Consider the following 144,179-nt stretch of genomic DNA (forward strand, 5'->3'; position numbering starts at 1 on the left):
CATTTTCACTTTTTATGCTCTTAAAAGACGTTTCAGGCAGAGAGGAGGCCAAAAGTTGATTTTGTGAAAGCAAACATAGTTTCAAAGATTTCTTCTACAAAGTACGTCAGGATAGTTGATTTCACAGTTTGATGGCATTTTTATGAATTTCTGCAGCACTCTATTGCCTAGAGATGCATTTTCACTTTTTATGCTCTTAAAAGACGTTTCAGGCAGAGAGGAGGCCAAAAGTTGATTTTGTGAAAGTAAACATAGTTTCAAAGATTTCTTCTACAAAGTACGTCAGGATAGTTGATTTCACAGTTTGATGGCATTTTCATGAATTTATGCAGCACTTTACTGGCTAGAGATGCATTTTCACTTTTTATGCTCTTAAAAGACGTTTCAGGAAGAGGAGGCCAAAAGTTGATTTTGTGAAAGTAAACATAGTTTCAAAGATGTTCTTCAAAAAGTGGATTTTGTGAAAGTAAACATTTTTCAAAGTATTTTTTCAAACAGTTGATTTCACAGTTTGATGTAATTTTCATGAATTTCTGAAGCTTTAAGGACTTTACTGTGCAAGTGATGCATTTTCACTTTGTATGCTCTTAAAAGACGTTTCAGGCAGAGAGAAGGCCAAAAGTTGATTTTGTGAAAGTAAACATAGTTTCAAAGATTTATTCTACAAAGTACCTCAGGACAGTTGATTTCACAGTTTGATGGCATTTTCATGAATTTCTGCAGCTTTCAGTACTTTACTGCCAAGAGATGCATTTTCACTTTTTATGGGCTTAAAAGACGTTTCAGGCAGAGAGGAGGCCAAAAGTTGATTTTGTGAAAGTAAACATAGTTTCAAAGATTTATTCTACAAAGTACCTCAGGATAGTTGATTTCACAGTTTGATGGCATTTTCATGAATATCTGCAGCACTTTACTGGCTAGACATGCATTTTCACTTTTTATGCTCTTAAAAGACGTTTCAGGCAGAGAGGAGGCCAAAAGTTGATTTTGTGAAAGTAAACATAATTTCAAAGATGTTCTTCAATGAAGTGCCTCAGGACAGTTGATTTCACAGTTTGATGGCATTTTCATGAATTTCTGCAGCACTTTATTGCCTAGAGATGCATTTTCACTTTTTAAGGTCTTAAACCACGTTTCAGGCAGAGAGGAGGCCAAAAGTTGATTTTGTGAAAGTAAACATAGTTTCAAAGATTTTCTTTAAAAAAGTACCTCAGGACAGTAGATTTCACAGTTTGAAGGCATTTTCATGAATATCTGCAGCACTTTACTGGCTAGAGATGCATTTTCACTTTTTATGCTCTTAAAAGACGTTTCAGGCAGAGAGGAGGCCAAAAGTTGATTTTGTGAAAGTAAACATAGTATCAAAGATTTCTTCTACAAAGTACGTCAGGATAGTTGATTTCACAGTTTGATGGCATTTTCATGAATTTCTGCAGCACTCTATTGCCTAGAGATGCATTTTCACTTTTTAAGGTGTTAAACCACGTTTCAGGCAGAGAGGAGGCCAAAAGTTGATTTTGTGAAAGTAAACATAGTTTTAAAGATTTCTTCTACAAAGTACGTCAGGATAGTTGATTTCACAGTTTGATGGCATTTTCATGAATTTCTGCAGCACTCTATTGCCTAGAGATGCATTTTCACTTTTTAAGGTGTTAAACCACGTTTCAGGCAGAGAGGAGGCCAAAAGTTGATTTTGTGAAAGTAAACATAGTTTCAAAGATTTTCTTTAAAAAAGTACCTCAGGACAGTAGATTTCACAGTTTGAAGGCATTTTCATGAATATCTGCAGCACTTTACTGGCTAGAGATGCATTTTCACTTTTTATGCTCTTAAAAGACGTTTCAGGAAGAGGAGGCCAAAAGTTGATTTTGTGAAAGTAAACATAGTTTCAAAGATGTTCTTCAAAAAGTGGATTTTGTGAAAGTAAACATTTTTCAAAGTATTTTTTCAAACAGTTGATTTCACAGTTTGATGTAATTTTCATGAATTTCTGAAGCTTTAAGGACTTTACTGTGCAAGTGATGCATTTTCACTTTGTATGCTCTTAAAAGACGTTTCAGGCAGAGAGAAGGCCAAAAGTTGATTTTGTGAAAGTAAACATAGTTTCAAAGATTTATTCTACAAAGTACCTCAGGACAGTTGATTTCACAGTTTGATGGCATTTTCATGAATTTCTGCAGCTTTCAGTACTTTACTGCCAAGAGATGCATTTTCACTTTTTATGGGCTTAAAAGACGTTTCAGGCAGAGAGGAGGCCAAAAGTTGATTTTGTGAAAGTAAACATAGTTTCAAAGATTTATTCTACAAAGTACCTCAGGATAGTTGATTTCACAGTTTGATGGCATTTTCATGAATATCTGCAGCACTTTACTGGCTAGACATGCATTTTCACTTTTTATGCTCTTAAAAGACGTTTCAGGCAGAGAGGAGGCCAAAAGTTGATTTTGTGAAAGTAAACATAATTTCAAAGATGTTCTTCAATGAAGTGCCTCAGGACAGTTGATTTCACAGTTTGATGGCATTTTCATGAATTTCTGCAGCACTTTATTGCCTAGAGATGCATTTTCACTTTTTAAGGTCTTAAACCACGTTTCAGGCAGAGAGGAGGCCAAAAGTTGATTTTGTGAAAGTAAACATAGTTTCAAAGATTTTCTTTAAAAAAGTACCTCAGGACAGTAGATTTCACAGTTTGAAGGCATTTTCATGAATATCTGCAGCACTTTACTGGCTAGAGATGCATTTTCACTTTTTATGCTCTTAAAAGACGTTTCAGGCAGAGAGGAGGCCAAAAGTTGATTTTGTGAAAGTAAACATAGTATCAAAGATTTCTTCTACAAAGTACGTCAGGATAGTTGATTTCACAGTTTGATGGCATTTTCATGAATTTCTGCAGCACTCTATTGCCTAGAGATGCATTTTCACTTTTTAAGGTGTTAAACCACGTTTCAGGCAGAGAGGAGGCCAAAAGTTGATTTTGTGAAAGTAAACATAGTTTTAAAGATTTCTTCTACAAAGTACGTCAGGATAGTTGATTTCACAGTTTGATGGCATTTTCATGAATTTCTGCAGCACTCTATTGCCTAGAGATGCATTTTCACTTTTTAAGGTGTTAAACCACGTTTCAGGCAGAGAGGAGGCCAAAAGTTGATTTTGTGAAAGTAAACATAGTTTCAAAGATTTTCTTTAAAAAAGTACCTCAGGACAGTAGATTTCACAGTTTGAAGGCATTTTCATGAATATCTGCAGCACTTTACTGGCTAGAGATGCATTTTCACTTTTTATGCTCTTAAAAGACGTTTCAGGCAGAGAGGAGGCCAAAAGTTGATTTTGTGAAAGTAAACATAGTTTCATAGATTTCTTCAAAAAAGTACCTCAGGACAGTTGAGTTCACAGTTTGATGGCATTTCATGAATTTCTGCAGCTTTCAGTACTTTACTGGCTAGAGATGCATTTTCACTTTTTATGCTCTTAAAAGACGTTTCAGGCAGAGAGGAGGCCAAAAGTTGATTTTGTGAAAGTAAACATAGTTTCAAAGATTTCTTCTACAAAGTACGTCAGGATAGTTGATTTCACAGTTTGATGGCATTTTCATGAATTTCTGCAGCACTCTATTGCCTAGAGATGCATTTTCACTTTTTAAGGTGTTAAACCACGTTTCAGGCAGAGAGGAGGCCAAAAGTTGATTTTGTGAAAGTAAACATAGTTTCAAAGATTTTCTTTAAAAAAGTACCTCAGGACAGTAGATTTCACAGTTTGAAGGCATTTTCATGAATATCTGCAGCACTTTACTGGCTAGAGATGCATTTTCACTTTTTATGCTCTTAAAAGACGTTTCAGGAAGAGGAGGCCAAAAGTTGATTTTGTGAAAGTAAACATAGTTTCAAAGATGTTCTTCAAAAAGTGGATTTTGTGAAAGTAAACATTTTTCAAAGTATTTTTTCAAACAGTTGATTTCACAGTTTGATGTAATTTTCATGAATTTCTGAAGCTTTAAGGACTTTACTGTGCAAGTGATGCATTTTCACTTTGTATGCTCTTAAAAGACGTTTCAGGCAGAGAGAAGGCCAAAAGTTGATTTTGTGAAAGTAAACATAGTTTCAAAGATTTATTCTACAAAGTACCTCAGGACAGTTGATTTCACAGTTTGATGGCATTTTCATGAATTTCTGCAGCTTTCAGTACTTTACTGCCAAGAGATGCATTTTCACTTTTTATGGGCTTAAAAGACGTTTCAGGCAGAGAGGAGGCCAAAAGTTGATTTTGTGAAAGTAAACATAGTTTCAAAGATTTATTCTACAAAGTACCTCAGGATAGTTGATTTCACAGTTTGATGGCATTTTCATGAATATCTGCAGCACTTTACTGGCTAGACATGCATTTTCACTTTTTATGCTCTTAAAAGACGTTTCAGGCAGAGAGGAGGCCAAAAGTTGATTTTGTGAAAGTAAACATAATTTCAAAGATGTTCTTCAATGAAGTGCCTCAGGACAGTTGATTTCACAGTTTGATGGCATTTTCATGAATTTCTGCAGCACTTTATTGCCTAGAGATGCATTTTCACTTTTTAAGGTCTTAAACCACGTTTCAGGCAGAGAGGAGGCCAAAAGTTGATTTTGTGAAAGTAAACATAGTTTCAAAGATTTTCTTTAAAAAAGTACCTCAGGACAGTAGATTTCACAGTTTGAAGGCATTTTCATGAATATCTGCAGCACTTTACTGGCTAGAGATGCATTTTCACTTTTTATGCTCTTAAAAGACGTTTCAGGCAGAGAGGAGGCCAAAAGTTGATTTTGTGAAAGTAAACATAGTATCAAAGATTTCTTCTACAAAGTACGTCAGGATAGTTGATTTCACAGTTTGATGGCATTTTCATGAATTTCTGCAGCACTCTATTGCCTAGAGATGCATTTTCACTTTTTAAGGTGTTAAACCACGTTTCAGGCAGAGAGGAGGCCAAAAGTTGATTTTGTGAAAGTAAACATAGTTTTAAAGATTTCTTCTACAAAGTACGTCAGGATAGTTGATTTCACAGTTTGATGGCATTTTCATGAATTTCTGCAGCACTCTATTGCCTAGAGATGCATTTTCACTTTTTAAGGTGTTAAACCACGTTTCAGGCAGAGAGGAGGCCAAAAGTTGATTTTGTGAAAGTAAACATAGTTTCAAAGATTTTCTTTAAAAAAGTACCTCAGGACAGTAGATTTCACAGTTTGAAGGCATTTTCATGAATATCTGCAGCACTTTACTGGCTAGAGATGCATTTTCACTTTTTATGCTCTTAAAAGACGTTTCAGGCAGAGAGGAGGCCAAAAGTTGATTTTGTGAAAGTAAACATAGTTTCATAGATTTCTTCAAAAAAGTACCTCAGGACAGTTGAGTTCACAGTTTGATAGCATTTCATGAATTTCTGCAGCTTTCAGTACTTTACTGGCTAGAGATGCATTTTCACTTTTTATGCTCTTAAAAGACGTTTCAGGCAGAGAGGAGGCCAAAAGTTGATTTTGTGAAAGTAAACATAGTTTCAAAGATTTCTTCTACAAAGTACGTCAGGATAGTTGATTTCACAGTTTGATGGCATTTTCATGAATTTCTGCAGCACTCTATTGCCTAGAGATGCATTTTCACTTTTTAAGGTCTTAAACCACGTTTCAGGCAGAGAGGAGGCCAAAAGTTGATTTTGTGAAAGTAAACATAGTTTCAAAGATTTATTCTACAAAGTACCTCAGGATAGTTGATTTCACAGTTTGATGGCATTTTCATGAATTTATGCAGCACTTTACTGGCTAGAGATGCATTTTCACTTTTTATGCTCTTAAAAGACGTTTCAGGAAGAGGAGGCCAAAAGTTGATTTTGTGAAAGTAAACATAGTTTCAAAGATTTTCTTCAAAAAAGTGCCTCAGGATAGTTGATTTCACAGTTTGATGGCATTTTCATGAATTTATGCAGCTTTCAGTACTTTACTGCCAAGAGATGCATTTTCACTTTTTATGGGCTTAAAAGACGTTTCAGGCAGAGAGGAGGCCAAAAGTTGATTTTGTGAAAGTAAACATAGTTTCAAAGATTTCTTCAAAAAAGTACCTCAGGATAGTTGATTTCACAGTTTGATGGCATTTTCATGAATTTATGCAGCACTTTACTGGCTAGAGATGCATTTTCACTTTTTATGCTCTTAAAAGACGTTTCAGGCAGAGAGGAGGCCAAAAGTTGATTTTGTGAAAGTAAACATAGTTTCATAGATTTCTTCAAAAAAGTACCTCAGGACAGTTGAGTTCACAGTTTGATGGCATTTCATGAATTTCTGCAGCTTTCAGTACTTTACTGCCAAGAGATGCATTTTCACTTTTTATGCTCTTAAAAGACGTTTCAGGCAGAGAGGAGGCCAAAAGTTGATTTTGTGAAAGCAAACATAGTTTCAAAGATTTCTTCTACAAAGTACGTCAGGATAGTTGATTTCACAGTTTGATGGCATTTTCATGAATTTATGCAGCACTTTATTGCCTAGAGATGCATTTTCACTTTTTAAGGTCTTAAACCACGTTTCAGGCAGAGAGGAGGCCAAACGTTGATTTTGTGAAAGTAAACATAGTTTCAAAGATTTTCTTTAAAAAAGTACCTCAGGACAGTAGATTTCACAGTTTGAAGGCATTTTCATGAATATCTGCAGCACTTTACTGGCTAGAGATGCATTTTCACTTTTTATGCTCTTAAAAGACGTTTCAGGCAGAGAGGAGGCCAAAAGTTGATTTTGTGAAAGTAAACATAGTTTCAAAGATTTTCTTCAAAAAAGTGCCTCAGGGATAGTTGATTTCACAGTTTGATGGCATTTTCATGAATTTCTGCAGCTTTCAGTACTTTACTGCCAAGAGATGCATTTTCACTTTTTATGGGCTTAAAAGACGTTTCAGGCAGAGAGGAGGCCAAAAGTTGATTTTGTGAAAGTAAACATAGTTTCAAAGATTTCTTCAAAAAAGTACCTCAGGATAGTTGATTTCACAGTTTGATGGCATTTTCATGAATTTATGCAGCACTTTACTGGCTAGAGATGCATTTTCACTTTTTATGGGCTTAAAAGACGTTTCAGGCAGAGAGGAGGCCAAAAGTTGATTTTGTGAAAGTAAACATAGTTTCAAAGATTTCTTCAAAAAAGTACCTCAGGATAGTTGATTTCACAGTTTGATGGCATTTTCATGAATTTATGCAGCACTTTACTGGCTAGAGATGCATTTTCACTTTGTATGCTCTTAAAAGACGTTTCAGGCAGAGAGGAGGCCAAAAGTTGATTTTGTGAAAGTAAACATAGTTTCATAGATTTCTTCAAAAAAGTACCTCAGGACAGTTGAGTTCACAGTTTGATGGCATTTCATGAATTTCTGCAGCTTTCAGTACTTTACTGCCAAGAGATGCATTTTCACTTTTTATGCTCTTAAAAGACGTTTCAGGCAGAGAGGAGGCCAAAAGTTGATTTTGTGAAAGCAAACATAGTTTCAAAGATTTCTTCTACAAAGTACGTCAGGATAGTTGATTTCACAGTTTGATGGCATTTTCATGAATTTCTGCAGCACTCTATTGCCTAGAGATGCATTTTCACTTTTTAAGGTCTTAAACCACGTTTCAGGCAGAGAGGAGGCCAAAAGTTGATTTTGTGAAAGTAAACATAGTTTCATAGATTTCTTCTACAAAGTACCTCAGGATAGTTGATTTCACAGTTTGATGTCATTTTCATGAATTTCTGCAGCACTTTACTGGCTAGAGATGCATTTTCACTTTTTATGCTCTTAAAAGACGTTTCAGGCAGAGAGGAGGCCAAAAGTGGATTTTGTGAAAGTAAACATAGTTTCAAAGATTTTCTTCAAAAAAGTACCTCAGGACAGTTGATTTCACGGTTTGATGGCATTTTCATGAATATCTGCAGCACTTTATTGCCTAGAGATGCATTTTCACTTTTTAAGGTCTTAAACCACGTTTCAGGCAGAGAGGACGCCAAAAGTTGATTTTGTGAAAGTAAACATAGTTTCATAGATTTCTTCTACAAAGTACCTCAGGATAGTTGATTTCACAGTTTGATGGCATTTTCATGAATTTCTGCAGCACTTTATTGCCTAGAGATGCATTTTCACTTTTTAAGGTCTTAAACCACGTTTCAGGCAGAGAGGACGCCAAAAGTTGATTTTGTGAAAGTAAACATAGTTTCAAAGATTTTCTTCAAAAAAAGTGAAAATTATATCAAACTGTGAAATCAACTGTCCTGATGCACTTTTTTGAAGAAAATCTTTGAAACTATGTTTACAAATCTTTGAAACTATGTTTACAAATGATTGTTTACAAAATCAACTTTTGGCGTCTTCCCAGCCTGAAACATATTTTAAGAGCATAAAAGGCTGAGAATGTACCTTAAACGAGTAAAGGTGTTTAGGCGTGTCAGGTTCTAAAACTGTGAAATCCAGCCACTTTTTTGAAGAAAATCTTTGGAACTTTCGACTGTCACTTGCGTCCATGAATCGAGAAGGACTTCTTACTGGAACTGAAATGATGTACTGGGATTAAACTCTTGTCAACAAAGAAAGGTTTTTTTCATAGCTGCAGTGACGTTTTTATGAATAATATTTGATGGCTCGTGCTCTTGTGTGGTGGAATGCGTGGATCCGCTGCAGGCTTGCTGGATTGATTTGTCATGCTTTGTTGTCATATGAATATATATGTGACTGGTTCTTATGACTTTGTGGTTGTCATTGTGTTAATTACGTTGATTTGACTATGCATTGTCCGTTAATGACGTAGCGTCCCGTCATGCAATTCATGTATCTGCACCGTAGCTGTAGGACAGCACAGAAGGCCCAGGTATAAAATGCACGGCCCCCCACTGTAGGGGAATTGCCACAGAAGGTGCCAATAAACTAAGTGCTGTTACACAGTTAACATGTACTGTACAGGAGGAATTTGAGGTAGACAGCTTAAAAAGTAACTCTAGCTGTCTCTGAACTTTTAAGGTATTAAATCTCTTTTTGAGAGCTTTTGAGTCTTTTGTGCATTTACTTCTGGATAGATATAATACACAAATATCACATAAAAAAGTATTACAACTCCATGAAAACCTTAATGCTAACTGCAAAAACAGTGTACTGTTCACATTACTATACAGTTACAGTTCATACTTAACAATTGGTATATTTTATGGAAATTGAAAGTTTGGAAGGTTTTTTTTTTTTACGTACACTTAGGTTAAAGTCTGCCCTTTCCAGCAAACTGATGTCTGAACTGGAATATAAATAAGGTTTTGCTCCCAGGCGAGCAAATGTAAATAACACGGGGAAAAAATGATACAATGCAAACATTGATCTCTTGTTGTTGCTCTGTTGTTGAATGAGGAGGAGGGGAAAATGATATAGTTCACCGTAATTAACTATTGCTAATATCAATGTCCGTTCCAACCACATCTACTGGCATAAAAACAGGAAGTCAGTGGTAAAGTAGTAAAGCCTGCATCTTGCTTGACTGCCTCTGTCAATTGTGACATTGACAAGAGGTGCGACTCCGCACCTGGTGCTGAAAAGTTGAGAATCTAATATATTAGATTCCGGCGTATGAAAGGAATGCAAGGGTTTGGCAGGTGACACGTTTTTATCGACACGTACTCGGTGTGAAAATTGGATGTTTAGTAAAACTCACACTGTTGTGAGGAGGAACTCTGCTTTGTCTGTGTGCGTGCCTGTTCTCTCACTGCCGCCAGTTCATCAGTTTTAAGTTATCTAAATATTTTAAGTTGAAGTCCGCTCAAACAGACACACACGGATAACACGGAACAAAAAAACAAGACCGCATCATCTTTAATCTGTAGAGCTAAAATCAGTAAGCCACGCTTGCTCTGGTTACTGATAGCTACATGTATATATGCAGATTTACAGTGCACTGCGGTGTCATGTGTTCCCCGATTACCCGCAAAGTGGATGTCAACACAGTTAGCGCAGATGGGTTCAACAGTTTATGGCATCAGAAAAAGCCACATTCTGACAGATTAACTTCCAGCGTGTAATAGTAATAACACTCAATTCAGACTTTATGAGTGTTATTTTACAGATCTGTTAAATTTTACTGTTGTAGGACAGAGTTTAACATATGTAATGGGCACTTAGTGGTGGTAATGTTTGCGATTACTTACTTACATTCAACTGTTTTACTGTTGTGTAGCCCTGGGGTTAATACATTCGGTTTTGAAGAAAACAACTTAAAACAATATTAACAGCAAACCATGGGTTAAACCAGAGTTAAAAAGGAAAACCTGAAAGGTTCAACCGCACCCTTCTATCCATGCTCGGAACTCTGGATCCAAAGCAAAAGCAGAAGTGGAGTCAGCACATCAGTCATTTGGTGCATGCATACAACCCAGAAACGAGGCAACTGGTTACTCAGATTATCTGCTGATGTTCGGAAGAGAAGCCCGCCTACCTGTGGATATATGTTTTGGAGTGTTTGAGGAGAGTGAAAAGAGTGTAACGTACCAGCAGTATATTACTAAGCTGAAAAGAGATCCCCACAAAGCCTACCAACTCGCCACAGAAGCTGCTGACAAGAATCACAAGAGGAACAAGAGAGCACATGACAAGCTGGTAAAAGAACAAGTCTTGGAAGAGGGAGACCGTGTGCTGCTGAGACACTTTGGTGTCACTGGAAAGCACAAGCTGAAGGATAAGTGGAGGTCAGGGCCCTACATCGTTGTTGGAAAGATGCCAAACCTTCCAGTCTACCAAGTGAAACCAGAAAGGGGAACAGGAGTTGTAAAAACATTGCACCGCAATCATCTGTTACCCATTGGCTATTTAGTGAGACTGCCTGCACAGAGTGATGAGCCAGAGCTGCCACCGAGGCCTGTGACAAGGACACAGCAGAGACGAGCTCAAAGCTCAACACAGATTGTCAATGACGAAGATCCTTCATTTTCCTCAGAGTCTGATGGTGAGGATGGGGACCCACCAATACCACTAGCAGTGGAGTGGAGAGATTTTTTGTCACAGCCAGAGTTTTTAACAAGACTGCAAGGTCCAGTCACGGATGAAGTCCAAGTTGTTTCACCAGTCAGAAACCTGGCAGCAGACAGCATAAATCAGGAGACTTTTACTGTTCCAGATGTTGATCTGCCTCCCACCACTGACGCAGAAGCAGACTGTTCTGCCCCCACATTTCTGTGTTGTAGAATTTCATTGCCTTTTCATCCATCCCTCCTCTCTTGCCGTAGTTAGGGCCTCGTTGTTTTTGTATTTTAATGAAAGGACATGCTGCACTAACATTTCACCTCTTCTGTTTGGTAGCCTTGAGAGACCTTAGTCTGTGAGTATTTCGTTATGAAGCATGAGAACATATATTCTATTCTATTTGCTCTTTTAGTAAGCTTATAGCATTTGCGTTGTATTAAATGCTAATCGCGGTTAGCATTTCTGCATTAACGGTAATGTTAATATTAGCTTAGAAGCTAGCTAGTCGAACGTTCTTTCATGTTGGCTATATGCTGGATTGTTGTTATGTATTCATGTATGTATATATGGACAGTTTGTAAGGCCATATTTCATATTGTGTTTCCACAGTTTTACAAAATTAAGATTCACACTAAAGTCCCAGTATCATATTTCAGCTTTTCACAAAGACAGACGAAAGAAAAAGCAAAAACACATTGAGGAACAGAGGATAGTGCAACACAAATTACCCCTGATAGGTACACAAATATGTTGCACCCATTTTATGTAGCACCCCAACAGAGAGTCTATAGAGAGTAGACCTACACTGGAATGATGGGGCGTTTGGGTTCTGAACTCCTAAGGTAGTTACCACGAAGGTTTACCTGATTATTGTGAATTTATATTACCCTCCGAATAACAAAGAAACTGTCAAACTTAGCAATAATTAAATAACTGACCACAGACAACTGATTGGGATGAAAAAATAAATACAAGTTTACTGACAGCTTTTGAAAATGTTCAAATAATAATTACCCTTTCGGGGGACAAGAAAAACAAAACAACAATAACACCTTACAGTATGACAGAATACTCAAATTGACTTTAAAACACTCATGGGCCCACACACACTCACATTACAATAATTAACAAGGTAATACAACGATCAAACTCTTTTAAGATAATAATTGGGCAAACTGTTTTTTATAGCAAAATCAAATAGATGCAGATTGTAAGAAGACCTATTCTTGTATTGTCGGCAAATGCCACCTAAATGCAAGTACGATGATTTTTACCTGGTCAATGCTACAAGCAGACTTTAATGGAGTAATGCAAATGCTAAGAAACGTGATGTACATCAGAATTTTTAACAATACCTTTGTATATGTTGTGGCTGCTTCCACCTGGTACTCAAGGGCCGGGGTGAAATCTGGCATGGGAGGTAAATATGTGATTACCACACAGCATTCTGTGGACAACATCCAGGTGGATGCTGTCCAGGCATCCACCTGGATGTGTTCGCAGATATACATACATACAATAAACGTATGCTGTACATGATTTTAAAAGTCCAATCGTGGCAAGTGAGCATATTTGTTTAATCACTGTTATTATAAACTGCAAAACTTACAATCCGTGCCTCTCCACCAAGTCAGAGACGCAAACTTTGACGAGTTTCAGCCTGTTTTTTTCTGTAACAATGCCCTGAGTTTGGAGTTCCTCAAATATTTCAGGAACTTTCTTTTTGAGGCGAGGCCTCAATCCATCTTGTACATCTGGCTCCTTTTTAGGCTGAAAAGAGAACTAACGTTAACGTTACTCCACTTCTGACGGAACAATGAATTAAATATAACAACGATAGGTTATGTTCAAAATTTCTCAAATACAACGCAAAGGAAAAAGCCCCCCTCCTTGTTCAGATGAGAAGAAGCATGCAGAGGAGAAGAGAAAAGCCCCCCTGCTCTCTTTCTTCCATCATTAAGCTGGGCCGAATCATCTGGTTGAAGTTTAAATCAAAAGGAATTTAATATACTAACAAAAGCAAATGCAGTTACAAACTGAATTAAACTATCAATAGTAATATTTCATGAAATAGAGGCCCTATCCGCACCACACGACAGACTGGTGTGTCCGCCTCATGGTCCAGATGAAAGGGTCTGATTTTCTCCGGGGATTCACAGTTTCTTTGTCTCTCCAAAGTCTCTGAAATGTCTCATATTCGCCCATCGATCAGCTCAGTGATTGGCTGAACCCTTCGGACTTCAGTCGGCCACTTCCTTGACCAATTCCTCCCCCCTTCTTGAAGGCTGTGCTCAGAAACTCTTCAGCAACATCCCCCTCTCTCTGACTTTATGGCGGTGTCATAAATTCTCTGGTTTCTCACAGTGCACAACAAATTCAGTAACTCTCCCTTTAGTGTAAACCTTCTACAAGTAAACATATTGTAACACATATTATCCATCGCTAGCTTTAAACTTAACTTCCTCACACTAGACTTGACCAACCGAGTTGCTAGATCACAAATGCTAACATGAACGAACTTGACATGACATAACGCTCATCATGATGGCCAGAACATAATTTAAGAACCCAAACAAAGAAGCTAGCTAACGTTAGCTATCCGACATCACCTAGCAGACTCATTAACTTTTCTTCAGCTAACTAGCTTAATATGAGCTGATAGCTAAAGTTAGACAGTTGGCAAACTTAAGAGATCTAACTCACTTAAATTAATCTTTGCCGATATCCAACCAGCTCTGCGTCATCACAGTGTGTGCAGACGTTCGCTCCATTCCGCAGCGCCCGGAGCTCCCCGCCCATCAGCCGGCAAGCGGGCAGGGAGCTCCGAGCGCTGCAACACGGGGCGAAGAGTTTGGCTGGGCACTGCTGGACTGCACACACTACGTGTGCCTCAGGACAGTTGATTTCACAGGTTTATGTCTTTTATGTCTTTTATGTCTTTTATGTCTTTTATGTCTTTTTCATGAATATCTGCATTCAGCACTTTTCACTTTTTATGCTCTTCAAATAAGTTTCAGGCTGGGAAGAGGCCAAAAGTGGATTTTGTGAAAGGAAACATAGTTTCAAAGATTTTCTTCAAAAAGTGGATTTTGTGAAAGTAAACATTTTTCAAAGTATTTTTTCAAACAGTTGATTTCACAGTTTGATGTAATTTTCATGAATTTCTGAAGCTTTAAGGACTTTACTGTGCAAGTGATGCATTTTCACTTTGTATGCTCTTAAAAGACGTTTCAGGCAGAGAGAAGGCCAAAAGTTGATTTTGTGAAAGTAAACATAGTTTCAAAGATTTATTCAAAAAAGTACCTCAGGACAGTTGATTTCACAGTTTGATGGCATTTTCATGAATATCTGCAGCACTTTACTGGCTAGAGATGCATTTTCACTTTTTTTGCTCTTAAAAGACGTTTCAGGCAGAGAGGAGGCCAAAAGTTGATTTTGTGAAAGTAAACATAGTTTCAAAGATTTCTTCTACAAAGTACGTCAGGATAGTTGATTTCACAGTTTGATGGCATTTTCATGAATTTCTGCAGCTTTCAGTACTTTACTGCCTAGAGATGCATTTTCACTTTTTATGCTCTTAAAAGACGTTTCAGGCAGAGAGGAGGCCAAAAGTTGATTTTGTGAAAGTAAACATAGTTTCAAAGATTTCTTCTACAAAGTACGTCAGGATAGTTGATTTCACAGTTTGATGGCATTTTCATGAATTTCTGCAGCACTTTATTGCCTAGAGATGCATTTTCACTTTTTAAGGTCTTAAACCACGTTTCAGGCAGAGAGGAGGCCAAAAGTTGATTTTGTGAAAGTAAACATAGTTTCAAAGATTTTCTTCAAAAAAGTACCTCAGGACAGTTGATTTCACAGTTTGATGGCATTTTCATGAATTTCTGCAGCTTTCAGTACTTTACTGCCTAGAGATGCATTTTCACTTTTTATGATCTTAAAAGACGTTTCAGGCAGAGAGGAGGCCAAAAGTTGATTTTGTGAAAGTAAACATAATTTCAAAGATTTTCTTGAAAAAAGTACCTCAGGACAGTAGATTTCACAGTTTGAAGGATTTTCATGAATATCTGCAGCACTTTACTGGCTAGAGATGCATTTTCACTTTTTAAGGTCTTAAACCACGTTTCAGGCAGAGAGGAGGCCAAAAGTTGATTTTGTGAAAGTAAACATAGTTTCAAAGATTTCTTCAAAAAAGTACCTCAGGACAGTTGAGTTCACAGTTTGATGGCATTTCATGAATTTCTGCAGCTTTCAGTACTTTACTGCCAAGAGATGCATTTTCACTTTTTATGCTCTTAAAAGACGTTTCAGGCAGAGAGGAGGCCAAAAGTTGATTTTGTGAAAGTAAACATAGTATCAAAGATTTCTTCTACAAAGTACGTCAGGATAGTTGATTTCACAGTTTGATGGCATTTTCATGAATTTCTGCAGCACTCTATTGCCTAGAGATACATTTTCACTTTTTAAGGTCTTAAACCACGTTTCAGGCAGAGAGGAGGCCAAAAGTTGATTTTGTGAAAGTAAACATAGTTTCAAAGATTTGTTCAAAAAAGTACCTCAGGACAGTTGAGTTCACAGTTTGATGGCATTTCATGAATTTCTGCAGCACTTTATTGCCTAGAGATGCATTTTCACTTTTTAAGGTCTTAAACCACGTTTCAGGCAGAGAGGAGGCCAAAAGTTGATTTTGTGAAAGTAAACATAGTTTCAAAGATTTCTTCTACAAAGTACGTCAGGATAGTTGATTTCACAGTTTGATGGCATTTATATGAATATCTGCAGCACTTTACTGGCTAGAGATGCATTTTCACTTTTTATGCTCTTAAAAGACGTTTCAGGCAGAGAGGAGGCCAAAAGTTGATTTTGTGAAAGTAAACATAGTTTCAAAGATTTATTCTACAAAGTACCTCAGGATAGTTGATTTCACAGTTCGATGGCATTTTTCATGAATATCTGCAGCTTTCAGTACTTTACTGCCTAGAGATGCATTTTCACTTTTTATGCTCTTAAAAGACGTTTCAGGCAGAGAGGAGGCCAAAAGTTGATTTTGTGAAAGTAAACATAGTTTCAAAGATGTTCTTCAATGAAGTGCCTCAGGACAGTTGATTTCACAGTTTGATGGCATTTTCATGAATTTCTGCAGCACTTTATTGCCTAGAGATGCATTTTCACGTTTTAAGGTCTTAAACCACGTTTCAGGCAGAGAGGAGGCCAAAAGTTGATTTTGTGAAAGTAAACATAGTTTCAAAGATTTCTTCTACAAAGTACGTCAGGATAGTTGATTTCACAGTTTGATGGCATTTTTATGAATATCTGCAGCACTTTACTGGCTAGAGATGCATTTTCACTTTTTATGCTCTTAAAAGACGTTTCAGGCAGAGAGGAGGCCAAAAGTTGATTTTGTGAAAGTAAACATAGTTTCAAAGATTTATTCTACAAAGTACCTCAGGATAGTTGATTTCACAGTTTGATGGCATTTTTCATGAATATCTGCAGCTTTCAGTACTTTACTGCCTAGAGATGCATTTTCACTTTTTATGCTCTTAAAAGACGTTTCAGGCAGAGAGGAGGCCAAAAGTTGATTTTGTGAAAGTAAACATAGTTTCAAAGATGTTCTTCAATGAAGTGCCTCAGGACAGTTGATTTCACAGTTTGATGGCATTTTCATGAATTTCTGCAGCACTTTATTGCCTAGAGATGCATTTTCACGTTTTAAGGTCTTAAACCACGTTTCAGGCGAGAGGAGGCCAAAAGTTGATTTTGTGAAAGTAAACATAGTTTCAAAGATTTATTCTACAAAGTACCTCAGGATAGTTGATTTCACAGTTTGATGGCATTTTCATGAATATCTGCAGCACTTTACTGGCTAGACATGCATTTTCACTTTTTATGCTCTTAAAAGACGTTTCAGGCAGAGAGGAGGCCAAAAGTTGATTTTGTGAAAGTAAACATAATTTCAAAGATGTTCTTCAATGAAGTGCCTCAGGACAGTTGATTTCACAGTTTGATGGCATTTTCATGAATTTCTGCAGCTTTCAGTACTTTACTGCCTAGAGATGCATTTTCACTTTTTATGATCTTAAAAGACGTTTCAGGCAGAGAGGAGGCCAAAAGTTGATTTTGTGAAAGTAAACATAGTTGCAAAGATTTTCTTTAAAAAAGTACCTCAGGACAGTAGATTTCACAGTTTGATGGCATTTTCATGAATTTCTGCAGAACTTTATTGCCTAGAGATGCATTTTCACTTTTTAAGGTCTTAAACCACGTTTCAGGCAGAGAGGAGGCCAAAAGTTGATTTTGTGAAAGTAAACATAGTTTCAAAGATGTTCTTCAAAAAAAGTGAAAATTATATCAAACTGTGAAATCAACTGTCCTGATGCACTTTTTTGAAGAAAATCTTTGAAACTATGTTTACAAATCTTTGAAACTATGTTTACAAATGATTGTTTACAAAATCAACTTTTGGCGTCTTCCCAGTCTGAAACATATTTTAAGAGCATAAAAGGCTGAGAATGTACCTTAAACGAGTAAAGGTGTGTAGGCGTGTCAGGTTCTAAAACTGTGAAATCCAGTCACTTTTTTGAAGAAAATCTTTGGAACTTTCGACTGTCACTTGCGTCCATGAATCGAGAAGGACTTCTTACTGGAACTGAAATGATGTACTGGGATTAAACTCTTGTCAACAAAGAAAGGTTTTTTTCATAGCTGCAGTGACGTTTTTATGAATAATATTTGATGGCTCGTGCTCTTGTGTGGTGGAATGCGTGGATCCGCTGCAGGCTTGCTGGATTGATTTGTCATGCTTTGTTGTCATATGAATATATATGTGACTGGTTCTTATGACTTTGTGGTTGTCATTGTGTTAATTACGTTGATTTGACTATGCATTGTCCGTTAATGACTTAGCGTCCCGTCATGCAATTCATGTATCTGCACCGTAGCTGTAGGACAGCACAGAAGGCCCAGGTATAAAATGCACGGCCCCCCACTGTAGGGGAATTGCCACAGAAGGTGCCAATAAACTAAGTGCTGTGACACAGTTAACATGTACTGTACAGGAGGAATTTGAGGTAGACAGCTTAAAAAGTAACTCTAGCTGTCTCTGAACTTTTAAGGTATTAAATCTCTTTTTGAGAGCTTTTGAGTCTTTTGTGCATTTACTTCTGGATAGATATAATACACAAATATCACATAAAAAAGTATTACAACTCCATGAAAACCTTAATGCTAACTGCAAAAACAGTGTACTGTTCACATTACTATACAGTACAGTTCATACTTAACAATTGGTATATTTTATGGAAATTGAAAGTTTGGAAGGTTTTTTTTTTTTACGTACACTTAGGTTAAAGTCTGCCCTTTCCAGCAAACTGATGTCTGAACTGGAATATAAATAAGGTTTTGCTCCCAGGCGAGCAAATGTAAATAACACGGGGAAAAAATGATACAATGCAAACATTGATCTCTTGTTGTTGCTCTGTTGTTGAATGAGGAGGAGGGGAAAATGATATAGTTCACCGTAATTAACTATTGCTAATATCAATGTCCGTTCCAACCACATCTACTGGCATAAAAACAGGAAGTCAGTGGTAAAGTAGTAAAGCCTGCATCTTGCTTGACTGCCTCTGTCAATTGTGACATTGACAAGAGGTGCGACTCCGCACCTGGTGCTGAAAAGTTGAGAATCTAATATATTAGATTCCGGCGTATGAAAGGAATGCAAGGGTTTGGCAGGTGACACGTTTTTATCGACACGTACTCGGTGTGAAAATTGGATGTTTAGTAAAACTCACACTGTTGTGAGGAGGAACTCTGCTTTGTCTGTGTGCGTGCCTGTTCTCTCACTGCCGCCAGTTCATCAGTTTTAAGTTATCTAAATATTTTAAGTTGAAGTCCGCTCAAACAGACACACACGGATAACACGGAACAAAAAAACAAGACCGCATCATCTTTAATCTGTAGAGCTAAAATCAGTAAGCCACGCTTGCTCTGGTTACTGATAGCTACATGTATATATGCAGATTTACAGTGCACTGCGGTGTCATGTGTTCCCCGATTACCCGCAAAGTGGATGTCAACACAGTTAGCGCAGATGGGTTCAACAGTTTATGGCATCAGAAAAAGCCACATTCTGACAGATTAACTTCCAGCGTGTAATAGTAATAACACTCAATTCAGACTTTATGAGTGTTATTTTACAGATCTGTTAAATTTTACTGTTGTAGGACAGAGTTTAACATATGTAATGGGCACTTAGTGGTGGTAATGTTTGCGATTACTTACTTACATTCAACTGTTTTACTGTTGTGTAGCCCTGGGGTTAATACATTCGGTTTTGAAGAAAACAACTTAAAACAATATTAACAGCAAACCATGGGTTAAACCAGAGTTAAAAAGGAAAACCTGAAAGGTTCAACCGCACCCTTCTATCCATGCTCGGAACTCTGGATCCAAAGCAAAAGCAGAAGTGGAGTCAGCACATCAGTCATTTGGTGCATGCATACAACCCAGAAACGAGGCAACTGGTTACTCAGATTATCTGCTGATGTTCGGAAGAGAAGCCCGCCTACCTGTGGATATATGTTTTGGAGTGTTTGAGGAGAGTGAAAAGAGTGTAACGTACCAGCAGTATATTACTAAGCTGAAAAGAGATCCCCACAAAGCCTACCAACTCGCCACAGAAGCTGCTGACAAGAATCACAAGAGGAACAAGAGAGCACATGACAAGCTGGTAAAAGAACAAGTCTTGGAAGAGGGAGACCGTGTGCTGCTGAGACACTTTGGTGTCACTGGAAAGCACAAGCTGAAGGATAAGTGGAGGTCAGGGCCCTACATCGTTGTTGGAAAGATGCCAAACCTTCCAGTCTACCAAGTGAAACCAGAAAGGGGAACAGGAGTTGTAAAAACATTGCACCGCAATCATCTGTTACCCATTGGCTATTTAGTGAGACTGCCTGCACAGAGTGATGAGCCAGAGCTGCCACCGAGGCCTGTGACAAGGACACAGCAGAGACGAGCTCAAAGCTCAACACAGATTGTCAATGACGAAGATCCTTCATTTTCCTCAGAGTCTGATGGTGAGGATGGGGACCCACCAATACCACTAGCAGTGGAGTGGAGAGATTTTTTGTCACAGCCAGAGTTTTTAACAAGACTGCAAGGTCCAGTCACGGATGAAGTCCAAGTTGTTTCACCAGTCAGAAACCTGGCAGCAGACAGCATAAATCAGGAGACTTTTACTGTTCCAGATGTTGATCTGCCTCCCACCACTGACGCAGAAGCAGACTGTTCTGCCCCCACATTTCTGTGTTGTAGAATTTCATTGCCTTTTCATCCATCCCTCCTCTCTTGCCGTAGTTAGGGCCTCGTTGTTTTTGTATTTTAATGAAAGGACATGCTGCACTAACATTTCACCTCTTCTGTTTGGTAGCCTTGAGAGACCTTAGTCTGTGAGTATTTCGTTATGAAGCATGAGAACATATATTCTATTCTATTTGCTCTTTTAGTAAGCTTATAGCATTTGCGTTGTATTAAATGCTAATCGCGGTTAGCATTTCTGCATTAACGGTAATGTTAATATTAGCTTAGAAGCTAGCTAGTCGAACGTTCTTTCATGTTGGCTATATGCTGGATTGTTGTTATGTATTCATGTATGTATATATGGACAGTTTGTAAGGCCATATTTCATATTGTGTTTCCACAGTTTTACAAAATTAAGATTCACACTAAAGTCCCAGTATCATATTTCAGCTTTTCACAAAGACAGACGAAAGAAAAAGCAAAAACACATTGAGGAACAGAGGATAGTGCAACACAAATTACCCCTGATAGGTACACAAATATGTTGCACCCATTTTATGTAGCACCCCAACAGAGAGTCTATAGAGAGTAGACCTACACTGGAATGATGGGGCGTTTGGGTTCTGAACTCCTAAGGTAGTTACCACGAAGGTTTACCTGATTATTGTGAATTTATATTACCCTCCGAATAACAAAGAAACTGTCAAACTTAGCAATAATTAAATAACTGACCACAGACAACTGATTGGGATGAAAAAATAAATACAAGTTTACTGACAGCTTTTGAAAATGTTCAAATAATAATTACCCTTTCGGGGGACAAGAAAAACAAAACAACAATAACACCTTACAGTATGACAGAATACTCAAATTGACTTTAAAACACTCATGGGCCCACACACACTCACATTACAATAATTAACAAGGTAATACAACGATCAAACTCTTTTAAGATAATAATTGGGCAAACTGTTTTTTATAGCAAAATCAAATAGATGCAGATTGTAAGAAGACCTATTCTTGTATTGTCGGCAAATGCCACCTAAATGCAAGTACGGTGATTTTTACCTGGTCAATGCTACAAGCAGACTTTAATGGAGTAATGCAAATGCTAAGAAACGTGATGTACATCAGAATTTTTAACAATACCTTTGTATATGTTGTGGCTGCTTCCACCTGGTACTCAAGGGCCGGGGTGAAATCTGGCATGGGAGGTAAATATGTGATTACCACACAGCATTCTGTGGACAACATCCAGGTGGATGCTGTCCAGGCATCCACCTGGATGTGTTCGCAGATATACATACATACAATAAACGTATGCTGTACATGATTTTAAAAGTCCAATCGTGGCAAGTGAGCATATTTGTTTAATCACTGTTATTATAAACTGCAAAACTTACAATCCGTGCCTCTCCACCAAGTCAGAGACGCAAACTTTGACGAGTTTCAGCCTGTTTTTTTCTGTAACAATGCCCTGAGTTTGGAGTTCCTCAAATATTTCAGGAACTTTCTTTTTGAGGCGAGGCCTCAATCCATCTTGTACATCTGGCTCCTTTTTAGGCTGAAAAGAGAACTAACGTTAACGTTACTCCACTTCTGACGGAACAATGAATTAAATATAACAACGATAGGTTATGTTCAAAATTTCTCAAATACAACGCAAAGGAAAAAGCCCCCCTCCTTGTTCAGATGAGAAGAAGCATGCAGAGGAGAAGAGAAAAGCCCCCCTGCTCTCTTTCTTCCATCATTAAGCTGGGCCGAATCATCTGGTTGAAGTTTAAATCAAAAGGAATTTAATATACTAACAAAAGCAAATGCAGTTACAAACTGAATTAAACTATCAATAGTAATATTTCATGAAATAGAGGCCCCATCCGCACCACACGACAGACTGGTGTGTCCGCCTCATGGTCCAGATGAAAGGGTCTGATTTTCTCCGGGGATTCACAGTTTCTTTGTCTCTCCAAAGTCTCTGAAATGTCTCATATTCGCCCATCGATCAGCTCAGTGATTGGCTGAACCCTTCGGACTTCAGTCGGCCACTTCCTTGACCAATTCCTCCCCCCTTCTTGAAGGCTGTGCTCAGAAACTCTTCAGCAACATCCCCCTCTCTCTGACTTTATGGCGGTGTCATAAATTCTCTGGTTTCTCACAGTGCACAACAAATTCAGTAACTCTCCCTTTAGTGTAAACCTTCTACAAGTAAACATATTGTAACACATATTATCCATCGCTAGCTTTAAACTTAACTTCCTCACACTAGACTTGACCAACCGAGTTGCTAGATCACAAATGCTAACATGAACGAACTTGACATGACATAACGCTCATCATGATGGCCAGAACATAATTTAAGAACCCAAACAAAGAAGCTAGCTAACGTTAGCTATCCGACATCACCTAGCAGACTCATTAACTTTTCTTCAGCTAACTAGCTTAATATGAGCTGATAGCTAAAGTTAGACAGTTGGCAAACTTAAGAGATCTAACTCACTTAAATTAATCTTTGCCGATATCCAACCAGCTCTGCGTCATCACAGTGTGTGCAGACGTTCGCTCCATTCCGCAGCGCCCGGAGCTCCCCGCCCATCAGCCGGCAAGCGGGCAGGGAGCTCCGAGCGCTGCAACACGGGGCGAAGAGTTTGGCCGGGCACTGCTGGACTGCACACACTACGTGTGCCTCAGGACAGTTGATTTCACAGGTTTATGTCTTTTATGTCTTTTATGTCTTTTATGTCTTTTTCATGAATATCTGCATTCAGCACTTTTCACTTTTTATGCTCTTCAAATAAGTTTCAGGCTGGGAAGAGGCCAAAAGTGGATTTTGTGAAAGGAAACATAGTTTCAAAGATGTTCTTCAAAAAGTGGATTTTGTGAAAGTAAACATTTTTCAAAGTATTTTTTCAAACAGTTGATTTCACAGTTTGATGTAATTTTCATGAATTTCTGAAGCTTTAAGGACTTTACTGTGCAAGTGATGCATTTTCACTTTGTATGCTCTTAAAAGACGTTTCAGGCAGAGAGAAGGCCAAAAGTTGATTTTGTGAAAGTAAACATAGTTTCAAAGATTTATTCAAAAAAGTACCTCAGGACAGTTGATTTCACAGTTTGATGGCATTTTCATGAATTTCTGCAGCACTTTATTGCCTAGAGATGCATTTTCACGTTTTAAGGTCTTAAACCACGTTTCAGGCGAGAGGAGGCCAAAAGTTGATTTTGTGAAAGTAAACATAGTTTCAAAGATTTATTCTACAAAGTACCTCAGGATAGTTGATTTCACAGTTTGATGGCATTTTCATGAATATCTGCAGCACTTTACTGGCTAGACATGCATTTTCACTTTTTATGCTCTTAAAAGACGTTTCAGGCAGAGAGGAGGCCAAAAGTTGATTTTGTGAAAGTAAACATAATTTCAAAGATGTTCTTCAATGAAGTGCCTCAGGACAGTTGATTTCACAGTTTGATGGCATTTTCATGAATTTCTGCAGCACTTTATTGCCTAGAGATGCATTTTCACTTTTTAAGGTCTTAAACCACGTTTCAGGCAGAGAGGAGGCCAAAAGTTGATTTTGTGAAAGTAAACATAGTTGCAAAGATTTTCTTTAAAAAAGTACCTCAGGACAGTAGATTTCACAGTTTGAAGGCATTTTCATGAATATCTGCAGCACTTTACTGGCTAGAGATGCATTTTCACTTTTTATGCTCTTAAAAGACGTTTCAGGCAGAGAGGAGGCCAAAAGTTGATTTTGTGAAAGTAAACATAGTTTCATAGATTTCTTCTACAAAGTACCTCATGATAGTTGATTTCACAGTTTGATGGCATTTTCATGAATTTCTGCAGAACTTTATTGCCTAGAGATGCATTTTCACTTTTTAAGGTCTTAAACCACGTTTCAGGCAGAGAGGAGGCCAAAAGTTGATTTTGTGAAAGTAAACATAGTTTCAAAGATGTTCTTCAATGAAGTGCCTCAGGACAGTTGATTTCACAGTTTGATGGCATTTTCATGAATATGTGCATCACTTTACTGGCTAGAGATGCATTTTCACTTTTTATGCTCTTAAAAGACGTTTCAGGCAGAGAGGAGGCCAAAAGTGGATTTTGTGAAAGTAAACATAGTTTCAAAGATTTTCTTCAAAAAAAGTGAAAATTATATCAAACTGTGAAATCAACTGTCCTGATGCACTTTTTTGAAGAAAATCTTTGAAACTATGTTTACAAATCTTTGAAACTATGTTTACAAATGATTGTTTACAAAATCAACTTTTGGCGTCTTCCCAGCCTGAAACATATTTTAAGAGCATAAAAGGCTGAGAATGTACCTTAAACGAGTAAAGGTGTGTAGGCGTGTCAGGTTCTAAAACTGTGAAATCCAGTCACTTTTTTGAAGAAAATCTTTGGAACTTTCGACTGTCACTTGCGTCCATGAATCGAGAAGGACTTCTTACTGGAACTGAAATGATGTACTGGGATTAAACTCTTGTCAACAAAGAAAGGTTTTTTTCATAGCTGCAGTGACGTTTTTATGAATAATATTTGATGGCTCGTGCTCTTGTGTGGTGGAATGCGTGGATCCGCTGCAGGCTTGCTGGATTGATTTGTCATGCTTTGTTGTCATATGAATATATATGTGACTGGTTCTTATGACTTTGTGGTTGTCATTGTGTTAATTACGTTGATTTGACTATGCATTGTCCGTTAATGACTTAGCGTCCCGTCATGCAATTCATATATCTGCACCGTAGCTGTAGGACAGCACAGAAGGCCCAGGTATAAAATGCACGGCCCCCCACTGTAGGGGAATTGCCACAGAAGGTGCCAATAAACTAAGTGCTGTGACACAGTTAACATGTACTGTACAGGAGGAATTTGAGGTAGACAGCTTAAAAAGTAACTCTAGCTGTCTCTGAACTTTTAAGGTATTAAATCTCTTTTTGAGAGCTTTTGAGTCTTTTGTGCATTTACTTCTGGATAGATATAATACACAAATATCACATAAAAAAGTATTACAACTCCATGAAAACCTTAATGCTAACTGCAAAAACAGTGTACTGTTCACATTACTATACAGTACAGTTCATACTTAACAATTGGTATATTTTATGGAAATTGAAAGTTTGGAAGGTTTTTTTTTTTTACGTACACTTAGGTTAAAGTCTGCCCTTTCCAGCAAACTGATGTCTGAACTGGAATATAAATAAGGTTTTGCTCACAGGCGAGCAAATGTAAATAACACGGGGAAAAAATGATACAATGCAAACATTGATCTCTTGTTGTTGCTCTGTTGTTGAATGAGGAGGAGGGGAAAATGATATAGTTCACCGTAATTAACTATTGCTAATATCAATGTCCGTTCCAACCACATCTACTGGCATAAAAACAGGAAGTCAGTGGTAAAGTAGTAAAGCCTGCATCTTGCTTGACTGCCTCTGTCAATTGTAACATTGACAAGAGGTGCGACTCCGCACCTGGTGCTGAAAAGTTGAGAATCTAATATATTAGATTCCGGCGTATGAAAGGAATGCAAGGGTTTGGCAGGTGACACGTTTTTATCGACGCGTACTCGGTGTGAAAATTGGATGTTTAGTAAAACTCACACTGTTGTGAGGAGGAACTCTGCTTTGTCTGTGTGCGTGCCTGTTCTCTCACTGCCGCCAGTTCATCAGTTTTAAGTTATCTAAATATTTTAAGTTGAAGTCCGCTCAAACAGACACACACGGATAACACGGAACAAAAAAACAAGACCGCATCATCTTTAATCTGTAGAGCTAAAATCAGTAAGCCACGCTTGCTCTGGTTACTGATAGCTACATGTATATATGCAGATTTACAGTGCACTGCGGTGTCATGTGTTCCCCGATTACCCGCAAAGTGGATGTCAACACAGTTAGCGCAGATGGGTTCAACAGTTTATGGCATCAGAAAAAGCCACATTCTGACAGATTAACTTCCAGCGTGTAATAGTAATAACACTCAATTCAGACTTTATGAGTGTTATTTTACAGATCTGTTAAATTTTACTGTTGTAGGACAGAGTTTAACATATGTAATGGGCACTTAGTGGTGGTAATGTTTGCGATTACTTACTTACATTCAACTGTTTTACTGTTGTGTAGCCCTGGGGTTAATACATTCGGTTTTGAAGAAAACAACTTAAAACAATATTAACAGCAAACCATGGGTTAAATCAGAGTTAAAAAGGAAAACCTGAAAGGTTCAACCGCACCCTTCTATCCATGCTCGGAACTCTGGATCCAAAGCAAAAGCAGAAGTGGAGTCAGCACATCAGTCATTTGGTGCATGCATACAACCCAGAAACGAGGCAACTGGTTACTCAGATTATCTGCTGATGTTCGGAAGAGAAGCCCGCCTACCTGTGGATATATGTTTTGGAGTGTTTGAGGAGAATATTATATATACCAGTAGTATATTACTAAGCTGAAAAGAGATCGCCACAAAGCCTACCAACTCGCCACAGAAGCTGCTGACAAGAATCACAAGAGGAACAAGAGAGCACATGACAAGCTGGTAAAAGAACAAGTCTTGGAAGAGGGAGACCGTGTGCTGCTGAGACACTTTGGTGTCACTGGAAAGCACAAGCTGAAGGATAAGTGGAGGTCAGGGCCCTACATCGTTGTTGGAAAGATGCCAAACCTTCCAGTCTACCAAGTGAAACCAGAAAGGGGAACAGGAGTTGTAAAAACATTGCACCGCAATCATCTGTTACCCATTGGCTATTTAGTGAGACTGCCTGCACAGAGTGATGAGCCAGAGCTGCCACCGAGGCCTGTGACAAGGACACAGCAGAGACGAGCTCAAAGCTCAACACAGATTGTCAATGACGAAGATCCTTCATTTTCCTCAGAGTCTGATGGTGAGGATGGGGACCCACCAATACCACTAGCAGTGGAGTGGAGAGATTTTTTGTCACAGCCAGAGTTTTTAACAAGACTGCAAGGTCCAGTCACGGATGAAGTCCAAGTTGTTTCACCAGTCAGAAACCTGGCAGCAGACAGCATAAATCAGGAGACTTTTACTGTTCCAGATGTTGATCTGCCTCCCACCACTGACGCAGAAGCAGACTGTTCTGCCCCCACATTTCTGTGTTGTAGAATGTCATTGCCTTTTCATCCATCCCTCCTCTCTTGCCGTAGTTAGGGCCTCGTTGTTTTTGTATTTTAATGAAAGGACATGCTGCACTAACATTTCACCTCTTCTGTTTGGTAGCCTTGAGAGACCTTAGTCTGTGAGTATTTCGTTATGAAGCATGAGAACATATATTCTATTCTATTTGCTCTTTTAGTAAGCTTATAGCATTTGCGTTGTATTAAATGCTAATCGCGGTTAGCATTTCTGCATTAACGGTAATGTTAATATTAGCTTAGAAGCTAGCTAGTCGAACGTTCTTTCATGTTGGCTATATGCTGGATTGTTGTTATGTATTCATGTATGTGTATATGGACAGTTTGTAAGGCCATATTTCATATTGTGTTTCCACAGTTTTACAAAATTAAGATTCACACTAAAGTCCTGAAACTCTTCAACGGATGCCTGGGTCTTTATTTCACGGATCTACTGTTAGCTATCTGCTAAGCTTTCCTGCATAAAGCAAGAGCAGAATACAGACAGAGATCTAGAAGGGGGAGCAGATGTAAATGAGGATGAAGTAACTGAAGAAGATGAGCTTCCAGTTGAACGCTCGAAGAGGATAAAGAAACCAGTGGTTAGACTGAGTTATGATGAGTTGGGAAAACCCTCCAACCAGCCTTTACCACTTGTTGGAAGCGGAACCTTCAGAGCTTCAAGATGCTTCCCATGCCAAACAGCCTGGTGCCACCCTATGGCATTGTGTCCAGAGTGTTTTAGATTCAATCCCTGTAGTCCGTACGAACAGATTAAGTTTCTCTAAACCTTGTAGTTTGATGAGGACATCAAATATTTTAGAAGAGGCCGAGTGTAGCCCTGGGGTTAATACGTTAGGTTTTGAAGAAAACAACTTAAAACAATATTAACGGCAAACCATGGGTTAAACCAGAGTTAAAAAGGAAAAACCCACTGATAGTGTTTTCAGTTTGAGCAATGTGTTTTGATGTCATTCAGCCCCACCTACGACCAATTAACATTGGTCGTAGGTGAAGGAGAGGGCGGGGTTAAGAGAAAGAACGGGAAAGAAGCGGGAAGAAAGGGGAACCGCGAAGAAGGGCTGAGAGAGAAGAGAGGGGATATATAAAGAAAGCCAGAGAAATGTGAGTGTCGATAGTTTTGTTTTAAATGTTTAGGTTACAGAATAAAACTCTTTCGCTGTTAGACAGCGCGGTAGTTTGTTTGTTGGTTTGTTAGTCTCAGTAGACTGTTTGTAGAGTTTTTGTATAAGTTTTGCTGGATAAACTACAAGTTGCTGAGTCACTGGACGGGAGGACGCGATCGCGGACCGAAACAGACTGTTGGTGTGTTCCTGGTGAGGATTTCACCGCTGTGGCCGTCACCTCCGCTGTCGGCGCGTTTTGTTTTTTGGACGATACTGTTTTTTTCTCAAGGACTGACATTGAAAGTTGAGAGTTTTTGCTGTGTAACTGTGTCGGTTGAGGATGAGGATTCGGGAGGCAGCACCGCCCCAGATAGCAAAATTCATCCGGCCCATTGTTGGGCCACATGATTGCGTTTCTTCTGGCCCAGTATACGCCCGGGTCCTCGGTCCGAAACTGGCCAATATACAGCATGACTGTCAGATGAAACGTAAGTGGGCCTGACCTGGCCCGATGCGTTTAAACATATTGTAAAATGCTGTGGCCCAGTTCTGGCCCACATACTACAACATTCTAACTTTTTATAATTAACCCCAGCTTTGGCCCAGCTCTGGCCCACATACTGATATCAGATTACGAATGTGCTGCTGGCCCAGACCTGGCCTATGTACTGCATTATGGGTTGTCTTGTTGCCATGGAGACCTAAAATCCCACCCCACCTCTGGGCTAACCTCTGTTGCACAGGGTATTTTTGCATTTCTTTCATCATGTGTCTTAAAAGCTGAAACATGATACTCGTTTTTTCTGTAAATTAATAATGTTAATACAATTTCGCTGAGCTGCAATTTTTAAATGCTAAAATGTTGCCATGATGTGTACACACAAACATTAGCAAGTGCTAATACATTGTAGATTGCATCTTGCTTAAAATATAAAGAAAATACCAAAATACCCAGTATCATATTTCAGCTTTTCACAAAGACAGACGAAAGAAAAAGCAAAAACACATTGAGGAACAGAGGATAGTGCAACACAAATTACCCCTGATAGGTACACAAATATGTTGCACCCATTTTATGTAGCACCCCAACACTCTATAGAGAGTAGACCTACACTGGAATGATGGGGCGTTTGGGTTCTGAACTCCTAAGGTAGTTACCACGAAGGTTTACCTGATTATTGTGAATTTATATTACCCTCCGAATAACAAAGAAACTGTCAAACTTAGCAATAATTAAATAACTGACCACAGACAACTGATTGGGATGAAAAAATAAATATAAGTTTACTGACAGCTTTTGAAAATGTTCAAATAATAATTACCCTTTCGGGGGACAAGAAAAACAAAACAACAATAACACCTTACAGTATGACAGAATACTCAAATTGACTTTAAAACACTCATGGGCCCACACACACTCACATTACAATAATTAACAAGGTAATACAACGATCAAACTCTTTTAAGATAATAATTGGGCAAACTGTTTTTTATAGCAAAATCAAATAGATGCAGATTGTAAGAAGACCTATTCTTGTATTGTCGGCAAATGCCACCTAAATGCAAGTACGGTGATTTTTACCTGGTCAATGCTACAAGCAGACTTTAATGGAGTAATGCAAATGCTAAGAAACGTGATGTACATCAGAATTTTTAACAATACCTTTGTATATGTTGTGGCTGCTTCCACCTGGTACTCAAGGGCCGGGGTGAAATCTGGCATGGGAGGTAAATATGTGATTACCACACAGCATTCTGTGGACAACATCCAGGTGGATGCTGTCCAGGCATCCACCTGGATGTGTTCGCAGATATACATACATACAATAAACGTATGCTGTACATGATTTTAAAAGTCCAATCGTGGCAAGTGAGCATATTTGTTTAATCACTGTTATTATAAACTGCAAAACTTACAATCCGTGCCTCTCCACCAAGTCAGAGACGCAAACTTTGACGAGTTTCAGCCTGTTTTTTTCTGTAACAATGCCCTGAGTTTGGAGTTCCTCAAATATTTCAGGAACTTTCTTTTTGAGGCGAGGCCTCAATCCATCTTGTACATCTGGCTCCTTTTTAGGCTGAAAAGAGAACTAACGTTAACGTTACTCCACTTCTGACGGAACAATGAATTAAATATAACAACGATAGGTTATGTTCAAAATTTCTCAAATAAAACGCAAAGGAAAAAGCCCCCCTCCTTGTTCAGATGAGAAGAAGCATGCAGAGGAGAAGAGAAAAGCCCCCCTGCTCTCTTTCTTCCATCATTAAGCTGGGCCGAATCATCTGGTTGAAGTTTAAATCAAAAGGAATTTAATATACTAACAAAAGCAAATGCAGTTACAAACTGAATTAAACTATCAATAGTAATATTTCATGAAATAGAGGCCCCATCCGCACCACACGACAGACTGGTGTGTCCGCCTCATGGTCCAGATGAAAGGGTCTGATTTTCTCCGGGGATTCACAGTTTCTTTGTCTCTCCAAAGTCTCTGAAATGTCTCATATTCGCCCATCGATCAGCTCAGTGATTGGCTGAACCCTTCGGACTTCAGTCGGCCACTTCCTTGACCAATTCCTCCCCCCTTCTTGAAGGCTGTGCTCAGAAACTCTTCAGCAACATCCCCCTCTCTCTGACTTTATGGCGGTGTCATAAATTCTCTGGTTTCTCACAGTGCACAACAAATTCAGTAACTCTCCCTTTAGTGTAAACCTTCTACAAGTAAACATATTGTAACACATATTATCCATCGCTAGCTTTAAACTTAACTTCCTCACACTAGACTTGACCAACCGAGTTGCTAGATCACAAATGCTAACATGAACGAACTTGACATGACATAACGCTCATCATGATGGCCAGAACATAATTTAAGAACCCAAACAAAGAAGCTAGCTAACGTTAGCTATCCGACATCAGACTCATTAACTTTTCTTCAGCTAACTAGCTTAATATGAGCTGATAGCTAAAGTTAGACAGTTGGCAAACTTAAGAGATCTAACTCACTTAAATTAATCTTTGCCGATATCCAACCAGCTCTGCGTCATCACAGTGTGTGCAGACGTTCGCTCCATTCCGCAGCGCCCGGAGCTCCCCGCCCATCAGCCGGCAAGCAGGCAGGGAGCTCCGAGCGCTGCAACACGGGGCGAAGAGTTTGGCCGGGCACTGCTGGACTGCACACACTACGTGTGCCTCAGGACAGTTGATTTCACAGGTTTATGTCTTTTATGTCTTTTATGTCTTTTTCATGAATATCTGCATTCAGCACTTTTCACTTTTTATGCTCTTCAAATAAGTTTCAGGCTGGGAAGAGGCCAAAAGTGGATTTTGTGAAAGGAAACATAGTTTCAAAGATGTTCTTCAAAAAGTGGATTTTGTGAAAGTAAACATTTTTCAAAGTATTTTTTCAAACAGTTGATTTCACAGTTTGATGTAATTTTCATGAATTTCTGAAGCTTTAAGGACTTTACTGTGCAAGTGATGCATTTTCACTTTGTATGCTCTTAAAAGACGTTTCAGGCAGAGAGAAGGCCAAAAGTTGATTTTGTGAAAGTAAACATAGTTTCAAAGAGTTATTCAAAAAAGTACCTCAGGACAGTTGATTTCACAGTTTGATGGCATTTTCATGAATTTCTGCAGCACTTTATTGCCTAGAGATGCATTTTCACGTTTTAAGGTCTTAAACCACGTTTCAGGCGAGAGGAGGCCAAAAGTTGATTTTGTGAAAGTAAACATAGTTTCAAAGATTTATTCTACAAAGTACCTCAGGATAGTTGATTTCACAGTTTGATGGCATTTTCATGAATATCTGCAGCACTTTACTGGCTAGACATGCATTTTCACTTTTTATGCTCTTAAAAGACGTTTCAGGCAGAGAGGAGGCCAAAAGTTGATTTTGTGAAAGTAAACATAATTTCAAAGATGTTCTTCAATGAAGTGCCTCAGGACAGTTGATTTCACAGTTTGATGGCATTTTCATGAATTTCTGCAGCTTTCAGTACTTTACTGCCTAGAGATGCATTTTCACTTTGTATGCTCTTAAAAGACGTTTCAGGCAGAGAGGAGGCCAAAAGTTGATTTTGTGAAAGTAAACATAGTTTCAAAGATTTATTCTACAAAGTACCTCAGGACAGTTGATTTCACAGTTTGATGGCATTTTCATGAATTTCTGCAGCTTTCAGTACTTTACTGCCAAGAGATGCATTTTCACTTTTTATGGGCTTAAAAGACGTTTCAGGCAGAGAGGAGGCCAAAAGTTGATTTTGTGAAAGTAAACATAGTTTCAAAGATTTATTCTACAAAGTACCTCCAGGATAGTTGATTTCACAGTTTGATGGCATTTTCATGAATATCTGCAGCACTTTACTGGCTAGAGATGCATTTTCACTTTTTATGCTCTTAAAAGACGTTTCAGGCAGAGAGGAGGCCAAAAGTTGATTTTGTGAAAGTAAACATAGTTTCAAAGATTTATTCTACAAAGTACCTCAGGATAGTTGATTTCACAGTTTGATGGCATTTTCATGAATATCTGCAGCACTTTAATGGCTAGACATGCATTTTCACTTTGTATGCTCTTAAAAGACGTTTCAGGCAGAGAGGAGGCCAAAAGTTGATTTTGTGAAATTAAACATAATTTCAAAGATGTTCTTCAATGAAGTGCCTCAGGACAGTTGATTTCACAGTTTGATGGCATTTTCATGAATTTCTGCAGCACTCTATTGCCTAGAGATGCATTTTCACTTTTTAAGGTGTTAAACCACGTTTCAGGCAGAGAGGAGGCCAAAAGTTGATTTTGTGAAAGTAAACATAGTTTCAAAGATTTTCTTTAAAAAAGTACCTCAGGACAGTAGATTTCACAGTTTGAAGGCATTTTCATGAATATCTGCAGCACTTTACTGGCTAGAGATGCATTTTCACTTTTTATGCTCTTAAAAGACGTTTCAGGCAGAGAGGAGGCCAAAAGTTGATTTTGTGAAAGTAAACATAGTTTCATAGATTTCTTCAAAAAAGTACCTCAGGACAGTTGAGTTCACAGTTTGATGGCATTTCATGAATTTCTGCAGCTTTCAGTACTTTACTGGCTAGAGATGCATTTTCACTTTTTATGCTCTTAAAAGACGTTTCAGGCAGAGAGGAGGCCAAAAGTTGATTTTGTGAAAGTAAACATAGTTTCAAAGATTTCTTCTACAAAGTACGTCAGGATAGTTGATTTCACAGTTTGATGGCATTTTCATGAATTTCTGCAGCACTCTATTGCCTAGAGATGCATTTTCACTTTTTAAGGTCTTAAACCACGTTTCAGGCAGAGAGGAGGCCAAAAGTTGATTTTGTGAAAGTAAACATAGTTTCAAAGATTTCTTCAAAAAAGTACCTCAGGATAGTTGATTTCACAGTTTGATGGCATTTTCATGAATTTATGCAGCACTTTACTGGCTAGAGATGCATTTTCACTTTTTATGCTCTTAAAAGACGTTTCAGGCAGAGAGGAGGCCAAAAGTTGATTTTGTGAAAGTAAACATAGTTTCATAGATTTCTTCAAAAAAGTACCTCAGGACAGTTGAGTTCACAGTTTGATGGCATTTTCATGAATTTATGCAGCTTTCAGTACTTTACTGCCAAGAGATGCATTTTCACTTTTTATGGGCTTAAAAGACGTTTCAGGCAGAGAGGAGGCCAAAAGTTGATTTTGTGAAAGTAAACATAGTTTCAAAGATTTATTCAAAAAAGTACCTCAGGATAGTTGATTTCACAGTTTGATGGCATTTTCATGAATTTATGCAGCACTTTACTGGCTAGAGATGCATTTTCACTTTTTATGCTCTTAAAAGACGTTTCAGGCAGAGAGGAGGCCAAAAGTTGATTTTGTGAAAGTAAACATAGTTTCATAGATTTCTTCAAAAAAGTACCTCAGGACAGTTGAGTTCACAGTTTGATGGCATTTTCATGAATTTATGCAGCTTTCAGTACTTTACTGCCAAGAGATGCATTTTCACTTTTTATGGGCTTAAAAGACGTTTCAGGCAGAGAGGAGGCCAAAAGTTGATTTTGTGAAAGTAAACATAGTTTCAAAGATTTATTCTACAAAGTACCTCAGGACAGTTGATTTCACAGTTTGATGGCATTTTCATGAATTTCTGCAGCTTTCAGTACTTTACTGCCAAGAGATGCATTTTCACTTTTTATGGGCTTAAAAGACGTTTCAGGCAGAGAGGAGGCCAAAAGTTGATTTTGTGAAAGTAAACATAGTTTCAAAGATTTATTCTACAAAGTACCTCCAGGATAGTTGATTTCACAGTTTGATGGCATTTTCATGAATATCTGCAGCACTTTACTGGCTAGAGATGCATTTTCACTTTTTATGCTCTTAAAAGACGTTTCAGGCAGAGAGGAGGCCAAAAGTTGATTTTGTGAAAGTAAACATAGTTTCAAAGATTTATTCTACAAAGTACCTCAGGATAGTTGATTTCACAGTTTGATGGCATTTTCATGAATATCTGCAGCACTTTAATGGCTAGACATGCATTTTCACTTTGTATGCTCTTAAAAGACGTTTCAGGCAGAGAGGAGGCCAAAAGTTGATTTTGTGAAATTAAACATAATTTCAAAGATGTTCTTCAATGAAGTGCCTCAGGACAGTTGATTTCACAGTTTGATGGCATTTTCATGAATTTCTGCAGCACTCTATTGCCTAGAGATGCATTTTCACTTTTTAAGGTGTTAAACCACGTTTCAGGCAGAGAGGAGGCCAAAAGTTGATTTTGTGAAAGTAAACATAGTTTCAAAGATTTTCTTTAAAAAAGTACCTCAGGACAGTAGATTTCACAGTTTGAAGGCATTTTCATGAATATCTGCAGCACTTTACTGGCTAGAGATGCATTTTCACTTTTTATGCTCTTAAAAGACGTTTCAGGCAGAGAGGAGGCCAAAAGTTGATTTTGTGAAAGTAAACATAGTTTCATAGATTTCTTCAAAAAAGTACCTCAGGACAGTTGAGTTCACAGTTTGATGGCATTTCATGAATTTCTGCAGCTTTCAGTACTTTACTGGCTAGAGATGCATTTTCACTTTTTATGCTCTTAAAAGACGTTTCAGGCAGAGAGGAGGCCAAAAGTTGATTTTGTGAAAGTAAACATAGTTTCAAAGATTTCTTCTACAAAGTACGTCAGGATAGTTGATTTCACAGTTTGATGGCATTTTCATGAATTTCTGCAGCACTCTATTGCCTAGAGATGCATTTTCACTTTTTAAGGTCTTAAACCACGTTTCAGGCAGAGAGGAGGCCAAAAGTTGATTTTGTGAAAGTAAACATAGTTTCAAAGATTTATTCTACAAAGTACCTCAGGATAGTTGATTTCACAGTTTGATGGCATTTTCATGAATTTATGCAGCACTTTACTGGCTAGAGATGCATTTTCACTTTTTATGCTCTTAAAAGACGTTTCAGGAAGAGGAGGCCAAAAGTTGATTTTGTGAAAGTAAACATAGTTTCAAAGATTTTCTTCAAAAAAGTGCCTCAGGATAGTTGATTTCACAGTTTGATGGCATTTTCATGAATTTATGCAGCTTTCAGTACTTTACTGCCAAGAGATGCATTTTCACTTTTTATGGGCTTAAAAGACGTTTCAGGCAGAGAGGAGGCCAAAAGTTGATTTTGTGAAAGTAAACATAGTTTCAAAGATTTCTTCAAAAAAGTACCTCAGGATAGTTGATTTCACAGTTTGATGGCATTTTCATGAATTTATGCAGCACTTTACTGGCTAGAGATGCATTTTCACTTTTTATGGGCTTAAAAGACGTTTCAGGCAGAGAGGAGGCCAAAAGTTGATTTTGTGAAAGTAAACATAGTTTCAAAGATTTCTTCAAAAAAGTACCTCAGGATAGTTGATTTCACAGTTTGATGGCATTTTCATGAATTTATGCAGCACTTTACTGGCTAGAGATGCATTTTCACTTTTTATGCTCTTAAAAGACGTTTCAGGCAGAGAGGAGGCCAAAAGTTGATTTTGTGAAAGTAAACATAGTTTCATAGATTTCTTCAAAAAAGTACCTCAGGACAGTTGAGTTCACAGTTTGATGGCATTTTCATGAATTTATGCAGCTTTCAGTACTTTACTGCCAAGAGATGCATTTTCACTTTTTATGGGCTTAAAAGACGTTTCAGGCAGAGAGGAGGCCAAAAGTTGATTTTGTGAAAGCAAACATAGTTTCAAAGATTTCTTCTACAAAGTACGTCAGGATAGTTGATTTCACAGTTTGATGGCATTTTCATGAATTTATGCAGCACTTTACTGGCTAGAGATGCATTTTCACTTTTTATGCTCTTAAAAGACGTTTCAGGAAGAGGACGCCAAAAGTTGATTTTGTGAAAGTAAACATAGTTTCAAAGATTTTCTTCAAAAAAGTACCTCAGGATAGTTGATTTCACAGTTTGATGGCATTTTCATGAATATCTGCAGCACTTTACTGGCTAGACATGCATTTTCACTTTTTATGCTCTTAAAAGACGTTTCAGGCAGAGAGGAGGCCAAAAGTTGATTTTGTGAAAGTAAACATAGTTTCAAAGATTTCTTCTACAAAGTACCTCAGGATAGTTGATTTCACAGTTTGATGGCATTTTCATGAATATCTGCAGCACTTTACTGGCTAGACATGCATTTTCACTTTTTATGCTCTTAAAAGACGTTTCAGGCAGAGAGGAGGCCAAAAGTTGATTTTGTGAAAGTAAACATAGTTTCAAAGATTTCTTCCACAAAGTACGTCAGGATAGTTGATTTCACAGTTTGATGGCATTTTCATGAATTTATGCAACACTTTACTGGCTAGAGATGCATTTTCACTTTTTATGCTCTTAAAAGACGTTTCAGGAAGAGGAGGCCAAAAGTTGATTTTGTGAAAGTAAACATAGTTTCAAAGATTTTCTTCAAAGTGCCTCAGGATAGTTGATTTCACAGTTTGATGGCATTTTCATGAATTTCTGCAGCTTTCAGTACTTTACTGCCAAGAGATGCATTTTCACTTTTTATGCTCTTAAAAGACGTTTCAGGAAGAGGAGGCCAAAAGTTGATTTTGTGAAAGTAAACATAGTTTCAAAGATTTCTTCAAAAAAGTACTTCAGGACAGTTGATTTCACAGTTTGATGGCATTTTCATGAATATCTGCAGCACTTTACTGGCTAGAGATGCATTTTCACTTTTTATGCCCTTAAAAGACGTTTCAGGCAGAGAGGAGGCCAAAAGCTGATTTTGTGAAAGTAAACATAGTTTCAAAGATTTTCTTCAAAAAAGTACCTCAGGATAGTTGATTTCACGGTTTGATGGCATTTTTCATGAATTTCTGCAGCTTTCAGTACTTTACTGCCTAGAGATGCATTTTCACTTTTTATGCTCTTAAAAGACGTTTCAGGCAGAGAGGAGGCCAAAAGCTGATTTTGTGAAAGTAAACATAGTTTCAAAGATTTTCTTCAAAAAAGTACCTCAGGATAGTTGATTTCACAGTTTGATGGCATTTTCATGAATATCTGCAGCACTTTACTGGCTAGACATGCATTTTCACTTTTTATGCTCTTAAAAGACGTTTCAGGCAGAGAGGAGGCCAAAAGTTGATTTTGTGAAAGTAAACATAGTTTCAAAGATTTCTTCTACAAAGTACGTCAGGATAGTTGATTTCACAGTTTGATGGCATTTTCATGAATTTATGCAGCACTTTACTGGCTAGAGATGCATTTTCACTTTTTATGCTCTTAAAAGACGTTTCAGGAAGAGGAGGCCAAAAGTTGATTTTGTGAAAGTAACCATAGTTTCAAAGATTTTCTTCAAAGAAGTGCCTCAGGATAGTTGATTTCACAGTTTGATGGCATTTTCATGAATTTCTGCAGCTTTCAGTACTTTACTGCCAAGAGATGCATTTTCACTTTTTATGCTCTTAAAAGACGTTTCAGGCAGAGAGGAGGCCAAAAGTTGATTTTCTGAAAGTAAACACAGTTTCAAAGATTTCTTCTACAAAGTACGTCAGGATAGTTGATTTCACAGTTTGATGGCATTTTCATGAATTTATGCAGCACTTTACTGGCTAGAGATGCATTTTCACTTTTTATGCTCTTAAAAGACGTTTCAGGAAGAGGACGCCAAAAGTTGATTTTGTGAAAGTAAACATAGTTTCAAAGATTTTCTTCAAAAAAGTACCTCAGGATAGTTGATTTCACAGTTTGATGGCATTTTCATGAATATCTGCAGCACTTTACTGGCTAGACATGCATTTTCACTTTTTATGCTCTTAAAAGACGTTTCAGGCAGAGAGGAGGCCAAAAGTTGATTTTGTGAAAGTAAACATAGTTTCAAAGATTTCTTCTACAAAGTACCTCAGGATAGTTGATTTCACAGTTTGATGGCATTTTCATGAATATCTGCAGCACTTTACTGGCTAGACATGCATTTTCACTTTTTATGCTCTTAAAAGACGTTTCAGGCAGAGAGGAGGCCAAAAGTTGATTTTGTGAAAGTAAACATAGTTTCAAAGATGTTCTTCAATGAAGTGCCTCAGGACAGTTGATTTCACAGTTTGATGGCATTATCATGAATATGTGCATCACTTTACTGGCTAGAGATGCATTTTCACTTTTTATGCTCTTAAAATACGTTTCAGGCAGAGAGGAGGCCAAAAGTTGATTTTGTGAAAGTAAACATAGTTTCAAAGATTTATTCTACAAAGTACCTCAGGATAGTTGATTTCACAGTTTGATGGCATTTTCATGAATATCTGCAGCACTTTACTGGCTAGAGATGCATTTTCACTTTTTATGCTCTTAAAAGACGTTTCAGGCAGAGAGGAGGCCAAAAGTTGATTTTGTGAAAGTAAACATAGTTTCAAAGATTTTCTTCAAAGAAGTGCCTCAGGATAGTTGATTTCACAGTTTGATGGCATTTTCATGAATTTCTGCAGCTTTCAGTACTTTACTGCCAAGAGATGCATTTTCACTTTTTATGGTCTTAAAAGACGTTTCAGGCAGAGAGGAGGCCAAAAGTTGATTTTGTGAAAGTAAACATAGTTTCAAAGATGTTCTTCAATGAAGTGCCTCAGGACAGTTGATTTCACAGTTTGATGGCATTTTCATGAATTTCTGCAGCTTTCAGTACTTTACTGCCAAGAGATGCATTTTCACTTTTTATGCTCTTAAAAGACGTTTCAGGCAGAGAGGAGGCCAAAAGTTGATTTTGTGAAAGTAAACATAGTTTCAAAGATTTCTTCCACAAAGTACGTCAGGATAGTTGATTTCACAGTTTGATGGCATTTTCATGAATATCTGCAGCACTTTACTGGCTAGACATGCATTTTCACTTTTTATGCTCTTAAAAGACGTTTCAGGCAGAGAGGAGGCCAAAAGTTGATTTTGTGAAAGTAAACATAGTTTCAAAGATTTCTTCCACAAAGTACGTCAGGATAGTTGATTTCACAGTTTGATGGCATTTTCATGAATTTATGCAGCACTTTACTGGCTAGAGATGCATTTTCACTTTTTATGCTCTTAAAAGACGTTTCAGGAAGAGGACGCCAAAAGTTGATTTTGTGAAAGTAAACATAGTTTCAAAGATTTTCTTCAAAAAAGTACCTCAGGATAGTTGATTTCACAGTTTGATGGCATTTTCATGAATATCTGCAGCACTTTACTGGCTAGACATGCATTTTCACTTTTTATGCTCTTAAAAGACGTTTCAGGCAGAGAGGAGGCCAAAAGTTGATTTTGTGAAAGTAAACATAGTTTCAAAGATTTCTTCTACAAAGTACCTCAGGATAGTTGATTTCACAGTTTGATGGCATTTTCATGAATATCTGCAGCACTTTACTGGCTAGACATGCATTTTCACTTTTTATGCTCTTAAAAGACGTTTCAGGCAGAGAGGAGGCCAAAAGTTGATTTTGTGAAAGTAAACATAGTTTCAAAGATGTTCTTCAATGAAGTGCCTCAGGACAGTTGATTTCACAGTTTGATGGCATTATCATGAATATGTGCATCACTTTACTGGCTAGAGATGCATTTTCACTTTTTATGCTCTTAAAATACGTTTCAGGCAGAGAGGAGGCCAAAAGTTGATTTTGTGAAAGTAAACATAGTTTCAAAGATTTATTCTACAAAGTACCTCAGGATAGTTGATTTCACAGTTTGATGGCATTTTCATGAATATCTGCAGCACTTTACTGGCTAGAGATGCATTTTCACTTTTTATGCTCTTAAAAGACGTTTCAGGCAGAGAGGAGGCCAAAAGTTGATTTTGTGAAAGTAAACATAGTTTCAAAGATTTTCTTCAAAGAAGTGCCTCAGGATAGTTGATTTCACAGTTTGATGGCATTTTCATGAATTTCTGCAGCTTTCAGTACTTTACTGCCAAGAGATGCATTTTCACTTTTTATGGTCTTAAAAGACGTTTCAGGCAGAGAGGAGGCCAAAAGTTGATTTTGTGAAAGTAAACATAGTTTCAAAGATGTTCTTCAATGAAGTGCCTCAGGACAGTTGATTTCACAGTTTGATGGCATTTTCATGAATTTCTGCAGCTTTCAGTACTTTACTGCCAAGAGATGCATTTTCACTTTTTATGCTCTTAAAAGACGTTTCAGGCAGAGAGGAGGCCAAAAGTTGATTTTGTGAAAGTAAACATAGTTTCAAAGATTTCTTCTACAAAGTACCTCAGGATAGTTGATTTCACAGTTTGATGGCATTTTCATGAATATCTGCAGCACTTTACTGGCTAGACATGCATTTTCACTTTTTATGCTCTTAAAAGACGTTTCAGGCAGAGAGGAGGCCAAAAGTTGATTTTGTGAAAGTAAACATAGTTTCAAAGATGTTCTTCAATGAAGTGCCTCAGGACAGTTGATTTCACAGTTTGATGGCATTATCATGAATATGTGCATCACTTTACTGGCTAGAGATGCATTTTCACTTTTTATGCTCTTAAAATACGTTTCAGGCAGAGAGGAGGCCAAAAGTTGATTTTGTGAAAGTAAACATAGTTTCAAAGATTTATTCTACAAAGTACCTCAGGATAGTTGATTTCACAGTTTGATGGCATTTTCATGAATATCTGCAGCACTTTACTGGCTAGAGATGCATTTTCACTTTTTATGCTCTTAAAAGACGTTTCAGGCAGAGAGGAGGCCAAAAGTTGATTTTGTGAAAGTAAACATAGTTTCAAAGATTTTCTTCAAAGAAGTGCCTCAGGATAGTTGATTTCACAGTTTGATGGCATTTTCATGAATTTCTGCAGCTTTCAGTACTTTACTGCCAAGAGATGCATTTTCACTTTTTATGGTCTTAAAAGACGTTTCAGGCAGAGAGGAGGCCAAAAGTTGATTTTGTGAAAGTAAACATAGTTTCAAAGATGTTCTTCAATGAAGTGCCTCAGGACAGTTGATTTCACAGTTTGATGGCATTTTCATGAATATGTGCATCACTTTACTGGCTAGAGATGCATTTTCACTTTTTATGCTCTTAAAAGACGTTTCAGACAGAGAGGAGGCCAAAAGTGGATTTTGTGAAAGTAAACATAATTTCAAAGATTTTTTTCAAAAAATGATATCAAACTGTGAAATCAACTGTCCTGATGCACTTTTTTGAAGAAAATCTTTGAAACTATATTTACAAATCTTTGAAACTATGTTTACAAATGATTGTTTACAAAATCAACTTTTGGCGTCTTCCCAGCCTGAAACATATTTTAAGAGCATAAAAGGCTGAGAAAGTACCTTAAACGAGTAAAGGTGTGTAGGCGTGTCAGGTTCTAAAACTGTGAAATCCAGCCACTTTTTTGAAGAAAATCTTTGAAACTTTCGACTGTCACTTGCGTCCATGAATCGAGAAGGACTTCTTACTGGAACTGAAATGATGTACTGGGATTAAACTCTTGTCAACAAAGAAAGGTTTTTTTCATAGCTGCGTGACGTTTTTATGAATAATATTTGATGGCTCGTGCTCTTGTGTGGTGGAATGCGTGGATCCGCTGCAGGCTTGCTGGATTGATTTGTCATGCTTTGTTGTCATATGAATATATATGTGACTGGTTCTTATGACTTTGTGGTTGTCATTGTGTTAATTACGTTGATTTGACTATGCATTGTCCGTTAATGACGTAGCGTCCCGTCATGCAATTCATGTATCTGCACCGTAGCTGTAGGACAGCACAGAAGGCCCAGGTATAAAATGCACGGCCCCCACTGTAGGGGAATTGCCACAGAAGGTGCCAATAAACTAAGTGCTGTGACACAATTAACATGTACTGTACAGGAGGAATTTGAGGTAGACAGCTTAAAAAGTAACTCTAGCTGTCTCTGAACTTTTAAGGTATTAAATCTCTTTTTGAGAGCTTTTGAGTATTTTGTGCATTTACTTCTGGATAGATATAATACACAAATATCACATAAAAAAGTATTACAACTCCATGAAAACCTTAATGCTAACTGCAAAAACAGTGTACTGTTCACATTACTATACAGTACAGTTCATACTTAACAATTGGTATATTTTATGGAAATTGAAAGTTTGGAAGGTTTTTTTTTTTTACGTACACTTAGGTTAAAGTCTGCCCTTTCCAGCAAACTGATGTCTGAACTGGAATATAAATAAGGTTTTGCTCCCAGGCGAGCAAATGTAAATAACACGGGGAAAAAATGATACAATGCAAACATTGATCTCTTGTTGTTGCTCTGTTGTTGAATGAGGAGGAGGGGAAAATGATATAGTTCACCGTAATTAACTATTGCTAATATCAATGTCCGTTCCAACCACATCTACTGGCATAAAAACAGGAAGTCAGTGGTAAAGTAGTAAAGCCTGCATCTTGCTTGACTGCCTCTGTCAATTGTGACATTGACAAGAGGTGCGACTCCGCACCTGGTGCTGAAAAGTTGAGAATCTAATATATTAGATTCCGGCGTATGAAAGGAATGCAAGGGTTTGGCAGGTGACACGTTTTTATCGACGCGTACTCGGTGTGAAAATTGGATGTTTAGTAAAACTCACACTGTTGTGAGGAGGAACTCTGCTTTGTCTGTGTGCGTGCCTGTTCTCTCACTGCCGCCAGTTCATCAGTTTTAAGTTTTCTAAATATTTTAAGTTGAAGTCCGCTCAAACAGACACACACGGATAACACGGAACAAAAAAACAAGACCGCATCATCTTTAATCTGTAGAGCTAAACTCAGTAAGCCACGCTTGCTCTGGTTACTGATATGCTACATGTATATATGCAGATTTACAGTGCACTGCGGTGTCATGTGTTCCCCGATTACCCGCAAAGTGGATGTCAACACAGTTAGCGCAGATGGGTTCAACAGTTTATGGCATCAGAAAAAGCCACATTCTGACAGATTAACTTCCAGCGTGTAATAGTAATAACACTCAATTCAGACTTTATGAGTGTTATTTTACAGATCTGTTAAATTTTACTGTTGTAGGACAGAGTTTAACATATGTAATGGGCACTTAGTGGTGGTAATGTTTGCGATTACTTACTTACATTCAACTGTTTTATTGTTGTGTAGCCCTGGGGTTAATACATTCGGTTTTGAAGAAAACAACTTAAAACAATATTAACAGCAAACCATGGGTTAAACCAGAGTTAAAAAGGAAAACCTGAAAGGTTCAACCGCACCCTTCTATCCATGCTCGGAACTCTGGATCCAAAGCAAAAGCAGAAGTGGAGTCAGCACATCAGTCATTTGGTGCATGCATACAACCCAGAAACGAGGCAACTGGTTACTCAGATTATCTGCTGATGTTCGGAAGAGAAGCCCGCCTACCTGTGGATATATGTTTTGGAGTGTTTGAGGAGAGTGAAAAGAGTGTAACGTACCAGCAGTATATTACTAAGCTGAAAAGAGATCCCCACAAAGCCTACCAACTCGCCACAGAAGCTGCTGACAAGAATCACAAGAGGAACAAGAGAGCACATGACAAGCTGGTAAAAGAACAAGTCTTGGAAGAGGGAGACCGTGTGCTGCTGAGACACTTTGGTGTCACTGGAAAGCACAAGCTGAAGGATAAGTGGAGGTCAGGGCCCTACATCGTTGTTGGAAAGATGCCAAACCTTCCAGTCTACCAAGTGAAACCAGAAAGGGGAACAGGAGTTGTAAAAACATTGCACCGCAATCATCTGTTACCCATTGGCTATTTAGTGAGACTGCCTGCACAGAGTGATGAGCCAGAGCTGCCACCGAGGCCTGTGACAAGGACACAGCAGAGACGAGCTCAAAGCTCAACACAGATTGTCAATGACGAAGATCCTTCATTTTCCTCAGAGTCTGATGGTGAGGATGGGGACCCACCAATACCACTAGCAGTGGAGTGGAGAGATTTTTTGTCACAGCCAGAGTTTTTAACAAGACTGCAAGGTCCAGTCACGGATGAAGTCCAAGTTGTTTCACCAGTCAGAAACCTGGCAGCAGACAGCATAAATCAGGAGACTTTTACTGTTCCAGATGTTGATCTGCCTCCCACCACTGACGCAGAAGCAGACTGTTCTGCCCCCACATTTCTGTGTTGTAGAATTTCATTGCCTTTTCATCCATCCCTCCTCTCTTGCCGTAGTTAGGGCCTCGTTGTTTTTGTATTTTAATGAAAGGACATGCTGCACTAACATTTCACCTCTTCTGTTTGGTAGCCTTGAGAGACCTTAGTCTGTGAGTATTTCGTTATGAAGCATGAGAACATATATTCTATTCTATTTGCTCTTTTAGTAAGCTTATAGCATTTGCGTTGTATTAAATGCTAATCGCGGTTAGCATTTCTGCATTAACGGTAATGTTAATATTAGCTTAGAAGCTAGCTAGTCGAACGTTCTTTCATGTTGGCTATATGCTGGATTGTTGTTATGTATTCATGTATGTATATATGGACAGTTTGTAAGGCCATATTTCATATTGTGTTTCCACAGTTTTACAAAATTAAGATTCACACTAAAGTCCCAGTATCATATTTCAGCTTTTCACAAAGACAGACGAAAGAAAAAGCAAAAACACATTGAGGAACAGAGGATAGTGCAACACAAATTACCCCTGATAGGTACACAAATATGTTGCACCCATTTTATGTAGCACCCCAACAGAGAGTCTATAGAGAGTAGACCTACACTGGAATGATGGGGCGTTTGGGTTCTGAACTCCTAAGGTAGTTACCACGAAGGTTTACCTGATTATTGTGAATTTATATTACCCTCCGAATAACAAAGAAACTGTCAAACTTAGCAATAATTAAATAACTGACCACAGACAACTGATTGGGATGAAAAAATAAATACAAGTTTACTGACAGCTTTTGAAAATGTTCAAATAATAATTACCCTTTCGGGGGACAAGAAAAACAAAACAACAATAACACCTTACAGTATGACAGAATACTCAAATTGACTTTAAAACACTCATGGGCCCACACACACTCACATTACAATAATTAACAAGGTAATACAACGATCAAACTCTTTTAAGATAATAATTGGGCAAACTGTTTTTTATAGCAAAATCAAATAGATGCAGATTGTAAGAAGACCTATTCTTGTATTGTCGGCAAATGCCACCTAAATGCAAGTACGGTGATTTTTACCTGGTCAATGCTACAAGCAGACTTTAATGGAGTAATGCAAATGCTAAGAAACGTGATGTACATCAGAATTTTTAACAATACCTTTGTATATGTTGTGGCTGCTTCCACCTGGTACTCAAGGGCCGGGGTGAAATCTGGCATGGGAGGTAAATATGTGATTACCACACAGCATTCTGTGGACAACATCCAGGTGGATGCTGTCCAGGCATCCACCTGGATGTGTTCGCAGATATACATACATACAATAAACGTATGCTGTACATGATTTTAAAAGTCCAATCGTGGCAAGTGAGCATATTTGTTTAATCACTGTTATTATAAACTGCAAAACTTACAATCCGTGCCTCTCCACCAAGTCAGAGACGCAAACTTTGACGAGTTTCAGCCTGTTTTTTTCTGTAACAATGCCCTGAGTTTGGAGTTCCTCAAATATTTCAGGAACTTTCTTTTTGAGGCGAGGCCTCAATCCATCTTGTACATCTGGCTCCTTTTTAGGCTGAAAAGAGAACTAACGTTAACGTTACTCCACTTCTGACGGAACAATGAATTAAATATAACAACGATAGGTTATGTTCAAAATTTCTCAAATACAACGCAAAGGAAAAAGCCCCCCTCCTTGTTCAGATGAGAAGAAGCATGCAGAGGAGAAGAGAAAAGCCCCCCTGCTCTCTTTCTTCCATCATTAAGCTGGGCCGAATCATCTGGTTGAAGTTTAAATCAAAAGGAATTTAATATACTAACAAAAGCAAATGCAGTTACAAACTGAATTAAACTATCAATAGTAATATTTCATGAAATAGAGGCCCCATCCGCACCACACGACAGACTGGTGTGTCCGCCTCATGGTCCAGATGAAAGGGTCTGATTTTCTCCGGGGATTCACAGTTTCTTTGTCTCTCCAAAGTCTCTGAAATGTCTCATATTCGCCCATCGATCAGCTCAGTGATTGGCTGAACCCTTCGGACTTCAGTCGGACACTTCCTTGACCAATTCCTCCCCCCTTCTTGAAGGCTGTGCTCAGAAACTCTTCAGCAACATCCCCCTCTCTCTGACTTTATGGCGGTGTCATAAATTCTCTGGTTTCTCACAGTGCACAACAAATTCAGTAACTCTCCCTTTAGTGTAAACCTTCTACAAGTAAACATATTGTAACACATATTATCCATCGCTAGCTTTAAACTTAACTTCCTCACACTAGACTTGACCAACCGAGTTGCTAGATCACAAATGCTAACATGAACGAACTTGACATGACATAACGCTCATCATGATGGCCAGAACATAATTTAAGAACCCAAACAAAGAAGCTAGCTAACGTTAGCTATCCGACATCACCTAGCAGACTCATTAACTTTTCTTCAGCTAACTAGCTTAATATGAGCTGATAGCTAAAGTTAGACAGTTGGCAAACTTAAGAGATCTAACTCACTTAAATTAATCTTTGCCGATATCCAACCAGCTCTGCGTCATCACAGTGTGTGCAGACGTTCGCTCCATTCCGCAGCGCCCGGAGCTCCCCGCCCATCAGCCGGCAAGCGGGCAGGGAGCTCCGAGCGCTGCAACACGGGGCGAAGAGTTTGGCCGGGCACTGCTGGACTGCACACACTACGTGTGCCTCAGGACAGTTGATTTCACAGGTTTATGTCTTTTATGTATTTTATGTCTTTTATGTCTTTTTCATGAATATCTGCATTCAGCACTTTTCACTTTTTATGCTCTTCAAATAAGTTTCAGGCTGGGAAGAGGCCAAAAGTGGATTTTGTGAAAGGAAACATAGTTTCAAAGATGTTCTTCAAAAAGTGGATTTTGTGAAAGTAAACATTTTTCAAAGTATTTTTTCAAACAGTTGATTTCACAGTTTGATGTAATTTTCATGAATTTCTGAAGCTTTAAGGACTTTACTGTGCAAGTGATGCATTTTCACTTTGTATGCTCTTAAAAGACGTTTCAGGCAGAGAGAAGGCCAAAAGTTGATTTTGTGAAAGTAAACATAGTTTCAAAGATTTATTCAAAAAAGTACCTCAGGACAGTTGATTTCACAGTTTGATGGCATTTTCATGAATTTCTGCAGCTTTCAGTACTTTACTGCCAAGAGATGCATTTTCACTTTTTATGGGCTTAAAAGACGTTTCAGGCAGAGAGGAGGCCAAAAGTTGATTTTGTGAAAGTAAACATAGTTTCAAAGATTTATTCTACAAAGTACCTCAGGATAGTTGATTTCACAGTTTGATGGCATTTTCATGAATATCTGCAGCACTTTACTGGCTAGACATGCATTTTCACTTTTTATGCTCTTAAAAGACGTTTCAGGCAGAGAGGAGGCCAAAAGTTGATTTTGTGAAAGTAAACATAGTTTCAAAGATTTCTTCTACAAAGTACCTCAGGACAGTTGATTTCACAGTTTGATGGCATTTTCATGAATTTCTGCAGCTTTCAGTACTTTACTGCCAAGAGATGCATTTTCACTTTTTATGGGCTTAAAAGACGTTTCAGGCAGAGAGGAGGCCAAAAGTTGATTTTGTGAAAGTAAACATAGTTTCAAAGATTTATTCTACAAAGTACCTCAGGATAGTTGATTTCACAGTTTGATGGCATTTTCATGAATATCTGCAGCACTTTACTGGCTAGACATGCATTTTCACTTTTTATGCTCTTAAAAGACGTTTCAGGCAGAGAGGAGGCCAAAAGTTGATTTTGTGAAAGTAAACATAGTTTCAAAGATTTCTTCTACAAAGTACCTCAGGATAGTTTCACAGTTTGATGGCATTTTCATGAATATCTGCAGCACTTTACTGGCTAGAGATGCATTTTCACTTTTTATGCTCTTAAAAGACGTTTCAGGCAGAGAGGAGGCCAAAAGTGGATTTTGTGAAAGTAAACATAATTTCAAAGATTTTTTTCAAAAAAAGTGAAAATTATATCAAACTGTGAAATCAACTGTCCTGATGCACTTTTTTGAAGAAAATCTTTGAAACTATGTTTACAAATCTTTGAAACTATGTTTACAAATGATTGTTTACAAAATCAACTTTTGGCGTCTTCCCAGCCTGAAACATATTTTAAGAGCATAAAAGGCTGAGAATGTACCTTAAACGAGTAAAGGTGTGTAGGCGTGTCAGGTTCTAAAACTGTGAAATCCAGCCACTTTTTTGAAGAAAATCTTTGAAACTTTCGACTGTCACTTGCGTCCATGAATCGAGAAGGACTTCTTACTGGAACTGAAATGATGTACTGGGATTAAACTCTTGTCAACAAAGAAAGGTTTTTTCATAGCTGCAGTGACGTTTTTATGAATAATGTTTGATGGCTCGTGCTCTTGTGTGGTGGAATGCGTGGATCCGCTGCAGGCTTGCTGGATTGATTTGTCATGCTTTGTTGTCATATGAATATATATGTGACTGGTTCTTATGACTTTGTGGTTGTCATTGTGTTAATTACGTTGATTTGACTATGCATCGTCCGTTAATGACGTAGCGTCCCGTCATGCAATTCATGTATCTGCACCGTAGCTGTAGGACAGCACAGCAGGCCCAGGTATAAAATGCACGGCCCCCCACTGTAGGGGAATTGCCACAGAAGGTGCCAATAAACTAAGTACTGTGACACAGTTAACATGTACTGTACAGGAGGAATTTGAGGTAGACAGCTTAAAAAGTAACTCTAGCTGTCTCTGAACTTTTAAGGTATTAAATCTCTTTTTGAGAGCTTTTGAGTCTTTTGTGCATTTACTTCTGGATAGATATAATACACAAATATCACATAAAAAAGTATTACAACTCCATGAAAACCTTAATGCTAACTGCAAAAACAGTGTACTGTTCACATTACTATACAGTACAGTTCATACTTAACATTTGGTATATTTTATGGAAATTGAAAGTTTGGAAGGTTTTTTTTTTTACGTATACTTAGGTTAAAGTCTGCCCTTTCCAGCAAACTGATGTCTGAACTGGAATATAAATAAGGTTTTGCTCCCAGGCGAGCAAATGTAAATAACACGGGGAAAAAATGATACAATGCAAACATTGATCTCTTGTTGTTGCTCTGTTGTTGAATGAGGAGGAGGGGAAAATGATATAGTTCACCGTAATTAACTATTGCTAATATCAATGTCCGTTCCAACCACATCTACTGGCATAAAAACAGGAAATCAGTGGTAAAGTAGTAAAGCCTGCATCTTGCTTGACTGCCTCTGTCAATTGTAACATTGACAAGAGGGGCGACTCCGCACCTGGTGCTGAAAAGTTGAGAATCTAATATATTAGATTTCCGGCGTATGAAAGGAATGCAAGGGTTTGGCAGGTGACACGTTTTTATCGACGCGTACTCGGTGTGAAAATTGGATGTTTAGTAAAACTCACACTGTTGTGAGGAGGAACTCTGCTTTGTCTGTGTGCGTGCCTGTTCTCTCACTGCCGCCAGTTCATCAGTTTTAAGTTATCTAAATATTTTAAGTTGAAGTCCGCTCAAACAGACACACACGGATAACACGGAACAAAAAAACAAGACCGCATCATCTTTAATCTGTAGAGCTAAAATCAGTAAGCCACGCTTGCTCTGGTTACTGATAGCTACATGTATATATGCAGATTTACAGTGCACTGCGGTGTCATGTGTTCCCCGATTACCCGCAAAGTGGATGTCAACACAGTTAGCGCAGATGGGTTCAACAGTTTATGGCATCAGAAAAAGCCACATTCTGACAGATTAACTTCCAGCGTGTAATAGTAATAACACTCAATTCAGAGTTTATGAGTGTTATTTTACAGATCTGTTAAATTTTACTGTTGTAGGACAGAGTTTAACATATGTAATGGGCACTTAGTGGTGGTAATGTTTGCAATTACTTACTTACATTCAACTGTTTTACTGTTGTGTAGCCCTGGGGTTAATACATTCGGTTTTGAAGAAAACAACTTAAAACAATATTAACAGCAAACCATGGGTTAAACCAGAGTTAAAAAGGAAAACCTGAAAGGTTCAACCACACCCTTCTATCCATGCTCGGAACTCTGGATCCAAAGCAAAAGCAGAAGTGGAGTCAGCACATCAGTCATTTGGTGCATGCATACAACCCAGAAACGAGGCAACTGGTTACTCAGATTATCTGCTGATGTTCGGAAGAGAAGCCCGCCTACCTGTGGATATATGTTTTGGAGTGTTTGAGGAGAGTGAAAAGAGTGTAACGTACCAGCAGTATATTACTAAGCTGAAAAGAGATCGCCACAAAGCCTACCAACTCGCCACAGAAGCTGCTGACAAGAATCACAAGAGGAACAAGAGAGCACATGACAAGCTGGTAAAAGAACAAGTCTTGGAAGAGGGAGACCGTGTGCTGCTGAGACACTTTGGTGTCACTGGAAAGCACAAGCTGAAGGATAAGTGGAGGTCAGGGCCCTACATCGTTGTTGGAAAGATGCCAAACCTTCCAGTCTACCAAGTGAAACCAGAAAGGGGAACAGGAGTTGTAAAAACATTGCACCGCAATCATCTGTTACCCATTGGCTATTTAGTGAGACTGCCTGCACAGAGTGATGAGCCAGAGCTGCCACCGAGGCCTGTGACAAGGACACAGCAGAGACGAGCTCAAAGCTCAACACAGATTGTCAATGACGAAGATCCTTCATTTTCCTCAGAGTCTGATGGTGAGGATGGGGACCCACCAATACCACTAGCAGTGGAGTGGAGAGATTTTTTGTCACAGCCAGAGTTTTTAACAAGACTGCAAGGTCAAGTCACGGATGAAGTCCAAGTTGTTTCACCAGTCAGAAACCTGGCAGCAGACAGCATAAATCAGGAGACTTTTACTGTTCCAGATGTTGATCTGCCTCCCACCACTGACGCAGAAGCAGACTGTTCTGCCCCCACATTTCTGTGTTGTAGAATTTCATTGCCTTTTCATCCTTCCCTCCTCTCTTGCCGTAGTTAGGGCCTCGTTGTTTTTGTATTTTAATGAAAGGACATGCTGCACTAACATTTCACCTCTTCTGTTTGGTAGCCTTGAGAGACCTTAGTCTGTGAGTATTTCGTTATGAAGCATGAGAACATATATTCTATTCTATTTGCTCTTTTAGTAAGCTTATAGCATTTGCGTTGTATTAAATGCTAATCGCGGTTAGCATTTCTGCATTAACGGTAATGTTAATATTAGCTTAGAAGCTAGCTAGTCGAACGTTCTTTCATGTTGGCTATATGCTGGATTGTTGTTATGTATTCATGTATGTATATATGGACAGTTTGTAAGGCCATATTTCATATTGTGTTTCCACAGTTTTACAAAATTAAGATTCACACTAAAGTCCTGAAACTCTTCAACGGATGCCTGGGTCTTTATTTCACGGATCTACTGTTAGCTATCTGCTAAGCTTTCCTGCATAAAGCAAGAGCAGAATAGTAAAAAGACTAAATACTCAGTCTGCCATCAAACGAAAAGTGATTCCTTAACACTGCAGATCAGAAATACAGCTCAGCAAACAAGCTATTATGGAGGAACATAAAGAAGAAAATCCTCTGCTAGAAACATCAGATGGACAGTCTCAATACTCCTGCCATTCCAGACGCTCAACCCAATCTAGCCGTGCCTCAACACACAGTTCTGCTGCCACCAAGGCAAGAGCTAAAGCAGAAGCTGCCAGGGTCAAGGCTTCGTATGCTCAAAGAGAAGCAGACATGTTAATCAAACAGGCACGGATAGAGGCAGAAGAATTAAAGAGCAAAGCAGGAATTGAAGCGGAACAGCAAAGGAGGAAAACTGAACTGGAAGCGGAACAGCAGCGAAGGGCAGCTGAGCTACAGGCGAACCTCCATGTACTGAAAATTCAGGGCGCTGCTGAAGCAGCCATCGCAGAAGCTGAAATCCTTGAAGCAGCTTTTGAGGAAGAAGGTGGAGGACCATCAATGCAAAATGTGACAAAATTAGCTCCATATCCATCACCTCAGCGCACCAGCGAATATGTGCAACAACATTCTTGGGACCACGATCAGCAACAGCACCAACTTACAATACGAGAACCCATCTCTTCATCAATGCGCCAGCCAAACATGGACAACGATGATGTAGATAATCCTGGTATCCACATTGGTAGTCTGGGAAAAGTTAACGACCACACATTCTGAGAATTATCAGCACAACACCAGAGCATGAGCACAGCCAACCTTCAGCAAAGCCACGTGAGCCCTTTGAAGTTCCTCCAAGAAGAACGCCGCCCCCTCCAGACTCACTTTACACTGACTGAAGGTACAAACCACTTCATGCCTTCTAGAGCAACTCCGCGTGTTCAGTCAGACACAGCAGACTTAGCCAAATACCTAATTCGCAAAGAAATAGTGAGCTCTGGACTCCAACAATTTGATGATAGACCAGAGAACTACTGGGCATAGAAAGCCTCTTTTGTCAACTCCATCAGTGACCTGAACCTCAGCCCCAGGGAGGAGCTAGACATCCTGACGAAATGGCTTGGACCGCAGTCTGCGGAGCAGGCCAAATGCATCCGTGCAGTCAACATCCATAATGCTAGCTCAGGGCTCCAAATGGTTTGGCAGAGATTGGAGGAATGCTACGGTTCAGCTGAAATGATAGAAAACGCTCTGTTAAAGAAGTTAGAGGAGTTTCCTAAGATCTCAAACAAGGATAATGAGAAACTGAGGGAGCTAGGGGACCTGTTGCTCGAACTGGAGGCAGCTAGAAAAGATGGGTTCTTACCTGGACTCTCTTACCTCAACACATCCCGTGGAGTCAACCCCATCGCACTGAAGCTCCCCTATAACCTTATGGAGAAATGGATCTCGTTTGGCTCTAAATACAAAAATGACTATCGGATTCAATATCCTCCCTTTTGCGTCTTTGTAAAGTTCATCTGCGACCAGGCCAAGACACGAAATTATCCCAGCTTTGCCGAACTTACCATGGGTGGTTCCATCAGGAAAGATAACCCTCTGAAAAACATCAAAACATCTGTGTTCAGCAGGAAGACTGAGGTTTCCTTGGAAGGTGAAGTCAAGCAAAACAACATGGAGAGACAGTTTGAGGATCCAGACAGACTGTGTCCATTACATAATAAGCCACATCCACTAAGAAAATGTCGTGGGTTCCGCAGCAAGACTTTAGAGGACAGAAAAGCTTACCTGAAAGAGAAACGTATCTGTTTCAAGTGTTGCGCCTCAACAAGTCACCTCGCCAAGGACTGTGACGAATCTGTGCAGTGCAAAGAGTGCAATAGCAACAGACACCCTTCTGCGCTTCACCCTGGGCCAGCGGTATGGAAAACAGTGAACTCTGCTACTAAAGAAGATCAAGGTGGGGAGTGTTGTGGAATATTTCTATGACTAGTCGGGAGAAGAGTATAAAGGTTTTTTAGTCAATATCAAATGAACAGATTCTTGATGAATGATCAAAGTGTGTAAAGTCAATTTATTGCGTTGCAAGCAAGGAGAGCAGTTTCACAGATACGTATTGCAGTAACCTGTGAGAGTGCCCCCAAGAATCATCTCCGTACATTCTTATTTATACCTTTACAAACAAAGGAGACAGTGAGAAGAAGAAGGGGACAAGTGGGGGACAAGTCATACGTGTGCATCAGTGTCTGGTACATGTCCTCTTCATTACAGGAAGGCGCCTCATTCTCTGCCGCTGCCCTATATGGCTTGCATGTTTCTCGTCTTATGCTATTGCCCTATATGGAATGTTTTATGTCACAGCGGGCACTTTCCTCTTACAGAGTCTATACAGAGAACATGTTAGAACATATTTTACCGTTACAGGAGCAACAGGAAGACGAAACTCCAGAGGTTACGTCAAAGTGCACAGAAGTCTGTGGAGACTCAGTTGGCTCGCGATCATGTTCCAAAATATGCTTGGTCAGGGTCTACCCTGCAGGTCAAAGAGAGAAAGCGGTTAAAGTATATGCTGTCCTCGATGAACAGAGTAACAGGTCCTTGGCAAAGACTGAGCTACTCGACCTTTTTGACATTGGAGCAGGTGCCGCTCCATACATCCTTAAAACATGCTCAGGGGTCATTGAAACATCAGAACGGCGCGCCAGTAAACTCATAGTTGTGTCAATAGATGGCAACATACAGATCCCTCTCCCCACACTCATAGAGTGTGACATGATGCCTGATGACCGTTCAGAGATCCCCTCACCAGAGATAGCACATCTTTATCCCCACCTCAAGCCAGTGGCGGATACAATCCCAGTCATTGATCCTGAGGCAGCCATTCTCCTTCTCCTTGGCAGAGACATACTACGTGTACACAAGGTGCGTAAACAGTACAATGGACCCAACAATGCACCATATGCTCAACAACTTGATCTTGGCTGGGTTATTGTTGGAGAAATATGTCTCAGAGGAGCACACAAGCCAAGCAGCATCAATGTCTACAGGACCAATATCCTACCTAATGGACGTACGTCTTCCCTTAGTCCATGTGCTAGTGTTATCCATGTCAAAGAGAAAGTTAACAAGAAGACATCAAGTCAGAGTAGTCAAACCTTTGCAGACACAGAGCTCCTGGAAGACGATGATCTTGGAAACAAAGTTTTTGACAGGACAAAAGATGAGAAAATGGCATTATCTATGGAAGATGAAGCCTTCCTTGAAATCATGGACAAAAATGTCTACATGAATGATGCAAACAGCTGGGTGGCTCCCTTACCATTCCGTTACCCAAGGCCTCATCTCCCGAATAATAGGGACCAAGCAGCAAAGCGTCTCTATTCTCTGGGTCGCACACTGGAAAGAAAGCCAGGAGTGAAAAAACAATACTTTGACTTCATGCAAAAGATCTTTGAGTCAGGCCAGGCAGAGCTAGCTCCGCCATTGGAGAAGAATCAAGAGTGTTGGTACCTACCTGCATTTGGTGTCTACCACCTTCAGAAGCCAGATCAGATACGTGTGGCGTTTGATTCCAGTGCCAAGCACGAAGGCATCTCTCTCAACGACATCCTCTTGAAGGGACCAGATTTGAATAACACTCTTCTTGGAGTACCTATCCGCTTCCGCAGGGAGACGATTGCAGTCACATCAGACGTTCAGCAGATGTTTTACTGTTTCACAGTCTGTGAGGACCACCGTGACTTCCTGAAATTCTTGTGGTTTGAAGGCAACGACTTCACAAAACCAGTGACAGAGTACCGAATGACAATACATGTATTCGGTAACAGCCCCTCACCAGCTGTGGTGATTTATGGCTTAAGACGCGCAGCGCAAGGACACACAGAACATGGTACAGATGCTAAGCAGTTCGCCATGAGAAACTTTTATGTGGATGATGGACTGGCCTCATTTTCCACTGTGGATGAAGCCATCAATATTCTGAAAAGAACAAGGGAGATGTTAGCCGAGTCAAGCATCAGGCTGCATAAAATAGCATCCAACAGCAGCAGAATCATGAACGCAAGACCCTTAGTTCCAGTGTCCTCCGATCCTGAGATGCCAGCAGTTTTCACACCCGCAATGCTGCTCACTCAGAAGACTGACACAGGGTCGGCTCCATCAGGGAAGATGGATCTCAAGGATCTCTATAACAAACAGTGGAGGCAAGTCCAAAACCTTCTGGAGACGCTGGAAGCAAGAATACTTGGTGACCCTCCAGCCTCGCAAGAAGTGGCAATCCGAAAGACCAAACTTGCAAGTTGGAGATGTGGTACTCCTCAAAGACACTCAAGTTAAGAGAAACGAGTGGCCCACAGGACTTATTGTTGAGACCACTCCAAGCCGTGATGGCAGAGTTCGGAAAGTTAATGTCAGGATCATCAGAGACGGTACCCCAAAGGTGTATTCAAGACCTGTTACCGAAGTTGTACTGCTCCTCAGTGAGGGAATATAAGTGGTATTATAAAATACCAGGCGGGGAGTGTTCTGCCCCCACATTTCTGTGTTGTAGAATTTCATTGCCTTTTCATCCATCCCTCCTCTCTTGCCGTAGTTAGGGCCTCGTTGTTTTTGTATTTTAATGAAAGGACATGCTGCACTAACATTTCACCTCTTCTGTTTGGTAGCCTTGAGAGACCTTAGTCTGTGAGTATTTCGTTATGAAGCATGAGAACATATATTCTATTCTATTTTATTTGCTCTTTTAGTAAGCTTATAGCATTTGCGTTGTATTAAATGCTAATCGCGGTTAGCATTTCTGCATTAACGGTAATGTTAATATTAGCTTAGAAGCTAGCTAGTCGTACGTTCTTTCATGTTGGCTATATGCTGGATTGTTGTTATGTATTCATGTATGTATATATGGACAGTTTGTAAGGCCATATTTCATATTGTGTTTCCACAGTTTTACAAAATTAAGATTCACACTAAAGTCCCAGTATCATATTTCAGCTTTTCACAAAGACAGACGAAAGAAAAAGCAAAAACACATTGAGGAACAGAGGATAGTGCAACACAAATTACCCCTGATAGGTACACAAATATGTTGCACCCATTTTATGTAGCACCCCAACAGAGAGTCTATAGAGAGTAGACCTACACTGGAATGATGGGGCGTTTGGGTTCTGAACTCCTAAGGTAGTTACCACGAAGGTTTACCTGATTATTGTGAATTTATATTACCCTCCGAATAACAAAGAAACTGTCAAACTTAGCAATAATTAAATAACTGACCACAGACAACTGATTGGGATGAAAAAATAAATACAAGTTTACTGACAGCTTTTGAAAATGTTCAAATAATAATTACCCTTTCGGGGGACAAGAAAAACAAAACAACAATAACACCTTACAGTATGACAGAATACTCAAATTGACTTTAAAACACTCATGGGCCCACACACACTCACATTACAATAATTAACAAGGTCATACAACGATCAAACTCTTTTAAGATAATAATTGGGCAAACTGTTTTTTATAGCAAAATCAAATAGATGCAGATTGTAAGAAGACCTATTCTTGTATTGTCGGCAAATGCCACCTAAATGCAAGTACGGTGATTTTTACCTGGTCAATGCTACAAGCAGACTTTAATGGAGTAATGCAAATGCTAAGAAACGTGATGTACATCAGAATTTTTAACAATACCTTTGTATATGTTGTGGCTGCTTCCACCTGGTACTCAAGGGCCAGGGCAGGGGTGAAATCTGGCATAGGAGGTAAATATGTGATTACCACACAGCATTCTGTGGACAACATCCAGGTGGATGCTGTCCAGGCATCCACCTGGATGTGTTCGCAGATATACATACATACAATAAACGTATGCTGTACATGATTTTAAAAGTCCAATCGTGGCAAGTGAGCATATTTGTTTAATCACTGTTATTATAAACTGCAAAACTTACAATCCGTGCCTCTCCACCAAGTCAGAGACGCAAACTTTGACGAGTTTCAGCTTGTTTTTTTCTGTAACAATGCCCTGAGTTTGGAGTTCCTCAAATATTTCAGGAACTTTCTTTTCGAGGCGAGGCCTCAATCCATCTTGTACATCCGGCTCCTTTTTAGGCTGAAAAGAGAACTAACGTTAACGTTACTCCACTTCTGACGGAACAATGAATTAAATATAACAACGATAGGTTATGTTCAAAATTTCTCAAATAAAACGCAAAGGAAAAAGCCCCCCTCCTTGTTCAGATGAGAAGAAGCATGCAGAGGAGAAGAGAAAAGCCCCCCTGCTCTCTTTCTTCCATCATTAAGCTGGGCCGAATCATCTGGTTGAAGTTTAAATCAAAAGGAATTTAATATACTAACAAAAGCAAATGCAGTTACAAACTGAATTAAACTATCAATAGTAATATTTCATGAAATAGAGGCCCCATCCGCACCACACGACAGACTGGTGTGTCCGCCTCATGGTCCAGATGAAAGGGTCTGATTTTCTCCGGGGATTCACAGTTTCTTTGTCTCTCCAAAGTCTCTGAAATGTCTCATATTCGCCCATCGATCAGCTCAGTGATTGGCTGAACCCTTCGGACTTCAGTCGGCCACTTCCTTGACCAATTCCTCCCCCCTTCTTGAAGGCTGTGCTCAGAAACTCTTCAGCAACATCCCCCTCTCTCTGACTTTATGGCGGTGTCATAAATTCTCTGGTTTCTCACAGTGCACAACAAATTCAGTAACTCTCCCTTTAGTGTAAACCTTCTACAAGTAAACATATTGTAACACATATTATCCATCGCTAGCTTTAAACTTAACTTCCTCACACTAGACTTGACCAACCGAGTTGCTAGATCACAAATGCTAACATGAACGAACTTGACATGACATAACGCTCATCATGATGGCCAGAACATAATTTAAGAACCCAAACAAAGAAGCTAGCTAACGTTAGCTATCCGACATCACCTAGCAGACTCATTAACTTTTCTTCAGCTAACTAGCTTAATATGAGCTGATAGCTAATGTTAGACAGTTGGCAAACTTAAGAGATCTAACTCACTTAAATTAATCTTTGCCGATATCCAACCAGCTCTGCGTCATCACAGTGTGTGCAGACGTTCGCTCCATTCCGCAGCGCCCGGAGCTCCCCGCCCATCAGCCGGCAAGCGGGCAGGGAGCTCCGAGCGCTGCAACACGGGGCGAAGAGTTTGGCCGGGCACTGCTGGACTGCACACACTACGTGTGCCTCAGGACAGTTAATTTCACAGTTTTATGTCTTTTATGTCTTTTTCATGAATATCTGCATTCAGCACTTTTCACTTTTTATGCTCTTAAAAGACGTTTCAGGCAGAGAGGAGGCCAAAAGTTGATTTTGTGAAAGTAAACATAGTTTCAAAGATTTCTTCAAAAAAGTACCTCAGGATAGTTGATTTCACAGTTTGATGGCATTTTCACTTTTTATGCTCTTAAAAGACGTTTCAGGCAGAGAGGAGGCCAAAAGTTGATTTTGTGAAAGTAAACATAGTTTCAAAGATTTATTCTACAAAGTACCTCAGGATAGTTGATTTCACAGTTTGATGGCATTTTCATGAATATCTGCAGCACTTTACTGGCTAGACATACATTTTCACTTTTTATGCTCTTAAAAGACGTTTCAGGCAGAGAGGAGGCCAAAAGTTGATTTTGTGAAAGTAAACATAGTTTCAAAGATTTATTCTACAAAGTACCTCAGGATAGTTGATTTCACAGTTTGATGGCATTTTCATGAATATCTGCAGCACTTTACTGGCTAGACATACATTTTCACTTTTTATGCTCTTAAAAGACGTTTCAGGCAGAGAGGAGGCCAAAAGTTGATTTTGTGAAAGTAAACATAGTTTCAAAGATTTATTCTACAAAGTACCTCAGGATAGTTGATTTCACAGTTTGATGGCATTTTCATGAATATCTGCAGCACTTTACTGGCTAGACATGCATTTTCACTTTTTATGCTCTTAAAAGACGTTTCAGGCAGAGAGGAGGCCAAAAGTTGATTTTGTGAAAGTAAACATAGTTTCAAAGATTTATTCTACAAAGTACCTCAGGATAGTTGATGTCACAGTTTGATGGCATTTTCATGAATATCTGCAGCACTTTACTGGCTAGAGATGCATTTTCACTTTTTATGCTCTTAAAAGACGTTTCAGGCAGAGAGGAGGCCAAAAGTTGATTTTGTGAACGTAAACATAGTTTCAAAGATTTTCTTCAAAAAAGTACCTCAGGACAGTTGTCACAGTTTGATGGCATTTTCATGAATTTCTGCAGCTTTCAGTACTTTACTGCCTAGAGATGCATTTTCACTTTTTATGCTCTTAAAAGACGTTTCAGGCAGAGAGGAGGCCAAAAGTTGATTTTGTGAAAGTAAACAGTTTCAAAGATTTATTCTACAAATTACCTCAGGATAGTTGATTTCACAGTTTGATGGCATTTTCACTTTTTATGCTCTTAAAAGACGTTTCAGGCAGAGAGGAGGCCAAAAGTTGATTTTGTGAAAGTAAACATAGTTTCAAAGATTTATTCTACAAAGTACCTCAGGATAGTTGATTTCACAGTTTGATGGCATTTTCATGAATATCTGCAGCACTTTACTGGCTAGACATACATTTTCACTTTTTATGCTCTTAAAAGACGTTTCAGGCAGAGAGGAGGCCAAAAGTTGATTTTGTGAAAGTAAACATAGTTTCAAAGATTTTCTTCAAAAAAGTACCTCAGGACAGTTGTCACAGTTTGATGGCATTTTCATGAATTTCTGCAGCTTTCAGTACTTTACTGCCTAGAGATGCATTTTCACTTTTTATGCTCTTAAAAGACGTTTCAGGCAGAGAGGAGGCCAAAAGTTGATTTTGTGAAAGTAAACATAGTTTCAAAGATTTATTCTACAAAGTACCTCAGGATAGTTGATTTCACAGTTTGATGGCATTTTCACTTTTTATGCTCTTAAAAGACGTTTCAGGCAGAGAGGAGGCCAAAAGTTGATTTTGTGAAAGTAAACATAGTTTCAAAGATTTATTCTACAAAGTACCTCAGGATAGTTGATTTCACAGTTTGATGGCATTTTCATGAATATCTGCAGCACTTTACTGGCTAGACATACATTTTCACTTGTTATGCTCTTAAAAGACGTTTCAGGCAGAGAGGAGGCCAAAAGTTGATTTTGTGAAAGTAAACATAGTTTCAAAGATTTATTCTACAAAGTACCTCAGGATAGTTGATTTCACAGTTTGATGGCATTTTCATGAATATCTGCAGCACTTTACTGGCTAGACATACATTTTCACTTTTTATGCTCTTAAAAGACGTTTCAGGCAGAGAGGAGGCCAAAAGTTGATTTTGTGAAAGTAAACATAGTTTCAAAGATTTATTCTGCAAAGTACCTCAGGATAGTTGATTTCACAGTTTGATGGCATTTTTATGAATATCTGCAGCACTTTACTGGCTAGAGATGCATTTTCACTTTTTATGCTCTTAAAAGACGTTTCAGGCAGAGAGGAGGCCAAAAGTTGATTTTGTGAAAGTAAACATAGTTTCAAAGATTTATTCTACAAAGTACCTCAGGATAGTTGATTTCACAGTTTGATGGCATTTTCATGAATATCTGCAGCACTTTACTGGCTAGACATACATTTTCACTTGTTATGCTCTTAAAAGACGTTTCAGGCAGAGAGGAGGCCAAAAGTTGATTTTGTGAAAGTAAACATAGTTTCAAAGATTTATTCTACAAAGTACCTCAGGACAGTTGATTTCACAGTTTGATGGCATTTTCATGAATAGTTGCAGCACTTTACTGGCTAGACATACATTTTCACTTTTTATGCTCTTAAAAGACGTTTCAGGCAGAGAGGAGGCCAAAAGTTGATTTTGTGAAAGTAAACATAGTTTCAAAGATTTATTCTGCAAAGTACCTCAGGATAGTTGATTTCACAGTTTGATGGCATTTTTATGAATATCTGCAGCACTTTACTGGCTAGAGATGCATTTTCACTTTTTATGCTCTTAAAAGACGTTTCAGGCAGAGAGGAGGCCAAAAGTTGATTTTGTGAAAGTAAAGATAGTTTAAAAGATTTTCTTCAAAAAAAGTGAAAATTATATCAAACTGTGAAATGAACTGTCCTGATGCACTTTTTTGAAGAAAATCTTTGAAACTATGTTTACAAATCTTTGAAACTATGTTTACAAATCTTTGAAACTATGTTTACAAATGATTGTTTACAAAATCAACTTTTGGCGTCTTCCCAGCCTGAAACATATTTTAAGAGCATAAAAGGCTGAGAATGTACCTTAAACGAGGTGTATAGTAGGTGTGTAGGCGTGTCAGGTTCTAAAACTGTGAAATCCAGCCACTTTTTTGAAGAAAATCTTTGAAACTTTCGACTGTCACTTGCGTCCGTCCATGAATCGAGAAGGACTTCTTACTGGAACTGAAATGATGTACTGGGATTAAACTCTTGTCAACAAAGAAAGGTTTTTTTCATAGCTGCAGTAACGTTTTTATGAATAATATTTGATGGCTCGTGCTCTTGTGTGGTGGAATGCGTGGATCCGCTGCAGGCTTGCTGGATTGATTTGTCATGCTTTGTTGTCATATGAATATATATGTGACTGGTTCTTATGACTTTGTGGTTGTCATTGTGTTAATTACGTTGATTTGACTATGCATTGTCCGTTAATGACGTAGCGTCCCGTCATGCAATTCATGTATCTGCACCGTAGCTGTAGGACAGCACAGAAGGCCCAGGTATGAAATGCACGGCCCCCCACTGACACAACCAAATGCAAAAATGGTGCCAAACTAATTAATTCCCCTGAAATCCACCGATCTTACTAAACATTAAGATTGTAGGGGAATTGCCACAGAAGGTGCCAATAAACTAAGTGCTGTGACACAGTTAACATGTACTGTACAGGAGGAATTTGAGGTAGACAGCTTAAAAAGTAACTCTAGCTGTCTCTGAACTTTTAAGGTATTAAATCTCTTTTTGAGAGCTTTTGAGTCTTTTGTGCATTTACTTCTGGATAGATATAATACACAAATATCACATAAAAAAGTATTACAACTCCATGAAAACCTTAATGCTAACTGCAAAAACAGTGTACTGTTCACATTACTATACAGTACAGTTCATACTTAACAATTGGTATATTTTATGGAAATTGAAAGTTTGGAAGGTTTTTTTTTTTACGTACTCTTAGGTTAAATTCTGCCCTTTCCAGCAAACTGATGTCTGAACTGGAATATAAATAAGGTTTTGGTCCCAGGCGAGCAAATGTAAATAACACGGGGAAAAAATGATACAATGATCTCTTGTTGTTGCTCTGTTGTTGAATGAGGAGGAGGGGAAAATGATATAGTTCACCGTAATTAACTATTGCTAATATCAATGTCCGTTCCAACCACATCTACTGGCATAAAAACAGGAAGTCAGTGGTAAAGTAGTAAAGCCTGCATCTTGCTTGACTGCCTCTGTCAATTGTGACATTGACAAGAGGTGCGACTCCGCACCTGGTGCTGAAAAGTTGAGAATCTAATATATTAGATTCCGGCGTATGAAAGGAATGCAAGGGTTTGGCAGGTGACACGTTTTTATCGACGCGTACTCGGTGTGAAAATTGGATGTTTAGTAAAACTCACACTGTTGTGAGGAGGAACTCTGCTTTGTGTGCGTGCCTGTTCTCTCACTGCCGCCAGTTCATCAGTTTTAAGTTATCTAAATATTTTAAGTTGAAGTCCGCTCAAACAGACACACACGGATAACACGGAACAAAAAAACAAGACCGCATCATCTTTAATCTGTAGAGCTAAAATCAGTAAGCCACGCTTGCTCTGGTTACTGATATGCTACATGTATATATGCAGATTTACAGTGCACTGCGGTGTCATGTGTTCCCCGATTACCCGCAAAGTGGATGTCAACACAGTTAGCGCAGATGGGTTCAACAGTTTATGGCATCAGAAAAAGCCACATTCTGACAGATTAACTTCCAGCGTGTAATAGTAATAACACTCAATTCAGAGTTTATGAGTGTTATTTTACAGATCTGTTCAATTTTACTGTTGTAGGACAGAGTTTAACATATGTAATGGGCACTTAGTGGTGGTAATGTTTGCGATTACTTACTTACATTCAACTGTTTTACTGTTGTGTAGCCCTGGGGTTAATACATTCGGTTTTGAAGAAAACAACTTAAAACAATATTAACAGCAAACCATGGGTTAAACCAGAGTTAAAAAGGAAAACCTGAAAGGTTCAACCGCACCCTTCTATCCATGCTCGGAACTCTGGATCCAAAGCAAAAGCAGAAGTGGAGTCAGCACATCAGTCATTTGGTGCATGCATACAACCCAGAAACGAGGCAACTGGTTACTCAGATTATCTGCTGATATTCGGAAGAGAAGCCCGCCTACCTGTGGATATATGTTTTGGAGTGTTTGAGGAGAATATTATATATACCAGCAGTATATTACTAAGCTGAAAAGAGATCGCCACAAAGCCTACCAACTCGCCACAGAAGCTGCTGACAAGAATCACAAGAGGAACAAGAGAGCACATGACAAGCTGGTAAAAGAACAAGTCTTGGAAGAGGGAGACCGTGTGCTGCTGAGACACTTTGGTGTCACTGGAAAGCACAAGCTGAAGGATAAGTGGAGGTCAGGGCCCTACATCGTTGTTGGAAAGATGCCAAACCTTCCAGTCTACCAAGTGAAACCAGAAAGGGGAACAGGAGTTGTAAAAACATTGCACCGCAATCATCTGTTACCCATTGGCTGATTACCCATTTAGTGAGACTGCCTGCACAGAGTGATGAGCCAGAGCTGCCACCGAGGCCTGTGACAAGGACACAGCAGAGACGAGCTCAAAGCTCAACACAGATTGTCAATGACGAAGATCCTTCATTTTCCTCAGAGTCTGATGGTGAGGATGGGGACCCACCAATACCACTAGCAGTGGAGTGGAGAGATTTTTTGTCACAGCCAGAGTTTTTAACAAGACTGCAAGGTCAAGTCACGGATGAAGTCCAAGTTGTTTCACCAGTCAGAAACCTGGCAGCAGACAGCATAAATCAGGAGACTTTTACTGTTCCAGATGTTGATCTGCCTCCCACCACTGACGCAGAAGCAGACAGAGATCTAGAAGGGGGAGCAGATGTAAATGAGGATGAAGTAACTGAAGAAGATGAGCTTCCAGTTGAACGCTCGAAGAGGATAAAGAAACCAGTGGTTAGACTGAGTTATGATGAGTTGGGAAAACCCTCCAACCAGCCTTTACCACGGTGTGCTTGTTGGAAGCGGAACCTTCAGAGCTTCAAGATGCTTCCCATGCCAAACAGCCTGGTGCCACCCTATGGCATTGTGTCCAGAGTGTTTTAGATTCAATCCCTGTAGTCCATACGAACAGATTAAGTTTCTCTAAACCGTGTAGGACATCAAATATTTTAGAAGAGGGAGAGTGTAGCCCTGGGGTTAATAAGTTAGGTTTTCAAGAAAACAACTTAAAATAATATTAAAAAAAGGAAAAACCCACTGACAGTGTTTTCAGTTTGAGCAATGTGTTTTGATGCCACCTACGTTAATTGGTCGTAGGTGAAGGAGAGGGCGGGGTTAAGAGAAAGAACGGGAAAGAAGCGGGAAGAAAGGGGAACCGCGAAGAAGGGATGAGAGAGAAGAGAGGGGATATATAAAGAACGCCAGAGAAATGTGAGGGTCGATAGTTTTGTTTTAAATGTTTAGGTTACAGAATAAAACTCTTTCGCTGTTAGACAGCGCGGTACATTGTTTATTAGTCTCAGTAGACTGTTGGTAGAGTTTTTGTACAAGTTTTGCTGGATAAACTACAAGTTGCTGAGTCGGGACGGGAGGACGCGATCGCGGACCGAGACAGACTGTTGGTGTGTTCCTGGTGAGGATTTCAACGCTGTGGCCGTCACCTCCGCCGTCAGCGCGTTTTTTTGGACGATACTGTTTTTTTCTCAAGGACTGACATTGAAAGGTGGAGTTTTTGGATTTTGCTCCATTTTGCTGTGTTGAGGACGAGGATTCGGGAGGCAGCACCGCACCCGATCTACACAGGCCTGCAACAGTTTCTTATTTAATGTGAGTGAGTGTGTGGGCCCATGAGTGTTTTAAATTAAATTTGAGTATTCTGTCTGTATTCTGTAAGGTGTTATTGTTTTGTTTTCTTGTCCCTCGAAAGGGTAATTATTATTTAAACATTCTCAAAAGCTGTCAGTAAACTTTTATTTTTTATATTCATCCCAGTCTGTGGTCAGTTATTTAATTATTGCTAAGTTTAACAGTACAAGTAAACATATTGTAACACATTATCCATCGCTAGCTTTTAAACTTAAATTCCTGTGTTTGCTAGATCACAAATGCTAACATGAACTAACTTGACATGACATAACGCTCATCATGATGGCCAGAACATAATTTAAGAACCCAGGCAGTTAAACAAAGAAGCTAGCTAACGTTAGCTATCCGACATCAGCTAGCAGACTCATTAACTTTTCTTCAGCTAACTAGCTTAATATGAGCTGATAGCTAATCAGTTGGCAAACTATTTTAAGAGATCTAACTCACTTAAATTAATCTTTGCCGATATCCAACCAGCCAAAGCAGTCCGAAGAGTTTGGCCGGGCACTGCTGGACTGCACACACGTGTGCCTCAGGACAGTTGATTTCACAGTTTTGTCTGTCTTTTTCATGAATATCTGCAGCTTTCAGCACTTTTCATGCTCTTAAAATAAGTTTCAGGCTGGGAAGAGGCCAAAAGTGGATTTTGTGAAAGTAAACATATTTTCAAAGATTTTCTTCAAAAAAGTGATTAACAAGGTCTTTGACATTTTAAGGATGGAAGCAACTCAATGCTCACTTTATCCCTCTGCTGGTAAAACCATAATTTAACTTAACCCTTTTCGGCAATTGTCACTATTTTTATTCCATTTATTTTTGAGGTACTACTAACACCGTTTCTGCCATCCAGCTGGTCTATTGCAAGAGGATAGTGATGACCACGGCACTGGTTTTTATACTTTTTCATTAAATAAGATTTGGATCAGGTGATCACCTAATTAAGTAGAATCAGGTGTCCTGTATTGGAAGTCAACAGACACAGTAAGGCTTCCATACACGTAGAGATGCTACACTAAGAAGTTCGGCATGGTCTCTTAATTTTTTCCAGAGCTGTATATTGCAAGGCCTTAGGGCAGTAGCAGCCACACTGGCAACTTTCTAGATATATATGCATCTCCCTAAACTTAAATTATCCTTTAACCCTTTGAGTCAACTATGGACAAACAAGTGACAAAGCACAACAGGGCACTAATGAGGCCTGCACTGTTGCCAAAATTGTTTATTTACTCTTTAAAAGGCAGTTTAAATCTACACGATCAGAAAAAAGGCATTTCCTGTAGGTGGAGCAATAAACTCAAATCCTATTAACCTTCCGATTTGCAAACAGGAAAAAGAAAAATGGTTTTCAGTAAACAGAAACATCAGGAAATCCAGATTTTTTTTATTTATTAAAACATGGTCATTTGATAATGCCTTAAGAGCAACAAGCAGTGTCTTAATATATTCACAGACAGATGCCACAAAGCCTTAAATACAAATGTAGGCAGCCAAAAGAACCAAAATACTTGAATCTTCAACCAGGTCTATACACATGACAATTGTTTGTGTGAGAGAATATATACACCATATTAATGATAGACTATCTAAACAGATAATTTCCTGTAGATTCCTTCAGGACATTATTCACCAAAATGTATGAGACCAGTTGTGTTTAGAGCCTCGATCATGTTGAGCAGACAGGGATGCACCCAGTCAGGTCTCAGCGGGTGGACTGATCCTCCGGCCTGGCAGGAATACACTGAACTAGAAAACACAGATCAAACATCACCAGACAGCCCACAGACCAAGTTTAGCGTAATAGACATATTTAAAGAAATGTGTTTCAGGTCTTCAGTCAGGTTATAATAAATGTTTTTACTTAAATCTGTGCCAAAAGTCCTGAGGTTTCTCTCCCAATGTAAAGATTCCACAGCAGAGAGGAGGCCTCTGCCATGGCAGTACACAATTGGGTTTACATCTACATGCTAGAAACCAAAATACTTGAATCTTCAACCAGGTCAGGTCTATACACATGACAATTGTTTGTGTGACAGAATATATACACCATATTAATGATAGACTATCTAAACAGATAATTTCCTGTAGATTCCTTCAGGACATTATTCACCAAAATGTATGAGACCAGTTGTGTTTAGAGCCTCGATCATGTTGAGCAGACAGGGATGCACCCAGTCAGGTCTCAGCGGGTGGACTGATCCTCCGGCCTGGCAGGAATACACTGAACTAGAAAACACAGATCAAACATCACCAGACAGCCCACAGACCAAGTTTAGCGTAATAGACATATTTAAAGAAATGTGTTTCAGGTCTTCAGTCAGGTTATAATAAATGTTTTTACTTAAATCTGTGCCAAAAGTCCTGAGGTTTCTCTCCCAATGTAAAGATTCCACAGCAGAGAGGAGGCCTCTGCCATGGCAGTACACAATTGGGTTTACATCTACATGCTAGAAACATAATAATAGTGAGCATCCCTTTTGTTTCCAGGCGGACAGGATGTCATACATACCCAGAGCAGTGTCAGTTCACTGCAGATTGTCCTGCTGCCCCCTGCCCCAAATGCTCCTGTAAAGAAATAAAGAGCAGTCAGTAAACCGAAAACTACACAATCACTGCTGACAATTACTAGCTGCTATGCTCAGTGTTTATGGTTCACCATGGTGTTGTCAGCATGATGTGTTACATTTTTAGTCATCACTGCATTAACATCACTGTTCCATTAGTACAACTGGTTCCTTCACACTCACCATCAGTCGGCCTGCAGCAGGACTTTCAGTCCCACGCTGCTCTGCCTGCAACACAAGCATGAACAAAGAAAAGTTTGGTTTAGTAAAGTTTACCAGGTACCATTTGTCAGATTTGTGTTGAAACAATTTGAGCTGACCACAGCTCCTTGCTATCCAAACTAATTTTAAAACCAAAAAACTGGGACACATTCAGTTGCAGTAAAACCTTCAGGCTATTTTTCCATTAAATAACATTAGCTTGCCTGTAAATGCATTCTTTAGCTTCCATTGTGGCCTGAACATTATACACCATGAACACAAATGTTAATGGTGGTTAAGAGTCCACCGTTAACATTCTTGAGAAATATAGATAAGTAACTGCATTAGTATTATTTAAAAAAAGTTTTTCATTATGCTTGGTACGATCATCTGTATGTAGGCGATAAATTCAGTCATGTTAAACTTATGAATAATAATAATCTTAAAATCACACAACATTGGACATTTTCCTAAACCTACAAGACAAACTATATTTCAACCTTCAGTAGTAACAGGCAATAGAATAAAAGTTAAGGTTTTTCTCAGGTTTCTACGAAACATTCTACATTCCCGTTACAGTGTCAGTATGTGGGGCCCTTCACTAGGCCTGCCCTGCTGTTGGATCAGGACAGGCCACTCTCGTTGGGCCATGCTCTGCAACAGCTCAGAAGCAGCAGACTCTAAAACAGAACCTGCAGAGCTTAGAGCCAGTACAGAGACTTTCTCTACCAGCGCTGTAACACTGAGCCAGACACATCACCTGGTCAGCTGACTGAGCGCTGGGTAGGGTGCAAGGGAAAAGCCATGTGGGTTCTGCATCAGTAACTGAAAGTAGGGTTGGGGGGGAAACTTGCACAGAGTCTCATACAGAGCTCCACCTTGGTCATCTTAAGAATTTAATGTCAAGTCACCAAAGCAGTGTCAAAGGGGACAGATGGTTTCCGGAATAAGTCATTAAGTTTTGTATATTCACCTTTGGCCTCAAAGGCAAGGCTAACTATCCCATGGCTGCCACAGCACTCGTTTAACAGGAGACCCAGCAGACCTGGACGAGACAACATAAAACACATTGGTGCACAATAAAGGCATGCAAAAGCAAAAATTAGTGGGCAGGCAGAGTCTACAATGAGGTGCAGTTGGGATCATGAAAGTTGGGATTTATTGTCATAAAACCTGTAAAAGTATTTACGCATTAATCAACCATATCACATGAATGAAAGTAGTATTTTACAGTTTGACTGCAGAAACAAGATCTCTTTTGCAAGGACTCCCAGCGGTAGACTGATATATGAACGCCATTTGTGTTAGCATTTCACGCGGCTTATGCTAACGTTAACCCAATTGAGGGCCGTCTCCTTAAGTAGAGTCCTACGCGGGGCACAGTATGCCTACTACACTTTGAGGTTTAATGTTTTACATTAAAGCTCGGTTTAAACTCGTATCCACCGTCAACATTCGTGTTCATACAACGTTATTAGCTTACAGTAGCCCTTTTAGTGTACTCACGTGCTTGAGGTTGCGCTTTTGTAATCAACGTTAGCTTCCAGAAATATTCAGCCTTTCAATCTTTGGTACTGATATTTTATCTAACAGAGGACGTTAAGTTATTACACCAACACCTTGTGAAATACTTACCCTACGTGAGAGTAAATTCAGCGCTCCTACGCGTAACATGCTTCAAGAAGTGTAAGAGATAGAACGGAAGTCAAGCATAGCTTTATAAAGTGCAGTATGCCGCTGTGCATCATGGGAAAGGAAGCTCTCCCAAAGATCGTCCAACACTAGATGCAGACGTACCACTGCCTCATCTTCCCCTGAACAAGAAAACCGGCGGGAAAATTGGCAAGTAAATGGGGTTTCAAGTCAGAGCAGCTTCCAGTAATGCGCACAGTACAGGACTAATAGTATTTGCATTTTTCAAACTCAGTGTTTATATTTATAGATGACTCCAAAGATCCTGGTACAGGCTGTACAGGTCAGGTGCAGTACTATTATTACTGGCCTGTAGTGGATAGAGGAGATGTTATTGCATCTGACAAGTATTATAGCATTAGTATTATAGTATTATAGCATAAGAGGAAGATCATCATTTACCACAGATGTTATACATGATGTATTCTATATAATGTGGCCTACCAGATAGAGATTATGGTTATAGCTACACGCTACCGTTGGGTTTTCTGCCATTTGTCTTTTACAGAGACAGGACAAGATGTGAGGAACCATAATGCAATGTGAATTATGTTCTTTAAAGGTAAAAATATGCATTCGTTTTATGTTATTATCATACCTGCAAACGTGTCGCTTTTTGGCGAAATACGCCGTTTTGAATCAAAATGTCATCCACGTGAACTGTGTAGATCCGTAGAGTTTTTTTTAGAGGGGGGGGGGGGGGGATCAACTGGCCAGCCAGCGTTTCTCAGATTGGAGTTAGACGAGGTTAGGTCGTGATCTTTGCAATAAAACATCTTTGATGTGACGTGTCGAGTCTTGGCCAATCAGCGTTAAGATGTCTACACCGGCTTCCCAACCTGTTTATAATGGAAAGCTAGTCAGCTTGATATCACGTTAGCTAACGTTAGTGGAGTGTGTATTGGCGTTAAAGTTTAAGTTAAATTATGTACCGTTACAGTTCAGACTTGCTGGGTTATGTTAACGTCTACTGCATGCGAAACTTTGTCGACTGATAACGTTCGCCATTATCGCGATTAAACGTAACGTGATGAAACATGCAGCCCCCCCAGGGTTGTTTTTTCTTTTGAAGAGTGACGCAAATCAAGACAGGTAGTCCGGAAGTAAAAAAATGTCAAAATAAAAGTCAAGGCAATAGAATGACCGTATGCAAGAAAACTGTTGATGCAAGCACACACCAGGGTTAGAAGAAAAATAGCTAAATATAAATAAATAAACGTGGGCCGATGGGAGTATGTTAGCAACTAAATTGCATGACTACATGCAATTTAATATTCATTTATCCATGTACACAGCAAGAATCAACTTGTCGATTAATCTGTGGATTGTTTGATGCAATACACTTCGTAATATAGTTTAATCAAAATCCTATCGTAACAACAAAGGGTGTTCTCAGGAAATGTGGCTCCGCCCGCTCAGCTCAGCAGCTTCTTGACGGGCACCTGACTGACGCTTGCCACTGACTAGTCACTGAGGTGCCAGTGCAACAAGGAGGATCTCGCTGTCTCTCGAAAAATGAGCCCCAGATACTGATAAGTATGTTTGTGTAGCGCAGCTTGACGCAGGGCTGAGCTGTAAGTGGAGCTGGGCCAGGATAAAGGTGGAGGTCTAAACAGACGTGAAGGGAGAGCAGTACAGCTTCCCGCTGTCACAGTGTTTTAAATGCATTGATAAGGCAGGGTATGCTAAATGCAGCCTCTGCTCCAAGGAGATAAAGTACAGCAACAAGGGCTCACATGCCCTCTCATCACATTGCCAGACACTGTTCACTGTAATGACCACAGCCACTCGTCCCAACAGACCCAGGTGCAGTTGCTCCCAAGGGCCCTGAAGAGAGAGAGGGTTAAGGTGCCTGTACCTTCATTTCAGTGGGTTGCTAATGCAGAGGTGTGTATAGATCACAGCTATTATTTTACTCTTGATAAGCCACCTTAGCCAGAGTAGATTATCATTTTAATGTAAATAATTGAACTGGATTGAATGCATATTAATTGCAAATAGAAGATAGGCCACAATTCTAACAGCTTTACAGTAACAGTGGAAGTTAATATTAAGCCATACAGTAACAGTGGAAGTTAATATTAAGCCATACAGTAACAGTGGAAGTTAATATTAAGCCAGTAACAGACACCTTGAATACAGTTTAACAAATGTTTTATTGAGGGTGCCTGTTCTCTGTGTTACACTCTTCTCTTGCTGTTCTTCTTCTGAGAAACTTTACTAATGTCCAAACTAAACAACAATACCAAAATAACCATGCTGTCACATTCACCAACGGGTTAGCTTGTTAGGCTAATGCTAATAACGGCCCTATCAAGTTTTCTACCAAACAACGACTTACAATCTCTTACTAGCCTTAGCTAACAAGCGTAACAGTTTCCCTAAACAATGTGTGCCTTTAAAATCGAAATCTCACCTTGAATACAGTTTAAACAAATGTTTTATTGAGGATGCCTGTTCTCTACATTACACTCTTCTCTTGCTGTTCTTCTTCTGAGAAACTTTACAAGGAAGTGTGAATACCATGCACAGACAACCCTGCTAGTGGTGAGATGGCGACACCTGCTGGCCGATTTAACTATAACGCACATTACAATATAAAATTAGTTCGTCAAAAGTCCATTTATCTCACACTCTCCCCCACTTGAACAAATGTCGTCTCGAAATTTTCCTCCAGCATCTCAATGTCAGAGTCCACACTTTCTCCTGGATTCCCAATGTCATTCTTGTTGTCTATAACATCCAGTTCTGCCATGTCAGTAGCTGGATTTTCGTCCTGTTCCTCATGAGCTCCATGGAGCGAGTGGTGTCTGTCTGACACGTCAGATGTGTCCTGAGGATAGAATTCTGGTGCTGTCGGATTCAGTGGTTCTGATTCTGATTCTTCATCAGTGTCTGTTTGCTGGATGTGCTGGATGTGCTGTGTTCTGAGTCCCGTGTTCCATTATTGTTTCCTGTCCTTACTTGCTCTGTGCTTTGGACTGTTTTTGGTTTTGTGTTTTCAGCTACAGGCAGGAAGTCACATGGCAACAATAGATTTCTGTGGAGGACTTTTGTCCTACTTTTTCCACTCTCAGTTTGGACCTCAAACACTGGACTGTCATCCCCTTTGCGTCCTCTGATGATGTAGACATCGTCCTCCCAGTATGAGCGGAGTTTTCCCGGCCCACCTCTCTCTGTTGTATTCCTTACCAGGACTCGGCTGCCCACTTGTAAATCTGGACCATAGATTATTTTAACATATTGTTTTTTTCCTCTGTCGGCTGACCTGCCTGCATGTTTAGATGCTATCTCATAGGCCTCTGTCATCCTCTTTCTCCATTTCTCCACTTAGGCCTGATATGAGCCTGGCTGGTCCTCACTTTCGATTCCAAAAAGGATGTCCACTGGAAGCCGGGGTGTCCTGCCAAATAACAAGAAGAATGGAGAGTAGCCTGTTGCATCACTCGAGGTGCAATTGTAAGCATGCAGGACTTTTTAGGAAGATAGCTTTTCCAGTCAGTTTTCTGTTCCTCTGTCAGTGTTCTTAACATGGAGAGAAGTGTTCTGTTGAATCTTTCAGTCTGTCCGTTCCCTTGTGGGTGATAAGGAGTAGTGTGTGATCCCTTGATACCACAGAGTTCTTTTAGACAGTGCAGCAACTTGTTCTCAAATTCCCTGCCCATGTCATGATGGATTTTTCCAGGAAACCCAAATTTCATAGCAAAATCGTTAAATAGTTTGTCAGCCACAGTTTTTGCTGATTTGTTGGTAGTTGCGTAGGCTTGGGCAAAGCGTGTATAATGGTCTATAACCACCAGAATATATTCATACCCCTCTTTAGACTTTTCCAGGTGTAGGAAGTCCACTGAGACTAACACGAATGGGTGAATGGTTTTGATACTCATCATCGGAGCTCGTGTTGTTCGGTTTGGTTTTCTCTTCTTGAGGCATTCACACAAATTTGTCACAAAGTGCTCCACGTCACGCTGCATTTTTGGCCTAAAGAAATGGTCTCTGATCAGATTAACTGTCCTTTCTGTGCCCAAGTGACCCTTCTCCTTATCAAGCTCTTTCAGAACGAGAGGATGGTAGATCTTGGGGAGTACTAGCTGACATTTAGACTGACTTCTCCTTTGCAAAATTCCATCTGCCTTGATCTCCAGTTTACTCCATTCCCTAACAAGGTTTCTCAGCTCAGGGCTTTCCTTCCTTAGGACATTGGGACTAGGCCTTTCATTTTTAATTTTGTAGTCCAATACTTTGCCTATTACCGGGTCTTTCTGTTGTGCATCTCGTATTTTGTCTTTGGATATTGGCTGTACTGTGCTGACCAACCTGTCTGTATCTGCCTGTTCTTGAAGTGTACTGAATGAGACTGAGCTCAACAACGGTACTGCTGCACCAGGATACCCTGCTTAGTGGCACTCACTGTTTCCTGACTGACTGACTCTGTGCACTGATTTATGTACCTCTCAAAATACATAGGCATTCTAGATAAGCCATCTGCATCCGCATTTGCTTTACCTGGTCTGTACTTTATAGTAAAATTGAAATCCGCTAACTCGGCTACCCATCTCTGCCCTGTGGCATTTAACTTTGCAGTTGACAGTATGTATGTGAGCGGATTATTGTCAGTATACACAACAAAGGAAGAAGTATGGAACAGATAGTCCCTAAAGCACTCACAAATAGCCCACTTTAGTGCCAGAAACTCTAATTTACCAGAATGCAGATGATAATTTTTTTCTGGAGGGTGACGTGTTCTGGAGCCATAGGATATTACCTTCAGCTTGCCTTCCCTCTGCTGGTACAACCGAGGCCATCTTGCGATGCATCAGTGTGGAAGACGAATGGTTGGTTGAAGTCAGGGTAACTGAGTACTGGTGGGCTGGACAGCTTGTCGACTAGCTGGCACACTACTTGGCGGTGTTCCTCAGTCCATGTCACGTGTCCCATTAGGCAACTGTCCCTGTTTCCCTCTTTTCTGAGTTGTTTTTCTTTTGAGGACTTTGGTATTAGGAGAAGGATCTGTGCCACTTGGAGGGGCTGCTAACAGGTCATACAATGGCTTAGCCAGGCGTGAAAAGTCCTGTATATAAGATCTGTAGGAGGAGAGAAACCCTAGCTTACCTCTTACCTCTCCAACGGTAGTAGGACGTTTCCCCTTTAAGGCCTGCACAGGGGCTATTTCTGCAGGATCCATTGTGTATCCCTCCTTAGACACAATCTTCCCCAGAAATCTCACACTGTGTCTGAATAGTTCACATTTCTTTGCTGGGAGCTTGATGCCGTGTTGTTGGTACCGCCTCAGAATCATCTGTATGTGGTTGACATGATCCTGAAAGGATTTACTGTGGACTAGATTATCATCTAGATATGGCTGGCAGATCTCATCCCGTAGTCCCCATAGACACTCCTCCATACTCCTTTGAAATTCTGCCGGTGCTGAACTCAATCCGAATGGGATTCGTATCCACTGGTACAAGCCCCATGGAGTTATAAAGGCTGCTGCTGGCTCTCTTCATCTAGAAACCCTTGGTGGTATGCCTTGCCCTGATCTAACACTGAAAACCAGGAACTCCCACTGAGACTATCTAGCATATCCTGTATCCTCGGGATGGGATGTCTGTCTGGCACTGATTTACGATTTAGTTCTCTGTAATCGCAGCATAATCTCAAACTACCATCTTTTTTTCTGACACAATTGGTGAGGAGTAGGGTGACTTTGCTTTTGATGAGGTCTTGCAGGTACTCCTTCACTTCCTGGTGAACCGGTTTTGGAACACTGATATAAATCTTATGGACAGGAGTCTGATCCTTTAAGGTGATGTGCATTTTCAGTGTTGGAATACAGCCAACGTCCATGTCATCTTTTGAAAAGGCATTACACTCCTCTCTCAGCATTTTTTTTGCAATAGCCTGCTGCTCGCTGGTCAGGTGATCCAGTGCTATAGGTGCTTTGCTGTCACTCTGGGTTGGACATGGTGTGTCCGTGTTGACTCCGCCAATCTCATCAGGTGGTGTGTTTCCTGTGTCCTGCGGCTCTGTCTGTGCTGCTTGTCCCTCCATGACGGGCTGCACTGCTGCTGGGTAAACTGCCTTCACCATCTCAATGTGCCCTAAGTTTGTGCGTGGGCTCAGTGTGACACTGTGTTTAGTGCTGTTAACTATAGGGACTGGAATAGTGGTACAATTCTCCTTTCTCTTAGTGAATAGCACTTCCTATATATGTACCCCTTCTGGCAGACTGGTTTTTGTGTCAGGGCAAAACAACATCACTGTGTCTTCGTCAGTCTGTGTGTGCGAGCGGCACCTCACTGTGGTTGATTCTCCAGGAAGGACTAGGTTGCCCGTTTTCACGATCACTTCCTTATTATCTGACTGGCAGGTGTGCATTAATTGTATGAAGGTCTCAGCAGCACTGGAGTCAATGCCAAAGGCCCCACTAACTATTTGTGCAACACAGTCATCTGTTGTCACTCCCGGCCGTTTTATTTGGGTATTTATCATTTCCTCTATCACGTTGAAGCCTATGATGGGATCCTCAGCTACCTTCGGGTCGCTGGACACAAGCACTGGTAACAACATACTGGGATTAGAATCCTCAGAGTTGTTCAGTTTGAACTCTACCGGTATCCACCCAATAGATGGTATTTCTGTCTGGCTGCAACCCCATTTAGTGGATCGGCTCCAATAAGTTCATCAATCTGACGAATTGTGCTCTGAGGGAGGTGTTTACCTCTACAGGCATCATTTATCACTGTTGCCTGTGCCCCCGTGTCCCAGAGTGCTGTAACAGGTATGTTGTCAAAGCTACATTTCACCATATTCCGTCTTCCTATCAGTTTAATTAATCAGTCTCTTTTTCTGTTTGGCTGAGAGGTAGCTCACCTTACACATATCTGGTAATTTGTGTTTTCTTTCTTCCTCCTCAGTTACCTTTTTCTCGACTTGGATTATTGCCACACAGAGAGGCTTGTGCTTTTCCCAGTGATTTCTCTGACATTCTTTTGAGCAGTATAATGTGGCTGAACACCCCTTACATTTTTGTAGTATTTTTCCCCAGTCCTCCTCTTGTAGGCAGTTCTGGCAACATCGGGACTGTGATGGTTGTTGTTGGGTTACTGTGGGTCCCTCTACAGCAACCCTCTCCCATTTCCCTGAGACTGGTAAGGAGCCCTGCACCCACGAGACACATGTACAGCCTGGCCACACTTGAAGCAGTGGTTGCAGCTTTCTCCTTCACCTTTGTCCTGGCAGGTCCTGCAGCCTCTCTTCCGAGCCCCTCTCTCTCCCATTGTCTGTTTCCTGTTTGTTTTTGTGTCTGTACTCATGGAAGCCAATATTATCTTTTTAATTTCTGCCATTTCTGTTTTCAGTTCCCCGACGATTGAATGGATATCAGTCTCTGATGTGTGGCTGGTTGCCGGAGGCTTTTCTTTCTGGTCTCGGCTGTTCCTCCCAGCCTGTGCAGTTGGGTCTGGAGAAGAGCTATGTTGGCTAATCGCTGCCTCACCTGAAACACTAGCATGTAGCTCATTTACACAGGCTGACTTGACAGTGGATTTCTTGAGTTTGTTGAGTCTCTCTGCCTCAAGACGTGCTGCCTCATTTACTCTTTCAATGATCATCTCATCACTGACTGCTGGGTCATCCAGGAAAGGCTTTATCTGGAATTTAATGTTATCACTCAACAGCCCTGTGCCCACGGACCTCAAGAATTTCTTACTTATCAAATCAGGGCTATATTGCTCCCCTGATTCATTTTCGTTTGATGCAAACAGCAGCCTGTCTTTGAGTTCTATCGCCCTGAACAGGAAGTTTTGAGCTGATTAGGTCAATTTCTAGCCTTAACCATTCCAGTTCAATTTCTAGCCTTAACCATTCCAGGTCAATTTCTAGCCTTAACCATTCAGGTCAATGCCTACCTTCACCTTTCTAGGTCAAAGCCTAAACTCAACCATTCAAAGTCACTGCCTAACCTTAGCCATTCCAGGTCAATGCCTACCCTTAACCATTCCAAGTTAATTTCTAGCCTTAATCATTCCAGATCAATTCCTAACTTTAACCATTCCAATCAGTGCTTAACCGTAACTATACAAAGTTAATTCCTAACCTTAAACATTCTAGGTTAATGGCTACCCCTTAACCATTCCAAGTCAATGTCTAGCCTTAACCATTTCAGGTCAATAGGGTGGATTGACTTCTGACGCCGTGAGTTTCACTTTGTCCGAATTATGCACTGTCCATGAAACTGACTCTGAACCTGGGAATGAAACATCCACCACCCATCACGACCCTGCCTTATATCCAAAATGTGTCTTCCCTTTTTCCAATTACTGGACTTTATAGTCTTCACAAACACAAGCACACAATAATCCATCCACACTAAGCAATAACTTCGAAAGATTATACTGTAATATCCTTAGTCTTATGCATAAATTCTTGCCTTTATTGCAACCTTTCGGAGATGTTTGCTCCTTCATCAGGCAAAGGCAGACTGACTCTGTGATGTGTCAAGAACTCTGTGTTAAGTTACGTTGACCTGACTGTACTCTATTTTTGAGTTACAAATCGTAGGCTTGTATTTCCTCTGTGTTACAGACATTTTTAGTCCTATAGTCATTTTTAGAGTCCTGTGGTTGTGTAAATTTATGCTCCTAATGTCAATCCACCCTCCTCCACTGAGGTTAAAGGTTGATAACCACACTGAAGTAAGTTATTTTGGGTTCACTTTTTTTCTGAAGAGACTTGGAAGTAGTAGTAGTCCCCAGTATATCCCCATATATATCCATTTCCTGTAAAAAAAAAAAAAGAACTGTCCTTCTAAAAATATCAAATTGTAGAGTTTAGAGTTCATGGAAGCCAGATGGCAGCTGGGCCCATATTAAACCCTGTTCCTCACACACTTGCTCAATGTGGACATGTTTTCAGTACCTAAATGTTAGCTGGCCCCAGACTTAATACGGTAGCCTGACCAACCTATCAACATATTTAACATACAAGGACTATCGACTGGAGAGAAAACAGATTCATATAATTTTTGTAAAGTTACAGTAAATTTGCATATTAGCAAAAATAGGCAGAGCACAAAAGGAAATCTTTGTCTGGTGCATATATCTGTCTCCTTCAAAATAACTGACATGGTGCCTCTACCTCCCTGATAGTGTGTGATACTTTTAATAAGGATCCATGGCAAATATTTTATCAATCTAGTCTAGATGCTATCTATTAAAATTGCGTAGGGTGTAATTTGGTGCTTTCAACTGGGATCCCCCAGGTCCCCAATACATTGGAATTTAAAATTATTATTTCAAAAGCACTAATTAAAACAGAATAAAATAATATAAAAAAAAAGATTTATAGAAAGCTGATGTGAGTCGTTAATTGTAGTTTTAATGTGTGTCGGAATCATCATTAGTTGGTAATAATTATGATAATCATAATTTCTCATTATTGCAATTTGCCTAATTTGTTATTTTTGTAATCCAACCAACCACAAATCTCCTCCAAATGAATTGCATGTGATGCGCAAACTTTTGTTTTGGGCATAATACTATATTACTCTCATATTTGCAGAGTATTTATAAAGCCAGTAGGTGGCAGTATGATCACAAACAATGGCCTTTGTGAGTTATCAGTGCAGACTCAGAGTTAAAGCTTGGAGAACACAATGTGTGGTTGCACAAGGCAGAAAGAGTTTATGTACTAACTTTGACAGCATAATTTAAACACTTAGTATAATTGTTGTGTTTTAGATACACAGCAGCACATGTAAAATGCACAGAAGGTAGCTGGATTTAATATGGATCTACTATACTGTAGGTCTTTAGGCCTGCCTAAAATATACATGTTGGATACAGAGAAAATATCCCCCCAATAAAAACGTTCCATTGTAATATTGGCTTTTTAATTAAACACATAAATCTGATTACTGCCGTTTGAAATTGCTGAAGAAAAGAGTCGAAAGCGTGAAAGGATGCCAATCCACTTTGGGGAATGCAAATTAGAATCAGTTTCTACAGCTCAATTATTTCAAAGCGAACTTCATCCACAAATAGGTACAATTAATCCTAATTGCCTTGCAAACATGAACATACTGTATGGTAATGTCATTACATGTCCAACATATTTTTGGAGCAGCACTTTAATTCGGCTTTTATATAATCTACCAAGAAACATTATAGGAACGTCTATTCTGGAAATGCTTTAAAGTACCTCCCAACAGATCATCCAATAAAGTGATCTGTTGGGAGGCGGGGCAATCCTGGAAACATTAGTAGTGTCATCTGTGTGATGTAGTATAAGCGGCGCATACAAAAAGTGTATAATAAATTAAGTAAAAGTTTGTTTAATGTTTACGACGAAGTGAGACAACATAAAAACTCTACATATTTAAACGTAGTTTGGCAGGCTGTCTCTGCTCATAACGGGGTTTACGTTGAAGGCGGAGTTGTTCTGCTCGAAGTTGTCAGAGTTTTGCTCTGAGGAGAAGAAAGGTGTGTTTTAAACGTCAAATTGGTGGAGGAAAGGTAAATCATTTAATCCGGCATAACGGTTACACTATTTACGAGTAGCCTACGGGCTACTATGCAAAGTAACAACGCCAGCTCTGACGCGTTACATATTTGCCTCTCACTGAACCCTTCAATGTTACTGTCAGTAAAAACGCTGGGTTGGCAAATATGACGGATGTTTTTATCACGAGTTTTCACGAAACAGAAAAGAACAGGTTATCCACACGAACTGCTGCTCTAATCTCTGCTAAATCTGGTGGGAAACGTAGAAAAATATTGTTAATGTGTTCATGTTTATTGTTCATAGTAGGTACTAAGAAAAGTTATAATCCATGTCCTGACTTCATTTAGGCTAACAGTGTAGAAAAAGTGTGGAGTGGCAGACAGTTTGCATGGGCTATGATCGGATTGGTAGGATGTTTTTCATTTCAACTGTGAACAATCTCATGACTTTTTTTCCTTCACAAAGTAGCCCTTGGATTGTGTGTGTGTGTGGAGGGGAGGGGGGGGGGGGGGGGGGGGGGGGGGCAATTTCCTTTTGACTGAGAAGGTTTGCTTTCTCAATAACATGTTGCAAAACTTGAAAAAGGAGAAGTAAACTCAGATTGTCTAACATATGGAGAAATTTGCAAAAGTGGAAGATGGTAAAAACAGTTTATGGCTGTCAGTGTCTTGACTCACATTAGTCTGCAATTTATACAACAATATTTGACTTTGCTATTATCGAGTGGCACAGACAACCGGAGGAGTTTCCTGAAATAACAGAGGAACATTTTGTTAATCGCAATTTATAAAGTTAGTACAGAGAAACCGCTGTGTAATCCTAATCTACAGCGTCTGATATACATTTGAATCCATTCTGACATTCTTCCCTCTGAGGTGAGCTGCTGAGGTGGGGCTTTTGGTCCACTCCTTTTGTTAAGCCTGCAGTCATGGCTCAGTACCTGGGCTACTTCACCACCGTGGGCGATGCGCAGCCGGTCCAGTGGGAGGATGAAGAGCTGCACGTGAACAGCGAGGAGCTGAGTCCGGCCACTGGCCAGTTTCCAACAACACTGACCTTCAAGGATTCACTGCAGAGGCTCTATGGCTCAGAGCGGTTCCAGGTATGTGAGACGTGACCATGCCACGTGAGACTATCAAAATAGCGGATGTAGTTTCGACTACCAAAATGACAGATGTAGTTTCGTACGTGATCACGCTACTCAAAACTACAGAAATGGCGTTGGAGCCACGATAGAGGCCGCGTTCACACACCACGTGCATCTGAGATGAGTAGCAAAACCTATATGTGTGTTTGATGAGTACACTCAACACTCAAAACAAGGCAGATCCTCACCGCAGCAGTAAAATACAGAAACTGTTACTTTATCACACAGAAACCCGGCAGGGGAACTCGGCAGCCGTGGCACTGATCTTTAAACTGATAAAGTTGCAATTACCAACCTCACTCGCAGTGACTGATCTAACTACAACACTATTACAGCAGTATGTAATACAACAGTACTAAGTTCACAGCACTAACAGAACTTGGCGGTCCGTAAGATTACACAATAACAAGGAACAGTACAGTAAACTTAGAACAAAACAAAACAAGGTAACAAATACACTCTGCCCAGACACAAGCCTCTTACTCTGAGATTACTTTGTAGCGTTCAATGTGGTTCTTCAAAATTCTTTGTTAAATTCGGGATCCGGAGCTTCAAGCTGCGTGGCGATAAATCCTCCGTATAGCAGCGGGGATTCCTCGGAAGTTAAGGGAATTTTCGTCCTTACGACCGGCAAATGTCAACTTTAACGGGAAGAGAACTTGTCCATCTCTTTAAAACTGCAGTTTAAAGTTGTCCGCTTTGATCCAAAAACAGTCTATTGTTTGTCCAGCTAATGTAAAACTATTCCATCCCACTTTGATGGGTAAGATTGGTGCAGCTCCCCTTGAAGTTGCTGTATAAAGAGAGGCACCTCCCACTGATTGACTGACTTTGCTTCCAGGTGTTGGTGGTGTGTCTGGTAATCCTGGATGCCATCTTTGTTCTTGCGGAGCTGCTTATAGATCTGTCTGTGATCCAGTTGGAACATGGCCACCTTGCTCCTGAGGTGAGAGACAGATTTGTCCACTTGCTCCAAGCAAAACTCAGTTCTTATCAAGACCATTGTATAATACCGTTCACTTTTATTGTGCAGGTGTTCCACTACCTGAGCTTGGCTCTTCTCACATTCTTCATGGTGGAGCTGGTTGGTAAGCTGTACGCTTATCGCCTGGAGTTCTTTCAACACAAGTTTGAGGTGTTTGATGGCGCGGTGGTGGTGGTTTCCTTCGTGTTGGACATTGTGTTCATCTTCCATGAGGACGCCTTTGATGGGATGGGTCTCCTCATCCTGCTGCGACTCTGGAGGGTGGCCAGAATCATCAATGGTCAGTAACACTTTGCCTCGAAGTATGTAAAGGGTGTTGCCGTTTTGAATGACATTTTTTATATGGGAAGATGTTGGGGTGCTCTGTCTGGGTGCAAAAGGGTCTCTTTGTCTCAGCTGGATGACAGGGAGGTGGAGCTTTTGTTACCGTTTGATCTTACAGTGTGGGTACTTGTGTTGTAGCAGAGCCAGCGCCTCTACAACAAGTGTGTGTTTCTCTGGGGATGTCGGTACATACCACTAGACCAGGGGTCGGCAACCCACGGCTCCGGAGCCGTATGCAGCTATGCAGCCCTTCAGCCCCTCTGTTGCGGCTCCCTGAGTCTACATCCACACTAATACGTTTTAAAACGGGTTTTAACAAACAAAAACGATCTCCGTCCACACGGTGTTTCAGCATCGTTTTCTAGATGATCTCCGTCCAGAATAACACGCCTGTAAATGAATATCACGTGACTATTCACGACCACTGGGCATGCGGGTGGGTGACGGTGTAGACAGGAAGTTGTTGCTAAGTTAAAAAAATACGACAGAGTTATGAAGTAGTCTTTAAAAATGAAAAACTTAAAATCTTCTCTAAAATCTTCCTCTATAAACTCAAACAGACACATTTCGTGGAAAGTTTTAGATGTTTTATTTTTCAGACTTAGTTACAACACTGCAGGTCTTTGATGTGACACATCAAATTTACTTTAAAATCAACACTTACACATAAAAGTTTATTAGATTATGGGTCATAAATGTGGTCAACACACGTCTCTCACTCGTTTCCTCGGTTTCATTGTTTCTGTTCTCACTCGTAGCTCTGCTGGTGGCTGAAGTATCTGTCATACTGGAGAGCAATCAATGTTTTGTTCCTTTATAGCTTATGCGTGTGGACTTCACAATAGTTGTGCAGAACAAAATAAGCATTAATAAGAAAAGGAAAGTCCTCCGTTTTGTGTCCGTCCTCTTCAAAGCCGCTAACCGTGACTTCAGATGTCCGCTCTGTAGGTCTAATAACCCCCTTCGACACGCCGCTCGCTAATCACTCCAATAACAGCTGCTTCCTCCGGAGAAATACAGACTTTAACTGAACAACAGCTGCTAGTAAAGACAACAAGGTCAGCAATGCCTGTAATCAGTTGTCCATGTTGAATTGACCTGGTAGTCGATCGATAATCAATAATGTTGTTGTTTGTGAATTTCCGGGTAAGGGTCACATATAGGGGCGTGACGAATCAGGGAAGGACACGTCGTGACTGCTAAGAACCAATCAAGTAGTGAACACGTGATCGTTTCCAAATGTATGCGTTTACGCTGTCTACACGACAAAGCAAAGCCGGAGTTTTCAAACTTATCCGTCCTCGGGAGTGTTTCCAAACTCCTCCTTTTTCGGTGCTTTGAAAACTCCGGCGTAGTGTGGACGCTCAGTGTAAACATAGCAGAACATATGCCTTTATAAATGGAAACGTATAGTGTGGACATGGCCTCGGGCTTTGACAAAAAATATATTTTATTGTTTGCACAGTGGACAATCTTTCAAAGGGAACACCTCTTATCTTGGAGTTTGAGGTGATACTGTCACTGAAAATAGCAATAAAATGTCAAGAATTGTCTTTATTCTTGTTCTATAATTTCATAAATACAACAAACTATAGTTTTTGTATATATAATATAACTATATATAAAACTTTATAAGCTGTGATATCAAATAGCTTTTGCGGCTCCAGACGAATATTTGGTGGAAAATAGGGCAAAAAGGCTCTTTGGATAGTAAAGGTGGCCGACCCCTGCATTAGACGTTAACGTTAAAGGGATAGTTCAGGTTTTTTGAAGTTCTTATCCTTAGTAGTACTTAGACTTGCATGGCTTAATCTTTGAGACAAGCATATGCTACTGGCAGGATCAACCAGGTAGCCAAACGACATACAGTAGATGGCGGTCGGCACACCCCCAATTTGGAGAAACATGCAGGAGTACCTGGACAGGAGCAAAGTAATGTATTAGAATGTATATTGGACACCTAAAAAAAAATCAATACTAGTTTAAGTGTACGCTATATTTAGAATATTTTCACCGCTTTACCTTCCCGTCATGCAACCCTTTCCAACGGCTATCTATGCTCTCTTCAGAACCACAAGACTCCTTTGACAAAACAGGGATTTTACCACACAAGCGACTCCAGTGTTCTGTCTACCTTGATACATTGATGTCTTTGACTTAACGTCAACACTGTAACCACTTCACATTCTCTTGATAATGTTAGTTTATTTTTCGAATGTTTTTAACTCATATTCTGGTCACATCTTACACATTGCACCTTTTAACTCCTTTAACACTGCTTGACCTCATGTTTGAAATCAAACTGTTTATGGTTGCTGTAAGTGAAAAATATTGCGGTTTATCTGTGCTTAAGTAACCTAACCTAGCCTCCTTAATGTGGCCCTAGACTTTGGTAGTCCTGGAGGCAAATGGTTGGAATAGTTTCGGCATGTCTCAAAAAGAAATATAATTCTGACTTTATTATGAATCAATTTTATAAAGTGGTATATCACCCAGAAACACTTTAATTATTTGTGTCTTTGGTAAAATCAGATAAAACATGTTCATTAAGATTGTTATAATATATTGTATAACAATAATACTTACTACTTAAAAGACCATGATAGTGAGACTATGGACACCCAATCACAGACTCCCCTCCTCTCACCCAGCAGCCTTAGGCCCAGTTTGGCAGAGTTTTTATGATGACATACATTTACTTGATTTCCCTCGAGTTTGCAGTAAAAATGTGCATGTCAAAAAAGAAGAGCACTATAAGCCAGCAAAGTTGCTACACACCCAAATGACTGTTTGAATGTGTTGCAGGTATCATGGTGTCAGTGAAAACCCGTGCAGACCAGAGGATTCACAAGCTTAAGGAGAGCTATGACCACCTCGTTCAAAGAGTCACAGAGCTACAAGAGCACAGTGATAAACTGGTGATTCATTATAACTGCTTCTTACTAGATCAGAAATATTACTCAGACTGTTCATTTAATGAGCTTTCAAGCTCATTTTCAGGTTCATACTTGTATTTTGTGTTTCTACTAGAACATGTTTACAAGCTTTAATGTTCAAATAACACATATTTCTCATACTGTCTGAATATAGCTGTGTTCACCCTCTGTCTGAAACACTCCGTTTTAGCGGCTGTCTCTTTAAGTTCAAATTAACCTGCATGTGATATAGGAATGGGAGCCAAATCTGAATGGCTTGTTGAATCATATCATCATATTTTCATATCTAGCCAGTACACAAAAAACTGATTGGGTAGTCTTTTTTCAGTTTGTGGGATGGTAGGCACTCCAGATACCCACATGCATGACCACAAGGACTGTTTTATCATATGTCAACTTAAAAAAATTCATAGACGGGATGTCCACCCATAGATGAGTTTATCCGGACACCTGGAGGGGCTTTGTATCCTACAGTTAAAAATTTGGAGATGGTGGGTATTTATTCAGCTCAGCTTTGTCCTTTTAGACTCAAAATATTTACATTTCACAAAAAGGGAAAACAGCTAATGAATAAAGGCTTTCAATTCTGAAAGCCTTTATTCTTTAGCTGTTTTCATGAAAAAAGTTTATTTAAATTATATTTTTTGTAGCCCTTGTAATTGGTTCCATCAGTGATGACATTGTACTCACCAACATAAAGGCTGAGGTCTCAGAACATGGTGACAATGCTAAAAAATGTCCAATTGCAAAACTTGAGTAGTCAGGCAATCAGACTGGTAGTGTATAATACCTGCACAACACCGTGGGGGAATCTCAGCACAAGTATTTCGAAAATGATCTCCACGAGGACAGAAATCCATAAACTTTGGGCTAGCACAATTGACCTGACAGTGGGTGTGTAAGCTTTGAATGATGTCCAACTACATACTGACTCTTCTCTGTCTGCATCCATCTTAGGAACAAGAGAACCAGAAACTGCAAGCCCTCCTGAAGAAGAACAGCATAGTCTTCTGACTCATCGAGCTAACTCTTGTGGAGCATGTACTTCTCTGCACTATCATACTATATACACTCCACGAACTTTTATTTTAGACCCAATTTCAGTATTCCTACTACTTGTTGACTAATCCTTAACTGTTATATTACTTGAAGCAAAACCATCTTTTTTTAAATTTCTGTATCAGTGGATCCATATCCAGTTTTCTCGTCATTATAGTGATGGAAACCAGTTAAAGGCCTGCATACTGTGTCTAATAAATGTCAGCTAGTCTGATGCTACTGGATGTCACTCCATAAAGCTCCAAAGCCATGGCCTTAATTTAATAGTAAATATTTGAAACATTCCTCACACAGTGTGAGGACTTGTACATAAAACTAAATGTACATCAAGTGATGTTTCAAAGTGTATGTATGTTGTGTAAAAAAAACCATGTCAATAAATGAAGTCATTTCATTGATCAAAAACATTTGTTAAAGTTTTTTATATTTACACAATATACAGGAACACATAGATCATACATAAATCCATGTGGACTGTTCGGACAAAAGAGGGAACATGAACTTTTCTTCCCTTTTTCCATGCGTGTTCTGTGTTCAGACAAAAGGGAAAAAGAAATCAAAGGGCAATTTGGCATTGATGGTGGGTGTGGCTCTGTAACCAGGAAGAGCAGCAGCAGAAACTGGTACAAAGGCCACTGAGCTCCTAATTGACAGGATGCTGCTTCCTCCAGACAACATGTCCTGAGGCAGAACAAAGACAGTCAGACAGTAGAAATGATTAGACTGCCATTGCAGTTTTTGGGAGGGTTAAAACCTGCAAGTATCATGCCAGTATTTATGAAAAAGCGAGTCTTACCAAACTGGTGGTGTTGGTTCGGATCACTTCTTTGATGCTCACTATCTGAGCTTGGGGGTTCATCAACAATCCATATTTAGTCCATTCAATTTGTAAGTGCAGCGACAGTAGGATGCTGCAACTCTGTGCTTCCTGCAAAACACAACAATACTACTGGATTGTGGCCCCACAACACAGATTCCATAAATTAAATGAGCTTTCTGTCAACATGCAACATCTTTAACTTATTTTCTATATAAGGCAAAAATATAATATCTCAACCTGAAATTGGAATTGAATATGACTTGAAGAATGATTGAAGTCAGTTATAAGAAAACAACCACAAGTGTTTGTTTGTGGTATGTAAACCATACACTTAATCCACAAACAGTAGCAATTAGCAAAGTCATACAAATGTGCAAATTAGGTTCAACCACTTCCAACAATCAATATATGTGTAAAGTCATGAAAAAAGGGAAATTAATTAAATAGAAAAACAAAAGACAAATGAATATGATTTTAAAAAAGGGGAAATAATTATAAATAATATATAGAAAAATACAAAAAAAATAATAGGAAAACAATGTAGAAACGAATCAAATATAATACAACAACTTAAGACTCGTTAAGACACACAAACTGTCAAATAACAAATAAAAATGCATTGAAATGTTATAGATATAAGATAGGTATTGGACATATTTGGTCTGGATTGATTTACACTTCTCCAATCAGATTCAGGATGAGACTAGACCTGAGACTCTTTTCTGTTTTCAAACCATGCTCACCACAGGATTAAAGTTGCTCTTGATCGGCACCCAGTCCAGTGGATAGTCTAGTGGGGAGTTTCCAAAAGATGCCACAAAATTGGCATGGTTTGGCCCTCTCAAAACATCCAAAAGCACCTGAAGGACCAGGGAGCAGTTGGCAGCATCCTTCAGTCTACAGGGACAAGACAAGTCACCATCATATATGTATTAAGACACAAGGAAGCACTGTACCAGAACATAGTAAGCAGATGTGTTGAGTGTAAATATGTCCTGCCTTAATGTGCAGCCGGACACAGAGTCCAGACCGAACAGGACAGGGGAGCGCTTATGTGGTCCCTGCAGACAGTCCTGGTCCTCAGCACTGTGGAGAAGAGATACTGTGTCTCTGGGGTCGACGCTTCGAGTGATCCCTGTGACAACTGTTAAGGACAAATCCTGGGCCTTGTAGCACATCAGAACATCATCTCTTTCTCATCAGACACTGTCAAAGTATCCATACTACGTACTACTGTCCAAAGATATAACTAAAATGTTTCTATTCACACTGATTCATACTGTCTGTAAATCAAGGTGAGGGAAATCCAGCGTCCAGGCAGGTAAAGGATATTCTGCTGTTCTTGTTCCAGAAACAAGAGGTAGTCCAACCACATAACCTGGATTTCCACTGCAGTGGATGGCTGCCTCTTCCCCATCCTCCTGTTTAATAGAGACAAGCTAAAGTACATTATTCACATTGAGTTTAAAAAATAAATCTGCACCCTTGCATGGAGAGAGCAGGTTCACTCTAGTCTTTACAGAAGTTTCAGTCATATCTTAAGCTTTGCAGCCTCTACCATTTTTAATATTGCACTATGCTGCAACCTTTGGGGACAAATAAAGTTCAAGTTGTGAGGCAACTGAAAACTGCTTTATTAGTTTCAACAACTCAGATACAATAGAAAGCTCAAGCTGTCCTCACAATGCAGTCCTGGCAAATTTACCAGCAAGGACCTGATCCGTTCATTTGGCTATGCCATCCTTTAACTCATACTGATCTTGTTTTATGAAACCTGTTTTCTAAGTAAATACTACTTCAAATGGTGGTTCTGAGTGCAACATAGCGGACAACACTCCATAATACATATACAATGCCTTGTTGAGATCAACCTGGAAAAATGTGATGTGAAACTCCTGTTCCAGGGACAGTGCTGCTTCACGGACAAATCCAAGTACCAGAGACACCGTCACATTCACTATCTCACCAGCTGGGTTGTACTTAGTCACATAAGCAACCTATGGAGATACAAATTTCTAATTGGTCCAGCAGACAATGACTTCTTTTATTTGCAAGAGTTTTCATTCTAAGTCTAAAACTTCAGCTATAAATCTCAAAATACAGGTTGTATGTTGGAGTAGACTCACCTTCAGCACCACATTAGCACAGACGGTCGGGTTCAGGAGAACAGGGTTGAGGTTTTCTCCACCACTGATCATCAACTCTGTCTGAGTCCCATCAACAGACTGCAGGATGACTGACGCCACCTCTACAGGAACAAGCTCAAGCAACATCACAAACATCCACAATTATTTAACCAAAATATTTTTTCAGATTTACCGTCTGCTCTCATTTACATCAGTCTAGTTTGTTAACCTCCTCCGCGAATCGCCACCTTATCGTGGTGGAGGAGTTTGAGTGGCTCAGTGATCCTAGGAGCTATGTTGTCCGGGGCATTAGCCCCTGGTAGGGTCTCCCAAGGCAAACAGGTTTCAGGGGAGAGCCCAGACTAAGAGCGGTTCAAAACGACCTTAATGATAAGCAGCCCACGGACTATAGTCACCTCGCCCGGACCAGGGAAACCGGGGCACCCTCCCGGTGCCAGACCTAGGAGGGGAGCTCGTAGGCGAGCGTCTGGTGGCCGGGCCTTTGCCCATGGGGCCCGGTCGGGCTCAGCCCGAATAAACACCATGGAGCAGCCACCCTGTGGACCCACCACTCGCAGGGACACGCATCGGGGTCGGGTGCTATGCAGACCGGGCGGTGGGTCGGGCGGGAGGCCCGGGCATGCCGATCGCCGGCGACAGACTAGCTCTAGGGATGTGGAACGTCACCTCGCTAGCGGGGAAAGAGCCGGAGCTGGTGCAGGAGGTGGAGCGATACCAGCTAGAAATAGTTGGACTCACCTCCACACACAGCGTTGGCTCTGGAACCAGCTCCTGGAGAGGGGTTGGACTTTGTCCTTTTCCGGAGTTGCCCAGGGTGAGAGGCGCCGGGCGGGAGTGGGGATACTCACGAGCCCCCGGCTGAGCGCCGCTGTGTTGGAGTTCTCCCCGGAGAGCAAGAGGGTCGCCTCCATGCGCCTACGGGTTGCGGGGAGCAAGGCTCTGACTGTGGTTTGTGCTTATGCACCAAACGGCAGTTCGGAGTATCCGGCCTTCTTGGAGTCGGTGGGAGGGGTCCTGGAAAGGGCGCCGCCTACCGACTCCATAGTTCTCCTGGGGGACTTCAACGCTCACGTGGGCAATGACGGAGAAACCTGGCGGGGGGTGATTGGGAGGAACGGCTTGCCCGATCTGAACCCGAATGGTGTTTCGTCATTGGACTTCTGTGCTTGCCATGGTTTGGCCATAACGAACACTATGTTCGAACATAAGGTGGCTCATAAGTGTACCTGGTACCAGAACACCTTAGGCCGGAGATCAATGATCGACTTTGTAATCGTATCATTTGATTTGCGGCCGTATGTCTTGGACACTCGGGTGAAGAGAGGAGCAGAGCTGTCAACTGATCACCACCTGGTGGTGAGTTGGATCAGATGGCAGGGGAACCGGTTGGAAAGACCCCGTAAGCCCAAACGTGTAGTGAGGGTAAACTGGGAACATCTGGCGGAGGACCCTGTCCGGGAGGTCTTTAACTCCCACCTCCGGAAGAACTTCTCACACATCCCGAGGGAGGTTGGGGACACAGAATCCGAGTGGACCATGTTCAAAGCCTCTATTGTGGATGCGGCCGCTAGGAGCTGTGGCCGGAAGATCATCGGTGCCTGTCGTGGCGGCAACCCGAGAACCCGGTGGTGGACACCGGAGGTGAGGGAAGCCGTCAAGCTGAAGAAGGAGACCTTCAAGGCCTGGTTGGCCCAGGGGTCTCCTGAAGCAGCTGACAGGTATCGGCAGGCCAGAAGGGCTGCAGCTGCGGTGGTCGCGAATGCTAAAACTCGGGCATGGGAGGAGTTCGGGGAGGCCATGGAGAAGGACTTTCGGTTGGCCTCAAGGAGGTTCTGGCAAACCATCCGACGGCTCAGGAAGGGAAAGCAGGGCTTACCCCAGGCTGTTCTCAGCAGGGGGGGGGGGGGACTGCTAACCCGGACAGAGGACATCGTCGGGCGGTGGAAAGAGCACTTTGAGGAACTCCTAAACCCGACCAACATGTCCTCTGCAGAGGAGGCAGCGCCTGAGGACCTAGGGGGAGGCTCACCCATATCCCTGGCAGAGGTCGCTGAGGTAGTTAAAAAGCTCCTTGGTGGCAAGGCGCCGGGGGTGGATGAGATCCGCCCTGAGATGCTGAAGGCGCTGGACATAGTTGGGCTGTCCTGGCTGACACGCCTCTTCAATGTCGCATGGGGGTCGGGATCAGTGCCCATGGAATGGCAGACCGGGGTGGTGGTTCCCATCTTCAAAAAGGGGGACCGGAGAGTGTGCTCGAATTACCGGGGTATCACACTACTCAGCCTCCCGGGGGAAGGCTTATGCCAGGGTGCTGGAAAGGAGGCTCCGACCGCTTGTCGAACCTCAGATTCAAGAGGAGCAGTGCGGATTTCGTCCCGGCCGTGGAACAGTGGACCAGCTCTTTACCCTCGCAGACTACTGGAGGGGCTCTGGGAGTTTGCCCAACCAGTCTACATGTGCTTTGTGGACTTGGAGAAGGCTTTCGACCGGGTCCCTCGGGGGGTCTTTGTGGGGGGTGCTGCGGGAGTATGGGGTGCCGGACCCGTTGCAACGGGCGATCCGGTCTCTGTACAACTGCAGTAGGAGCTGTGTCCGCGTTCTCAGCAATAAGTCAGACACGTTCCCGGTGGGTGTTGGCCTCCGCCAGGGCTGCCCTTTGTCACCGGTCCTGTTCGTGATTTTCATGGACAGGATATCTAGGCGCAGCCTGGGGGCGGAGAACGTCAGTTTCGGGGGTCTCGGGATCGCCTCTCTGCTATTTGCAGATGATGTGATCCTGTTAGCCTCCTCGGATCGTGACCTCCAGCATTCACTGGGGCGGTTTGCAGCCGAGTGTGAAGCGGCGGGGATGAGAGTTAGCACCTCCAAATCTGAGGCCATGGTTCTCTGCCGGAAACCGGTGGATTGCTCCCTCCAGGTGGGGACGGAGTGCCTACCTCAAGCGAAGGAGTTCAAGTATCTCGGGGTCTTGTTCACGAGTGAGGGTAAGATGGAGCGGGAGATCGACAGACGGATCGGTGCAGCTGCAGCAGTAAAGCAGGCGCTGCACCGGACCATCTTGGTGAAGAGGGAGCTGAGCCGGAAGGCAAAGCTCTCAATTTACCACTCGGTCTACGTTCCTACCCTCACCTATGGTCACGAACTCTGGGTCGTGACCGAAAGGACAAGGTCGCGGCTACAAGCGGCCGAAATGAGTTTCCTCCGTAGGGTGGCCGGGCTCAGCCTTAGAGATAGGGTAAGGAGCTCGGTCATCAGGAGGGAGCTTGGAGTCGAGCCGCTACTCCTTCGCGTCGAAAGGAGTCAGCTGAGGTGGTTCGGGCATCTAATTAGGATGCCTCCTGGACGCCTCCCACTGGAGGTTTTCCAGGCACGTCCAACTGGGAAGAGACCCCGGGGAAGACCCAGAACACGCTGGAGAGATTACATCTCCCAGCTGGCCTGGGAACGCCTCGGGATCCCCCAGAATGAGCTGGAACATGTTGCCGGTGAGAGGGAGGTCTGGGTCGGCCTGCTTGACCTGCTGCCACCGCGACCCGACCCCGGATAAGCGGTGGAAAATGGATGGATGGATGGATGGATGGATAGTGTTGTGGAATATTTCTTATGACTAGTCGGGAGAAGAAAGTGAAGGTTTTCAATCAATATAAAGTAAACAGAGTTTTGATGAACGATCAAAGTTTGTAAAGTCAATTTATTTGCTTGCAAGCAAAGAGAACAGTCTCACAGACACATTGCAGTGATCTGGAAGAGTGATCTACCCAACAGTCAGAATGCATGGACATTTATGCTCAGACAGCTTCCTGTTATCTGCTTAGCTAACAAGAATACACAAAGAACACAATAAAAGGCAGGTCATCCTTCGAGCCTTAGTATACTTCATTTAAGACAGTCAGGAAGATGCTTTATCTCCTGTTTACAAATCCCTTTGTTCACAGTCTGCCTTACAATAAACAGTTTAAACTCACAGCAGATGCTTCCTTTGAAGCCACTGTGACATTGTTAAAATGACCATTGCAGAGACAGAACAGACATTTTTTACCCTCACACATCATATGTGCATGCAAAGGTTTACGCCTTTACAACTTCAGATAACGCGTCTGCAAAGGAAGTAAAAGTATTACTAACAGAGGATCTCTGTTACCCAAGGCCTCTCTGTGTCTCTGTCTTACGAAGAAGAAACAAACAGTGCACAATGATAACAGATAAGACACCTGGATAGTAAACTAATTAAAGTCATCTACTGAAACTACAGTTTGGTGTCTGCTCTTTTAGGACTTACATTCTTTAAACCTTCACATGAGACTATGACATATTTTCCCATTACAATAGTTTGTTTACAGGAACGCAAAACCGGTGGATCGGTTGCTCCATCACTTTAATCCAGACTGAAAAACCTCAACTATTGGATGGTTGGCCTCTGGATTTTGTACAGACATCAGGAGGAATTGTAATACCTTTAGTGATCCTCTGACCTTTCATCTAGTGCCACCATCAGTTCAAAAAATGCACATGTCCAATACTTTGGTTTATAGGGTTAGTCTAAACTATTGACATTTCCGTTGTTGCAGGGAGTGTGTGTATTTCAGAAGCAATGGGCATTTGTTTTCTTGATAACGGACAAATGGGCTTTTGGTCCAATGGGACAATTTTTGGACTATTGGTGTAATAGTGGGCCATCAGAACAATGGCATGGCACCTTTGTATGCTGATGTTAGTCATCTTTTTTTTTCTTCCTTTTTTTATAGATATGTTTTTATCATGGGATAATTACAATAAAAAATGTTTGCAGTGCATTACAGCATCATTAAAGCAGACAGGATGTTCACTGTTGTGGATTACATATCTCTATCAAGTTTCAAGTTCCCACTGCTTGATTTTCATTCTAGGAAAAACCTTACTGAGAAATCTAAGACGCTACCAATTTGTTTTGATTTCATAGATTGCAGAAATGTAAAGCAAAAAGTAAAGTGTTGTGTCAATGCAAATATGACAATAACTGAATACTTACTTCTTCTCGGTAACAGAGAGAAATGTAAAAATGTTTTCGGTCCTCACATTGCAGCAGTCAACCTGTTGTCTGTGCTAACTTACTGCACTATGTGACATGTTTTTGTGGTCCACCTATTCTTTGCGCAACACGATTGTCAGTGTCTTGCTAAATTTCCTGGTAAGGCAGGAGACGTGATGGCATGTGAGTTTTTAATGTTATGTCAACAATGTAAAGACATAACTTTTCAGATAATGGAGAGACCATGCAACTATACACATATACAGTATATGAAGGCATGATTTTGCATAACATGTGTTTCAAGATGTTTGTTACGAGGTTGTAGCATTTAACCTGATTCTGACTTCACTTAAATCAGTGGTTCCAAAACTGGGGGGTGCGGCTTCATCACACACACGCATACAATTGCAAACAAGTTGTAAATATAGGGCACTATATCATATGGTTGCACCTAAGAAATGAAAATAAAATTAAAATAAATCAAGCGGAGGCGACGTGACATGCAGTGTGTTCCAACCGCGCCCCCCAGAGCAGCTCATGTTACAGAATGACTAGCGGCAAAACCAGAGAGAGCGCGAGAGAGAGTGAGAGAGCGCGCGAGAGAAAACGAGAGGGCGCGCGCGAGAGAAAACGAGAGGGCGCGCGCGAGAGAAAACGAGAGGGCGCGCGCGAGAGAAAACGAGAGGGCGCGCGCGAGAGAAAACGAGAGGGCGCGCGCGAGAGAAAACGAGAGGGCGCGCGCGAGAGAAAACGAGAGGGCGCGCGCGAGAGAAAACGAGAGGGCGCGCGCGAGAGAAAACGAGAGGGCGCGCGCGAGAGAAAACGAGAGGGCGCGCGCGAGAGAAAACGAGGGCGCGCGCGAGAGAAAACGAGAGGGCGCGCGCGAGAGAAAACGAGGGCGCGCGCGAGAGAAAGCGAGAGGGCGCGCGCGAGAGAAAGCGAGAGAGCGCGCGCGAGAGAAAGCGAGAGAGCGCGCGCGAGAGAAAGCGAGAGAGCGCGCGCGAGAGAAAGCGAGAGAGCGCGCGCGAGAGAAAGCGAGAGAGCGCGCGCGAGAGAAAGCGAGAGAGCGCGCGCGAGAGAAAGCGAGAGAGCGCGCGCGAGAGAAAGCGAGAGAGCGCGCGCGAGAGAAAGCGAGAGAGCGCGCGCGAGAGAAAACGAGAGAGCGCGCGCGAGAGAAAACGAGAGAGCGCGCGCGAGAGAAAACGAGAGCGCGCGCGAGAGAAAACGAGAGCGCGCGCGAGAGAAAACGAGAGCGCGCGCGAGAGAAAACGAGAGCGCGCGCGAGAGAAAACGAGAGCGCGCGCGAGAGAAAACGAGAGCGCGCGCGCGAGAGAAAACGAGAGAGCGCGCGCGAGAGAAAACGAGAGAGCGCGCGAGAGAAAGCGAGAGAGCGAGAGAAAGCGAGAGAGCGAGAGAGCGAGAGAAAGCGAGAGAAAGCGAGACACAAAGAGAAAAAGATAAGGGATAGGAAGGAAGCGATGTACCAAGATGGACAGATTTGTGACTGGTATAAAGCGCAAATCAGATGGCAAGTCTGTCACAGGTGTAACAGGCGACGCGACCACCACAACGGCGGCACAAAAAAAGGTAAAAGCAAGAAATTAAAACGAGGCGTATCTGTCCCTGGGCTTTACAAGCACTATGGTCGGCCAAGAAGAGACTCGGTGTGTTGTGTGTCTTAACATACTGGCGGCAGACAGTATGAAGCCCACTAAATAGAAAAGACACTTGGAAACCCACCACCCCGATCATGTGAACAAGCACCGTGAGTTTTTCAAAAAGAAATTGGAAAACTGTCATGCCCATTAGAGTGACTTTGTAAAAGCTGCATCTGTCCCTGTGAAAGCACAACTCGCTGTTAAATATGAGGAAATATACGTTGTTTGCACTTAAAAGAAATGAAGTTCATTTTATTTTCAAAAGAATATGTCAGAAAGCAATTTCCATGTAGGAATAGGAATGTGCCTATGCATAGGAATGTGATCGATGCAGAGAAAGCACTGAGTAACTTGCACATCTTGTCTTTGATCATTATTCTATATGTAGGATTCTTTATTTTCTTGCACACAAATTCAGTTTGAAAACCCTACTGTTAAATGGGGAAATGTAAGTTGTTCCTAACTTCAATTTTAACATTTGAAGTTCATTTTACTTGAAAATATATTGAAGAATGTGTAATTAATGTGCAATTAATATGTGTGAAAGCACTACTTGAAAGTAATCTAAAGTCCAATCTTTTTGGAAATTGATTTTATTATTGCTATTTATTTTTCAGTAAAACAAACTGAACAATAAACTGTAAAGTGGAAAAAGTGAAGTGATATGTACTTATTTTAGAAGGAAAAACAAATATTGTATAGAGTTTATATATTATAATGCAATTAATTCAAAACAAAGACGGTACGACCCATTTGGGGTGGGTGGGGTTTACAATGGGGCTTACAATGTTCCTATATCATCAAAGGGGGGCTTGACAGAAAAAGTTTGGGAACCACTGACTTAAATGATTAATCGCTTATCAAAATATGTCAATTAATTTTCTGTCGATCACCTAATTTACAGAGTCAAACAAAAAAGTAGGCATACTTACTGCTGCATCTTGAGTCTTCCCCTGTTGAGTGGAAAAGATCTTTCAACCGATTCTGTTATTTCAGCATTTCCAATACAGTGCCTCATTTATCTTGTGCACAAACATCCATGCTACTTTGTTTTCTTATTTTAAAATGTAAAAAAATTGAGTAAACTCAAAACTTGGCTAAATGAAAATGGCTGAAGCAGATTCAACTCACCAAAATAAATAATAAAATAAAATAAATTACAACACCAAAGAGATTACTTCAGCTGTTAGGTATTGTACTTTAAAATACAAAAAATTAGGGAACCCACACAAGATTTTAATGTAAATCAGGTGGATTAACCCTTTAATACCAGTGTATCCTCTGGGGTGCATTAAACGTCCCTGAGGAGTGTTTGAATATAAATGTTTTCTTTCAGTGTATTGCAGAGTAAATGTGGGACTCACAGCAAAGAGTCGGATGTCGGTGTAGGTGTTCATATTGAGGGCAAGCAGAGATCCGCAGTCCTGCTTCAGAACCACACGCCGAGAACACCGACTGCTCTGATCCTTTAAGAACGCTGGGGAGACAAACAGGAAAAAACGTAAGCAACACGCAAATGAAAACCCGATTCCGTTAAAGTCTTTTAGCATGTTTGAAATATGAAATTACAATGATACGACATAATTATTATAATTATTTTTATGTATTTTCTAAGTATTCCAAAATATAAGCAAGCAAATTTTGAAAGAAGTATTTAACTGATGGTGTAAAAAATGGCATGTAAAGACGAAATAATGTTAATATTACATAAAAGTATGAGGGATTTTTGCCTTATGTTTCTGACGAAGCATATTCTCACCACTCACCTGAATGTTACACCGTATAATTCACACTTATCAGGCCTTTACTGTGTGTCGCTGTTTTTTCTTGGGATGCACTTTGTACCATGCTAGGTATTATGACAGCAGTTGTGTGACTCATGTCCATAAGTGAGACTCTGTAGGTGCAATCATAAATGTAACAGGACCTGTTTTGTTTGAAGTTGTTATGACACTGTCAAAGTGTTCTGCAACTACAATTTTGCAAATATATTCAACTGTTGTAAAATCAGTTTTCCACATTACGTATGGTGTTTTTGGGGGGTGGAATATAAATTAAATTTATAAATAATAAAATGAAACAGAAACATAATACAAATATACAAATGAATACATTCAATTCAATAGTTCTTCACATCATATTAAGCAAACAATTTTTCACTTTAACCTATTTATTGCTTTAAATTAATATTTTACCAGGTCGCACCACCTGACATTTATCAGTTGTGCCACCTGACAATATTAGTAATCGCAGGAAATATGCAGAATAATTGCATTTTTATATACAATTATAAATTATAAATAAATACAACACAATTTTGTTAGTCAACAGTCTCTTTTTAAGTAAAAGTAGTAAATATTTCACTGTAATCATGTTTAGCACATAACTGGAATAGGCAAAATCACAGTCGCTTCCCGCCTGGGGTGTTGCAACTTCTACCTCATTGTAGCAGCATTTTGCACACACTCGATACATGCATGACTTGTTGTCTGGACTACACACAGCTAAGAAATGTTGGCAGTGTTCACAACACCTTTCTGCTGCAGTTTTTCGGTCCAAGCATGCACATGTGTTCCTGTCCGACACTTTTGGCTGTGTAACAAAGAAAGGACAATATCGGACGAACTGTCGGTAAGACAGCCTGTGGGAGCTTTGCATTTCGGAATTATACTGCAAATGGAGTTCTCTGGATAGCTAATTTCTTTGCAATTCTTGGTCTATTCTCTTCAGTTCTAGATTTTGCCTTTAGCTCTTTGGAATGATTTTTCCTTAATATTTCTATGCATTTTCGTAATCTGGCAGAATCTCTTTTCTCAGCTTCCATTTCTCTTCTCATTTTGTGCATTTTACGACGCAACTTTGCCTTCTCTCTTTGCCATTTCCTTTTAGTGCTTCCTACTCTCTGTGGTGTTGATGATGCTCTGGGTTGCTGTCCATCTAAATTGACAATATTCTCTTTGTCAATGTTGGGAGGGTTAGTTTGAGGTTCTGCTTGGAGTTCTATGGGAGTTGTATCCAAAGACTCAGGTGTGAAATTCCAGATTTCCTCCATAGCCTTTTCCTTTCCCTGTTCTCTGATATTGCCTCCACTGCTGCCTCACTGTTTAAAAGTAAGAACTGCAAAATAAACTATGAATAAATAACTTTGGATTAATTATAGTTTTATCAAGATGTATTACCTTTCTTTTCTTTTGGCAAGATATGCTTCTCTTGCAGCCGGATCATTATTAATGCGCTACCTGACTTACTGGTTGTGCCACCTGACATTTGCAACTTATTTCAAATTAAACAGGCATCTACTAGGACACCAGCATTAGCTTTTACTCTTGCTAACAACTTCATACATATACATTTTAAATAGAAATGTAGGATAAAATAAAAATGTTTGTTTAGTTTCACATTGGTTGTACCACCTGACATGAAAAGTGTACCAGCCTACCAATAAGTTGAAAGTAACTATTTTTATCAATATTTAAAAGAGATATAAAAACATTTTCACCCTGCCATAAAGGTCAGTTGAGGTCCTCTTGATGATGCAATATCCTGTTTACTGTTCTGCACTTTAATTTTATAATAAAAGTCCCATCTTTACATTTGTACCACCCTGACATTCAAATTGCTGGACAAAAGATTTGAAATTATCTCAACAGCTTAAAAGTATTGGTATTTGTAAAAATTTGGTTTATTTAAATTGTATCAACAATAAAAGCATGCCATAGTATTTTATTTTGAATTAATTGTCATTTAAATACCTTATTTAATAGTTTTCTTAGTCTGTTCATTTGCTAGGACGGTTGCACCGCCTGACATTTTCAGGGTTTGAAGTGCCAAATTATAAAATAATTGATTTATTTGTTTATTTTGCAGGGACAATGCACACCATCCAACAGTCCAACTGTAAGTGAGCCAGAGTTAGCCAGAGAGGCTAGTTTTCATCTGCTGTCCCTGTCCAGATGTTTGAAGGCAGCCTAAAATCACAAAATGTCAAAAAAAAAAAAAAAAAAAAAAGGAAGTAAAATTCATAAACAGACTAACGTATAGACAAAACCAATACACATATAAGCAAAAGAGAAGTGTACATAAGACACTAGAGCAGAGCAGACATAACAGGCTGCAGCAGGCATCAGGCAGAACAAACCCACCTACAGTACAAGCACATATATAACACCGAGGCACATAACATACACATCAAAATGGAAAATAGCAACACTGAATTAAAGCTGCAAGCAGCGATGTACGGGCCCTCGCACCTTCCCGCGCCTCGGGGGTACTGGCGGGACGCCGGCAGAAGTGGCCATAAATATCTGCGACCATCAGACCGTGCGCCCACAAGTTAGACGTATTTTTAATGCTTGGACTGTGTGACGCTGGAAATTATGTAGTGCAAATATTCCACCAGTTCCTGTGTCCACTATGTGGAGCTAAACAACGCGCGTCAACATGCATTATGTTGCTCTATATCAAGTGTAGACAACATCATGTAAATGTCATGTGAATCAGATATCGTTTGTCAAATAACACTGATTTCCTTTCGCCATTAGGTGGCGCTTTGACTTAGATGGAAAACTGGCTTGTAGACATCCTCAGGCTATGACTGTTATCAAGCATGGCAAGTTTGGGACAGATTTGAACAAATCCAGTGGAGATACATCAGCTTGCTGTTTCATGGGAGTCATTTAAAATGGCCACCACGCCACGGCTACACCATTCAATCAAACGTAAAGCTTTTGATAACTTTTAATCACAAAGGTCTTTAGATTGTACTAACCAAATTTGAAGTGGATCCGCAAAATTCCCTAGGAGTTTGTTAAAGTATAGCGCCTAGAAATGTTCAAAAATGAAAAGAAAATTCACACAAAAATCTAAATTGCAGACTTCCAATATAATTTAGATCATAGTCTCAAGATACTTTTTTTAAAGTCTCCAGGTGATACATCTGCCTACTAAATTTCATACATCTAGGTGAAATGTACCGCTGGGGCTGCTCTTTTGAATGTTAGTAGGGGGTGCTGTCAAGGCAATTTCTGATAGAAAAGGCAAAACCCATACGAGATATTTATGTTTATCACTTTTGACACATGTACAAAGTTCCATGATTATTTGATCATCCTAAGACACAGAAAAATCAGCTTCCTTTTCATGATGAATAATGCGTTGCCACGGCAACATCTTTTGACGAAAACTCACAAAAATTCATGATGAACTATTATCAATGTCTTAAGGCGTTCTTTCTGAATTTTGAGGTTGATCTGGTGAAATGGCTAGGAGGAGTACATCAAAGTGTACAACTTGTCATTTCCCTTTGCCAGTAGGTGGCGCTATGACTATGTGAAAATTGAGGCATGCAAATGTTTTCAGGCCTGGACTAGCATCCTGCATAAAAAAATTTTTTGGCAGATTTGACCTTGATTTGTACCTTGGAGTTACAACTTAAATTTTCATACAAAATGGCTGACTTCCGGTTGGGTTTAGAGCTTAGACCCCTAAGACTTTGTGTCATGTGATACATCTGCTTACCAAATGTTATACATCTAGGTGAAACGTACTGCGAGGGCTGCTTCGTTGAAGTTTTGTAGGGGGCGCTATTGAGCCGATTTGCCACTCTGAACCTATAAAATCTTATTATACAACTACATTTTGGGCTTGTAATCTGCGTGCCAAGTTTGCATATGTTTCGAGCATTTTTAGCCTCTCAAAATTACCTTCGTTTTTCATGGTGAAGACTGCGTCGCCACGGCAACGGCGTTCGACGAAACATCAAAAGCTTCATGAACTGGCATTATGAACTTCTTACATTTGTGTGGAACTAATTTGATGTTGGTCTGATTTACCTACGAAGAGGTTACCAGTAGGTGGCGATATGACTGATTCAAAATTGGCCTGCAGATGTCGTCAAGCCTGGAGTCTAATCAAACATGTGAAATCTGGTAAAGATCTGATGATGTGGAGTCGAGTTACATCAGTTTATTTGTTCATGGCGAAGGATTGAAATTCGCCGAGCCGCCACGTCGCCGCCCTTCAATAACTTCTTACAATCTTCACAATGAAGCATTATCAAGGTCTTAAGACTTTTCTGACAACATTTGAGAGGGATCCGATTAATCTGTGAGGAGCAGGATGTCAAAGTACAAAACTTACAACTTCCAGTTGACACTAGGTGGCGCTATTACTATGATTCTAAATTGTCATATAGATGTGTTCTGAGTCAGGATGTTATGACATAAGAGATTTGGAGCAGATTAGACAATGTACGGCCGAGTTACAACAACTTCCTTTTTCATGGCGAATGGTGTTTTGTTGCCGCCACGCCATGGATACATAGTTCGATAACTTTTTGATCTTTGAGTAACTTTTCACTGCAAAGGTCTCAAGAGCATACTGAAAAAATCTGAAGTCGATCGGGTTAAATCTCTAGGAGGAGTTCGTTGAAGTAGGGCTCCTTAAAATGGTCCAAAATCGTCATAAAATTCAAAATGGCCGACTTCCTGTTTGGTTTAGTGAAAAATTCCAAGAGGATTTTTTGTACGTCCCATCAAGTTCCACATACCTACCAAATTTCATACAGCTAGGTGAAACCTAATGTTGGAGCTACTCAATAGGGGGCGCTATCGAGCCAATATTTCATACCGCAGCTGAACACCCCAATCAGACTGCAATTTTCGCAAATTCTGGCTTGCGTGCCAAATTTCAAAAGTATTCCAGTATCCCAAGCACCTCCTTTTTGCGACGAAACACGCGATAATAATAATAAACATTAGAATAACAATAGGTCCTCCGCTCTGACTATGTCGGTGCTCGGGCCCTAATAATAAGAATAACTAGAAAATTCCTGAAGAAATTTTGACAGTGTGGCTTCTACTGCCCGAAGAAATCGCAATATATACACACGCCAATGTTACCGGTAGTGTCATTCAGGTTCAATTGAGATAGCGCTACTCTCTTTTCTGCATTTTAGATTCATACTCTTGGATTGAATCTTGTATTTGTGGGGCTTTTATTTTGAAAGGGTGGGGCTGGGTGGGTGAGAGAGGAGACAGAATTGTTTGGCAGTTTGACACTAAAATGAGAGGCTTCATCACAAGCATTCCAGTTAGAATTCATTCTGTGGGGCTTTTAATTTGAAATGGGGGGGGGGGGGAGAGTCCTCTAAAAATATCTAAGACCTGAATGACTGTATGATAGAGAGAGACAGACAGACAGACAGTTAGATGGACTGAGTGAGTGAGACAGGAGGTCTAACAATGCCTTTGACTAAATATCTCCAAGTCGTGTGTGTGTGGGGGGGGGGGGGGGGGGGCGAGAGAGAGAGAGAGAGAGCGAGAGAGAAACTGGTTGCCATGGTGAGGCCGCACCTGGTGTTAGAGGCAGACTGATTAGGAAACATTACAGTAAACAGTGATTTTGAACAAAACCCCTAACTCCTTTTAACAAGCTGTATTGCACGGCTCGTTAAGAGCTAGAGTGAGAGCATAACTGTCAGAGTGGAGCGGAGCAGGAAAATCTTCTGTGATTTTTCCAAACAAATTGCTCCAGCTCCCACAATTTTTACTCTTTATACACCATTTTGACCAAAAAGCTTGGAAATGTTGTGCTGGTCGCAGTAAAGTGTCTATGGAATCCAATGGACTTACACATTTGGCTCAAAGAGCCGCAGTGCGACATGAACTCCAACCAACCGCTCCATTAGACTCCATGTTAAATCTCACCACTAATTTCTCAAAGAACGCAGACAGTACCAGTTTTGTCTATTGCTCTGGAGCTCACATTTTTAACACCACAAACATAAAAAACACATTACTGCGTTTGGCAGAGTCTTATCTTTCTCACGGTATCCATATTTTGGCACTCAGACTCCTGCTAATTTGTTAAAATGAGGCAGGGGTTTTGTTCAAAATCACTGATTACTGCAACATTTCTTAATTAGTCTGCCTCTAACACCAGGTGCATCCTCACCATGGCAGCCACTCTCTCTCTGTGTCTCTCTCTCTACACACACGAGTTGGAGATATTCAATCAAAGGCATTGTTAAACCTCCTGTCTGTCTGCCTGCCTGCCTGCCTGTCTCTCTCTCTCTACACACATATACACACATCCACACATGATATTCAAGGAAAGATCATTAGACCTCCTTTCTGTCTGTCTCACTCACTCAGTCCATCTAACTGTCTGTCTGTCTGTCTGTCTGTCTCTCTCTCCCTCTCTGTGTCTCTCTCTATCTTACAGTCATTCAGGTCTTAGATATTTTTAGAGGATTTTCCCCTCTCACCCCCCCATTTCAAATTAAAAGCCCCACAGCCCCAAAGCAGTTTCGGGGCGTTTTTTCACTCCCGTCACATTTTTCACTCTGTGGCCTTGATTTTCACAGCAATTAAATAACTTGCGTGAAATAGCAGTCCACTTCCTAGTTTTGGTACAGTTGGGTTTTTAAAACTGATGCAAACTCTTACTAAAATACACACAAACTGTACTCGGGAAGGATCGGTCGACAGTGTTCACACTAATCAAACAAACTGGACTATGGGGTCAAGTGTACTCACATCTGGGCTGGGTCTCTGATATGAAACCCTCATTAGTCTGATAATCTGACAGAATTGACATATTTTTCGAATTTTTGATAGATGTTGCTGTGTTACAAATATTGCTGAGTCAGTTTTCTGACTTAATGACTACTGTACTACAGTAACACTACTTTTTAGCATTCATCATTATCCCATAATTATCACACAGTTGCAACACTTTAGCAAAAGTAGCACTGTCCCTTGCAGTTACCTGCAGGACTGGTGTCCACACAGTCAGCAGTGACACAAGGAGCTGGCAGCCAGAACATCCCTCTCTGTCCACTCTCTCCCGCTGTCACCATCACATCTCCCCACTGAAACCATAAACCATCAGCAGAGAATGAACATTGCTCTTTCGCGATAATTACAAATAATCAATTTGAGACAAACGGAGACGGAATAACCGTTCAAAACAGAGATTTGCCTGGTATCCAGACAAGGCCTGGAGCTCTGCAGGGGTCACCGGACCACCGTTCTCCTCTGAGCCAAATATAAAGCTGGTGAATTCTTTGAAGAGTGAGTCAAAGTTGCTGTCAGTTGGAAGAGCAGGAGAGGGGTGAGATAATCCATCAATACCTAGACAGAACATATTGTCAGCAAATGAGACAAACTTGGAGTAAGGTAATTTGTTACATAGCTGCATACTTTACCTACAAGTAGCCATACAATTATATTCTGCATAATATACATTCATTCAAATAAAAACAAAAAAATGACACCCGCCTTATCCTTTCAATTCTGCATAAAAGGGATGGTTTGGATTTTGAGTGTGGTTAAGGTCAGTTTATTATCTTGAGCACCGTCCTTTCCGACAGCATTATATCCATCTGTGCTCTCTTCAAAGCTAACTGACTCCATTGACAAAAACATTTAACCAGCAGAACACGGAAGTTGCTCGTCTACCGCCGCCTCAATCAGTGAGTTTGTTTGTGTTACTGTGCGATTTTGGTAAATCCAAGCTATCACTTTAAAATACGAAAGTTGCACAATAACACTAACTAACTAACCGACTGAGGCAGAACAAGACCTCCCATGTTCTTTAAGGTAAAACTACTATTTTTGTCAATGGAGTCTTGTGGCTTTAAAGAGAGCACAGATAACGGCTTCAGTCAAGGTGAAATATTCTAAATACAGCGTACACACAAATTGATGTTGATTTTCTTAAGGTGTCTAAAATATATTTGGCTCCTGCATCTGTCCCAAGCTGTACATTAGTTAACTCCTGTACTTGTGTTTCTCCAAACTGGGGGCATGCCGGCAGTCATCACTTTATGTTCATTTAAATCCAGTAATTAAAAGATTGGTGTCAGACTTAAGTAATAATTGATATTTTCTTAAAAATACTTTATTCATAGTTAATTTCAAATCCAAATGAAGGACCATTCACGACTTACGGTTCTGTGACTGAATGCAGAAGACGTCGTAATTAGTCTCCTTCCGAACAGATGACTGTAGTTCTGAGTAGCCATCAATCGTGCTCCCTAAAGAGTAAGTCGCTACATCATTGCTGCACAGCTGCTTTTTCCCACTACAAACAAAAAAAGAAACACCAATGATGATCCAGAACATATATTGTGTGTAGACAGATGTTACATTGCTTATCTATTGTGAATAACAACCGGCCTAAGATCGCCCACTGCCAAAGGGTCAATTACCATCTCCTCATTCACCATTCATTGCATACATCTCTCTATTTCAGAGTGGTAAACTGATGAACTGCTGCTAAGAACTTGATGATATAGTTTTCAGGGTGGATTCTAGTGCAGTCATTAGTGTACTGTGAAGAGGACTAGGGTGCAGACACAACTCTGAGGGGCACCAGTGCTGATTAATCTGGGATATGAGGTTACATTGTTAAACCTAACACGCTGGGTACGATTGGGTAAAAAAGAAAAATATCATCCTAAAGAAATAACATCCACCCGTTTCAATTTCTGAATCAATATGCGACGCTGTAGTCTATTAATAGTTGAGCTAAAATCAACAAACAGTAGGAGTACATAAGCTTTGGGGTCTTCCAGATGTTGAGTCACCAGGTGTGTGATGTTATTAATAGCATTGTCTGTGCAACATTACTGATTTCTTCCGGAGGGTGGTGTACGTATCCAAAGATGGGGCAGAGTAAATGCAGAGATACTATCTGGCCCAGTGGCCTTCTGTGTTAAAGGTCTGCCTAAAAGGTGATTGGACCTTAAAAGGTTTTAATCACCAGCTTTGCATCATGGTCAGTTACAGAGATAGTTTCTAAAAACATCTCTACAATTCTGAGGAGAACTCCTGGGTTTCATGTATTGCAGGGAGGACTAGACCATCTGAAGCAGCATGCCTTTATTTCTCGTTTCCCCTGTTTCCCATATTTTATTGTATTTACCTTTTTGTCTTGATTAAATTCCACATAATGTACATTTTCAAACAACAACTCAAATCACCAATCTGCTGCTCTCACTTTCTTGGAAATATTGTTTTCATTCAGTTATTAATTCCAGTCACTTCCATTTTGTCTCATTCCATCTATGTTAAGCTGGTGTCACTGAAACAACACTTCCCGCACTGATATTTCATATTCAAAGCCTAGGGTCTCAAAGGGCTAAAGGCCTCCCTTACCTTCTAGGCTTTTAATTTGAAATGTAGTTGAGTTGCATTGACAGTGACTTAAACACCACTCGTCACAAACCTAAAAACTTAAGCGTTAAGTGATTTAAATTAAGAAGTGAATAAAAAAAACTAAAAAAAACTATTTCTGTTCAAAAAGGAAAACTCGGAGCAGCAGAGTGGCGAGTATGACATGACTGTTTTGTTGTACTGTGTGGAAATGTACATCCCACTGAATTTACTATGTGAGCTGTTAGAGTACTGCAATTCTACTCCTCCCCAATGTTTTTATCTGGACTTTATTAACATCTGGCCTTCATTTTTCCATGTTTGGCCATTGTTTGAAAAATTTATTTTTAATATTGACAGTAAATGAAATCTGTTTTCTGCTTTGTTACAGTGCCAACCCTTTGCAGGTCCATGATACTAATGAATCATTGTGACTGAAAATGACGAAAGACACAACAGGCTAGTAAGCAACAACCCCCACTCCTCCCTTTGGACCAGGTGGGAGACTTGCCTGACAGTGTCCACTGAGCAGCCGGTGAACAGCGCAACCTCCTCACTACATGCTCCGTCACAGCAGCAGTTGATGTCACACACATCCTTGTGCTTGTCACAGGGACACAAGCTGCCAACTGAAACACACAGCAATGCTCAGGTTAGACAAAGGCATTCTCATAACAAAGCAAAGTTTATCCACCTTGGTGTGGGTGTGCTTTTTACTGCAAGAATATACATTACAAGGACTTAAATGCATCAGCATTGTGTAAAGCTATGCAGGATATGTCCCAGTACATCTACGGCATGTTTGCGTGTGCACGTGGATATTTTAATAAGCAGCTATGTTATACACAATTAGTTATTATTTTCAAAAGCGTATTGTCTATACTGTATGTGTTTGTGCATTTATAATTGTAATGTTTACATATTGTTTGCGTACTTAGAAGTGTAGCCAAGGGTTATATTGCACCTATACTTTAGAATAGTAATGATAAGACGGGGCTCCATAGTCTGCACCAAGATGGCAACAACTTTATTTCCTTCACAAATACCAGTAGAACCTTTTTCCTCTTCAGTTTTATCCTTCACAATAAAAGCCCCATAATAGCTTACATACCTCCCCTCCTCCAGAAAGAAAGTTTCTAAACGCAACAAACTAATTTTCCAAACCCCAGTAACAACATGTCAACACAAAATGTAACAGTAGACAACATTATACATGCTCCCATCACCCAACTGCACAGCCACCAGATAATATGCCCCAATAGACAGACATACACCATAGCGTTTGGACACACACATAAAGCATGTGCTGCTACAGTGAAGAACGCATGTTGACAGACCTATTCACACATTCACAAATCAATTAGTGACAAGTGGCAAAGTCCTTTAAATACGCTGGTTGTCTCACAACTCTCTTAGAACAAGACAGTCTGTTGTGCTTCACTGGCGACCCCTCGTCCTGCGGCGAAGGAGCTTGGTGAGGAGAAGCCGGGAGGCTACTTGAAGAACCAGCAGGCCGTAGCAAAGTGCAAGGTTTCAGTCTATCATAATGAACAACCTGCTCCGGCCAGTTGATCAATGAGAGTCTGATTAAATCTTTGGACCATGCCGTCTGATTTGGGATTATACAGCGTGTGAGTATTCTCTTAATCCCTTAAGAAAACACTGCTGGCCCTGGTCACTGTGAACCACTTCTGGAACGCCATGTACCAGCACGTAATCCTCAAACAGACACTGTGCTACTGATTGGGCCGTTTGATTAGGAAGAGCATACAGGTTTACAAACTTGGAAAAGTAGTCTTCCACTACTAACACATATCTGTTGCCGTTAGAAGTCACTGGTAATTCAACAATATCCATTGCCACTCTCTGGAACGGTCGTGTTGCTTGGGACCCGTCCATTGGTGCCTGGTGCTTAGGCACAGGGGCTCTGCGTCTGACTCGTTCCCACTCTCGTTCCGCTGAGAAATGCGCCGACACAGGGCCTCCATGAAGATGCTGCAGCATATCAGGGACAAGCAATGAGGGCACGACCACCTGATACTGAGCACCCCTTGTGAGGGAGGAAGTCACTCTCCGGCAGAGTAGGTCATTCACCACAGAAGGCTATTCAGTCCATAACTACCGCAGCCACCTGGAGCTGCCTCTCATCTGCTCCCGAGGTGGTCGAGAATCCCTCCAATCCAACACCGTATCAATATCTGGATCGGCCTGTTGCAGTTCTTTCAGTCCAGTCCCATCATGTGAAAGTGCATGAATGAAAGACAGGTCATTTATCTCACTCTCCGGTTCCACTGGCTGCTCCCTGTGATGAGGTCAGAGGTCCACCGTGGATGGCGGTGTCAACAGACTGTCTGCTTGGGGAACACTTGAATCCCTGTCTGAGCCTCCTGCATTCACCTGTGTGGTGACCTCTCGTGAGGTGTCAATCACCGTACCAGCCACAGGATCCTGTGGCCACCGTCCGAGAGCATCAGCATGAGTATGCTGTTGTCCATCCTTGTGTTGAATGACCCAGTTGAAAGGATCCAGCTCCAATATCCCACCGCTGCCACCTATGTAGCAGAGGGTTATGTTGCGCCTATACTTTATAATAGTTATGAAATAATACGGGGCTCCGTAGTCTGCACCAAGATGGCAACAACTTTATCTCCTTTACACTCACCAGTAAAACCTTTTTTCCCTCTTCCCCTCCTTCAGTTTTATCTTTCAGGATAAAATCCCTAGACACATACACTGGAACACTGCTTTCTAGAGAGCTCTTAAAGGAACTGGAAATAATAGATTACAGGAACATGTCGATATCTGTATGCATGGGTGTGTATAATGTGCATGTTTTTTCTTATTCTTCAGTCAGAAATTCGAAATGATATGCAAACAATAAAAATGTAAGTCTATTGTGGTATTTTACACCAAACTCTATTTAAAAACATCTCAGTTCAAAGTTGTCTTTTTGATATCAGCCGGACACATTTATTTGATTTAATTTAAACTACACCGTTCATTTTGATACATAAAAATAAAGTTAACGTTAAGTGGCCCTACAAATACTTCCACAACACGTGTAGAACATGGTGTACGCTTGCTAACGTTAGCTATTTTACGTAACGTAATACTAATAATTGAGGAGTGCAGTGCTGTCTAGCCACAGATTACCTTTAGTGACAGGAGTGAGCAGGCGGCCGGAGACGGGCAGCGGCTCAGCGGGCAATGTCGGCTGAATGGGCTCCTCTGTTCTGCTGTATCTCGGTGTTGTTGGGGTTGTCGAGTCAAAGTCTGTAGGCTGTGTGGTTGTATAATTGTCCGTAACATTATTTGTTACGTTCTGGTCACAATATGTCGTATTCAAGCTGTAGCTTGTTGTATTTTCGTGTGTAGTTACGGCAGAATATAAGATAAACAAACATAATAGGTTTGAAGTGGACCAAAACACAGCGGCTGACACCGCCATCTTGGTTTAAATCGTTGCTATGGTTCTTCTTCTTCCTCTGTGGTGTTTAATGGCAGCTTGCATCCTTTTTGTTGCATTACTGCCATCTTCCGGTTTCAGTCAGTTCCTATGTTTCCAACTACTAAACTTTCCCCATCAGACCCGTTGCTCGCAAAAAGTTTGTAAAGCACCTTCTTCCCAGATTACTAGATCCCCACTCTATTATATTATTCAGCTCTCTTCCTCTCATCCCTAGTCTTTGCATTTCTCCCAGCATGCCCCTCCTTTCTGAGCTGTGTCTAATACAGGAGGTGATAACGTGTTGTACAGTTTCTGGTGCCTGGCAGCACTGCCAGAGACCGGTTGGATGCTTATCATGTGTAGTGTGCTGCGTAGACTGCTGTGCCCTATTCTTAATCTTGATATTGTAACCTCTTCTCTCCTGTTTCCTCCCCTGTATCTTACACAGTTCACTTTACTCTGAATTGAATGTAGGCGTCTCCCCCTCGTCTCCTGGTCCCAATGTTGTTGCCATACTTTGTTGATATTTTTCCTGATGATGCCCTTTCCCTCTGCTTTGGATAACTTGATACATACGTCTACTTTGTTTTCCTTTAGTGCTTGTTTGGCTAGTTTGTCCAGTTTTTCATTTCCTCTGATACCTACATGGGCCAGTATCCATATAAATATAACTTCAGTGCCTCGTTCTATTGCTCTAGAGTGATTTGACATTATTTTTAGTAACAGATCTTGTCGAGTATTGGACATACCCGACTTCAGACTAACGAGTGCAGACATGGAGTCACTGCAAATAAGGACTTTGCCTGGTCTGTGTTGTTCAATCGACTCTAGGGCCAAAAAAATTGCATACAATTCAACTGTATACACAGCAAAAAAATTTGAAGTGCGGTTAAATATTTCAAATTTGTGACTAGGAACTGCAACAGCAGATCCTGTACTGTCTGTAGCTGGATCTTTTGATCCATCGGTAAAAACATGCACATGCTCTGGGTATATTTTAGCTGTGTACTCATAGAACTCACTCAATCAGTATTTTTACGTCTTACCTTAATTTGCAGCAACTCCATGTCCACCTCTGGTTCTTTGAGCATCCACACAGGAGTTATTGGCCTAACGACAGTAGGGCAAAGCTCTATATCAGAGACTCCTAGGCTTCTTGCTGTTGCTTCTCCTATCCAGCCAAAACGTGTCTTTGGTACTTTATATCTTTCCCAACATGCCTGTAATACTTTTTTAGTTGGATGATTATCTTCATGACCCCTCAGATTTATCCAATAATTAACCAACAGTTGTTTTCTGCGAAGACACAATGGCATTTCTCCTGTCTCTACTTGGATGGCGCACACAGGTGATGTTCTTTACTGCACCTATACAAATCCTGAGGGCCCTGGTCTGGATAGCATCCAACTGTTTAAGTGTGGTTTCTGCTGCTGAACCATATGCTATACTACTATAATCTAATCTCGATTTAATTAGAGCTTTGTAAATGTGTATCAGGGATGCAACCTCTGCTCCCCAGTCCAACCCTACCAGACATCTTTTTTACACTTATCACCAACATTTTTAATGTGGTCTTTCCATGTTAATCTGCTGTCAAAGTGTACTCCTAAAAAACGAAATGACTACTATTTCTAACTTTTTTTCATACAGATTCAGCTGAAAGTTTCCCCTAGTTCTCTGTCTCGTAAAGAACATAACTTTCGTTTTTTCAGATGAGAATTTAATTCCCCATATTGCAACTTGTTTTATCCCTTCTTGCAGTTTTTGAACAATATGTTCCAAGTTTCTTAATTTTTTCCATAAGGCCCCATCATCTGCAAATAATGACCTTCCCATATCTGGTGAGACCGTTGCAAAGATGTCATTTATTGCAATGGAGAATAATATAGGACTTACCACAGTCCCTTGTGGAGCCCCATTTTCTACCTCATATTTCCTTGACCTTTCAGCTCCTACTTTTACCTGGATAGCTCTTTTATTCAAAAAGTCCATTATCCAATTAAACAGTTTCCCCCTGATTCCCATTAGATGCATTTTTATCAAAAGACCTTCCCTCCATAGGATATCATAAGCCTTTTCTACATCAAAAAACACTGCTGCCACAGTTTCTTTATTAACCTGTGCCTTTCTTACCTCATCTTCTAGACAGAGTGGATTTAGGAAAGGTAGGGGAACCTTGGAATCAATTTTATGACACCCTACTAATATCTCTTGTTTCTATAAATAATACATTAATCTTTCGTTTACCATGTGTTCCATAAGTTTACATATATGTGATGTTAGGGCAATTGCCCTATAATTTGATGAGTTACTTGCTGCTATGGTTCTTCTTGTTTATTCTGTTAACGGGTTACGGCCTTGAATGAAACATTACTGCCACCTGCTGTCTGAAAAGGGGTTGTTACAGTTCAGCCAGGTGAAGGATTGAAGGATGTTGTAGGTTTGATGTAGTCTATCAGCCTCAGAAACTCCTGCCCCTATCAAAACACACGGTGAATGATGTTGATCAGGTTTGGTTCTTATATATAAAACTTATATGGAATTTGTCTTTCCGAAAACATTGTCCTAACAATTAAAATGTAAATTCCTCACTCACAGTATTGTATACACAAATCCTGAAGTAATTACTTGAAAGTCAATATAGAGTTTAGCCTAAATTTGTCTTGATATTACAATGGTACATTTACTATCTGTAATCCAGTGGCGGGCCGCGCATTTTATACCTGGGCCTTCACTGCTGTCCTGCAGCTGAAACACAGCTACGGTTATTATTTGTTTTGTGTAAAAATGAAGCCAACACCTATAAATATAACTGTATATAACGTAAGAGAATACGCCGAGAGTGTGTCTCCTCTCTGCTCTGACTGCAGCTGGGACTGCTGCGCGAGGCTCGTTCACGACAGTGCAGAACAGTACGTGCTTTCACAGCAGAGTCAAAATACCAGAAAAGTCGCCAACAACACCAGAAAAAGTCGCTATATGTGTCGCTAGTAGCTTTTAACAAAAAAAGTCGCCAAGAGGGTTCGGAAAGTTGGCAGATTTAGCGAGAAAGTCGCCAAGTTGGCAACACTGGCACTGGCTAAATATGTCCCCAGAGCAACATTGGTTGTAACAATAGTTCCTATCACATAAAACCAAACAAAAATCCATCTTCATAAAAACAAGTTGTACAAATAATAATATATAAAACAAGCATATTAAAGCTACTGCAGATGTAAAAACAAAAGCAGTTAATTTACCAAAGCTGCTGTTCACTATTTAAAGACATAAAGAGTTTAATCCCACGGTTGTTCAGTACATCCGTGGGTTTTAGTTCCAGTAAGAAGTCCTTCTCGATTCATGGACACCAGTGAAGACAGTCGAGCCTCCCCAGTTGTATTTCTTGAATACGTTTTAATGCGTTCGAGGGCTGAAAATGTCCGCTCGGCAGAGGCAGCATTGTCACCACCCAACATGTCATGCTAGTCCACTGACCAATCACGTATGGCTAGGCCAGCTAGAAGGCTCCGGCACGTCAAAGAATACGCCCAACATGTCAAACTAAAGATCTGATTGGTTGAAGACTATGACAATCAACAATATCGTCCCCATTCACTTAAACTGCAAAGGGATTCACGTGCGAGTCTGCAGGCCTCGGGCCTCTCTTCTTACCTAGAGACACAGAGGTGAAATCTGATTGGATAAAAGCTCTCCTTAAAACAAGCTGTACTGGAAGCAGAGCAACTGAGAAAGACACTAGCTGTGCAATGAGAGAAAAAAATACATGTAGTGTATTTATGAAAAATTATAAAATAGCTATAAATTTATGATTCTGTCTAGGCCAGTAGATAAGACCTTGCTGGCCCTGACGACCCACCACTGCTGTAATCATATGTCAATATATATGATTGACATATCATATATGATAAAGCTTTATTTAAGGCATTCATTTTTTTGTTCTCTTGGAGGCATAGGAACAAAAACACAACAAATTATCATAATAACAAATTAAAGCTGCAAGCAGCGATGTACGGGCCCTTGCACGCGTCTCGGGGTAGTGGCGGGACGCCGGCAGACGCGGCCACGAATATGTCTTCGACCATCGGACAACGCGTCCCGGAGTTCAACGTATTTTTCCAGCGTGGACTGTGTGACGCTGGAAATTATGTAGTGCAAATATTCCACCAGTTCCTGTATCCACTATGTGGCACTAGATAACACTCGCAAACATGTATTATGTTGCTCTATATCAAGTGCAGACCACATCATGTAAATGTCATGTAAATCGGATGCCATTTGTCACATAACGCTGTTTTCCTGTTGCCAGTAGGTGGCGCTATTACTTTGAGTGAAAATTGGCTTGGAGACATCCTCAGGCCCTGACTGTTATCAAGTATGCCAAGTTTGGGACAGATTTGAGCAAGTCCATTGGAGTTACATCAGCGTGTTGTTTAATGGCGAATCATGTAAAATGGCCGCCATTTTGATTTTTAAGTCTTCATGTGATACATACCTTCTAAATTTTATACGTCTAGGTCAAACGTACTGCGAGGGCTGCTTTGTCGAAATATTGTAGGGGGCGCTGAAGCATTAAAACCATACTATATTACTACATTTTGGGCTTTAAATCTGTGTGCCAAGTTTGCTTATGTTTCGAGCATTTTTAGCCCCTCAAAAGCACCTTTGTTTTGCACGGCAAAGAGCGTTGGACGAAATATTAACAGCTTCATGAACTGGCATTATGAACTTACATTTGTGTGGAACTAATTTGATGTTGATCAGATTTACCTACTAAGAGAAACAAGCCAAAGTACAGAGGCTTTAACTTCCTGTTACCAGTATTATACACAATTGGCCTGTAGATGTCTTCAGGACTGGAGTGTCATCAAACATGTGAAATCTGGAAAAGATCTGATGATGTGGAGTCAAGTTACATCAGTTTATTCATTCATGGCGAAGGATCGAAATTTGTCGTGCTGCCACGTCGCCGCCCTTTAACAAATTCTTACAATCTTCACAATGAAGGTCTTAAGGCTTATTAAGATTCTTACAATCTTCACAATCAAGGTCTTAAGGCTTTTCTGACAAAATGTGAGCGGGATCTGATTATCTGTGAGGAGCAGGATGTCAAAGTACACAACCTGTAACTTCCTAGGTGGTGCTATTACTATGATTCTAAATTATCATATAGATGTGTTTCAGGTCAGGATGTTATGACATGAGAAATTTGGAGTAGATTAGACAATGTACGGCCGACAACAACTTCCTGTTTCATAGCGAATGGTGTTTTTTGCAACCACGCCACGGATACATAGTTCGATAACTTTTTTATCTTTGAGTAACTTTTCATCGCCAAGGTCTCAAGAGCATACTAAACGAATCTGAAGTCAATCAGATTAAATCTCTTGAAGTTCGTTAAAGTACAGCGCCTTGAAATGGTCCAAAAACGTCGTCAAATTAAAAATGGCCGACTTCCTGTTGGGTTTAGGGCCTACCTCTTAGAGGCTTTTTTGTACGTCCCATCGCATTACATATACCAAATTTCATACAGCTAGGTGAAACCCAATGTTGGGGCTGCTAGGTCTACCAAGTACCTACTGGTACAAATAAAAGTAACATGAACCTGATAGGTGGCACTATAGAGCCATTTTGTCCGACCTTAGCCCTTATTTCCTTGTTATTTTCACAGATTCTGATTTTTTTTGCAAATTTTAAGAATGGACGTGTAGCCCAAGCACCTCTTTTTCCCCTTGGAAGACGCAGAATAATATTAAACATTTGAAGAACAATAGGTCCTACGCTACCGACTAAGTCGGTGCTCGGGCCATAATAATCACCTCATAAGAATGTGTTAGAAAACAGTTGACCATTTACATATTCAAGCAGATACAGAGCCACATCCACATTTGATGGAGCTTGTTTTCTTTACAGATCTAAGTCCAACAAACACTCCTCTTACCTCTTGCTGTATCTCAGATACATGTTCACTTATTGCTTAGTGTCAGTTTGAGATCTTAAGCCAAGATTGCATGTAAGGAATTTTTAGGTCTAAAGCTCACAGTATTTTTGAATACAGCCTTCATTTTCTACAGTATATTACAATTTCTGGTTGCAGTGTTTTAATTACCCACAAGATGGCAGCACAAGACAGTGAAACGCAGGAATACTGAGTTTGCTGGTATCTTACTTTCGTCCATTCATTTTTTCATTCATTATCCAAACCGCTTATCCTGTTCAGGGTCGCGGGGCGCTGGAGCCGATCCCAGCTGACATTGGGCAAAGGCAGGGTACACCCTGGACAGGTCGCCAGTTCATCGCAGGGCACATGTAGAGACAGACAAACATTCACGCTCACATTCACACCTACGGGCAATTTCGAGTCTCCAAATAACCTAAGCTGCATGTCTTTGGACTGTGGGAGGAAGCCGGAGAGAACCCACGCTGCAACGGGGAGAACATGCAAACTCCACACAGAAGGACCACCCGGGATCAGGGATCGAACCCGGGCCCCTCTTGCTGTGAGGTGATAGTGCTAGCCACTACACCACCGTGCAGCCCTTTCATCCAGCTTTATTCAAAAAGAGAACAACTCACTGTAGTGAGACCAATGAGCAGACATATACAGTCGTACTGATTGAATGATTAAGGGATAACTATAAAGGAAAAGAGAATTGCTGTGATTGGATAAAATCACTTGAAAATAGATCCATTCGATATGAAATAAGATGAAGCATGTGGGGTAAAATGATTGGATGGGACAAATAATAGGTCTCCGGTTCAACTTCCACTAGCTTCATAAGTCACTCAGATTGGTCCGCTGATCCCATAAGAAAATTACATTTCATGAGTGCTGTTACGTCCCTTTTCTATTGGTCCAGGGGAGGATTAGGGACTAACACAAAAACAACCCAAATGATAACAAATAGACCATGAACTATAAACAATATTTATTTTGCTCACGTACAGTTCAATAAGAGTGAGTCTTAACAGAGTGGGAGAGGATGGGACAAGTGTGGTCATGGCAAACAATTGAAACCAATATAACAAAACTTGGCCTAACTAACTAACCTCTGAAATCAAACAAACAAAATGGCTTCTCTAGCTTATCTAAACGTACTCGACCAAAACCAAATACAGATGGGGCACCGACCAATAAGCCTAGAGTATCTAGACAGAAAATCAACTACGTGTTTGCCAATGTACAGGGTACCCCAGACTCACCTACTGTCCGCAACCTCTCACCGCAAACATTAACCTGAAGTCCAACTCTCAGCATCGACAGAAAACAATATGAAGCAAAGACCAGCTGAACTCTGAGGCTTCCTGCTTTTATCTTTGGCTCTCCCTCTGCCGATTGGCAGTTGGTGCAACCCACCGAGCAGCACGACCGGCCCCCACAGGTGGAACCCAATCAACTGATTGACACCTGTTAGGAACATGAGAGAGACGTCATCAGTGCGCGACGGACGAGGAAGTAACTCACGGACGGAGAGCTTGTAGAATTAGTATCAGCGGTTTGTGCATAAACTAATCTGTGACTGGACTAAGGATGGGAGGGAATAGTGATGGAGGGGAGAGTGAGGATATGGAGTACAATAACTGGACTGAAGTAGGGAAAAATAAACGATCTAGAAATCATAATAGTGGATCTGGTAGTAGTTTGGAAGGGAGAGAGGAAGGCAGGGTGATGAGGAGGAAGATTGTTGAGAATGAGGGATTCAAAGTAAATTTGAGATTTAGGGAAGGGAATGATATTAGGAAAGTTAGTCCGGTGGCACTGACTCGTGGGTTGAAGGAGAAAGTTGGCGAAATTTTGATGGCGAAGGTGCTGGGTGATGGCGGCTTGTTGATTAAATGTAAGGATGAGGAGCAGAGAGAGAAAGCAATGAAGTTGAAAAAAGTGTGCAACATGGTGGTTGAGAACGCTAAAAAGACAAGTGATGGGCCCTTTGTGAGAGGCGTTATATATGGTATCCCAGTGGAGGAAAAGGTGGAGGATTTGAGATCAAGTATAAGAGGGGGAAAAATTATAGGGATTAAACGTCTGCAAGCAAGAAGAGGGGGAGAGAGGGTTGATAGTTTGTCAGTGTTGCTGGATTTCCAAGAGGGTGTTGCCTGCTAAAGTCACTGTGGGATATATGAGTTACAATGTAAGAGCTTATGTCCCACCACCTTTGAGGTGTTTCAAATGCCAAAAATATGGACATATTGCGGCAGCATGCAAAGGGAAACAAAAGTGTGGAAAATGTGGAGGGGAGCATGAGTATGGGAAATGTGAGGACGGGACAGAGCTCAAATGTGCAAATTGTGGGGGTGCACATATGTGGCCTATGGTGGGTGTGAAGTGAGAAAGAAGGCAGTGGAAGTGCAGCAGCTAAAAGTGAAAATGAATATATCTTATGCAGAAGCAACAAAGAAGGTTCAGAGGGAGAGTAGAGTAGAGTGGAGGGGGGGGGGGGGGGGGCTATATCAAGGAAGGAGCCGGCTCAACAGTCAAATGAACAACTTGTGGCAAAGAGTCAAAGGGGAGATGGGAATGTACTGACAGTAAATAAGGAGAGCTTTGTGTATTTCATGGCGGAAGTAGTTAACTGCACATTCCAAGCAAAAGGGAGATCTGAGAAGATTGAAATAATAGTAAAGAGTGTAGCAAGATATTTAAATATTCATGGGATAACTGGGATGGCAGTTCAGGAGGAGCTTAAAAAACAGGAACAGTTAAACAAAGAAGCATGTTCACAGGACTAATCATGTTAATTATACAGTGGAATGCAAGGAGTCTGTTGGCAAATGGCCAAGAGTTTAAAGGGTTTCTTAATGGGTTAGAATATAAACCAGATATAATATGTGTTGAAGAGACATGGCTTAAACCAAATTTAGATTTTGTGATTCAGGGATATGTGTGCATAAGAAGGGATAGAGAAGGGGGTAATGGGGGAGGATGTGCTACCTTTGTTAGGCAAGGGATTTCTTATTGAGAAATAGAAAAAGGGAAAGACCTAGAATATGTAGTTGTTGAAGTGTGGTTAGGGGATGAAAGTTTGGTTGTGGTACATTTTTACAATCCATGTCAACGATTGGAATTGGAAGCATTAGAGGCAATAAAGGGACTAGACAGAAGAAGGGTCATTTGGTGTGGTGATTTTAATGCGCATAGCACTCTCTGGGGAGGGGAAAAGGCTGATAGGAATGGGTTGATAGTAGAGGAGGTGATGGACTCCTTGGGACTTGTATGTTTAAATGATGGGACTTTCACAAGAGTGAATTACAAGTCAGGTAATGAGTCAAGTTTAGACCTGACCATAGCATCACGGTCATTGGCAGGTATTTGTGTGTGGGAGGTGTGGAAGCATTCTACTGTTGGAAGTGATCATTACCCCATTTTCTGTAGAGTAGGAATAGGAAGCAGGGTGGGGTCAGAAGATACAACAGAAAGGTGGGTATTTGGAAAGGCTCAGTGGGATAAATTTAGAGAAATTAGTGAATCAAGGTTTAAAGAAATAGATAGAGAACAGGATATATAAATATTTAATGAAAATGTGAGAGATGCAATTATTGGAGCTGGCAATCAGACAATTTTAAGGAAAACCGGTACAAAGAGGCAGAAGTTAGTTCCATGGTGGAATGATGAGTGCAGTGAGGTAATAAAGAAACGGAATAAGGCTTTTAAGGTTTTAAAAAATACCCATAATTTCAAAAATTTAATAGAGTACAAGAGTAGTAAGTAGCAAGCAGTAGTACGGAAAACCATCAAAGAAACTAAAAGGAAGTATTGGAGATCATTTTGTAACACAATAGGGAGAAGCACTTCAATTAATCAAGTTTGGGGGACGATAAAGAAAATCAGTGGAGTAAAACGGGAGTGGGGGTATCCAGTTTTGGAAAGTGGTGGAGTGGTGGCTAGCAATGATGAAGCAAAGGCAGAATTGTTAGCTAAAGCACTGATTGAGGTCCATAGTTCTGGTAATATGTCAGAGGAGGGTTTAAATGGAAGACATAGAACAAGTGAAGCAAATAAAGAATTGTTGGGAACAGATGAAGAGAGGGAAGATGCAATTAATGCTCCCTTCACTTTGGAAGAAATGGTGGAAAATGGAACACCACAAGGAAGTGTGATTAGTCCGTTATTGTTCTCAATAATGATTGATGATGTATATGAAAATGTTTGACAAAATATAGGAAGATCTTTATTTGCTGATGATGGGGCTCTGTGGAAAAGAGGTAGGAATGTGGAATATGTTGTGAAACAGATGCAGGAAACAATCAAAAGAGTGGAACAGTGGGCATTGGAATGGGGATTTAAATTTTCAGTGGAAAAAACAAATACCCTTTTCTTTACAAGAAAGAACATTGGAACAGAGGTCAAATTGTATTTATATGGTAAGGAACTGAAAAGGACGGATTCGTACACATTTTTAGGGATGTGGTTTGATGCTAGGCTCACATGGAATGTCCATATTGATAAAATGGTTAATAAATGTAAAAAGGTGTTGAATGTAATGAGATGCTTGGTGGCAACAGAGTGGGGAGCTGACAGGGCTGCTTTGAAAGCTATATATGGGGGTTGATAAGATCAGTAATAGACTATGGCTGTGTGGCTTATAGGTCGGCGTCTAAAACATTATTGAGAAAATTAGATGTAATACAAGCACAAGCATTAAGAATATGTAGTGGGGCTTTTAAAACAACATCTGTGCCAGCATTGCAGGTAGAAATGGGGGAGATGCCATTGGAGCTGAGAAGAGTACAGATAATGATGACCTACTGGGCTAGTTTACAAGGACACAACAACCATCCAACAGTAAGGGCAATTGAGCCATGCTGGGAACATGCAAAAACGCTGACAAAGAGCTTTGGTTGGGTTGCTAAGGAGAAGGCTAGGGAATTGGGTATATTGGATAGGAGTTATTCTCCAGCTGTGGTTCTGCCAGCTATTCCTCCTTGGTTACTGCCACAACCTGAAGTTGATCTGGGCCTCCTTGAAGTAATGAGAGATGAATGTGGGGTAAACTGTGGGATATTCAAGTCATACGTCAGGAGGAATTATCACAATTATATAAAAATGTATACAGATGGATCAAAAGACCCCAATAATGGTAGAATAGCAGCAGCAGCAGTAATACCAGAATTCCAGTATGAGTGTGGGAAGAGACTGAGTGATGACTTGTCGGTGTTTGCATGTGAGATGATGGCCATAGTTATTACATTGTAGTGGGTAGAGGATGTCAGGCCAGAGAGAGTAGTGATTGCATCAGATTCATGTGCAGTACTGATGAGTCTGAAATTTAGCCACTCCAGATGCAGAGAGGATTTACTGTTTGAAATATTACAAGCACTATACAGAATCCATCAAATGCGGATAGCGGTTCAATTTGTGTGGGTTCCTGCCCATGTTGGAGTCGATGGCAACGAGATGGCGGATAAAGCAGCAAAAAAGGCTTTGAAGAGTGGGAGAAATATTGTTAAAGTAAATATAAGTAAGTCAGAAGCTAAAGTGGTGATTAAGGGACAAATCAAAAATATATGGCAGACTGAATGGAATAAAGGGAACAAAGGAAGATATCTGTTTAAAAATAAACCATTGGTTGGGAGTGCAGGGCCTAGTGGACGAAATAGAAAAGAGGAGAGGGTAATGACAAGATTAAGGAATGGACATACTGGTCTTAATAGTTCCCTCTGTATTATTGGAAAACATAATAGTGGACTGTGTGGATTTTGTGATGAAGAGGAAACTGTGGACCATGTGTTAGTGTCATGTCAGAGGTACGAGGCAGAGAGAGAAATATTAAAAAGTGGTCTAAGAGAGTTGGGAGAGGAGAATATAACTGATGTATTAAAGAAAAGCTTTGGTGAAGAGTGTTGGAAGCCTCTTTTGGAGTTTTTGGAGGCAACAAGACTAGTGAATAGAATCTGAGATTTATATTTGGTTTGTTTTATTTTGTTTTGTTTTATTTTATTTTGTTTTATTTTTTGTTTGTTTGTTTGGTTTTCGTATTAGATAATTACAATCCTTAGTCCACACTCCAGATTAGTGAGTGGCGGTAATGCACCTAAAAGTTGTTTGCCAACCGCCATTAAAAACAAAAGAAGAAGAAGAAGAAGAAGAGAAAGAAAGAAGGGCAGGAGGGGCTACAACACGTAACAAGTGCCAACCCTAGAGACCTTAAGAACGAAGCTAAAGCCTCATATTAAATCTCGCTCAGCTGGGAAAACATAGTTAATTTAAAATGTTAGAACATTGTGAAAATTGTGACCACAATGTATTCCAACAAGAGATATTCACACATTTACAATGACATAAAACAGAGAAATTCAGCAAATCCTCACATTTGAGAAGCTGAAAACAAGAAATTACATCTATTTCAATGACTTACAAAATTAATAATCAAATTTTTGGCTAATACATTTCTGTAAATTAACTAATCAAATTCCCTTCCAGGAAATACTGAGCACAGTTTTTGCAGGTTTCCAAATGTAAGTAGCTGCTAAATGTCCACTGTGTTCACCAGCTAGTCTCTAACTGTTTGTCTGCTGTTTGCTGCTGGGCAGGGAGTGTACTTATCAGAACCTTTTCACTGAAACAGCTGCCTGCTGCTGATGAATGAATCATTTTCCAAAAAAATAGCTAGCAGCACTAGCTTCAAAAGTTGCTAAATCTGGCGAGAATGTTCCACTGACAGCCTTGAGGCCTCCCTTCAAAGCCACTCCCCCAAAATGGTCATTATGAATGTAAACGTATTATAATGAATGTAAACAAAGAAAAACATGGCTATCAATAGTACTCAAAGCTGTAAAGTTAGCAACTGTGAGCGACCTCAAGAAGTCAAACAGGGTGCTTCACCTTTTCTCGCTCTCCTGATTGAAATCTGACTCCTTGACCTCTGACCCCTCCTGTCTCTCTCTCTTTATATGGACTTGTGCACAGGGGCATTTCTAGGATTCAAAGAAAGGGGGGGCTTAGCCCCAAGGGGAGTGGCATGTTTGCGCGCGCAGCGTGCGGCAATTTCTTTTGGATATCCATTGTTTCAGACAGTTGATAGATTGGTTCAATCAGAAAGAGTGTGATTTTGCTCTGTAGTTTTGCTTGCATTCAGTATATGATAACACAAGAGACAAGAATTTCAGGGTCATAGTGAAATTTGACAACACAAATATGAACTTTTCTCAAATAAAGAGAGAAATAATTTTCCTGCTTGTAAAGGAAAGACGGATAAACTAGCTTTCATATCCGCGTCACTCCCACATCCTAATTCTTAAAGGGGCCGCACACAATGGATGGAGAATGGACCTGACAGTGTCAACTTTATATCGTTAAGTATGATAGGCTATTGGATTGTAATTTGAAGGGGGAGAAAACATACAAACCAGAACGCACGCAAGTATGTAGCATGTTAGAGTTATAAATAACTTGTCCATGTGAGAAACAATAGTTTAATTTAATAGCATCACCAAAAAAAAAAAAGTATTTTATTTATTTTTTTTTTTTTATCCAATAATGCCAAATTATTTGGGGGGGGGGCTGAAGAACATTTGAGGGGGGCTTCAGATCACTGTAAAATAGGCCTAATGACGCCCCTGCTTGTGCAGCTTGTGTTTCCTGTTGCAATGCACCTCTCTCTCCCTCTCTCCCTGCAATGTGTCCTGCCCTTTAATTAGTCATTAATTAATTCTCACTGGCCATTAAGGCAGCATGGGCTGGATCACTGATAATTATGTTCAATCTGAGTCTTTGTGGATATATTCAACATGTCTGGGGGGGGCACACCTGCTCTATGGATGGTGATGTCCAATGTGTGTGTGTGTGTGTGTGATTGCTGGGGCATGGTCATTTAACGATGAATACAGGTTATCACAAGGTCACCACCTCAATTGTATCGCATGTGTTTGTGTGTGTGTGTGTGTGTGTGTGTGTGTGGTGGGGTGGCAGGGAGAGGAAGGAAGTCTAATTAGAGCATTAATTAAGAAGCAAACGGTTTATTGAATAAATTCTGGGGTCATTAAAAGAACACACAGCAGCCAGCCTCCTCCCCTCAGTGTCTCCTCCCTCTGCTCTAATGTCAATGTGACAACGCTGCTGTAACTTTGGACTAATACACCACATATACTTACTCTGAGGAGCTCAGTGGTACTGAAAGCCTAATGGGGTACATCCCAAGTCTCTTAATTGCGTCCCCGTTTCCCTCATTTGCGTCTAACCATGCGATGAGAGAGGAATCGAGGAAATGACAAATAAGAGACTTGGGATGTACCCATTGACTTTTAGATACCATGAAAAAAAAAGAGGTCCTGACATCACTTCCTGTCCAGCTGGTACTTCTGAGGACTCAATTCATTCTCTCTTTTAGAGGTTTCCTGAAAATCTTAAACATGTTTCTTGGGTTCAATATCCTTATTCTAGGAAAAAATAATATCTGCTACGTCACTTGCTATTAAAATCAGAACCATTCAACATTTTAACAAAAAACTTTACTCAACACGACTCTCTCTTTTTTGGTTTTCCATCGACAAAAGTTGTGGAGAGTACCTGATACTTTTTTTTGGTATGGTCATAGTTCAAAACCTGCTGAGCCAATACTAGAAGGTGAAGTTAAAACATCCTGCACAAACCTGCAATCTTTTAAATAGCCAAGCAATGGTTATGAGCAATTTTTTTATTCACTCAAACAAGATTTTAAAGAATGGACGCCCACAAAACTACCATAATATTAATATTATTAATATTATATTAACCTATAATATCACCAGGCCTTGGCATGTAGTTGATGGGTAAGGGATTGGACATTCCCTCTGTTTGGTTGCCGAAGAATGGATTCAACGTGTGGCAGGTTGAAGTTTGTCATGGCAGTTTCACACGGTGTCTATACGGTAATCAGCTGAGAATCCCGCATATAGAGGGTACTATCTGCAGTGCTAAATGGTAAATGGACTTGTACTTGTATAGCGCCGTTCTAGTCCATTCACACCAAATGGATCAGACCCATTCATTCACTGATGCATGCAAGGTGCCACCTATCTAAGCATTCATACCCATTCATACACCGATGGTTAAGAGTCTTGCGTTTAAGTGTCCCAAGGATCGACATGGACTAGAAGAGCCGGGGATCGAACCGCCAATCTTCTGATTGAGGGACGACCCACTCTACCTTCTGAGCCACAAAATAAAGAAGAGAACCTGGTATAAAAAGTGAGTCAAATCGAGTCGAGGAAAATGGAACCGTGCAGTGAAAATGAGGCATAAAACGTAGGTTTTAGGTTCCTACCTTTTCTTGGTCATCATTTCTTCAGATACAATAAAATGTACTCACCGAAGGAATAGCTGAGATCTGTGTACACGGACTCACTCATGCCGTGTGCCCTTTACTGTGCTTTGTGCCATGTTCAATTGCTTTACAGGAAACAGTGTCCTTAGCTGTAAATCTGCTGTATTCCTGCCATCAACTGGCTGTAATTCACCATACAAAGCATGTATGTGTGTTTGTAGTATATCATGTCCCAGTGCTACAGAGCACCACCTCTGCTCCTCTAATCCTCTCGGCCTACCCCTCTCTCTGTCTCTGTCTCCATCTATCTGTCCATTTATCTGTCCATCTCTCATCAGGTCATCGTCTCTACTGTTTCTGCCTTCAAAACCCCTCCCCTCCCCCTCTGCCAAGACCAGTGTCTTTCACAAGCACACGCGCACAGATCACAAACAGTTTGCAGAAGCCTTGGGCTGTATATCCAGGATTCAGCATTTACATTTTTAAACTTGTACTGTCTCTCAATGAACTTCATTTTTAATGAAGTAATTCCTCACTTTTTTAGTATTCTGCAGAATCGTTAAATATCTGTAACATAGACTATAAACAAATATATTTCTGCATAAAACAGTATCTGTAAAAAAATGCAATGATTCAAATATTTATATTATCTGGACGTGTTGTCTATATCTTTCTGTGGCTCTATCCCATATTCTATCCTCTTCCTCTCTCTGTTATTCTGTCATCTCTCCATCCTGATAACATCATGTTATCTGTTCTCCAAATTAAAACACCATCCTTATGCCCTTGCTGACACATACCGCTCTGTGTGTGTGTGTGTGTAGGTCACAGTGTTTTGCCATTGTCTTGTTACAAAGGTTATGCGGGGGAGGTTGTTAATCAAATCACCACGGTTTGGTTTATGGTAAAACATGGAAACATTTTTTTCTATCTTTTTCAATTGAATGTATGCAAATACAATAGACATGGATAGGTGTGCATCTGAGGTTCAGAAAAGTTGTGTCACCGCCAATGCTACAGTCTTTTACAACATTTTCTCGCAACATAAATTTTGCACAAGAAAGGCTCTAACTCTGGAAAATCATCTACTGCATGGAAGAAATAACTGCGATTTAGGTAAGGTAAGGCAAGTTTATTTGTATAGCACATTTCAACAACAAGGCATTTCAAAGTGCTTCACATAGAACCATTAAAAGTATCAAAACATAAGGCAAAAGTAAAGGATATTTTAAAACAATTAAGAACATTCATTGAAACATTAAAAACAGTCATTACAACACTAAAAATAAAGTTGTAAAATGCAGAAATGCAGGAAATTGATTAATATCCTTGAATGTGGTTCAATTAAAGGCAGCAGCAAACAGAAAAGTCTTCAATCTTGATTTAAAGGAGCTGAGGGTCTCAGCAGACCTGCAGCTTTCTGTGACTTTGTTCCAGATATGTGGAGGAGAAAAACTGAACACTGCTTCTCCATGTTTAGTTCTGACTCTGGGAACAGAAAGTAGACCGGTCCCAGACGACCTAAGGGGTCGGGATGGTTCATTAGGTAACAGCAGATCAGAGATGTATTTTGGCCCTAAACCATTCAGTGCTTTATAAACCAACAGCAGTATTATAAAGTCAATTCTTTGTTGGACAGGAAGCCAGTGCAAAGACCTTAGAACTGGATTGATGTGATACTCTTTCTTGTTCTTAGTGAGGACTCAAGCTGCAGCCTCGCAGCCTTGATATATATAGATTTTTGACTTGTTTGTGGTTTTTAACATCAGTGATTGAAGCTAAGCGCTGACTTTCTATCGTTCGTCCTCGGTACCAAAAACAATTACCTCTGTTTTATCTTTGTTTAATTGAAGAAAATTCTGCCACATCCAGTTGTTGATTTGTTCAATGCATTTACCCAGCCATTGTATGGGATTATAGTCTCCTGGCGATATAGTTATGTAGATTTGTGTGTCGTCTGCATAATTATGATAACACACTTTGTTGTTTTCCATAATCTGAGCTAGTGGAAGCATGTAGATGTTGAACAGAAGAGGCCCCAGTATTGGACCTTGGGGAACACCACATGTCCTTTTAGTCAGCTCTGATGTGTAATTAGCTACAGACACAAAGTATTCTCTGTCCTTCAAGTAGGATTCAAACCAGTTAAGTGCTGTGCCAGAAAGTCCCACGCAGATTTTTAGTCTTTCTAGTAGTATGTCATGGTCGACCGTGTCGAATGCAGCATTGAGATCTTGTAATACTAATACTGAAATTCTGCCATTGTCTGTGTTTAAGTGGATGTCGTTGAAAACCTTAACAAGAGCAGTTTCAGTACTGTGGTGCTGTCGAAAGCCTGACTGGAAGACATCAAAACAGTTATTGACGGCCAAGAAGTTGTTCAGTGTTGAAAAACACTTTTTTCAATTATTTTACTTAAAAATGGGAGGTTTGATATTGGCCTATAATTTTTCATTGTTGCGGAGTCTAAATTAGCCTTCTTTAGGAGTGGTTTAATAACTGCAGTTTTTAGGGCTTGTGGGAAGACAATTTGTAAAAGATCAGTGGTCATGCAGTTTGAAATATTTTATAAAACGTGTGTTGGTAGAATATCCAAGCAGCAGGATGACTTCAGATGTTGTATAATGTCTTCTAGGCTTCTAAGGTCGATTGAATGAAATTGTGTCATGATATTTCAATGGATGCTATTTAGAGATGAGGACAGCACATATCCTGTGGTTGGTGTGGAGGCACTTACTGCTTGTCTAATTTTCTGAATTGTGTTAGTAAAAAAGGAGGCAATTGATTGCATGCCCAGGTGGATTGGACCTCAGCAGCTACTGACACTGGAGGATTTGTTAGCCTGTCGACAGTAGTAAAATAAGTATTGTTAGTGTTTTTGGTTATGATGTCAGAGAAGAAAGACTGCCAAATTATAATTGCAAAGTCTCTCTGGAGATTTAACAGCTCTGTGCCAGTGTTCGAGAGTACAGATCAGTCCTGCTGTCGAAGGTTCCGCTTTTGAAGGTTCTCGGAATCCACCGCATTTTAACTCTTTCTTGTCTCAGTCAAGTCAGACAAATAGGACTCTGGATTTTATTTAAACTGCTGGAGTATCACTAAACTGCCTGTGCATTTCCCTTTATTTGTTAACATCATTACTGTGATTTGATGTAAAACTTCTTGCTTCAAATACAACCAATAAATTTAATTCTTTTTAATTTTTGTTACTGTTGACGACCGTCATCCCTCCCCTCCCCCCTTCATACTCATTCCAAAAAAAGGGAACACAAGTGACAGGGGAAGAAGCTGTGGCTGTCTGCGTTGTCACTAATAAATACACATGTATACAGTTTATATGGAAGTAGAATCTACATTTGTTTTCTGTGGGTGTTTTTATGTGAATGTGGATCTTTCAGATTAATTTGAGGAGTGACTATAGTTTGCATGTCCCACATTTTATCTGAAGTTTGTCGTACAGTTGTGGGACTCGCACTGGTCTGGTCTTGGTCTCAACCCCTCAAGGTCTTGGTCTTGTCTTGATCTCTGTTTGGGTGGTCTTCACTAAAACAATACTATGTGCTCCATATGATGTGAGAAAGTGAATCTGACATACACTTGCCAACCAAATCACTTCCTCCTCACACGAAACGGAATTGGGTTAAATGCCAGAATGGACAAACAATTTGCATTTTAATGTTTTCCTGTTGGCGACCATATTTCTCCCACACGTTTGGCACACGGTACACGTTTCAGTTGGTTGCAATCTGCAACCTCACCTCTAGATGCTGCCAAATCCTACACACTGCAACTTTAAGTGTTTATTAACATACATTATTCGTCAACAATTAGAACCTCTCCTATAAAGACATACTTTATGATATTACTTTATTGAACTATATTGTCATAGTTATTGTTACCCACAGGAGGTGTTATAGTTGTGAAAAAATACATTAATAATCACTTATACCTGCTTACAACTACATTCCGGGGCGTTATAAACCATTCAACATATAATACTGCTTATTAATGCTAAATAGGGGGAACTTGGAGTAAAGTGTTAGCAGTCTAACTTTGATATACAATAGATGAACAGACATTCATATCATAGTCACTCTATAGAATAAGAATTATCCATCATAACAAAGACCTTGGCTTTGCCAGATTTCCATTCAGTTATTACTGGTTATTACTCCCAATGAAAATAGAAAAATACAACCACTGATTTATCCCCAGCAGCTGTGTGTGCAGAGCTCAGCAATTTCAATCACAAATGGCAGAATCTTGATTTACATCGGCCACTGTTTTAATAGAGCTAGCCATGGCCAAATTTAAACTAGCCCAATTAATCAACTAAACATTCAATATCTCCCATTCAGCAGGCATACACGACTTCTCAATATGAATTTTCCGGGAGATTTCTCTATTGATCGACAGAGAGATGATTTGTGAGATACATTGTGTGGAGATCAATAGGCGGCCAGTCAATAGCTCATGGCGAGAAATGAACTGTGGTGATGCGAAGGCCACAAAGTCAAGTCTGCATGTAGTCTGGCATGTGAAAATGGAGACATGAATGGTGTTTGCCAAGGACACGAACCGGCAACCTCTTGGTCACAATCCTCTAAAACCGCTCTGCTACATGCAGCCGATGAGGTTTAATAAAGTAAAGAGGCACAGAGCCTGTGGAGACAGCAGGGTGGCCAGTGACTTTTACAGCAATCATGCTCATGTTTGTCTCCTACACGCACGCACACACACACACACACACACACACACACACACACACACACACACACACACACACACACACACACACACACACACACACTCACAGCTTCATACACTCAGCGATTTTAGAGGGGTTCCACTTTGCTGATCTGCTCTGTAGGGAGACCTCTGTCTTGGGTGGGGGGGGGGGGGGACTGCTGTGGGTATGCTGTATACGTGCACTCTATGTGTTTCTCTTTGTTAGTTTGTTCAGCCATTCAACCCACTGGATTTGGCTTGACCAGTGTATGTGTGCGTGAAAGAACAGTAAGGTTAGAGCAGTGTCAAAGCCAAGCGGATGATGAATGGCATTAGTTTAGTCTGTCATTACAGACTGGTGTTTTATGTAGGGTTCAACTGTAATGGAGTCTGTAAAAAAAGTCTTAGTTGATCCCAGGGGCGTTTCTAGGATTCAAAGAAAGGGGGGGCTTAGCAATATGCCACTCCCTTTGACAATTTTTTTTGGGGCCCATTTGGGGCCGCGGATATCCATTGTTTCAGACAGTTCATAGATCGGTTCAATCAGAAAGAGTGTGATTTTGCTCTGTAGTTTTGCTTGCATTCAGTATATGATAACACAAGAGACAGAATTTCAGGGTCATAGTGAAATTTGACAACACAAATATGAACTTTTCTAAAATAAAGAATATCCGCGTCACTCCCAAATCCTAATTTTTAAAGGGACCGCACACAATGGATGGAGAATGGACCTGACAGTGTCAACTTTATATCGTTAAGTATGATGATAGGCTATTGGATTGAAGGGGGAGAAAACATACAAACCAGAACGCACGCACATATGTAGCATGTTAGAGTTATAAATAATTTGTCCATGTGAGAAACAATACTTTAATTTAATGACATCACCAAAATAAAAATATATATCTTTTTTTTTCTTCTTTTTTTTTTTTAAGCAAATAATGCCAAATTATTTGGGGGGGGCTGAAGAACATTTGAGGGGGGCTTCAGATCACTGTCGTCGTTAGGCATTTTAATAAATGCCTAACGATGCCCCATGGTTGATATTATGTTGAACAGGCAAACTTTATTAAAATATATTAACATTTGTGTAACTTGGAACTGATTTAAACATAACAGTAACAAAACCTTAGTTTAAATACAAAACAGTATTCTGCACCAAATAAATAATAATAATAATAAATAATTAAATAAATGAATAAAAAACGTTCTGCTAAAATGCCAATATACAGTAACAGTATATTCTATATCCAAAATATATATAAAAAACTTTTCCCAGTTGTGCAGCCAAAAAAAGACAAAAAAAATAAAAAAATAAAAAATAAATCTATTCTGCAGCACTTAATAGGCTACAAATAAAGTGCTTTCCTCCTTTATGCAATTATTAGTAGTACTGGGCAACGATTACAATTTTTAATTGCAATTAATCGCATGGATTTTTTGCGATTAATCTCATTGTTATGGCAAAGTTCAATAATGAATTCAAAAGTAGTGTATTGCGCACTTTTATTTTAAAAGTACTGCTATATGAACAAAAGGGCAATAACATTTGGTTTGCAAACACTTTAAATAAATCAGGTTCTTTTTAACAGCAGTATTCCCTTTACACAGTAGCGATCATATTTCTTGCACTATCTGTGCTCAGTGTGCTGACTGTATGTGAAACGTCCACTGCTGTGCAACAGGAATAAAATGTTTCAGCACGTTTCAGCAAAAATGTCTGTCTTCATGACAGTCAGAGCATGTGAATGCAGCTCTACTGTTCATCAATATAATGCTGTAACTCAGAGGTGATGATGGTTACCCACGGAGATCTGAGTGTCTGCTTATTGTTTCTAACGGGCAATTCAAATTAACAAAATATTGGTGGGGACAATTGTGTCTTTCCCAAACGTTGGTCGTGACTAGTCCCTATGGACTATGCTCTTCTCAAATTATTGATTTACTAAATCTGGTTTCAGCAGATGTTACTTAATGCTTATTCTACTTAACTTGCGTAAGCTACATAACTTAACTTACGTAACAAATATAAATATTTGAACCCAAACTGCGAGGTTTTCCGAAACCTTAGTTGTGTTGCCTAAACAGTGCCACATTTTGTTTAAATTCACAGCATGACACAGAGGGGGTTGTGTATGTGAGGAATTGCGAAACAGAACAGGTTGAATTGCTTTCAGGTGTGTTGTAGATAGTGGCTGGTCCTGATCACCTTTCCTGCACATGAACGGAGAATGACTTGGTATTTGTAACTGAGAAGAAGAGGGAACAAGGACAGAGAACAGAAGATGGAGAGACAAGTCACAGGGGAGGAGAGAGAGAGAGAGAGAGAGAGAGAGAGAGAGAGAGAGAGAGAGAGAGAGAGTTAAAGGACATACTCCCTGTGGTAACTTTGGGTGATGGGGCTTGACTGACCCCAACCACACGTACACACACATATCATGTCAGAGGATTGGCAGGGTGCCGCTGAAACAGGCAGGATGTTTTAGTAATCTCCACCTATCAGCTGCCTGCTAGTCGTATGAGAGAGAGAGAGAGAGAGAGAGAGAGAGAGAGAGAGAGAGAGAGAGAGAGAGAGAGAGACGGTGTGTGTGTGTGGGGGGGGGATTTGCTCTGGTTGTTTTAAATTACAGCTTGCACTCTTGGTGAATAACCCCTCACCTACACACTATACGCTGTCACACATACAATCACCACCACCACCACCATCAATGGCCAATGAACGCTGTATTAGCCACCTTAAAAAGAGACACACAAGTGAACGACCAGCAGCCTTGGCTGTGCTGAGCTGCTGCATGGAGACAAAAACAGAGGACAGCAGGGTCCTGCTGGCTGACCAACCTTGTTATTAAGTCAGGGTGGCCAAACACAACCTAACGGTGACATGATTTAAAGTGGCCCCTCAGCAGCCTGTCACTGGGCTGGCTGTTTTAATCCAGGCCACACCAGGTGACATTTTGATGTATTTTAAACCCTGAAGCAGGTGAACAACAAACAGTTGTTTCCGGCAAGCACTCCGGGGATGCAGGGTTACATGCGTGCATGAGACCTGGGACAACCAGTACAACTTTCATTACCACTGAGTTACTGTGTCTGGCTCAGTGGCCCCTCACAAGCAGCTGTTGACTGGAAGGGTATGAGTTAGCAACTAGTCAGGAAATAACAACCAGTAACTCTGTTTCTCTTTTCTAATCATTGGTGCTTCTTTGGACTGTGAGCAACTTGGATGATTTTATGTTTTGTAGGTCTGTTCTGATATATGACCAACAAAAATCAGCAGAAAGCAGGCAAAACTTCTGAAACTCCTGTACACAAACCAGTCTCTCAGTAAAGATAGTAAATCCTACAGTAATGACCCAATTTCGCTCCGATAAGAGTTGATGATAGTTCATCCAATCACCTGCCATGTATTTTTTGAAAGTGCCTGCCCTTTTCCAAACAGTTTCCAATGATGACTTATCAGATCCATTTGGCAGCTCAGGTTAAGTGAGAATGCCCTGCTCAAACATACTTCCGGTAACAGTTCAACCACAGCTCTAAATGACATTGGTCATTAAAACCTAATAAACCCTAGCCCTATTTTTAGGCCTCTGCTCAAAGATTGCTTTCCCATACTAAAATGACTGTAAATCTGTAACTACAAGGTCTATTTTAATAATTTTGATGGTATAATACAGGTAACACTTGTGAGATATGTTCAGATGTGTAAATATTGTGTATATGTTACTGGTTAATAGTGAATGAAGATGGCACACAGCTCAAATTGAAAAGTTTCAGGTTCACCTGAAAAAAAAGCACTGAAAGCATGAATATCTTTTTTTATTAATACAGGTGAAAGCTACAAGCTCCCCCAAATCATAGCACAGCATGTCAGAAATCTCTCTGCAAATTTTTGCTTTGATAAAGTGAAGCAAAAAAAAAGTTAGAGGTTTTAGTACAGAGAGGTCACGGGAGGTCGAGCTGATTTGTCATTTTGGAAGCAGCTGTTCCATTGTACTTTTATATACTATGTAACTATATATTTCACATCACTAATAGTATTCAATCTATCCAAATACAGCAGTTTGGCATCATTTTGAGACCCTGAGGTCTCTCTAAACCCTGTCTGTGTACCACGGATCAATTCTCGTCTGCTTGCGTGTATGTGGAGGCTATAACAGCCTATGATTGGTCAATTCCAGACTATGACACCTCTTTAGACGCGTCAGAGTCTCAGGAATGCAGGGGTGGCAACGTGGGTTTGATTGACAGAATCGTTAGCCGGAAAAAACAGAAATGCGCCCTGCGTCGCCCTGCCTAAAAACTGATTGGCCGAAAGTGAATTCCCTTCCCCCACGGTCCCCCAGGCTTGTCTGACCCCCCTTTCACCAGGAAACAGTTGAAAAAACACAGGAAATACGTAGCAACAGTGTTTTTAGCCGGCAAAACGGAGTATTATACCTTTTTTCTTCATAATTCATCTCAAAGTAAGGAGCATTTATGTTTTTTTCTGTGGTGGAGCAGCTTGGTTTTGTGGTGCTTGTTGACTAAATTTGAAATGGTTTCACGGAGAGGAATTTGGAAGATATCTCTGGATTCTGTGTTGAATTCTCTTGCTTTCTCGATTGTCCGTGTTAGCGGTTAGCTTTTTGTTCGCAGCTTTGTACGGAGTGCATGGCTCGCCGAGTCATGGTGAAAAATACGTGATATTATGGTACGTCATATATATATATATATATATCTTATATTAGTTTGTGTATAATTGTGTTTGCAGTGTGTAAAATGGCTTACATGATGTTTTTGCTGAGAATTTTCTTCGTTAAGTTGGTATATAATATGTGTGTAGCATTCATTAGATTTGTTTCTGAAAAGTGCATTCTACGACACGCTCTTCGCTAAACGGTCTCGCTCGAACCCCAAATGGTCCTCGCTCGGGCTTAAGCAGTTTTAATATCCGTTTGTCTTTTGCAGGGTTGATGTGTGCAGGAGACTATCCCAGCATGGATTGAGCAGGAGGTGGGTTACATCCTTGACAAGTCACCTGTCTATCACAAGGATACCATGCACAGTTTAAATCAGTGTCCAGGGTAATATCGAATTAGTTAACTATGGCAACTATAATTATGCAACATTACCAGTTACCTGACAGGTTAAAACAACCTAACCTTAGTGGCTATAGTATGGACTCCATTATATTGTCTTAGCCTCATCCAGGCTAAGATCCATTTTTAAAATATATTGGAAACGTGAGTCAGAAAGTGTAGATAAGTGTATTGGTAAAGGGACTGCACTTACATAGCACTTTTCTAGTCATCCGACCACTGAAAGCGCTTTAACATGTTTACATGTCATCACTCACTGTCACGACCTGGCTCCGACAGCCATGACTCAATCATGGCGACGCAGACAGTTTGCCAAAAAGCATAGAGTTTATTAACCATAAACAATAGGTCCACCTTAAAAGGTGGCTGGAACAAGCCGTTCTCCTTCCTCCACGGAGTGATAGGAGAGCCGCTCCCAGGTTGCCAGGAAGGCGGAGCCTTATAGGGAAAGCGCACCGGGCCCAGGTGCCTCCACTTAGGCGATCACCACCTCTGGTACCTGCTGTCTTAAAGGAACATACATAAGTAACCCAGATAGGGAACCGTCACACCTCCCTCCATAAGAACTGGGTCCTGCAAGGAATCCCAGTATCAAAACAAAACTTATGTATGACACTTTTAGCAAAACAAACTCAAAAACACCAAAGATTGGCTGAAAAAATTCCCCAAAAAAAAACTTTATCAAATGTTCTCGTTTGAGAACAAAACCTCGTTTGAGAACAAAATGTTCTCGGTCCAGGATATTTTGCCCCCAGGGTCCCACTGTCGCAACCGGTGCACTCCCTTTCTCACCAACAGCAAATCCTGCCGAGAATAATCACCAGCGCCGTCCAGTACGCCAACCCCAGGGCGAACCCGTTGAAACCACTTCTTCAGGGAGGGGTCAGCCTGCTGCTCTGCAAGCAGATCACCGAGAGCTGTTGACAGAGAAAAGTTAGACAGAGGATCTCGCTGCCACATTTCCCTTCTCTGACTGATACACAGGTTTTATAGCTGCCATAGTAGGCGTTACCGCGCAGGCCGTGAACACTTCAGGGACATCACGGTCACGTGGGTCTACACTCAGCAGTGGCACAGGATGTACCACAGGCGGAGGTACATCTGCCCAGACACGTGCACCAACCAAATCGTTTCCCAGGATGACAGCAATGCCCTGGATTGGGAATGCTGGGCGCACCGCTAGCTTAGCCTCACCCTGGAACAAACTACAACAGAGCATTTCTTTGTGCACAGGAACCAACATGACATTCAAATCCATACCACGAACAGGAACCAAATCTCCTGTATCAGATTCGCTGGACAAGGGAAGTACTCCTGCCAGAATGAAAGAGTCCAGAGCCCCTGTGTCCCTTAGAATTGTCACTGGCACCTTCGTCTCACTTCCTACCATCGACACCACACCTTCATGGATAAATGGCCGGTAGGGATCCAAACTGTCGGGATCAGAGTCTTTTACCTCCAGGTTCAGACAGTCAGAAGTGATGACTTCTGAAACGGGTGCAGCTAAACCAACACCTTTAGCATGAGACCCATACACATCCTTTTTATGCTGAAGTTTCAACAAATCACAGTCGACCCTCCAGTGTCCCAGTTTGTGACAATAGTTACACACTCGTTCCGCAGAGTACTACTGCCTCTAACTGGAACAGTTTCACCATGCCTGACCAGTGACCCTCTGCCACCGGCAGCACCAGACCTATGATCAGTAAATCCGCCTCTGTGCATAAGCACGTAACCGTCAGAGTGTCACCGCTGCCTTCACAGATGAGTAGTTTTCACTACCAGCATCGGTTAACGAGGAGTACACCTCCTGTGCTCTCCCAGTCGGCATGCACTGCAGCATCAGTGCCGAGTCTGGCCAATTACGCGCATCTGCCAGTTTTGACTTGCAAGTAAAAGACGACTTCCTACTAAACTCACCAGTTGACAGCTTGCCTTCCTTTACTAACGAGAGTCTAAGCTGCTCAACCTCCAACTTGGCATGTTCGGTCTGCTGGCGCAGCCTCTCCACAGCCAATACTTTCGCCAGTTCAGCTTGCCTAAACTTGTCGTGGTCAAGCTGTAACATCAGCAACTCTTTTTGCTGTTTAAACGTGAAGCTCTCAACACTCTCCATACTTAAGTGTAACTGAAACCAACGAAACGAACGATAAAGGCTACTGGTGCACAAGCCACGGAGTCTGGCCTAATCAGCATAGGAGTGTGCCCCTCTAGCTGACTGCCTAACAATAATCTTTCTACCTACAAACTCAACCCTAGTCTTCATGCAGTTAATGGTGGCGGGTACTTATGCACAGAAGCCCAGTGGCGAGGGAAAGCAACCAGAAACTGGCGACTCCCCTAGAACCATGGATGTGCTCCCGAGCAAGATTGCTCTAACCACGGTCACCGCAACAATATCGTGGCATAAAAGCACCAAATCCAGGCCAAGCTTAAGAGGTTAATAAAACAACAAACAAGGCGAAAGCCAAAGGGGTAACGCCTCTGAACCTGACAGGGGAACCACGTTTGCATCAGAGTTACGTTAAATGCACCAGCCAGACAACACGTACCTTACATTGGTTTGCAATTTTTACACCGAGAGGAGAGAACAACTCCTAATCGCAAAACCGAATCTCTATGACCGAAATAGATACAAACTACTGCATCTCCCAAACAAAAATGCCTGTTTCCCGCAAGGAATTACACACGTCAAACAGCGCTATAGGGAATCCAGAGACACTGTTAGGTTCAAGGAACCTCTAGACTGTGGGGAAACCGCATGTAATCCAGCCTCTTACACAAAGAGAACCGGTTTCAATTATAAACAAAGCATTTAATACATCTCATGCTTTACAGTTACACCGAATATGACCTGCTCACCCCAAAAAGCGTTACCACCCACCCAGTGGTACAGGAGCAAGAGGCCGGAATTTCTTTCTCTCCCGCCTTACATAGTTCAAAAAAACATCCCATAATGTCCGTAGTTCCTATTGGCTAAATCCAGTTGGCTCCTCCTCCTCGCAGGACCCTCGCACGGGTATGACCTGTAATTGCCTGTCTAGAAATCTATCTGTCCCTTACTCCCAACATACTATTCTTTACAGTTTAAAACATTCAATGACTGTCTTTTATGGCTTAACACTTCTATGGTAAACATTCTATATAAAGATAAGGATTTGCAACTTTTGGCAAAAACCTTCACAAGTAAATATAAAGGTGCTACTAAGATACACTTCTAACTACAAATTACTAAAACACTAAAACCTAAAACACTTCTACAATTATGAATCTTCTAATTATGTATTCCAAGATACTTCTAATTATGATTTCTTATTTATGAATCATTAAACACTATTATAATTTCTTAAAACAGTTCTAAACCCAAATTTCCTACAACACCCCTACTACAAATTAGTGACGTCAACTATGACGTACATCTACAAACAATTACGAAAGGGCAGTAGCACTCAACAAACCAAGCTACATACCCACGACCGCAAAACGGTCCAGATCCCGGACGAGCCCCAAACTGTCACGACCTGGCTCCGACAGCCATGACCCAATCATGGAGATGCAGACAGTTTGCCAAAAAGCAAAGAGTTTATTAACCATAAACAATAGGTCCACCTAAAAAGGTGGCTGGAACAAGCCATTCTCCTTCCTCCACGGAGTGATAGGAGAGCCGCTCCCAGGTTGCCAGGAAGGCGGAGCCTTATAGGGGAAGCGCACCGGGCCCAGGTGCCTCCACTTAGGCGATCACCACCTCTGGTACCTGCTGTCTTAAAGGAACATACATAAGTAACCCAGATAGGGAAACGTCACACTCACCCATTCACACCTAGTCACACACTGATGGCAAGGGCCACCATTCAAGGTGCCACCTGCCCATCACTAGCTATCATTCATACAACATTCACACACCGTAGGAACAGCTACAGGAGCATTTGGGGGCCCTCTTACCCAAGAATACATTGACATGGACTAGCGGAGCAAGGAATCGAATCGCCGATCCTCTGATTGAAGGACGACCCTGCTCTACCACTGAGCCACAGTCACCCTAAAACGTTTTCGATGACGTGGCTGAATATTTAGCTTATCTCAACAATGTGGATGAAACATAACCTTTCAAGAGAACTAGGGACATTTTTAGTATCTTGGACTTTGCGGTCTTCATACTTCCTTGTTCATGATTACGTGGATTACCTACAAAATATTTTTATTGGGATATCTACGAATTACGGCGCATTATTATTCGTAGGTATAGCTACGAATGCTGGAGCAGACCAGCATGCACAGCTCAACCTTATTTCTAGCAGAAGGCAGCTGTTTTTCGGGGAAAAAGAAGATTAAACCCACTGTACGCTGCCTTCAGCAAACAGCAGAAAGACATGGTTAGAGCCTTGCTGGTGAACACAATGAAGCATTTAGCAGCTGAAGAGGCATATAGTTCTCTTAGGAGTTGATAGGAGCAGGTGGAGAACAAAACAGAACAAAAAGGAGAGGACTTACATCCATTGGGTCACCAGAAACATGAATTCAACTAAATGCTAATTTGCTATTAAAATAGCCACAACAATGTGATATGTCACTGTTGTATATACAGTTTATAAAATCAATTAGTAGGGCTCTGTCTTTTTACTTTTGTTGACAAAGGTTAGTTAAAGTAAAACTCTTCATTGTTGCCTGACCTGAAGTGGAGACCTCCAATATGGCTGCCACAGGGTATGTCACCTGAAAGTCATCGACATTGGCCCCATATGGTGGTTTTTGGATGTGAGGTGTGTGTGCTGTGTGGGTTAGAGTAATGTTGTGGGTTCAAGCGCAGCCCTCAGCCCTCCGCTGGATGTCATCCCCACTCTGCCTGCTGGGCTTCAGCAAAGCTAACCTCTGTCTGTGGTGGGTCCACAGGTCAATATGGTGTTTTACCAACAGGAAAGTGATTCTCCACAGCTGTCAACATCTATCAGCCTCAATCACACACACACACACACACACACACACACACACACACACACACACACACACACACACACACACACACACACACACACACAAACGCACACGGGTCAGCCGCTCAGCCACATGCACACATTCACGAAAACGCAGACACACTGGGGTCAGCCACTCATAAAGCCGTAAACAACAGAAAATGGTATGTGGCTGAAAAAGTGTCAGCTCAATTGGATTCTGCAAACACTGCTCTGATTTTCCACAGCTCCTTTATTTTCTCTGTCCATGTTGATATGTCTTCTATCTTCTCAGCTTGGAGGTTTTTACTCCATCTAAAGGCTATCTGAGTTGCTGATGCTTATGGCTCTGTATTTTTCCCCTTTTACTTATCAGTTGGCTCCTTTAGACTAGCTGTTTTCTGTCTTATCAATGTTAAGAATGTGAGTGCTTGGGTTTGAGCAAAATAAGCCAAGCATTCTCAATTTCTATTTAATTGGTTAGATATTTATGATCATTGGTGTTGGGAAAAATCTAAATTACTAATTAGTATGCGTTTAATAATTAGTGAATGTTATACATTTAACAGAGGCTCATGTCCTCTGTAGTGTTTAAGGCCTGTGTCCTTGTGTGAACTATCTGGGACACCAGGCATCTTCAGCAGATGTTTAGTCTATTAAGAAGCAGTTGATTGCCGAAAGAACACGTCAGCTGTTTGTCCTGAATAAGAATGATAATAAACTTGTAGAAAGCGTCAATACTTACGCAGGGCTGATTTATGACCATGATTTATGAGAAAGTGACCTTTGTACTAGAACGAATTGTTAAAGTGTCCAGATACGTAGACGCCTGTGTGAAACGCAAAATGTGTGTGTGTTACCCTGTGCCAGCCCACTGCATGTTGTTTACTTCGTATAAATACCAGAGACTCGGAGAAAGATCTTCGAGCGGTCTTGATGTACATTCTGTATGTGAATCAACCCTGTCTCTTTCTTTGCAAAGAATAAAGGTCCATTGTTCAATGATTTTTACACCAGTCTCGAGTGAATTTTTCTAACAATTGGTCTTAGATGTGTTCCTCTAAATAAAGCAATTAGGAATGTGCATCCTTAAAAAAACAAAATATTAGTAATTCATAGTTAATTTATTCATGTTTTCTTTTCCTATTAACAAGTCTTGACAGTCAAAAAATTAATCGACATTCAAAAGCCCCGTTAGGAGCTGCTAACGGGGCTTTCGAATGTCAATTAATTGTTAATGTGAAGATGTCAGCCATATTATCTGCCCAGAGAATAGTTTTTGTTGCTGCTGTACATTCCTTATGATGTATAAAAAAATCCACTACAGAAATGTACATCTGTTTTGAGGATGTTGTGTTCTAATTCAAAAGCAACTCAAAAACATACAGACAATCCTATTCCTATAGTCTTAAGCATGGGTGCCTGGTTACGTGTTAAAATGGGTGAGCAAATTGACAAAAATACACTATGTGTGTGTATCTGTATTGGAAGGGGGTTCTGGTGGTCCTAGCCCAGAAAAAAAATTGTAATTCAAAACAAATTTACTGCATGTTTACCTTCGGCTCTGAAAAGTAAAACCATTTGGGAGTGACTTAAACTTCCACTCTTTCTAATAGCCAGCAGGGGGCAACTCCTGTCAGATGATGAAGTCAGATGATATAGACGTCAATGAAAATGACCTAACTTCTCACTTGATTTATAAACATTGTAAACATGAGTTTATGAGAGTTTATGGTCTCAATCGCTAGTTTCAAGTCTTCTTCATACAGCATGATGTTCATTTAATAAATTATGGTCCATTTAGAGTAAAATAGACTACCTTGTGATTGACAGGTCTCTACCGCGGCTTTGTTTTGTGTTTTCCTCTTCAGTTAATGAAAGTTAATTGTGACATTTTGGTCGACTAGAAATGTCTTATTCAGCATTCTGTTAGCTCTCTCGTGTCACTTGG

At 40.5% G+C, this 144,179-nt stretch overlaps 3 protein-coding genes, 1 long non-coding RNA gene and 2 other non-coding genes across 11 annotated transcripts; 2 read left to right on the plus strand and 4 right to left on the minus strand.

Annotated features, from left to right (window-relative positions):
- Positions 1–67,950: 67,950 nt before the first annotated feature.
- On the minus strand, positions 67,951–71,069 carry LOC142945869 (uncharacterized). Of its 2 annotated transcripts, XR_012952952.1 has the most exons (6): positions 70,984–71,069; positions 70,322–70,393; positions 69,331–69,375; positions 69,093–69,148; positions 68,694–68,809; positions 67,951–68,329 (listed from the first exon to the last, which is right to left on the minus strand). It is a non-coding gene; the product is annotated as an uncharacterized LOC142945869 (long non-coding RNA). The 2 variants fall into 2 exon arrangements; XR_012952951.1 differs by having other exon boundaries at positions 67,951–68,809.
- Positions 69,217–69,286, minus strand: LOC142945884 (small nucleolar RNA SNORD63). Its single transcript, XR_012952955.1, has one exon. It is a non-coding gene; the product is annotated as a small nucleolar RNA SNORD63 (small nucleolar RNA).
- LOC142945883 (small nucleolar RNA SNORA74) lies at positions 69,934–70,132 on the minus strand. The gene has a single exon (XR_012952954.1). It is a non-coding gene; the product is annotated as a small nucleolar RNA SNORA74 (small nucleolar RNA).
- Positions 71,070–71,837: 768 nt separating the features above from the next.
- Positions 71,838–88,399, plus strand: hvcn1 (hydrogen voltage-gated channel 1). 5 transcript variants are annotated; one of them, XM_076086797.1, is made up of 7 exons: positions 71,838–72,927; positions 74,375–74,499; positions 82,419–82,645; positions 83,532–83,636; positions 83,724–83,955; positions 86,805–86,917; positions 87,893–88,399. In XM_076086797.1, exons 1-7 carry the CDS (start codon positions 72,920–72,922, stop codon positions 87,947–87,949), a joined length of 867 nt encoding a protein of 288 aa, XP_075942912.1. In that variant the 5' UTR covers positions 71,838–72,919; the 3' UTR covers positions 87,950–88,399. The 5 variants fall into 5 exon arrangements, with proteins under 5 accessions (XP_075942912.1, XP_075942913.1, XP_075942911.1 ...); XM_076086798.1 differs by having other exon boundaries at positions 71,850–72,576; XM_076086801.1 differs by lacking the exons at positions 71,838–72,927; positions 74,375–74,499 and adding exons at positions 74,524–78,191; positions 78,402–81,554.
- tctn1 (tectonic family member 1) lies at positions 88,398–112,234 on the minus strand. Its single transcript, XM_076086795.1, has 14 exons — positions 111,940–112,234; positions 109,298–109,415; positions 107,580–107,713; positions 106,610–106,761; positions 106,397–106,499; positions 98,992–99,104; positions 98,560–98,580; positions 90,941–91,075; positions 90,686–90,811; positions 90,146–90,235; positions 89,814–89,950; positions 89,558–89,711; positions 88,791–88,922; positions 88,398–88,675 (listed from the first exon to the last, which is right to left on the minus strand). Exons 1-14 carry the CDS (start codon positions 112,232–112,234, stop codon positions 88,529–88,531), a joined length of 1,857 nt encoding a protein of 618 aa, XP_075942910.1. The 3' UTR covers positions 88,398–88,528.
- LOC142945864 (uncharacterized) lies at positions 96,146–98,061 on the plus strand. Its single transcript, XM_076086782.1, has 2 exons — positions 96,146–96,152; positions 96,525–98,061. Exons 1-2 carry the CDS (start codon positions 96,146–96,148, stop codon positions 97,649–97,651), a joined length of 1,134 nt encoding a protein of 377 aa, XP_075942897.1. The 3' UTR covers positions 97,652–98,061.
- Positions 112,235–144,179: the final 31,945 nt, after the last annotated feature.

Source organism: Anarhichas minor, unplaced genomic scaffold, assembly GCF_050575085.1.
Source record: "Anarhichas minor isolate MPS153535 unplaced genomic scaffold, ASM5057508v1 ptg000008l, whole genome shotgun sequence".
Lineage (NCBI taxonomy): Eukaryota > Metazoa > Chordata > Actinopteri > Perciformes > Anarhichadidae > Anarhichas > Anarhichas minor.

Coding starts and splice junctions, on each gene's coding strand:
- hvcn1 (XM_076086796.1), top strand. CDS start 74,325: ATGCTATCTCATAGGCCTCTGTCATCCTCTTTCTCCATTTCTCCACTT. Junction 74,500..82,418: donor GCATCACTCGAGGTGCAATT/GTAAGCATGCAG, acceptor CTTCCCTCTGAG/GTGAGCTGCTGAGGTGGGGC. Junction 82,646..83,531: donor ATGGCTCAGAGCGGTTCCAG/GTATGTGAGACG, acceptor CTTTGCTTCCAG/GTGTTGGTGGTGTGTCTGGT.
- tctn1 (XM_076086795.1), bottom strand. CDS start 112,234: ATGGCGGTGTCAGCCGCTGTGTTTTGGTCCACTTCAAACCTATTATGT. Junction 91,076..98,559: donor GGAAGACTCAAGATGCAGCA/GTAAGTATGCCT, acceptor ATGTTGCTTGAG/CTTGTTCCTGTAGAGGTGGC. Junction 90,812..90,940: donor GTGCTAATGTGGTGCTGAAG/GTGAGTCTACTC, acceptor GTATCTCCATAG/GTTGCTTATGTGACTAAGTA.